Source organism: Polyodon spathula, chromosome 29, assembly GCF_017654505.1.
Source record: "Polyodon spathula isolate WHYD16114869_AA chromosome 29, ASM1765450v1, whole genome shotgun sequence".
Taxonomy (NCBI): Eukaryota; Metazoa; Chordata; class Actinopteri; order Acipenseriformes; family Polyodontidae; genus Polyodon; species Polyodon spathula.
In genome coordinates, this window is record NC_054562.1 from 2,315,849 (window position 1) to 2,460,027 (window position 144,179).

The 144,179-nt window shown below is 42.4% G+C and overlaps 5 protein-coding genes across 8 annotated transcripts in view; 4 read left to right on the top strand and 1 right to left on the bottom strand.

The window, feature by feature from the left end:
* Positions 1-6,249, top strand: part of rbfox1l (RNA binding fox-1 homolog 1, like) — a 23,814-nt gene extending 17,565 nt beyond the window's left edge. The window contains exons 5-12 of one of the 2 annotated variants that reach the window (XM_041232375.1): positions 1-70; positions 312-369; positions 1,162-1,218; positions 2,026-2,164; positions 2,576-2,615; positions 3,079-3,140; positions 3,978-4,059; positions 5,976-6,245. The exon at positions 1-70 is cut by the window's left edge and continues 23 nt beyond it. In XM_041232375.1, coding sequence (XP_041088309.1) covers positions 1-70; positions 312-369; positions 1,162-1,218; positions 2,026-2,164; positions 2,576-2,615; positions 3,079-3,140; positions 3,978-4,059; positions 5,976-6,020 — 553 coding nt within the window. In that variant the 3' untranslated portion in view covers positions 6,021-6,245. Of the gene's footprint in view, positions 71-311; positions 370-1,161; positions 1,219-2,025; positions 2,165-2,575; positions 2,616-3,078; positions 3,141-3,977; positions 4,060-5,975 lie in introns of both variants that reach the window. The other variant, XM_041232376.1, reaches the window with a different exon arrangement.
* Positions 6,250-41,030: 34,781 nt separating this feature from the next.
* On the top strand, positions 41,031-92,533 carry LOC121302137 (Fc receptor-like protein 3). Its single transcript, XM_041231958.1, has 15 exons — positions 41,031-41,222; positions 50,726-50,761; positions 59,277-59,393; positions 65,704-65,991; positions 68,070-68,330; positions 76,445-76,723; positions 78,286-78,564; positions 79,707-80,015; positions 83,307-83,615; positions 83,901-84,020; positions 85,110-85,208; positions 87,092-87,154; positions 89,047-89,078; positions 90,873-91,299; positions 92,502-92,533. Exons 1-15 carry the CDS (start codon positions 41,192-41,194, stop codon positions 92,531-92,533), a joined length of 2,682 nt encoding a protein of 893 aa, XP_041087892.1. The 5' UTR covers positions 41,031-41,191.
* A 782-nt stretch (positions 92,534-93,315) lies between these two features.
* leng8 (leukocyte receptor cluster (LRC) member 8) lies at positions 93,316-112,676 on the top strand. Of its 2 annotated transcripts, none has more exons than XM_041232186.1 (15): positions 93,316-93,610; positions 98,123-98,276; positions 98,776-98,904; positions 99,941-100,021; positions 100,929-101,367; positions 101,645-101,786; positions 102,242-102,427; positions 102,887-103,159; positions 103,443-103,580; positions 104,079-104,418; positions 106,829-106,930; positions 107,409-107,477; positions 108,713-108,842; positions 109,153-109,360; positions 111,658-112,676. In XM_041232186.1, the coding sequence occupies exons 1-15, from the start codon at positions 93,570-93,572 to the stop codon at positions 111,818-111,820; spliced, it is 2,595 nt and encodes an 864-aa protein (XP_041088120.1). In that variant the 5' UTR covers positions 93,316-93,569; the 3' UTR covers positions 111,821-112,676. The 2 variants fall into 2 exon arrangements, with proteins under 2 accessions (XP_041088120.1, XP_041088121.1); XM_041232187.1 differs by having other exon boundaries at positions 101,645-101,771.
* Positions 112,677-126,207: 13,531 nt separating this feature from the next.
* cdc42ep5 (CDC42 effector protein (Rho GTPase binding) 5) lies at positions 126,208-135,348 on the top strand. 2 transcript variants are annotated; one of them, XM_041232229.1, is made up of 3 exons: positions 126,208-126,287; positions 132,969-133,964; positions 134,236-135,348. In XM_041232229.1, exon 3 carries the CDS (start codon positions 134,238-134,240, stop codon positions 135,189-135,191), a length of 954 nt encoding a protein of 317 aa, XP_041088163.1. In that variant the 5' UTR covers positions 126,208-126,287; positions 132,969-133,964; positions 134,236-134,237; the 3' UTR covers positions 135,192-135,348. The 2 variants fall into 2 exon arrangements, with proteins under 2 accessions (XP_041088163.1, XP_041088162.1); XM_041232228.1 differs by lacking the exon at positions 126,208-126,287 and adding an exon at positions 126,714-126,936.
* Positions 135,349-137,697: 2,349 nt separating this feature from the next.
* The window catches only part of grwd1 (glutamate-rich WD repeat containing 1), a 6,841-nt gene continuing 359 nt past the window's right edge, over positions 137,698-144,179 (bottom strand). Inside the window, exons 2-7 of the mRNA XM_041232350.1 lie at positions 143,828-143,945; positions 142,354-142,519; positions 140,242-140,455; positions 139,945-140,087; positions 139,040-139,237; positions 137,698-138,420 (exon numbers count right to left, since the gene is read on the bottom strand). Of these exons, the coding sequence (XP_041088284.1) occupies positions 138,115-138,420; positions 139,040-139,237; positions 139,945-140,087; positions 140,242-140,455; positions 142,354-142,519; positions 143,828-143,945 (1,145 nt within the window). The 3' untranslated portion in view covers positions 137,698-138,114. The remainder of the gene's footprint in view (positions 138,421-139,039; positions 139,238-139,944; positions 140,088-140,241; positions 140,456-142,353; positions 142,520-143,827; positions 143,946-144,179) is intronic.

The window sequence follows — 144,179 nt, forward strand, 5'->3', positions numbered from 1 at the left end:
AAGCAGTTTAGAAGCGGACAGCGCTCGGGACAAATTAAACGGAACCATTGTGGAAGGAAGAAAGATTGAGGTGAGAACAGGTGACTTCTTAAATGTGTTGCTTTATTTTGTTTTGCCCAAACCAATGTTTCATTCTACAGTACACATTGTACTCTGCTCTATATTTGTGTCAATGACAGTGCTCATTGTAAACTGATCCTGTGCTAAATATTTCCCTGATGGTGTAATCATCACCTGTTGAATAACCGTCCTCCCTTTGACTCTGTGATGCTGTTTCTATGTATATCTAATCAATGCTATTTCTTTGTCAGGTCAATAATGCGACAGCGAGAGTCGTCACAAAGAAACCTCAACCCCCTCTGATCAACGGTGAGCCTGTCTGAATAAAAATACAGCTTCCCATAGCCTTGAAAAGAAACAGTGGCTTCAAGTCTTGTTTTATTGGTTTCTTTCACCGCTCCCTTGCCTTTGTATGATATATGTGATCATTCTGAGTGGTCCTGGGCTGTCTCGTCTGGAAACCGTCCAGCACTGACCTCCTCGTTCCATTCAAACCACCTTTCAGCTCCGCTGGCCCGCCTACTCTACAGGGTTGGTTTTTAATATGCTTTCCCATGCTTTCACTGCGCTGTGCTTTTACTGAATACACTTATTGTATTGTTTTGCTGTTGTATGACTGTGTCCTCTGTCTGTCTGTTCGTCTCTGTCTGTCTATGGAAATTGAACATTAGCATGAAGACATTAACAGTCACTATAATTCTTTACATCTATGTAATCACATTATTTTGCTGGATTATGGTTCTGACCACATGGTTTTAATTTGGTGGTTTTCAAAGTAGTGATGAAGCTAGTACTACAGCCTTAGGTGTAATTTATGAAGGAGTTAAACAGTAATGTTGTTGAAGCTGACACCCTGGGATCCTTCAAGAAGCTGCTTGATGAGATTCGGGGATCAATAAGCTACTAACAACCAAACGAGCAAGATGAGCTGAATGGCCTCCTCTCGTTTGTAAACAAAAAAAAAATATTGAAACTTTCTTTCCTCCTCTCTCTCTCTCTCTCTCTCTCTCTCTCTCTCTCTCTCTCTCTCTCTCTCTCTCTCTCCCCCCCCCTCCCCCCCTCCTCTCTCTCTCTCTCTCCCCCCCCCCCCCCCCTCTCTAGCTGGTTGGAAAATCAATCCAATGGTGGGAGCAGTTTACGCCCCTGAGCTGTTTACCAGTGAGTCTGCCTGTTGGTTCTCCATTTTATCAGTGTGTACAGTATGAAAGCAATAACACACTCCAGGGTTTTCAATTATGATCTTTAACTGCACACTCAGGGCTACTGTTTAACACGAGGCAAAGCCATAGGCAATATCTGAACAACCTAAAGTGTGTTATTGTGCTTACAAAATAAGTGATTGTGGGATCATATTGTGTTTTGTATTATAGTTGGTGGTTAATTAAAAAAAAAAAGAAACGTGTGTCTCGTATAGCGAGCACGATGTCCATTGTTCAATTTAACAAAGTTCTCCGCTCTCGGTGAATACCAGAAAGCTTAAAGAAAGTGTCCCATGCCTGTTTTACCTACATGAAAGAAAATGAGCCACAATTGTAGTGATTTCCCTGTCGGTTTCTTCTCCACCTCCTGGCTACATGAAGACTTATTTCCTTTGCAGGCTGTTTGGCTACATCGAGTAAGAAATACTAAATTTAACCACCTCAGCATCTTTGGCGAGCCGTGGAAGTCCCGTTTTGTTGCCATGGCAGCCGTAGCTGGGAGTGCCAAGCAGTGGAAACAGGGCTGCTTTTAAGATTTAGAAAAGTTAAATCCATCTTAATTCTTCTTTGTTCCAAGCTAAATAGATTGGGTTCTTTCAGCCTGTCTTCGTAGCTCAATCCTTCAGCCTTCTGGAATTAGTCTGGTTGATCTTCGTTAAACTCTCACCAGCACCACAGTGTCTCACCAGTGCATTATGCAACCTCAGCCTAGTATACAGACCAGTCTCTCTATATTGTTCATTTTTATCACACTTTCTCCCTCTAGTGGCCAGTTTCCCCTATCCAGTAGCCCCGCCCACCCTGGCTTACAGAGGTGCCGCCCTCAGGGGGCGTGGCAGGGCAGTCTACAACACAATTCGCTCAGCCACTGGGGCCACGCCCACTCCAGTCCCCGCCTACCCAGGGTAAGGAGCAACTGTTAATTGCGTCCTGTTGATTTCTAATAATAATGGAATAATAATAATAATAATAATAAAAAAAAATAATAATAAATTATGTGATAGAGATCTTCTAGAATGATTGCGTCCGTTAACAAGAGGTAAGAGATGGATTTTAAAGATGGTCAGCGCTCCTTTAAAGGGAGGGGACCAGTGATCATGTTAGTAAAGCTAATAAGAGGTAAGAAAATGAAAATTTGACACCCATAACTCTTGAACACTCAACAGTGCTGAATTTAGAAAGACTTCTAGTCAAAAGGTCTGTTGTTGAATTGTAGTCTCTGTTGTTGTTTCTAAATGTGACTGTAACTGATGAAAGTCAAAACTGAAAACTTTCTTTGCTTGACTTGCTCTAACACGCTCATGTTTTTATTACAGTCTTGTCTACCAGGATGGACTCTATGGTGCAGAAGTCTATGTAAGTAAAGAAAATTGAACTTAATTTCTTCCCTCTCTCCCTCCCTGTCACTCTCGCTCTTTAATTCTCCAGTCCAGCAGATGGCAGCGTTGCACCTTTTCTCACAGATGCCAAGTGCAATTCTGTGGTGGTTAGCGCAGCTGCCTCACAGCGCCAGGGTCCTGGGTTCAATTCCTGTCTAGGGATCTGTCTGTGTGGAGTTTGCATGTTCTCCCCGTGTCTGCGTGGGTTTTCTTTGGGTACTTCCCACAGTCCAAAGACGTGCTGTTCACTGTAAATTGCCCTCTGCGTGTGTGTGTGGTGCCCTGCGATGGACTGGCGTCCCGTCCAGGGTGTAGTCCTGCCTTGCGCCCTATGTCTGCCGGGTTAGGCTCCGGCTCACAGAGACTCTTACGTGTATCCCCCTGCTGTAGATATTGCACAGATACAATGTTTTCATCCTCTTTCTGTCTCTCTGTCTCAGGGAGGTTACCCTGCCTACCGTGTGGCCCAGCCGGCCTCTGCAACGACAACCTACAGTGACGGGTAAGAGAGTCTGTCACCCTAATCCCTAAAACCTAAAACCCTAAACCAAAACCCTCATCCTAATCTCAAACCCTAAACCCAAACCAAATCCTAAACCAAAATCCCTAAAACCTAACCCCTAATCCTACATGCCTAAACCCTAATCTATAATCTCAATCCATATCCCTAACCCTAATCCCTAATCCCAAACGCAAACTCAAATGCCTATTCCCTAATGCCTAAATACCATTCCCAAACCCTTATTCCAAATTCCAAATACCTAATCCCAAACTCAAATCCTGAATCCTATATCCAAAACCCCAAATCCCTAAATCTTTTATCCCATACTTGAATGCACAAAATCCCTAAACCTGTATCCCCTTATCCCATATCCAAATTCGTAATACCAGCCCCTTATCTCTAAACGCTACATTGAAAACCCTCAATCCCACATCCTTTACCCTAATGCACAAGCATCCTAAATGCCAAACTAATTCCAGACTCTGTGTCTCTCTGTGTCTCTGTGTGTCTGTGTGTCTGTGTGTCTGTGTGTCTGTGTGTCTCTGTGTGTCTGTGTCTCTGTGTCTCTGTGTGTCTGTGTCTCTGTGTGTCTCTGTCTCTGTGTGTCTGTGTCTCTGTGTGTCTGTGTGTCTGTGTGTGTGTCTGTGTGTCTGTGTGTCTCTGTCTGTGTGTCTGTGTGTGTCTGTGTGTGTGTCTGTGTGTGTGTGTGTCTCTGTGTGTCTCTGTGTGTCTGTGCTGTCGGTGTCTGTGTCACCAGTGCTCTTCTGTGCATGTGTAATCTGTGTGTCTCTGTCTCTGTGTGTCTGTGTCTCTGTGTGTCTCTGTCTCTCTGTGCAGGTACGGTAGAGTGTACACCACAGCTCCAGATCCCTACCACCACACTGTGGGACCCACCGCCACGTACGGAGTCAGCACAGTGGTGAGGGAGCGCAGAACATTATTACTAATCTGCTTATTTCTTCTTCTTCTTCTTCTTCTTCTTCTTCTTCTTCTTCTTCTTCTTCTTCTTCTTCTTCTTCTTCTTCTTCTTCTTCTTCTTCTTCTTCTTCTTCTTACTGTATTATTAAATCTATTGCTATTAGTATTATTAAGGAGGTTCATTTATTAAAGTTTAAACAATTAATCAAGTTGGTTTTAACAAGATAATTGAAATATATAAAAGTGCACACTAAAGACAGTAAAGTTAGCACTTCAAACAACAACCTTGCACCGCTCCTTAAATTACAATGTTACAATGCTAGTGTTACTATTCCAATGCTATAGTGCTACTATTCTAATGCTATAGTGCTACTATTCCAATGCTATAGTGCTACTATTCCAATGCTATAGTGCTACTATTCCAATGCTATAGAGCTACTATTCCAATGCTATAGTGTTTCTATTCCAGTGCTATAGTGTTACTATTCCAATGCTATAGTGTTACTATTCTAATGCTAGTGTTACTATTCCAATGCTATAGTGTTACTATTCCAATGCTATAGTGTCACTATTCCAACGCTATAGTGCTTCTATTCCAGTGCTATAGTGCTACTATTCCAATACTATAGTGCTACTATTCCAGTGCTATAGTGTTACTAATCCAATGCTATAATGTTACTATTCCAATGCTATAGTGCTACTATTCCAGTGCTATAGTGTTACTATTCCAACGCTATAGTGTTCTATTCCAATGCTACAGTGCTACTATTCCAATGCTATAGTGCTACTATTCCAGTGCTATAGTGTTACTATTCCAATGCTATAATGTTACTATTCTAATGCTAGTGTTACTATTCCAATGCTATAGTGTTACTATTCCAATGCTATAGTGTCACTATTCCAACGCTATAGTGCTTCTATTCCAGTGCTATAGTGCTACTATTCCAATACTATAGTGCTACTATTCCAGTGCTATAGTGTTACTAATCCAATGCTATAATGTTACTATTCCAATGCTATAGTGCTACTATTCCAGTGCTATAGTGTTACTATTCCAACGCTATAGTGCTTCTATTCCAATGCTACAGTGCTACTATTCCAATACTATAGTGCTACTATTCCAGTGCTATAGTGTTACTATTCCAATGCTATAGTGTTACTATTCTAATGCTAGTGTTACTATTCCAATGCTATAGTGTTACTATTCCAATGCTATAGTGTCACTATTCCAACGCTATAGTGCTTCTATTCCAGTGCTATAGTGCTACTATTCCAATACTATAGTGCTACTATTCCAGTGCTATAGTGTTACTAATCCAATGCTATAATGTTACTATTCCAATGCTATAGTGCTACTATTCCAGTGCTATAGTGTTACTATTCCAACGCTATAGTGCTTCTATTCCAATGCTACAGTGCTACTATTCCAATACTATAGTGCTACTATTCCAGTGCTATAGTGTTACTAGTCCAATGCTATAATGTTACTATTCCAATGCTATAGTATTACTAGTCCAATGCTATAGTGTTACTATTCCAATGCTATAGTGCTACTATTCCAAAGCTATAGTGTCACTATTCCAACGCTATAGTGCTTCTATTCCAATGCTATAGTGCTACTATTCCAATACTATAGTGCTACTATTCCAATGCTATAATGCTCGTATCGAAATGTAAAAAGTTACTATTCCAGAACACATGCAACACTCTGCCTTGCTTTCAATGCGTTTCCTCCCTTTGCAACAAGAGGATTCCCTAAATCTTCTCTGTTGTGCACAGTCGTGACACAGGTCTCAAATGTGTAGTTTAGAAAGAAAGAACATGATCAAGCAAAACTGACGTGTTCTAACAAGTTATCTGTTGCTATAGGATGGATGCATTTCATTCACTCCTCCCTGTGCTGTCTGCTTATTTCAGGCCAGTCTGTATCGAGGAGGTTACAATCGATTCACCCCCTACTGACAACTGCTGTCCAGGAAATATCCATGACATCACTTCCCGCCAGGGGGGGGTCCACTTCCCAGGACCTGGTGGTTGACGACATCACTTCCTGTGATCCTGAGACAGGTTTTCACCTAGGGAATGACTTAATTTCCTGTTTCTGGAAGCCATTGAAACTAGACTATAATAATTGTATGAAAAGAAATAAGGAACTGTTAATTTTCTCAAATAGTTTGTACATAGGTTAATTATTTATTATTATTATTATTATTATTATTATTATTATTATTATTATTGTGTTACAAATAATGAACATTGATTTTATAGCTTTATTATGATTATTACTCAACCCCTTTTTATTGTGCTGAGAATATTAATATTTAAAATCCAATAATATAGACCAACGGCTACATCCTGGTACCTGTGGTGTAGGCCACATGATCTGATTGCTGCTAGACCATTGAGGTGACCTACAACACAACATGTGATCAGGTAGCAGGAAGCAGCTCTGGTAGCTTTTCATCTTGAGTGTTGTCTTTGAGAGATTTGCATGTTTAAAATGAACTACGCAATACTAGCAAATAACCCAAAGATATTCATTTGAAGAAGAGGAACAGCGAAAATGTTGCCTGTGTTAATAAAAGATATGAGAATGGATTTTGGAGATAGTTAGAACTACTTTAAAGGGAGGGGCCAGTGATCCTGTTAATAAAGCTAATAAGAGGTGAGAGAATGGATTTTAAAGATGGTCAGCACTCCTTTAAAGGGAGGGGCCAGTGATCCTGTTAATAAAGCTAATAAGAGGTGAGAGAATGGCTTTTAAAGATGGTCAGCGCTCCTGTAAAGGGAGGGGCCAGTGATCCTGTTAATAAAGCTAATAAGAGGTGAGAGAATGGATTTTAAAGATGGTCAGCGCTCCTTTAAAGGGAGGGGCCAGTGATCATGTTAATAAAGCTAATAAGAGGTGAGGGAATGGATTTTAAAGGTGTTCAGCGCTTCTTTAAAGACAGTGCAGTGATACTGTTATAATGTTAATAAGTGGTAGAAGAATGGATTTTAAAACCTTGGTTAGCGCTCCTTGAACTCGGGAAAGACAGACAGTAGTGCTCCTGCAATGGTTCTCTCCTCACACCTCAGACTCTTGTATAGTACAGGCAGTCCACAGAGCTCTCTGTTGCTATTCAATCCTCTGCACAGAGGAATGCTTCTCTGCTTTCTTGCTTTCTTGGTCCATCGCCTCAAACACTCTTTATTAACTCTTATGTGAAACTTGAAGGGACTCAGGTAGACACGTGTCTCGTGAGATATTATAAGTATTTGTTTCTTCAAGGGTGGTACTAAGCTGAAATACCAATGTCTTTCTTTCTTTCTCTCTTTCTTTCTTCCTTTCTTTCCTTCTTTCTTTTTCTTGTGTTTGGATTATTTCTTTATTTTCTGTCTATTTTTCTGTTCATTGCATTACTGCTTTTGTATCAGTTGTTTTCTTTCTTTCTTTCTTTCCTTCTTTCTTTTTTCTTTTTCTCTCTCTTTCTTTCTCTTGACCAGTCTAATTTCAAGCTGCATTTATTTGCTTCCTCTCTGGTTACAGACAGTGATAATCCTTCTCTTCCAGCCCCTGTCTGTTTTCTCCCTGTATCTTGTGTGCTGCTGTTTTCTATGGTATCTCCTCTGTACTGTATTTCTCTGTTAATAAAGACTCTTTATTTCATCCTTCTTTCTAATGTATCCTTCTCTTCTCTACTGCTGCTCTAAAACACAACTCTGCTCTGTGCTGTCTGGTTTTCTGCCACTCGATGTTCTTATAAACTATACGGTTCCCCTTATGAAAGTTTCCCACTGTAAAAGCACAGCGTGTAATAAAGCACATTGAAAGCACAGTAAAGCAAAAGGAAGCATTGTAAAGTACAGATAGATAAAAGCATATTAATAAACATGGCAAACCAAGGTAAACTGTGGTAAATGCATAGCATAGCCATGGGTAAAGCATGGGGGGAAAACTGCAGAAATAAAATGGGAAACTTTTATAAGGGTCTCTACCACTATTCTCTATGTGTCTTATATATATTCTATGCCTCTCTGACAGTCTGTGACTGTTTCATACACTCTCTATCTGTTCTCCCTAGTACAGTGCGCCTGTACCAATGTGCAGTATATTCTCCATACTCTGTTCTGCTATACAACTGGACTATATCCTCTCTATCTCTAATACTTTACTATACTCACCCCTGTTCTCATTTTCAATGCTTTCCTATGCTCTCTGACACTATACTACTTTACTGTAAAATCCTTCATTATGTGCTAATATGCTCCTTCTACTCTACTCCATTCTATATCTCTCTGCTGATGCTGCTGCCTGCTGTATCCTCAGCCATTCTAGTATTCTATGATACTCCACCCCTATTTTCCATTCGACCTCTTCGTGCATTTCTCTATGTAATCTTCTACTCTCACATTTCTTTGTCTTGAATTACTCTATATTTCTCTGCTCTGTTGCCTTCTTCTTTTATCTATAGCTGGTAGTTGTTGCTATCTTTAGTAAATCTTTCCCCATGACTTAACTTCCTGTACCACGGTATTTTAATCAGCCCCTTTACTCTGTTACTTTAATGTTGCTTTATTCTATTTACTCTGCTCCTTTACTCTGCTCCTTTACACAGCTCCTTTACTCTGCTGCTTTACTCTGCTCCTTTACACAGCTCCTTTACTCAGCTCCTTTACACTGCTCCTTTACTCTGCTCCTTTACTCTGCTCCTTTACACAGCTCCTTTACTCTGCTCCTTTACTCTGCTCCTTTACACAGCTCCTTTACTCTGCTCCTTTACACAGCTCCTTTACTCTGCTCCTTTACACAGCTCCTTTACTCTGCTCCTTTACTCTGCTCCTTTACTCTGCTCCTTTACTCTGCTCCTTTACACAGCTCCTTTACTCTGCTCCTTTACTCTGCTCCTTTACTCTGCTCCTTTACTCTGCTCCTTTACTCTGCTCCTTTACTCTGCTCCTTTACTCTGCTCCTTTACTCTGCTCCTTTTTGCTCCTTTGCTCCTTTACTCTGCTCCTTTACTCTGCTCCTTTACTCTGCTCCTTTACTCTGCTCCTTTACTCTGCTCCTTTACTCTGCTCCTTTACACAGCTCCTTTACTCTGCTCCTTTACTCTGCTCCTTTACACAGCTCCTTTACTCTGCTCCTTTACACAGCTCCTTTACTCTGCTCCTTTACACAGCTCCTTTACTCTGCTCCTTTACTCTTTGCTCCTTTACAGCTCCTTTACTCTGCTCCTTTACACAGCTCATTTACCTTTACTTTACTCTGCTCATTTACTCTGCTCCTTTACTCTGCTCCTTTACACAGCTCCTTTACTCTGCTCCTTTACTCTGCTCCTTTACTCTTTGCTCCTTTACTCTGCTCCTTTACACAGCTCCTTTACACAGCTCCTTTACTCTGCTCCTTTACTCTGCTCCTTTACTCTGCTCCTTTACACTGCTCCTTTACTCTGCTCCTTTACTCTGTCCTTTACTCTGCTCCTTTACTCAGCTCCTTTACACAGCTCCTTTACTCTGCTCCTTTACTCTGCTCCTTTACACAGCTCCTTTACTCTGCTCCTTTACTCTGCTCCTTTACACAGCTCCTTTACTCTGCTCCTTTACTCTGCTCCTTTACACAGCTCCTTTACTCTGCTCCTTTACTCTGTCCTTTACTCTGCTCCTTTACACAGCTCCTTTACTCTGCTCCTTTACTCTGCTCCTTTACTCTGCTCCTTTACTCTGCTCCTTTACTCTGCTCCTTTACACAGCTCCTTTACTCTGTCATTTACTCTGCTCCTTTACACAGCTCATTTACTCTGTCCTTTACACAGCTCCTTTACTCTGCTCCTTTACACAGCTCCTTTACTCTGCTCCTTTACACAGCTCCTTTACACAGCTCCTTTACTCTGCTCCTTTACTCTGCTCCTTTACTCTGCTCCTTTACTCTGCTCCTTTACACAGCTCCTTTACTCTGCTCCTTTACTCTGCTCATTTACACAGCTCCTTTACTCTGCTCCTTTACACAGCTCCTTTACACTGCTCCTTTACTCTGCTCATTTACTCTGCTCCTTTGCTCTGCTCCTTTACACAGCTCCTTTACTCTGTCCTTTACTCTGCTCCTTTACTCTGCTCATTTACTCTGCTCCTTTACACAGCTCATTTACACAGCTCCTTTACTCATTTACTCTGCTCCTTTGCTCTGCTCCTTTACACAGCTCCTTTACTCTGTCCTTTACTCTGCTCATTTACTCTGCTCCTTTACACAGCTCCTTTACTCTGCTCCTTTACACAGCTCCTTTACTCTGCTCCTTTACACAGCTCCTTTACTCTGCTCCTTTACTCTGCTCCTTTACTCTGCTCCTTTACTCTGCTCCTTTACTCTGCTCCTTTACTCTGCTCCTTTACAGCTCCTTTACTCTGCTCCTTTACTCTGCTCCTTTACACAGCTCATTTACTCTGCTCCTTTACTCTGCTCCTTTACACAGCTCCTTTACTCTGCTCCTTTACTCTGCTCCTTTACTCTGCTCCTTTACTCTGCTCCTTTACTCACTCTGCTCCTTTACTTTCTGCTCCTTTACTCTGCTCCTTTACTCTGCTCCTTTACTCTGCTCCTTTACTCTGCTCCTTTACTTTCTCTGCTCCTTTACTCTGCTCCTTTAGCACAGCTCCTCCTTTACTCTGCTCCTTTACTCTGCTCCTTTACACAACTCCTTTACTCTGTCATTTACTATGTCATTTACTCTGTCCTTTGCTCTGCTCCTTTACCCTGCTCCTTTACTCTGTCATTTACTCTGCTCCTTTACAGCTCCTTAAGCTCCTTTACTCTGCTCCTTTACACAGCTCCTTTACTCTGCTCCTTTACTCTGCTCCTTTACACAGCTCCTTTACTCTGTCATTTACTCTGCTCCTTTACTCTGCTCTGCTCCTTTACATTTACAGCTCCTTTACACTGCTCATTTACTCTGCTCCTTTACTCTGCTCCTTTACACAGCTCCTTTACTCTGCTCCTTTACTCTGCTCCTATTTACTCTGCTCCTTTACACAGCTCCTTTACTCTGCTCCTTTACTCTGCTCCTTTACTCTGCTCCTTTACTTACACAGCTCCTTTACTATGCTCCTTTACTCTGCTCCTTTACACAGCTCCTTTACCCTGCTCCTTTACACAGCTCCTTTACTCTGCTCATTTACTCTGCTCCTTTACTCTGCTCTTTACTTTCCTTTACTCTGCTCCTTTACTCTGCTCCTTTACTTTACTCTGCTCCTGCTCCTTTACTCTGCTCATTTACTCTGCTCCTTTACTCTGCTCCTTTACTCTGCTCCTTTACACAGCTCCTTTACTCTGTCCTTTACTCTGCTCCTTTACACAGCTCCTTTACTCTGCTCCTTTACTCTGCTCCTTTACTCTGCTCCTTTACTCTGCTCCTTTACACAGCTCCTTTACACAGCTCCTTTACTCTGCTCCTTTACTCTGCTCCTTTACACAGCTCCTTTACTCTGCTCCTTTACTCTGCTCCTTTACTCTGCTCCTTTACACAGCTCCTTTACTTTCTGCTCCTTTACACAGCTCCTTTACTCTGCTCTTTACTCTGCTCCTTTACACAGCTCCAGCTCCTTTACTCTGCTCCTTTACTCTGCTCCTTTACTCTGCTCCTTTACACAGCTCCTTTACTCTGCTCCTTTACTCTGCTCCTTTACTCTGCTCCTTTACTCTGCTCCTTTACACAGCTCCTTTACTCTGCTCCTTTACTCTGCTCCTTTACACAGCTCCTTTACTCTGCTCCTTTACTCTGCTCCTTTGCTCTGCTCCTTTACACAGCTCCTTTACTCTGCTCCTTTACTCTGCTCCTTTACTCTGCTCCTTTACACAGCTCATTTACACAGCTCCTTTACTGCTCCTGTCATTTACTCTGCTCCTTTGCTCTGCTCCTTTACACAGCTCCTTTACTCTGCTCCTTTACTCTGCTCCTTTACACAGCTCATTTACTCTCCTTTACTCTGCTCCTTTACACAGTTCCTTTACTCTGCCTTTACTCTGCTCCTTTACACAGCTCCTTTACTCTCCTTTACTCTGCTCCTTTACTCTGCTCCTTTACTCTGCTCATTTACTCTGCTCCTTTACTCTGCTCCTTTACACAGCTCCTTTACACAGCTCCTTTACTCTGCTCCTTTACTCTGCTCCTTTACACAGCTCCTTTACTCTGCTCCTTTACTCTGCTCCTTTACACAGCTCCTTTACACAGCTCATTTACTCTGCTCCTTTACTCTGCTCCTTTACTCTGCTCCTTTACTCTGCTCCTTTACTCTGCTCCTTTACACAGCTCCTTTACTCTGTCATTTACTCTGCTCCTTTACTCTGCTCCTTTACACAGCTCCTTTACTCTGCTCATTTACTCTGCTCATTTACTCTGCTCCTTTACTCTGCTCCTTTGCTCCTTTACACAGCTCATTTACTCTGCTCCTTTCTGCTCTGCTCCTTTACACTGTCATTTACTCTGTCATTTACTCTGCTCCTTTACTCTGCTCCTTTTACTCTGCTCATTTACTCTGCTCCTTTACTCTGCTCCTTTACTCTGCTCCTTTACACAGCTCCTTTACTCTGCTCCTTTACTCTGCTCCTTTACTCTGCTCCTTTACACAGCTCCTTTACTCTGTCATTTACTCTGTCCTTTACTCTGCTCCTTTACACAGCTCCTTTACTCTGTCATTTACTCTGCTCCTTTACACAGCTCCTTTACTCTGTCATTTACTCTGCTCCTTTTTGCTCCTTTACTCTGCTCCTTTACACTTTACTCTGCTCATTTACTCTGCTCCTTTACTCTGCTCCTTTACTCTGCTCCTTTACACAGCTCCTTTACTCTGTCATTTACTTTGCTCCTTTACACAGCTCCTTTACTCTGTCCTTTACTCAGCTCATTTACTCTGCTCCTTTACACAGCTCCTTTACTCTGTTCCTTTACTCTGCTCCTTTGCACATCTCCTTTACTCTGCTCCTTTACACAGCTCCTGCACTCTGCTGCTTTACTCTGTCCTTTACTCTGCTCCTTTACACACCTCATTTACTCTGTCCTTTGCTTTGTTACTGTGCTGTATTACTTTACTCTGATCTTTTACTCTGACAATTTACTCTGTTACTTTACTGTTGCTTTACTCTATTTTAATCTACTCTATTACTTTACTCTGCTCATTTACTCTGTCCATTTACTGTTACTTTACTCTGCACTTTACTCTGTTACTTTACTCTGCTATTTTACATTACTCTATTACTTGTCTCTGCTCATTTTTTTAAGCTATCCCTTTACGCTGCTGCTTTTCTCTGTTACTGTACTCTGACCTTTTACTCTGTTCCTTTACTATGTTCATTTATTCTTCTGTTTTATTCTGCTCCTATACTCTGTTACTTGAACCTGTCCCTTTACTCTGCTAATTTACACTGTGCCCTTTTTCTGCTCCTTTTCTATGCTACTTTACTCTGCTCCTTTATTCTGTCCATTTACTCTTGTATTTCACCCTGTTACTTTACTCCGTCCCTCTAGTCTTGTAGTTTACTCTGTTACTTTACTCTGTGCTTTTACTCTGATACTTTACACTGTTACTTTGCTCTGCCCCTTTACTATGCTCCTTCACTCTGTTACTATACTGTTGCTTTGTTCTATTACTTTATGCTATTACTTTACTATGTTATTTTACTTTGCCCATATACTCTGTTACTTTATTTTCTTTACTCTGTTACTTTACTCTTATACTTTACTTTTTTACTCTGCCCTTTACTTTGTAACTTTACTATTTTAATTTACTCTGCCCCTTTACTCTGCTACTTCAGTCTATTATGTTACTGGTGCTTCACTTTCTTAATCTACTCTGTTCCTTTACTGTATTCCTTTAATCTTCCCATTTACTCTGTTACTTTACTCTGCCCATTTTATGTGCTCATTTACCTTGATCATTCATTCTGTTACTTTACTGTGTTACTTTACTGTTGCTTTGCTCTATTAATCTAGTCTATTACTTTACTCTGCTTATTTACTCTGTCCAATTACTGTTACTTTACTGTGCCCAGTTACTTGTACTATACTCTGCCACTTTCCTCTTCTACTTTACTCTGTAACTTTAATCTGCTTACCTACTCTGCCAATTTACTCTGCTCATTTACACTGCTCCTTCATTCTGTTGTTACTGTAGCTTTACTCTATTAATCTACTCTATTATTTTACTCTACTCCTTTGCTTTGTCTATTAATCTACTTTATTGCTTTATTCTGCTCCTCTACCGAGTTACTCTGCTTCTTCACTCTATTTGTTTACTAAGTTATTTTAATCTGTTACATTACTCAGCTCCTCTACACTGCTCATTTACTAGTTACTTCTCTCTGTTCCTTTACTCTGTTACTATACTCTGATAGTTCACTTTATTTACCCTGCCCTTTACTTTATTACTTTACTTTATTACTTTGCTCTTTTACTCTGCCCCCTTGCTCTTGTATTTTACTCATTTACTTTACTATGTCACTTTACTCTGCTATTTTACAATGCTACTTTGCTCTGTCCTTTTCCTCTTATACTTGACTATGTTACTTTACTCAGTTCTTTTACTCTGTTACTTCCCTTTATTACCTTACTGTTGCTTTACTCTATTAACCTACTCTATTACTTTACTCTGTCCATTTACTGTTACTTTGCTATTGTGCTTTATGCTATTACCTTACTCTGTTACTCTATTCTGCTCCTTTACTCTACTCTTATATTTTATTTCCTTTATTACTCTACACTTTACTCTGCTACTTTACTCTGCTACTTCAGTCTTTTATGTTACTGGTGTTTCACTTTGTTAATTTACTCTGTTCCTTTACTTCTTTAATCTTCCCATTTACTCTGTTACTTTACTCTGTCCATTTGATGTGCTAATTTACATTGCTTATCCACTCTGTTACTTTACTCTGTTACTTTACTGTTGCTTTACTCTGTTTTAATCTACTCTATTACTTTACTCTGCTCATTTACTCTGTCCATTTACTATTACTTTACTCTGCACTTTACTCTGTTACTTTACTTTGCTATTTTACTTTTTTACTTTACTGTGTTACTTGAATCTGTTACACCACTCTATTCCTTTACTATTATACTTTGTTATTTTACTCTGTCCCTTTACTCTTCTACTTTATTCTGCTCCTCTACTCTATCCCATTTACTCAGTTAATTTAATCTGCTACTTTACTCTGGTTCTGCACTCTGTTACTGTAACTTTACTCTGTTGCATTACGCAGCTCCTCTACACTGCTCATTTACTCTGTTACTTCACTCTGCTCCTTTACTCTGTTACTATACTCTGCTAGTTTACTTTACTTACTCTTCCCTTTACTTTGTTTACTCTATTACTTCGCTCTCTTACTCTGACCCTTTACTCAGCTCCTTTACTCTGCCCTTTACTTTTCTAGTTTACTTTGCCCATTTACCATCTAACTTTACTCTGACCCTTTACTTTTGTAGTTTACTCTGTCCTGTAGCTCTTGTACTTTACTCATTTACTTTACTGTGTTACTTTATTCAGTTATCTTACTGTTACTTTGCTCTACCCCTTTACTCATGTACTTGACTGTTACTTTACTATGCCCCTTCACCCTGTTACTCTATTAATTTACTATTGCTTTACTCTGTTAATCTACTCTCACCCTTTACTCTGCTCCTTTACTCTGCCCATTTACCATGTAACTTTACCATGTAACTATTTTACTTTTTTACTTTACTGTGTTACCTGAATCTGTTACACCACTATATTCCTTTACTATTATACTTTGTTATTTTACTCTGTCCCTTTACTCTTCTACTTTATTCTGCTCCTCTACTCTACCCCATTTACTCTGCTCCTTCACTCTGTTACTTTACTCAGTTAATTTACTCTGCTGCTTTACTCTGGTTCTGCACTCTGTTACTTTACTATGTAACTTTAATCTGTTGCATTACTCAGCTCCTCTACACTGCTCATTTACTCTGTTACTTTACTCTGCTCCTTTACTCGATTACTATAGGTTGCTATTTTAATTCCTTTACTCTTGTACTTGACTATGCTACTTTACTCTGCTCATTCACTCTGTTACTTCACTCTATTACTTTACTGTTGCTTTACTCCTCTATTAATCTACTCTAACCATTTACTCTGTTCCTTTACTCTGCATATTTACCATGTAACTTTACTCTGCCCCTTTACTTTTGTAGTTTACTGTGCCCCTTTGCTCTTATACTTTACTCATTTACTTTACTATGTTAATTTACTCTGCTATTTTACTGTTACTTTGCTCTCCTCCTTCACCTTGTTACTTCACTCTTTATTGTTGCTCTTCTCTATTAATCCACTCTATTACTTTACTCTCTCTCTATTTACTGTTACTTCACTCTGCTCCTTTGCTCTGTTTTTATACTCTGCTATTTTACTTTTTTACTCTGCCCTTTACTTTGTTACTTTACTCTATTACTTTGCTCTTTTACTCTAACCCTTTACTCTGCCCATTTACCATGTAACTTTACTCTGCCAATTTACTCTTGTAGTTTACTCTGCCCCATTGCTCTTGTACTTTACTCATTTACTTTACTCTGCTACTTTACACTGCTCCTTCACTCTGTTACTTCACTTATTACTTTACTGTTGCTTTACTCTATTAATCTACTCTGACCCTTTACTCTGCACATTTACCATTTAACTTTACTCTGCCCGTTTGCTCTTGTACTTTACTCTTGTACTTGACTATGTTACTTTACACAGCTCCTTCACTCTGTTACTTCACTCTATTACTTTACTGTTGCTTTTCTCTATTAATCTACTCTATTTACTATACTCAATTACTCTCCTAGTTAGTGTTACTTTACTCTGCCCCTTTATTCTGTGCCTTTACTATTGTAGGGTGTTACTATACCCTGCCCCTTTACTTTTCTACTTTACTCAGTTACTTTATTCTGCTCCTCTACTCTATCCCATTTACTCTGCTCCTTCACTCTGTTACTTTACTCATTTACTTTACTCTTCTCCTTTACTCTGGTTCTTCACTCTATTTGTTTACTATGTTGCTTTAATCTGTTCCATTACTCAGCTCCTCTACACTGGTCATTTACTCTGTTACTTCACTCTGCTCCTTTACTTTGTTACTATACTCTGCTATTTTACTTTCTTTACTCTTCCCTTTACTTTGTTTACTCTATTACTTTGCTCTTTTACTCTGACCCTTTACTCAGCTCCTTTACTCTGCCCTTTAATTTTCTAGTTTACTCTGCCCATTTACCATCTAACTTTACTCTGTCCCTTTACTCTTGTATGTGACTATGTTACTTTACTTTGCTCCTTCACTCTGTTCCTCCACTCTATTACTTTACTGTTGCTTCTCTCTATTACATCTACTCTATTACTTTATTCTATTCCTTTACTCTTTCTATTTCCTGTTACTTTACTCTGCCCCTTTCTGATTGTAGTGTACTATACTCTGCCCCTTTACTCTTCTACTTCACTCTGTTACTTTACTCTGCTCATTTACGGTGCTAGTTTACTGTGTTACTTTGCTCTGACCCTTTACTCTTGTACTTGACTATGTTACTTTACTCTGCTGCATCACTCTGTTACTTCACTCTTACTTTTCTGTTGCTTTTCTCTATTAATCTACTCTATTACTTTATTCTGCTCCTCTACCCATTTACTCTGCTTCTTCACTCTGTTACTTTACTATGTTACTTTAATCTGTTACATTACTCAGCTCCTCTACACTGCTCATGTACTATATTACTTCTCTCTGTTCCTTTACTCTGTTACTGTACTGTGTTATTTCACTTTCTTTACTTTTTTACTTTATTACTTTGCTCTTTTACTCTGACCCTTTACTCGGCTCCTTTACTCTGCTCCTTTGCTCTGCCCATTTACAATGTAACTTTACTCTGCCCCTTTACATTTGTAGTTTACTCTGCCCCTTTACTTTTGTAGTTTACTCTGCCCCTTTGCTCCTGTACTTTACTCATGTACTTTACTCTACCCCTTAACTCTGCTATTTTACTCTGCCCCTTTACTCTTGTACTTTACTCTTATACTTGACTATGTTACTTTACCCAGCTCCTTCACTCTGTTACTTCCTTTTATTACCTTACTGTTGCTTTACTCTATTCACCTACTCTATTACTTTACTTTGCCCATTTACTATTACTTTGCTATTGTACTTTATGCTTTAACTTTACTCTGTTACTCTATTTTGCTCCTTTACTCTACTTTACTCTTATACTTTATTTTCTTTACTCTGCCCTTTACTTTGTTACTTTACTATATTATTTTACTCTACCATTTACTCTGCTACTTCAGTCTGTTATGTTACTGGCATTTCACTTAGTTAATTTACTCTGTTCCTTTACTTCTTTAATCTTCCCATTTACTCTGTTACTTTACTCTGCCCATTTGATGTGCTCATTTACATTGCTCATCCACTCTGTTACTTTACTCTGTTACTTTACTTTTGCTTTACTCTATTTTACTCTACTCTATTACTTTACTCTGCTCATTTACTCTGTCCGTTTACTGTTACTTTACTCTGCACTTTACTCTGTTACTTTACTCTGTTCATTTACTTTGTTACTTTACTCTGCTAGTTTACTTTTTTTACTTTACTGTGTTACTTGAATCTATTACACCACTCTATTCCTTTACTATTGTACTTTGCTCTGCTATTTTACTCTGTCTATTTACTCTTCTACTTTATTCTGCTCCTCTACTCTACCCCATTTACTCTGCTCCTTCACTCTGTTACTTTACTCGGTTAATTTACTCTGCTGCTTTACTCTGGTTCTTCACTCTGTTACTTTAATATGTTACTTTCATCTGTTACATTACTCAACTCCTCTACACTGCTCACTTACTATGTTACTTTACTCTGCTCCTTTACTCGGTTACTATAGGTTGCTATTTTACTTCCTTTACTCTGTCCTTTACTATGTTACTTTACTCTGCTCATTCACTCTGTTACTTCACTCTATTATTTTACTATTGCTTTACTCTATTAATCTACTCTAACCATTTACTCTGTTCCTTTACTCTGCATATTTACCATGTAACTTTACTCTGCCCCTTTACTTTTGTAGTTTACTGTGCCCCTTTGCTCTTGTACTTTACTCATTTACTTTACTATGTTAATTTACTCTGCTATTTTACTGTTACTTTGCTCTCCTCCTTCACCTTGTTACTTCACTCTTTATTGTTGCTCTTCTCTATTAATCCACTCTATTACTTTACTCTCTCTCTCTATTTACTGTTACTTCACTCTGCTCCTTTGCCCTGTTTTATACTCTGCTATTTTACTTTTTTACTCTGCCCTTTAATTTGTTACTTTACTCTATTACTTTGCTCTTTTACTCTAACCCTTTACTCTGCCCATTTACCATGTAACTTTACTCTGCCAATTTACTCTTGTACTTTACTCTTGTACTTGACTATGTTGCTTTACACAGCTCCTTCACTCTGTTACTTCACTCTATTACTTTACTGTTGCTTTTCTCTATTAATCTACTCTGTTACTTTACTATACCCATTTACTCTCTTTATTTACTGTTACTTTACTCTGCCCCTTTCATCTGTCCCTTTACTATTATAGTGTGTTACTATACTCTGCCTATTTACTATTCTACTTTACTCAGTTGCTTTATTCTGCTCCTCTACTCTACCCATTTACTCTGCTGCTTCACTCTGTTACTTTACTCAGTTACTTTACTCTTCTCCTTTACTCTGGTTCTTCACTCTATTTGTTTACTATGTTGCTTTAATCTGTTCCATTACTCAGCTCCTCTACACTGGTCATTTACTCTGTTACTTCACTCTGCTCCTTTACTTTGTTACTATACTCTGCTATTTTACTTTCTTTACTCTTCCCTTTACTTTGTTTACTCTATTACTTTGCTCTTTTACTCTGACCCTTTACTCAGCTCCTTTACTCTGCCCTTTAATTTTCTAGTTTACTCTGCCCATTTACCATCTAACTTTACTCTGACCCTTTACTTTTGTAGTTTACTCTGCCCTGTTGCTCTTGTACTTTACTCATTTACTTTACTATGTTACTTTATTCTGTTCTTTTACTGTTACTTTGCTCTACCCCTTTACTCATGTACTTGATGGTTACGCTACTCTGCTCCTTCACTCTGTTACTCTATTACTTTACTATTGCTTTACTCTATTAATCTACTCTGACCCTTTACTCTGCTCCTTTACTCTGCCCATTTACCATGTAACTTTACTCTGCCAATTTACTTTGTAGTTTACTATGTCAATTTACTTTTGTAGTTTACTCTGCCCCTTTGCTCTTGTACTTTATTCTGCTATTTTACTGTTACTTTGCTCTGACATTTTACTCTTGTACTTGACTATGTTACTTTATTCTGCTCCTTCACTGTTACATCACTATATTACTTTACTATTGCTTTTCTCTATTAATCTACTCTATTACATTACCCTACTCCTTTACTCTCTCTATTTACTATTGTAGTGTGTTACTATACTCTGCCCCTTTACTCTTCTACTTTACTTTGTAATTTACTCTGCTTCTTTACTCTGCTCTTTCACTCTGTTACTTTACTATGTTACTTTAATCTAGTATACAGCTCGTATACACTGCTCATTTACTGTGTTACTATACTCTGCTCCTTTACTCGGTTACTATAGGTTGCTATTTTACTTCCTTTACTCTGTCCTTTACTATGTTACTTTACTCTGCTCATTCAATCTGTTACTTCACTCTATTACTTTACTATTGCTTTACTCTATTAATCTACTCTAACCATTTACTCTGTTCATTTACTCAGCATATTTACCATGTAACTTTACTCTGCCCCTTTACTTTTGTAGTTTACGCTGCCCATTTGCTCTTGTACTTTGCTCATTTACTTTACTCTGTTACTTTACTCTGCTATTTTACTATGTTACTTTGCTCTGCCTCTTTACTCTTGTACTTGATTATGTTACTTTACTCTGTTCCTTCACTCTATTACTTTACTGTTGCTTTTCTCTATTAATCTACTCTATTACTTTACTCATTTACTCTCTTTATTTACTGTTACTTTACTCTGCCCATTTCCTCTGTCCCTTTACTATTATAGTGTGTTACTATACTCTGCCCATTTACTCTTCTACTTTACTCAATTACTTTATTCTGCTCCTCTACTCTACCCCTTTACTCTGCTGCTTCACTATGTTACTTTACTCAGTTACTGTACTCTTCTCCTTTACTCTGGTTCTTCACTCTATTTGTTTACTATGTTACTTTAATCTGTTGCATTACTCAGCTCCTCTACACTGCTCATTTACTCTGTTACTTCACTCTGATCCTTTACTCTGTTACTATACTCTACTATTTTACTTTCTTTACTCTTTCCTTTACTTTGTTTACTCTATTATTTGCTCTTTTACTCTGACCCTTTACTCAGCTCCTTTACTCTGCCCTTTACTTTTCTAGTTTACTCTGCCCATTTACCATGCAGCATTACTCTGACCCTTTACTTTTGTAGTTTACTCTGCCCTGTTGCTCTTGTACTTTACTCATTTACTTTACTATGTTACTTTATTCTGTTATTTTACTGTTACTTTGCTCTACCCCTTTACTCATGTACTTGACTGTTACTTTACTATGCCCCTTCACTCTGTTACTCTATTACTTTACTATTGCTTTACTCTATTAATCTACTCTGACCCTTTACTCTGCTCCTTTACTCTGCCCATTTACCATGTAACTTTACTCTGCCCATTTACTTTGTAGTTTACGATGTCAATTTACTTTTGTAGTTTACTCTGCCCCTTTGCTTTTGTACTTTATTCTGCTATTTTACTATGTTACTTTGCTCTGACCTTTTACTCGTGTACTTGACTATGTTACTTTACTCTGCTCCTTCACTGTTACATCACTATATTACACTACTGCTTTTCTCTATTAATCTACTATATTACATTACTCTACTCCTTTACTCTCTCTATTTACTATTGTAGTGTGTTACTATACTCTGCCCCTTTACTCTTCTTCTTTACTTTGTTACTTTACTCTGCTCCTTTACTCTTTTCCTTCACTCTGTTACTTTACTATGTTACTTTAATCTACTACATTACTCAGCTCCTATACACTGCTCATTTACTATGTTACTATACTGTTATTATACTTTCTTTACTCTACCCTTTACTCTATTACTTTTCTCTTTACTCTGACCCTTTACTCTGCTCCTTTACTCTGCCCCTTTACTTGTGTATTTTACTCTGCCAATTTACTTTTGTAGTTTACTCATTTACCTTACTCTGCCCCTTAACTCTGTTATTTTACTGTGTTACTTTGATCTACCCCTTTACTCTTGTACTTGACTATGTTACTTTACTCGGCTCATTCACTCTGGTACTTCACTCTATTACTTTACTGTTGCTTTACTCTACTAATCTACTCTGATCCTTTTCTCTGCTTCTTTACTCTGCCCATTTACCATGCAACTTTACTCTGCCCTTTACTTTTGTAGTTTACTCTGCCCCTTTGCTCCTGTACTTTACTCATTTACTTTACTCTGCCCCTTAACTTTGCTATTTTACTCTGCCCCTTTGCTCTTGTACTTTACTCTTGTACTTGACTATGTTACTTTACTTGGCCCCTTCACTCTATTACTTTACTGTTGCTTTACTCTACGAATCTACTCTAACCCTTTACTCTGCTCATTTACCATGTAACTTTACTCTGCCCCTTTACTTGTGTAGTTTACTCTGCCCATTTGCTCTTGTACTTTACTCATTTACTTTACTCTGTTACTTTACTATGTTACTTTGCTCTGCCCCTTTACTCTTGTACTTGATTAAGTTACTTTATTCTGTTCCTTCACTCTATTACTTTACTGTTGCTTTTCTCTATTAATCTGCTCTATTACTTTAATCATTTACTCTCTTTATTTACTGTTACTTTACTCTGCCCCTTTCCTCTGTCCCTTTACTATTATAGTGTGTTACTATACTGCCCATTTACTCTTCTACTTTACTCAATTACGTTATTCTGCTCCTCTACTCTACCCCTTTACTCTGCTGCTCCACTCTGTTACTTTACTCAGTCACTTTACTCTGCTCATTTACTCTGGTTCTTTACTCTATTTTACTATGTTACTTTAATCTGTTGCATTACTCAGCTCCTCTACACTGCCCATTTACTCTGTTACTTCACTCTGCTACGTTACTCTGTTACTATACTCTACTATTTTACTTTCTTTACTCTTCCCTTTACTTTGTTTACTCTATTATTTTGCTCTTTTACTCTGACCCTTTACTCAGCTCCTTTACTCTGCCCTTTACTTTTCTAGTTTACTCTGCCCATTTACCATGCAGCATTACTCTGACCCTTTACTTTTGTAGTTTACTCTGCCCTGTTGCTCTTGTACTTTACTCATTTACTTTACTATGTTACTTTATTCTGTTATTTTACTGTTACTTTGCTCTACCCCTTTACTTATGTACTTGATTGTTACCTTACTCTGCTCCTTCAAACTGTTACTCTATTATTTTACAATTGGTTTACTCTATTAATCTACTCTCACCCTTTACTCTGCTCCTTTACTCTGCCCATTTACCATGTAACTTTACTCTGCCTTTTACTTTTGCAGTTTACGCTGCCAATTTACTTTTATAGTTTACTCATTTACTTTACTATGCCCCTTAACTCTGCTATTTTACTGTGTTACTTTTATCTACCCCTTTACTTATGTACTTGATTGTTACCTTACTGTGCTCCTTCAAACTGTTACTCTATTACTTTACTGTTGCTTTACTCTACTAATCTACTCTGATCCTTTACTCTGCTTCTTTACTCTGCACATTTACAATGTAACTTTACTCTGACCCTTTACTTTTGCAGTTTACTCTGCCAATTTACTTTTGTAGTTTACTCATTTACTTTACTCTGCCCCTTAACTCTGCTATTTTACTCTGCCTCTTTGCTCTTGTACTTTACTCGTGTACTTGACTATGTTACTTTACTCAGCTCCTTCACTCTGGTACTTCATTCTATTTACTGTTGCTTTACTAATCTACTCTGACCCTTTACTCTGCCCAATTACCATGTAACTGTACTCTGCCCCTTTACTTTTGTAGTTTACTCTGACCATTTGCTCTTGTACTGTACTCTGTTACTTTACTCTGTTATTTCACTATGTTACTTTGCACCTTCACTCTGTTAATCTGTTGCTTATACTGTCTCAAGTACTTTGCAACTCTGCTGCTTGGCATTCTTTTCTTTGATACCATTTCTCCTGAATTTCTTTTCTAACTAATCTAATTATTGTGCTTTGTTCACTTTCTTATTCTGTTTCCTTTCCTTCACTCTTTCCTTTCTTTCATCTATCCATTCTTCACTTTCTACTTTACTTCCCACTGTTGTATTTTGTTTTTTAAAAACGTTTCTTTGTGTTTTTCATGCTCATCACCCCTTGCCTTTTTTTTTTTTTTTTTACCATTTTCTTTACTTTTTCTCCTTTTCACTTTCTATATCTTAAACTCCATTTGTTCTCTAATTTATTTACTCTAATAATCTATTGGAAACACTTTATATTAAGGTGCTGCTTATTTGTGTCTTATGATTATATAATAGATGCTTAATAACTATGTTATATAGTATTAATAAAGCATTACAGATGGTTGCATTACTGAATTACATTTCAACATCCAATAATACAATACCATGTGACTAAAAAAAATGTCCCTTTATAAAACTAATTCAATCTGTGGCTATCACATGGTTATAAACCATCTGTAATGCATTATTCATACTCTATAACATAGTTATTAAGCATCTATTATATAATTATAAAACAACAATAAGCAGCACCTTAATATAAAGTGTTACCAATGTGCTTTGCTTTCTTTCTTGTCTGTTTTGGTATTTCATTTTTAGTTCTTTCCTTTTCTTTTCTCAGCTCCTTTCCATGTATTTACTTTGTTAGCGTCCTTTGCTGTTCTTTCATTTCACTCGTCTCTAACTCTGTAGCTGTTCTCATTTACTCCAGCTTTTCTCAATCAATCTTATTACTTTATTTTGCTTCAATCTGCTGTTATTTCTTCACCAGCAGTATAATTTATTGACAGCCCAACTTCACTCTGCTACTTTAATTGTCGTACCCTGTCTAATTTATTTTTAACTGTTTCTTTTCCTCCAGTGCCTCACTCCCCTGTCCGGCTGCACTGTCTCAGTCCTCTCTTTTTACTGTAACCCTTCTTATTGCTAGTATCCTCACACACCTGCTCTCCTCTGCATTATATATGCATTTAGATGTGTATTGAATGTATTTGTTCTTTAGTGTGCATGCATGCCTTTCCTTTCTATCCTACTGTTCTTTATTCATTGAATTCATTTTGGTCCTCTGCTTTGTTTTTTCAATACAAGCCCTCTCACTATATCCAGGTGTTCTAACCTCCTCTCTTATATCACTATCATGATCAACTTTCTTTCTTTCTTTCTTTCTTTCTTTCTTTCTTTCTTTCTTTCTTTCTTTCTTTCTTTCTTTTAAAGGGGAGTACAAAGAAGGCTATTAAACTATCCCTTGCCTCTTTCTTAAATGTTCTGTGCTTGACTGTTTTCTTTACATTATGCATTCTTCTAGTTTGTTATCTTTTTTTCATGTCCTCGCTCCCTGTAATTTACTCTCTTTACTATCTCTGCTTGCTTGCTTCACTGCACTTTGATTTCTTTACTCTCTGTACGTTACAATCTCTATCACAGTCACTGTTTCTCTCATCCTTATATTCCTATTTATTTATTTGCAGTTTACTCAGAAACTTTGCTTTCCCTATTTTACTGTCTACAGCTCCATACTTTGCTTCACAGATATTCTCTTTGTTTCTTCTCATTGTAGTTCCTGTACTCTCAAACTTTACTCACCAACCTTAATCTTTGCTTTACTCATGTTTTGCTTCATTTTTCTTTACTCTGTGCTCACCTTACTGTCTTTAATTTACTGCCTTTGCTTTTCCTTTTTCTTTTGTGCTTTATTTCTCATAAAGTCTTGTCTCTCAAACAGATTTCGATTCTTTAATGTCTCTGCTGCACTTTCAGGACCGCATTTTGACTTGATCTACTTTCTTCTCTTTCTTTGCTTCCTTCTATTCCTTTACTTTTTTCTTTGTTTATCTCGTTCTGTGAACCAGGATTCTCAAAGCTATTTACTCAAAATTGTAATTACCACAGTTTTTTTCTGAAATAAAAAACTCCAGTTACACTTCTAAAAAAATAAAATTAAACAAGTCCAGCCTCTAAATTAAATCTCTGGGTTGCGTTTTTCTGTTTTGGGATGTTTATTCAGTTTTGTCTTTCTGAGAAAAGTTGCCAAAGGCAATTTGGATAAAATGGCTTGGAGACTCTAACCCTTTGTCTTATCTCTCCAACGTGATCCTGAAGCTTTAGTCTCTATTCTACATCTTCCCTTACTTGACTCACTGTGCTTTCATCCTTTACTTAGTTTTCTTTATTCTAGTTACTTGTATTTTCTTTACCCCTATCTCTATATATTTACTCTGGTATCTTTATGCACTTTCTTTACTGTGATTTACTTACTAGCTTTCCTTTCATCCTTTATATCAGTATGCTTTCTTTTCTTTCAATAACTGTTTGTCTTGTATCAAACTTTATTCTGGTACTCTAGTTTCTGTCCTGCACTTTCTAACTGACTCTGCTTTCTGAATTTCCTTCCTTTTCTAGTCTTCATTTACTCTCTATTTGTTGTATCTCTCATTTAACTCTACTTTCCGTCCTGCACTTTCTAACTGACTCTGCTTTCTGAATTTCCTTCCTTTTCTAGTCTTCATTTACTCTCTATTTGTTGTATCTCTCATTTAACTCTACTTTCCGTCCTGCACTTGATTTGCTTTTGTAGCATTCTTGGTTCCCACAGGCAGGCGCCTCACACAGGGCGAGGTAATTCACACACAGGCGGAGGCAGGCTTGAATCCGGGACCTCTCGCATTAAAGCATAGCACCGATACCGCTGCACAAGAGAGCCAGCTCATTTGCATGGAGCGTATATCAGGCTTATGTCTTTGTATGTGATTATGTCACCTACCAGCCCTGCTGCTGCCTGCCCCCGTGCACGCTACACTCTCCCCTGCCAGCCTCAAGTCAGTATATTATTCAACGCTATCTCTAAAACTTTACTCTGGTACTTTAGTTTCCATTCTGCACTTTCCTTACTTGCTTTGCTTTCTTTCCTCGGTCTTTGTCTTCTCTCTAACTTCACTCAATTTGTTTTCTGTCCTCCATTTTCCATACTTGGCTTACTTTACTCCCCAATTAATTTGTTTCATTTTCTTACTTTCCTACTTTCCTTTAGTTTCTTTACCCTCAAACTTTGAAGTCTTTTCTAGGCAGCTTTAATCTGGCACTCTCATTTCTGCCCTTGATTTACTTTTTCATGTCTTCATTTTCTTTCAGTACTCCTGTACTGTTTCATCTTATCGCTAAAGCTGGTGCGTTAGATACTTCAGCTTCCTCTTTTACATTCCTTTCATTTCTTTCCTTTACTCTCATTGTCTTGTCACTAACTCAGCCTTCCTGACTTTATTCCTGAACTTCATATTCTTTACTTAGTTTACTTGGAAACTCTTTATATTAAGGTGCTGCTTATTAATGTTTTATAAATATATAATAGATGCTTAATAGATTTTAGTGTGTTAATAAAGCATTGTAAATTATGTTTTTTATAAAAGGGATAGTTTTTAGCCACCTATTGTACTTTGTTTATAAGTAATTCTGTCAATGGCTATCACATGGTTATAAACCATCTATAATGCTTTATTAACACTCTATAACACATCTATTACACATTTATTATACACTTAGAAAACATTAATAAGCATGACCTTAATATAAAGTGTTACCGTTTACTTCCCTACTTTATTCTTTCCTTTACACTCAAACTGTTTTCTATATTCTACAACTATACTCTAGTACTGTCATATCTCTGCTGTACTTCGTTTATTTTCTTCCTTGATCTTTTCACTTCTTTGCTTCATTTTCTGTCCTTGCTCCTGTGCTCTTCAATCTCATCTCTCCATCTCTCTTACTTTTGTTCCTTCACTTTCTTTACTCCCTTTGCTTGTCTTGAATTGAAATCCTAAATTACCAAAATACCCATCATGAAAGACAGCTGTATTTGGGAATTTGTAAGATTCACAATAGTATAATGTAAAACTATTAAAATATATATTTGCATTTTCTTTATTAAAACATTTTAACATGTATTTCTTCTACATACCTCCCAAGAGCTACTTATTTTAAGACGAGGGTTTATATATATATACTAATGAGACCCAAAAAGAGCGAAACATGCATGCAGCTTGTATTTTGACTTTTAAAACACTGTGACTGTATAAGCCCTTACGCAACTTTCACGCGATTTGATTGGCTCTTTTTTTTGGAGAATGGCAATTCTTCTTAACTTTTTTCTTAAGTCGAAAGTCAACAAGAAAGTTTCAAGAATACCGCCCCTATTCTCTACTTATATATCCCAATGATTCCTTTATTTTTTTTATCTTCTACTCAGTACACTAACTTTTCTGTATACTATACTATATTACACTTATGTGTAGTTGCTCCAGAACTGATTCCCTCTCCTCTCCTCTCTTACTTTCCTTATTTCTCTTTCACAGTGCTCACCCGTTCCTATAATCCCTTTAAAGGCACTTGTTTCAAATGACGATTGAATAGCTTAATAGGTCCTGTCCCCAGTGGAACCGATAGGCACTTCTAATGTCACTGAGAGTGTAGCTCTCGCACCCAAAATGTCATGAATAACTATTTCGAAAGATTTAAGCCACAGCAGGCTCCATATATACATATTCAATATGTTAATATCAGATTTTGTTATTTATTTAGATTTAATTACCTATATAGACAGATAGATAGATAGCTAGATATATATCTAGATAGATAGCTAGATAGATAGCTTTCTAAGTGTTGAGTGTCTCCCTCTAATCATGCTGAGAGTGTGTTTCATTCTCTTGCACTGTTTGTATGACAGATCCTCCCTCCTGCCTTTCCTCTCCCCCTGTACCTCAGTTTTATATAAGCTAGTCTGTGGTGTGTTTAGTGTCTCTCGTAATATGTTGGGTGGCTTCATCTAATCATGTTGAGTGTGTGTTTCATTCTCTTGAACTGTTTGTATGGCAGACCACCTGACACTGCAAAGAATGATGAAGAATGAAATACGGTCAACATGATTATAGACAGCAACTCAACACTCAAAACATATTATCAAGGATAGCAATTTAAGGACATGGTTTTAAAAGAAGCTATTGAAGGGCTGACAGTCTGTCTCAACACCAGTGGGGTTGATGATGTTCTTTACACTAAAATGCAATTGGATCAATATTTTTGTGAAAGTATCTAAGTGTCATACCTATCCACAACAGGGTAAAAAAAAAGGTATCATTGACACACTTATTCTCTCAGTGTTGTAATGACTCACAGGGGTCTATTTTAATGATCTTAATAGTGGAGGATTGTAATCCTGATGCTCTTTAACTCTGTATTGATCCTGTTGGGGATTTCTCTTGGGGGGGTGGGGGTTACAGGGGGGTCCTTGTGATTAGTGTGACAATCGGTATTGCAACACTCTGGTGTCCTTACCAGTCGTCCGTCAACGGATGGGTGGGTCTGCAGGTTCGCTGAGACACGCAGCGTTTCAGGGAATTCAAAGTATTAATAATAATAATAATAAGAAGAAGAAGAATAATAAGAAGAATAAGAATAATAAGAACAATAAGAACAATAAGAATAATAAGAATAATAATACTTTTAGAGGGCCTTTCTCAGACCCAAACCACTGTACAAGAATACAATACAAACATACAGTATACAAAGGTACAGATAAAATATCAGTTCAATTAAACAAATCAAAAGTTAAAATAAATCAGCAGAAGCTATCTTAAAAAGGTGTGTCTTTAAACGAGATTTAAAAGTATTCACAGACTCAGAATCTCGAATTGATCTGGGCAGCGTGTTCCATAGTCACGCAGCAGCACTACAAAAAGCTTGGTCTTATATCATGCTCCCATGAGCTATATATAACTCAGTTCCCTTCTGTAGCTGAATCAATGCTATTCTAGAATTGATTAATACAATGCCCTATTCTCTGGTACTCATAGACATGTTATATCTTGACTGTAACTTATACAAAATGCTGCATCTAGAATTTTAACCCAGAATAAGGGACAAGTTGACATTACTCCTGTGCTAGCATCTCTGCACTGGCTTCCAGTCCGATTGACCACGTGTCACTGCTTTTAAAACAAGATTTAAAAAACACTTTTATAATTGTCGTGTTTTTCTTTTGCTAGAATGTTGTTCTTTTTATTCTCTGCCTTGTTTTACTGTTCTATGTGTTTTTTCGTTTGTTTTTATTGCTGTTCTTGCTTTCTCTTATTAATATTTGTCAATGCTTTTATTCATGCAAAGTGCTTTGCGACAAATTTTATTGTGAAAGGCGCTATATTAAAAATAAAGATTATTATTATTATTATTATTATTATTATTATTATTATTATTATTATTATTATTATTATTATACAGATAGGTGTTAGACATACTGTCTCTACATCGATAACATAACAAGGAGGAACAGAGCAACAAAACACGAACTCTCTCTCTCGTTCATTGCAATCTTGGGTGACCTTCACTCCCTCGCACGAAACACTGCCACGTATTAAAGATACAGCACTCAAAACATACTAGCACAATCGTCACAGGTGATTTATAGACCCCCTTCTTTACAAATTAAGGGGGGTGACGATGCCCAATGCCACCATATCATACATATCACGATATGGTCCTGATGAGCTACTTGTATGTTGTGCTTCTGATCTTGTATCCCGATACAGACCTCTGTTACAATACGATCACTATTTATCGATACGCAGTGAACCACTACACTCCTAACAATGAGGTCCTGAGAGGGTTTCGGGCAGGGGTGCTGGCCAAGGTTAGCCCTTCCACTACAACCCTGTTCTATATTGTTGAATTGAATCATAAACCTCTATCCTGACCCTAAAGTAGTTCATGGTCTCATTTTACCTGTTAAACCTGGAGTGGAATGACCCTCCAGGGCCGGGATTGGACACCCCTGATTCAGGGTGTCAGTATTAAGACCTGCCACTATTAAGATCATTAAAATACACTCCACTCTGTAAAACTAGATTCTCAAAGCTATTGACTAAAGGTAGTCGTTAGAAGAATTTTTTTCAGATAGGGAGACGAACCAAACCAGAAAAAAAAACCAAAATGTTTATATCATGGTTCGTCAGTATTCTGGAGTTGATTCTTACTCTTTTTAGAATTGTAAAGGTCCTTTGTTTTTTTACTGTTTGGGTAAAAATTGCGCTAATGGCAGTTTAGAGACCATGGACAAAATTTTCATGGAAACTATGTTATGTTTCTGAATAGTGGATCAGCCCCTCATCACATGCGCAACCAGAATGTTCCTTTAAAGAGCCCTTTGCCCATGCCTCCTTGTCGCCTCCTTGTCTTGCTTTGTTTGATCCTCCTCCACCTTGCAGAGTGCCTTGTCCAGGATGTCTCTTGCTGCCCACTGACTATAGCTGTTATTAATCATCACATCACAGTTCAGTCAGCTCACGATGGGGGGGGAGTATCACCGATAGCTTGCGTGATGACGTCAGACCTGAAAGAAGGACACACAGTCAGTATTGCAGAGTATGAAAGCGCTGTTGTGCATTTAATATTAAATAAAATATTTAAACAAACCAAAACACTCATACAAAACAAAACGGCACAGTGGCCAAAATAAGCAGACAAAACAGACATGAAACAAATGAACAAGCATCGTGCTGGTTTATACACAGCACACCTGTTCTGCCTCTGAACACACCAACCCGAGTGAAAGATGTGATCCTCTTTTATGCAGCTGTGCCTGGCTTGATTGCCTGTAAAACACCAAATACACACAGGGGTGGGGCAATCCGACACAGGGGGTAATGTCGCCCAGAGTGCCACTTGCCCTGCCGCTGGCATGACTGTCATTAATCAATAACCATTACATCACAATCAACCAGTACATGAGCTTAGGAACGTGGCCCATAGTGCCACTGCCCTGCTCGCGGGCAATCGCTGTCATCAAGCAATAATTATTAGCAAGCACATGGGCAACTCTAGAGCTCAATGGACAAGGCACGGGCCAAAAATTGTATTATGTTCTCTTGGTCCTTCTGTCAAACTAAATAAAGATTTGGTCAAATCAATCTTTGGTGGATTTCTCCTTTCTGAAATTTACTCCGATATGTAATTAGCTATTTTTTCAGAAAGAAGAAACACACTCAATAAAGTTGCCAAACCAGAAATGAAAAACTTGAATGAAGTATTAAGTTGTCTCTTATTCGTTTTAGACTTTTAATTCCATTCAGAAAAAATTGTGCCAATGACGATTTGGAGTAACTAGCTTTGAGAATCCCGCTCTGTAATTAACAGAAATATGACTGACACTGTGTTTCTCTAACTGTGTTATACTGGAATATGTATTTATTTTTCTTCTGTGGTTTGTTTTGCTTTGAGTTTGTTGTTCTTTTTCTGTTTTCTGCCCAAAGTTTCTTTCAACACTGAAAGGAGTTTGTGTGTGTGTGTGTTTAAAACGTATTATTATCTGATATTATCCAACACAGCGATGTTTGTTCTGTTTGAAAATATTTATTGATAAATTGTAATAAAAAAAGTGTTTTGCCAAAATTCCTGATTATTTCCTTTTATCTATCTATCTATCTATCTATCTATCTATCTATCTATCTATCTATCTATCTATCTATCTATCTCTCTATCTATCTATCTTGATTTCCTGGTGGAGTGTGTGTGGATTGGAGTGGTGGGGTGTGTGTGGAGTGGCATGGTTGAGTGAGTGTGGAGTGGAGAGGTGGGGTGTGTGTGGAGTGGAGTGGTTGAGTGAGTGTGGAGTGAAGTGGTGGGGCGTGTGGAGTGGAGTGGTGGGGTGTGGGTGCAGTGGAGTGGTGGGGGTGTGTGTGGAGTGGTGGAGTGGAGTGGTGGGGTGTGTGTAGTGAGTGGGGGTGTGTGTGGAGTGGTGGAGTGGAGTGGTGGGGTGTGTGTGTGGAGTGGAGAGGTGGAGTGAGTGTGGAGTGGAGTGGTGGGGTGTGTGTGTGGAGTGGTGAAGTGTGTGGAGTGGAGTGGTGGTTGGTGTGTGTGGAGTGGTGGAGTGTGTGGAGTGGAGTGGTGGGGTTTGTGTGGAGTGCTGGAGTGAGTGTGGAGTGGTGGAGTGTGTGGACTGGAGTGGTGGGGTGTGTGTGGAGTGGTGGGGTGTGGATGCAGTGGAGTGGTGGAGTGAGTGTGGAGTGGAGTGGTGGGATGTGTGTGAGTGCTGCTGTAATATATAAAACTATGCAGACTGAAGCTCAGGGGGACTGTCTGAATCGTGTTTGGTGTTGCTGTATAATATATAAAACTATGCAGATTGAAGCTCAGGGGACTGTCTGAATCGTGTTTGGTGTTGCTGTATAATATATAAAACTATGCAGATTGAAGCTCAGGGGGACTGTCTGAATCGTGTTTGGTGTTGCTGTATAATATATAAAACTATGCAGATTGAAACTCAGGGGGGCTGTCTGAATCGTGTTTGGTGTTGCTGTATAATATATAAAACTATGCAGATTGAAGCTCAGGGGGACTGTCTGAATCGTGTTTGGTGTTGCTGTATAATATATAAAACTATGGAGATTGAAACTCAGGGGGATGGTCTGAATCGTGTTTGGTGTTGCAGTATAATATATAAAACTATGCAGATTGAAGCTCGGGGGGCTGTCTGAATCGTGTTTGGTGTTGCTGTATAATATATAAAACTATGCAGATTGAAACTCAGGGGGGGTGTCTGAATCGTGTTTGGTGTTGCTGTATAATATATAAAACTATGGAGATTGAAACTCAGGGGGATGGTCTGAATCGTGTTTGGTGTTGCTGTATAATATATAAAACTATGGAGATTGAAACTCAGGGGGATGGTCTGAATTATGTTTGGTGCCACTGCTGTATTGAAACTTGAAATTAACACCAAAACAATGATTGAAATTTTAAATCATATTAAAAATAATCAGACTTTGTAAAAGTCCCTAATTTAATTGCAATGAAGTTGATTATTTGTGGTTTTGGGACACTTACTGGGTGTGTTATTTTCCATTCTGAAGACACTGTTCATTTAGAAGTAATTTGTCCCCTGTATGCGTGTGTGTGAGAGAGAGTTCTGTGTAAGCGTGTTTCTCAGGTGGTGTGCTCACACATATTGAAACTGCTCCTCCACTTCCCTTATTTACAGCTGTCTTCTCGTTACTGTTCTGGTTCATGTGATAGGGAGATCACATTCAGTATTCTGTCACAGTCCAGCGCTCAAAGCACTTTCCATTCCCCAAATAAACACTGGTCTGGTCTGTTAGGGGTGGATAATAAATTAGAAATGCCTGTTATTGCAACATTCGATTCAAACAGCCTCCCTGAGCTTCAATCTGCATAGTTTTATATATTATACAGCAACACCAAACACGATTCAGACAGCCTCCCTAAGCTTCAATCTGCATAGTTTTATATATTATACAGCAACGCCAAACACGATTCAGACAGCCCCCCTGAGATTCAATCTGCATAGTTTTATATATTATACAGCAACACCAAACACGATTCAGACAGCCCCCCCGAGCTTCATTCTGCATAGTTTTATATATTAAGAACATAAGAATATAAGAAAGTTTACAAACGAGAGGAGGCCATTCGGCCCATCTTGCTCGTTTGGTTGTTAGTAGCTTATTGATCCCAAAATCTCATCAAGCAGCTTCTTGAAGGATCCCAGGGTGTCAGCTTCAACAACATTACTGGGGAGTTGATTCCAGACCCTCACAATTCTCTGTGTAAAAAAGTGTCTCCTATTTTCTGTTCTGAATGCCCCTTTTTCTAAACTCCATTTGTGACCCCTGGTCCTTGTTTCTTTTTTCAGGCTGAAAAAGTCCCTTGCGTCGACACTGTCAATACCTTTTAGAATTTTGAATGCTTGAATTAGGTCGCCACGTAGTCTTCTTTGTTCAAGACTGAACAGATTCAATTCTTTTAGCCTGTCTGCATATGACATGCCTTTTAAGCCCGGAATAATTCTGGTCGCTCTTCTTTGCACTCTTTCTAGAGCAGCAATATCTTTTTTATAGCGAGGTGACCAGAACTGAACACAATATTCAAGATGAGGTCTTACTAGTGCATTGTACAGTTTTAACATTACTTCCCTTGATTTAAATTCAACACTTTTCACAATGTATCCGAGCATCTTGTTAGCCTTTTTTATAGCTTCCCCACATAAAAAAGGCTAACAAGATACTCGGATACATTGTGAAAAGTGTTGAATTTAAATCAAGGGAAGTAATGTTAAAACTGTACAATGCACTTGTAAGACCTCATCTTGAATATTGTGTGCAGTTCTGGTCACCTCGCTATAAAAAAGATATTGCTGCTCTAGGAAGATATTATACAGCAACACCAAACACGATTCAGACAGTTCCCCTGAGCTTCAATCTGCATAGTTTTATATATTATACAGCAACACCAAACACGATTCAGACAGCCCCCCTGAGTTTCAATCTCCATAGTTTTATATATTATACAGCAACACCAAACACGATTCAAACAGTCCCCCTGAGCTTCAATCTGCATAGTTTTATATATTATACAGCAACACCAAACACGATTCAGACAGCCCCCCTGAGCTTCAATCTGCATAGTTTTATATATTATACAGCAACACCAAACACGATTCAGACAGCCCCCCTGAGCTTCAATCTGCATAGTTTTATATATTATACAGCAACACCAAACACGATTCAGACAGCACCCCTGAGCTTCAATCTGCATAGTTTTATATATTATACAGCAACACCAAACACGATTCAGACAGCCCCCCTGAGTTTCAATCTGCATAGTTTTATATATTATACAGCAACACCAAACACGATTCAGACAGCCCCCCTGAGCTTCAATCTGCATAGTTTTATATATTATACAGCAACACCAAACACGATTCAGACAGCCCCCCTGAGCTTCAATCTGCATAGTTTTATATATTATACAGCAACACCAAACACGATTCAGACACCCCCCTGAGCTTCAATCTGCATAGTTTTATATATTATACAGCAACACCAAACACGATTCAGACAGCCCCCCTGAGCTTCAATCTGCATAGTTTTATATATTATACAGCAACACCAAACACGATTCAAACAGTCCCCCTGAGTTTCAATCTGCATAGTTTTATATATTATACAGCAACACCAAACACGATTCAAACAGCCCCCCTGAGCTTCAATCTGCATAGTTTTATATATTATACAGCAACACCAAACACGATTCAGACAGCCCCCCTGAGTTTCAATCTGCATAGTTTTATATATTATACAGCAACACCAAACACGATTCAGACAGTCCCCCTGAGCTTCAATCTGCATAGTTTTATATATTATACAGCAACACCAAACACGATTCAGACAGCACCCCTGAGCTTCAATCTGCATAGTTTTATATATTATACAGCAACACCAAACACGATTCAGACAGCCCCCCTGAGCTTCAATCTGCATAGTTTTATATATTATACAGCAACACCAAACACGATTCAGACACCCCCCTGAGCTTCAATCTGCATAGTTTTATATATTATACAGCAACACCAAACACGATTCAGACAGCCCCCCTGAGCTTCAATCTGCATAGTTTTATATATTATACAGCAACACCAAACACGATTCAGACAGCCCCCCTGAGCTTCAATCTGCATAGTTTTATATATTATACAGCAACACCAAACACGATTCAGACAGCCCCCCTGAGCTTCAATCTGCATAGTTTTATATATTATACAGCAACACCAAACACGATTCAGACAGCCCCCCTGAGCTTCAATCTGCATAGTTTTATATATTATACAGCAACACCAAACACGATTCAGACAGCCCCCCTGAGCTTCAATCTGCATAGTTTTATATATTATACAGCAACACCAAACACGATTCAGACACCCCCCTGAGCTTCAATCTGCATAGTTTTATATATTATACAGCAACACCAAACACGATTCAGACAGCCCCCCTGAGCTTCAATCTGCATAGTTTTATATATTATACAGCAACACCAAACACGATTCAGACACCCCCCTGAGCTTCAATCTGCATAGTTTTATATATTATACAGCAACACCAAACACGATTCAAACACCTCCCTGAGCTTCAATCTGCATAGTTTTATATATTATACAGCAACACCAAACACGATTCAGACAGCCCCCCTGAGTTTCAATCTGCATAGTTGTATATATTTATTTAATTTTTTTTTGTTTGTTTTTTTACCATGGTAACTCAAAGAGCTTTACAGACAGTATGTATCATGATCAAGAAATAAGACAGAACAGTATAATCACACAATTAACAAAATACAAGTATATTAATAACAATAAATAGCAAATATCTAGATAGGACATTAAAAAAACAGAGGAAATAAGTGAATAAATAAATAAATAAATAAATAAGAATAACAAATAAAATATAAAGTTAGCAGATAAAAATAGATAACAGCAACTTTATATCTAGATTTTAAAAAAAAAAAAAAAAAAAAAGCTGATCTATAAAAATGAGTCTTTAATCTTGATTTAAAAATGCTGACCGAAGCAGCATCTCTAACAGAGGGAGGCAAAGACTTCCACAGCTTGAAAGCATTAAAACAAAAACGCACTTCCTCCTCTCCTTTTCAATTTTACCATCGGGAGGCACAAAAGGTCCTGCAGGTAAAGCACTGCAATAATCAAGTCTTACTGAAACGAAAGCATGAATTTGTTTCTCACCATCAGTCAAAGAATGAAAATACCTCATTTTAGCAATGTTGCGTGGGTGATAAAAATACTTTTTTTGAATATGTGCCTGTGGCAAAGTGGTTGATAGCGTGCAGGTGCAGGTGATCAAAGAACAGACAGACTATTGTATTCCAGGTGAATCTTGACGGCAAAACAAACAGTAAATAATAATGCTGGTCAGTAATACAGCAGTGTGTATTGTTTACATTTATAATCCCTGGGCTGGTCCCAAAATTATCGTCTCGTTATTGTATCCCCACATTAAACACAAAACACATACACAAGTCCGTTTAGTACTTGAATTAGTGATTGTGGTACAATACAGTTATACAGTGGTACAAGTGAGGTACTGTCCACGATTTGTGCTGGCCTCTGGCGACCGCTCCAGAACGTGTCAGCTGTCTAGTGATTTACAAACACAGGCAATTACTAACAGACACAAAACACTCACAAATATTCTGTAACAATATAGTTTCACTGTCCTTCTGGTTCTTACTCACTACAAACCAATGCGAAGGAACAGAGTATGATTCTCCGCCCCCCCTCCCTCCTTCCTCATGTGCTCTCACTCATGACACCTTGGTAAACAAATACAGCTGCCTTTACAATCTGCGGCTGCTGAATTTATTCCCTTCCAGTTTGATACACGTTCTTGCAACAGAGTCTCACCTTTTTCTGGTCTGACGTCACTCCTGCAGCCACCCAGTTCACAGCTCCCCTGAAGAAACAAAATACTGTCTGTTAGTTAGATATGACTTAAACCAGTTGAGAACAATTCCAGTCAAAATAGCATGATCCACAGTATCAAATGCAGAGCTGCGGTCTAAAAGAACTAGAATAGATCTGGAGTTAGAGTCCGTACTCATCAGTAAGTCATTCACCACTCTGACAAGGGCAGTCTCTGTACTATGAACAGATCGAAACCAAACTGAAATCTTTGAAGGACATTGCTATTGTCCAGATATACGTTAAGTTGTTTGACTATTGCCGTGACTCTCACCAGGAGAAGCGGAATGATAATGGATGGACGGATGGATGGATGTTTGACTGCAACCTTTTCAAGAGCTTTAGCTAAGAAAGGCAAATTAGAAATGGGTCTAAAATTTTTCAGTAGAATCTAAATTAGATTTTTGCTTTAAAGGAATAACCAAAGCAGTTTTGAAGGCAGCAGGAACTATTCCTGTTGACAACGATCTATTTATTGTAATAATAATATCATTACACAGAATACTAAACACATTTTTAAGGAATCGAGTTGGAATTGGATCCAATGAACAGGTTGAGGATTTCATCTGCATTACTAATGTATTCAAATCATTCGGGGGAATCGCAGAGTTCAAAACAGAGCCAGTCAGTCTAAGGATCACATTTACAAGCACCATCTTGAGGAATTAGATTAATAATTTTGTTCTGAAAATGCTTAAGGAATTCCTCACACCTTGCGGGAGAGGCTTCAGCATAAGAAAGTGCAGCTGGTGATGGAGTCACTAATGGTGGAGTATTCTGGGTTTTTTTTTATTACCATCAATGGGACTTGAGAAGTAGCAACGTCTGGCTGTCCTCAAAGCTTCACTGTATTTTTAACGGATGTTTTTTTTTCCAAATATCATAGTAAATATGTAACCTAATAGCCCTCCATCTCCGTTCAGATTTGCGACATTCCCTTTTCATTATGTATAAGGCTGTGGCAGGCTTGCAAACACAAAGAAAGACAAAAAGCAAAACTTGCAAAAATAACAATTTCCAGGCTGGGCAATGCCTTCACTGGATTCAAACTTTCCAAACAACCAAAAAAAAAAAAAAAAAAAAACAACCTGCTTCCTCAGCTCCCTCTCCCAAATGAGAAGCAGAGGCCACCTTTTATGTCAGGTGGCTGGGCGCTGATTGATCGTTAATTAAACCAATCATCTAATCAACCCCAGCACAACCCCTGAACACAATGAACCAAGGCAGGTAGGGGAATTTAAGAACATAAGAACATAAGAAAGTTTACAAACGAGAGGAGGCCATTCGGCCCATCTTGCTCGTTTGGTTGTTAGTAGCTTATTGATCCCAAAATCTCATCAAGCAGCTTCTTGAAGGATCCCAGGGTGTCAGCTTCAACAACATTACTGGGGAGTTGATTCCAGACCCTCACAATTCTCTGTGTAAAAAAGTGCCTCCTATTTTCTGTTCTGAATGCCCCTTTTTCTAAACTCCATTTGTGACCCCTGGTCCTTGTTTCTTTTTTCAGGCTGAAAAAGTCCCTTGGGTCGACACTGTCAATACCTTTTAGAATTTTGAATGCTTGAATTAGGTCGCCACGTAGTCTTCTTTGTTCAAGACTGAACAGATTCAATTCTTTTAGCCTGTCTGCATATGACATGCCTTTTAAGCCCGGAATAATTCTGGTCGCTCTTCTTTGCACTCTTTCTAGAGCAGCAATATCTTTTTTATAGTGAGGTGACCAGAACTGCACACAATATTCAAGATGAGGTCTTACTAGTGCATTGTACAGTTTTAACATTACTTCCCTTGATTTAAATTCAACACTTTTCACAATGTATCCGAGCATCTTGTTAGCCTTTTTATAGCTTCCCCACATTGTCTAGATGAAGACATTTCTGAGTCAACAAAAACTCCTAGGTCTTTTTCATAGATTCCTTCTCCAATTTCAATATCTCCCATATGATATTTATAATGTACATTTTTATTTCCTGCATGCAGTACCTTACACTTTTCTCTATTAAATGTCATTTGCCATGTGTCTGCCCAGTTCTGAATCTTGTCTAGATCATTTTGAATGACCTTTGCTGCTGCAACAGTGTTTAACCCCATCCCTGCCAATATCTAAAAAGCAGAGCTGTGCTCTGCCACAAAGGCACTATTAACACAAGGAGCAGTTTTTTTTATAAGGAATGGTTTGACAGCAGGGGCACCAAACACGATTCAGAGTTTCAATCTGCATAGTTTTATATATTATACAACTATGGAAATTGAACCTCAGGGGGACTGTTTGAAATGTAAGGCTGGAAAGGCACCCTGGTGCTGGGGCTGTGCCCCCGTGGGGGATCTCTAGCGATCATGTGATATGGTAATGTGTGTAATTTACTGGCACACAGATCACAGTGAAGGGGAAATCATGTTTTCACACCTTCTAATCACACTTCTCTATATGAGTGCAGCTGGTCAGAATCAAATTAAAATAACAATGCATTAAGAGGAGACAGACACGAATTAAATATACAAGAGAAAGAAAGAAAGAAAGAAAGAAAGAAAGAAAGAAAGAAAGAAAGAAATATGGGCTACACAAAACATTTCATTCTGATATGTAAGTAAACAAGTAATTTGTACATTATGACTACAGATATATACTGCTGCACAAGAGTCTCAGACACATTCAGGATTTACAATATTTATATAGATGTAAGGAGCATTGATATATAGTGTTTTCCACTATTATAACAGCTTTGACTGTTATTAATACAGCTTCGTCTGGGTGAGAGGAAACCAAGCTTGTCATTTAGCAATCTTTAATTCACATTGATCAGAATCTTCAAAAACTTGTGATCACAACTACTCAAAGTAAACTATACATGAGCAGCTAATATGAAGTGTTGTAGTAGCTAATCCATCACATTTACCCAGTGGTTATCAATGGGGGTGGGGGTTGTTTGAGGGGCACAAAGTAATCCAGGAGGGGGTTCGAGAAGTGTCCAAAAAAAAAAAAAAAAAAAAAGTACTTAAATTTAAAAAATGTTTATGTAACATGAGTTTCTGTAGATGGCACGGCTTTATTCTATGTTCTATGGCAGTTATGTATACTGTACTAGATGTGCTTTGTAACTGCACCCCCAGTTTCAGCACTTTGGAAGAACTTGGTACTGGATGTTATTAACTTATAAAAAGTAAACAATGCTTTTTTTTTAGATAAGGGATAAGAGCGTCCTCTTATCTTATCCCCTATTGAAATAACCCGGAAACCCTATAGAAAGTCCTATAGTAAATTGGGCACATCCTATAGAATATCAGATAGGATTTCTTTAAAACCTTTTTAGTCCCACAGTGTCCTATAGTTCTACTATAGGATCCTATAGGACATTTCCGTAAGGGATGGATATGGATTTTAACAAAATGATATCGATATACTGTACCTAGATGTATGTGTATATGAGTTGCCTGAAGTTATTGTATTCGATTACTGGGACCACTATTCCCTTGTTCCAGTTTGTTTAATACCAGCATATCAGAGTTAATAAATGTGACATTTGTGAAACTTTGATATGCTTTAATATGTATTGATTGTATGAAGACAGATTAACGAAAAAATGCATTGATATTAGATTGTATATTAAAATGCAATGCAATATTAAAAAAAAAAAAGTGTGCTTTGCCCGACCAACAGTGCTGGGCTTGTTCCCAGACAGGCTGTTTGGATGCTGCGCTTTCTAAATGTTTGTAAAGTGCTTGCAGGAGATCTTCCGGTGGCTCCAGTGGGGTTTTCTGGTTATGTACTCACCGCGTTATTTGTTCTGTCAACGATGTTGACAAAGCGCAGACGCTATAGTTATATGCATGCTCAGTTGTTGCCTGTTTTCTCTCATTCATGAGGCTATTTGGTGCAGGGAATGCTCAATGCTAACACAGACAGTCCTCCTTAACACCAGTTCAGAATAGTTCAGTCTGAGCAAAGAAGCATAACGAAACTGGAGTGCAGACAAGCGGGATTAGATCTGTTCTCGAATAGTTTAGACATTGCATGTTGAGAGAGTGCCTTAACTATCGGTATGCAACTTTTTACTAAAATACAAATTTTATTGGACCTATTTAAAAAAACTAATCTCTAAACCAGAATAACACTATACGCCAAAGCTTTTAACTGGAGACATAACCAATACAACAGGAACCGGGATCGACTACCCAGTCTCAGTGTAATGACTAGTGAACAGGAAGAGACGAAAACTTCGAAGGAGGCTCGGAACTGAATAAGTTGATTGAGTGTCGCTTGCTTTTAAAATGAAAAAAGAAAATGCTCCAAGATTTATGAAATTATATGTTCTCTTCATATTTCATGTTTCCTGTTTAATATCCCAGAATGTGTGATTGGTGTTTCAGCACTATTTTAAGTCACATACATAGATCTCTCTCTCTCTCTCTCTCTCTATATATATATATATATATATATATATATATATATATATATATATATATATATATATATATACACATATATATATATATATATATTGTGAGCCAGCTCACAAGTTTACCACCAGGAGTCATTCATGGCAGGCTTGGTATGAGCCCACAGAGGTTGCCAGAAATGATCAGATGGACCTGTGGGCAGCATACATGCCTGCCATGATGTCAAGGAGTTAACGGACCGACAGGCTGCAGGTGTGGTTAGGTAGGCAATTAGGGTTTGACTATTGTTAGACTATCATTGGCCTTAATTGGCCCACACCTGTAGCCTGTAACGGCCAAATGCCTGGCTGGTAAAAGGGAGCATGTGCCGCTAGTCTGTTGGGTTGTTTGTTTGGTTTGCCTGCCTGAGAACTTCTGAGGACTATCTACAATAAGATCGGAACGGGATAACGTGGTGGTCCTTTGCATCTGCAATTCCCTGTTCTCTGCAGGGGCTATGAGGAACGGCCTGTCCGCTGCTGAGATTCGCAAAGGGACTGGACTACGGAATAAGGGTAGGAGAAGGGTTCCTAAAGAAGAAACCCAAAACCCAGGTGGAATTACCTATTCACCAACTGGATGGGGTTATTGGTCCGGTTGGTTTACATCAGCAATTTTGCTTTGGTAATTTGGTTTTTGTTTGAAACCTTGTTTGAACTGTTTATTTTCTTTTGGACATTGCAATATAAGAGCCAGCTGTATAGAATACTGGAATAAAGACTTGCTTTGTTTTGGAAACTACTGCCTGTTTTCTTCGTGTGCACCTACCCGCCCACAAGTGGTACCAGAAGTGGGGTCCTTTGTTGCACACAGTGGTCAGGATGTTTCCAGTGAACACCCATGATAAGGAAGATGCTGCTTGGCCAGCGGGAGCCAACGGAGCTGCGGCAGGAGTCGCTAGTGAGCTCACCGCTACAGTGCAGCAGTTGCTGACAGCTATGCAGCATCAACAGCTACAGTTCCAGGAACTCGTCTTGAAAACCCTGGGGACTCATCGACAAACTGGACCCAGCCAGGTGCTGTCCAAGATGACCCCCGACGATGACATAGAAGGCTACTTAAGGGTCTTTGAGCGGACCGCCGAGCGTGAGAAATGGGCCCCAGCAGAGTGGACGATCATACTAGCACCGTTCCTGTGTGGGGAGGCGCAGAAAGCCTATGTTGACCTAGACAGAGAAGCGGCTTGCAACTATCCAAAGTTAAAAGCAGAGATCCTGGTCCGACTGGGGGTGACTACAGTAGATCGGGCTCGGCGGTTCTATGACTGGCAGTACAACCCTGAGCGGCCGGGACGTTCAGAGCTATTTGACCTGCTACACCTGGTGAAGAAATGGCTTAACCCCGAGCTCAATTCACCCGGACGGGTGGTCGAGTTGATGGTAATGGACAGGTTCATCCGGAGCCTTCCCACGGCAGCCAGAGAGCGAGTAGCCGAAACAGACCCCAGCACCCTGGATGACACCATAGCTGCGTTGGAACGCTACATCGCAGCACAGGTTCTGAGGCATGCGGACCGGCAGGTCCAGGAGAAGAGAGGGACCACTGTAGGCAAGTCACTTGTCCGCTTGGACCCAAAACCGGCGCCTGGAGACGATCGCCATAGCGAACCACGAGGACCACACCGACACCTTCTAGGGAAGCAAGAGGCCCCTGCCACTGCCACCAATCAGCAGGAATCTATCCAGTGTTTTCGATGTGGCACTAGGGGGCATATTGCCAGGCAGTGCAGGAGGCATTCACCGGAGAGAATGGATGTTGGACACAGCCAAAGTATACCATGTCTCCAAACCAGCTCGGTGAGTACCGATCCTTTTTTTGTTAAAGTGAAGGTGGAGGGTCAAGAAGTGGTTGCTCTGATAGATTCGGGGAGTTCAGAGACTTTAGTTACCAGGGACTTGGTACCATTGGAGAAGTATACTCAAGATAGTAAGGATTTGTACATACGATGTATTCATGGGGACATTAAACCATATCCCACAGTAGTGATCGAGGTGGTGGGTCATAATTTTTTTGTAAAGGTTGGTGTAGTTTCTGCCCTGCCCTTTTCGATGATCATAGGGAAAAACTGCCCACAGTTTTTAGAGTTGGTTAAAGTAGGGGTGGGTCTATGGGGACAGGGTGAGGGGACGCAGCCGTCCACCTCCAATCCAAATACAGAGGTAGGGAGGGAGGAGGAATCCCAACCTTCCACCTCATTGCAGAAACCGGAAGCTGAGACAGAACTGTTTCCCTTTCATAATGAGGATATAGCGCCCTCTGTGGGAGAAAAGAAAACTAGATCTCAAAAAAAAAAGGAAGGGGGAAAGTTTTTAGCTAAACAGAAACACGCAGATAGACCACCCACACAGGCCAGTAATCCTCCGAGGAGCCCCAGCTTGCCAGAATTAAGCCAACCAGAGGATTTTCTTAGTCAGGCCGTTGAGCTAGACAGAGAAAACTTTAAACAAGCTCAAATTGAGGACAGCAACTTAAAAACAGCTTTTGAACAGGCAATGGTGGCGGATGAGGAGTACTGGAAAAATGCAGAAGAAAGGCATACACCCCATTTTTTATTAAACCAAGGGTTACTGTATCGGGTAATACGGGGGGGGTTATTCCGGGGAAACACATCCATCAGTTGGTAATACCGCACTCCCAGAGGAAGACTGTATTAAATCTAGCACATGTACACTTGCTTGGGGGACATCTAGGGACAGATAAAACGAGGGCCAGGATTCTGCATAGGTTTTACTGGTTAGGGGTGTGGCGCAATGTGATTGAGTTTTGTGAGTCCTGTCCTGAGTGTCAGCGAGTGACCAGAACGAAGCCCCCTAAAGCCCCGCTTGTTCCCATGCCCATTATAGAGGTCCCGTTTGAAAGGATTGGGATTGATTTAGTGGGGCCCCTGCCAAAAACTAAGTCTGGATTTGAATATGTGTTAGTGATAGTAGATTATGCCACTCGGTACCCAGAGGTAGTGGCTCTGAGGAATACCTCGGCTAAAGTTATAGCCCAGTCATTGCTGCATATCTTTTGTAGAGTGGGGTTACCTAAGGAGGTCTTGACCGACCAGGGTACCCCTTTTATGTCACTTATCTTCAAGGAGCTCTGTGCGCTCCTGAAGGTTAAAACCCTGCGCACTTCTATTTACCATCCACAGACGGATGGCCTAGTTGAGCGTTTCAATAAAACATTAAAACAGATGTTGCAAAGGGTCACTATTAACCAGCCACGTGAGTGGGATGTGTTTTTACCGTATCTGATGTTCGTATATCGCGAAGTTCCACAGGCGTCCACCGGGTTTAGCCCATTTGAACTTTTGTTTGGACGACAACCCCGGGGCCTTCTTGATGTATTGCGTGAAGCATGGGAGGCAGAACCAGCCCGGGGGAGAGCAGTTCCCGAGTACATTACGTTACTCCAGAGTAGGCTAGCAGAGATGACGGACCTGGTGTCCAGCAATCTCCAGGAGGTACAGGGAGTGCAGCAGCGCCAGTATAACCAAGGGGCTCGAGTCCGAGAGTTTCAGGTGGGGGATAGGGTAATAGTGCTTGTCCCGTCCGACCCCCATAAGTTTTTAGCCCAGTGAAGAGGACCCGTGGAAGTCATAGAGAAAGTGGGCCCAGTTAACTACAAGGTACATCAACCAGGGAGGCGGAAGACCCACCAGATTTATCATATTAATTTGTTGAAGCCCTGGAAAGACCGGGATTGTTTTTTTTTCAGGCAGCCAGATCTAGAAGGGAGGGAGAATCGACCAGGTGGTTCCCTGACAGTAGCTATGGGCGGTCAGCTGAATAAGCAACAGCAAGCCGAGTTAGACCGACTTGTCCAGGGAAATGGAGCAGTCTTCTCAGACATCCCAGGGTCCACACACCTTACACAACACCATATCGAGACCGAACCAGGAGTTAAAGTACAGCAAAGGTACATTAGGGTGCCAGAGGCTAGAAGGGAGGTCATGCGTGAGGAGGTACGTAAAATGTTGGAGTTGGGGGTCATCCGGGAGTCACGCAGTGAGTGGTGTAGCCCGGTGGTTATGGTGGCTAAACCAGATGGGTCAATTCGATTCTGTACAGATTTCAGGAAATTAAATACTGTGTCTAAGTTTGATGCTTATCCCATGCCCAGGGTGGATGAGTTACTGGAGCGGTTGGGAACTGCCAAGTATATCTCCACCCTGGATTTAACTAAAGGATACTGGCAGGTGCCGTTGACCCCAAGCTCCTGCGAAAAGACGGCTTTTGCCACCCCAGATGGCTTATTTGAATTTGTGGTTCTGCCTTTTGGTCTACACGGGGCACCTGCAACCTTTCAGAGGTTAATGGATCAGGTGCTACGTCCTCACACCTCCTATGCCGGGGCGTATTTGGATGATGTTGTTATATTCAGTGATGACTGGCAGACCCACTTACAAAGACTGCAGGCAGTGCTAGACTCGATCAGGGAGGCAGGTTTAACTGCAAATCCAAAGAAGTGCAGGTTAGCCTTCTCCGAGACACAATATCTAGGGTATACTATGGGGCAGGGGTGGTTGAAGCCCCAGGAAAAAAAGGTGGAGGTCCTTCACAATTACCCTCGTCCAAAAACCCAGAAGCAGGTTAGGGCATTTTTGGGACTGGCGGGGTATTATAGGAGATTTATCCCACAGTTCTCCACTCGTGCTACACCCCTCACAGAGCTCACAAAAGGGAGAAGGAATCAACCTATTTTCTGGTCAGACCAATGTGAAGAGGCGTTTCAGGATCTAAAACAGGCTTTGTCCTCTCGCCCCGTGTCGCGTAACCCAGATTTTTCTAAACCATTTGTTTTACAGACTGATGCGTCAGGTGTCGGATTGGGCACAGTTTTAGCGCAAGAGGTTGGGGGTGAGGAGCATCCGATTATGTACTTGAGTAGGAAGCTCCTTCCCCGAGAGCGTAATTACGCCACTATTGAAAAAGAGTGCTTGGCCATAAGATGGGCCGTGGAAAGTCTTAGGTATTACTTGTGGGGCCGCCGTTTCACACTTGTCACCGACCATGCCCCTATTAAGTGGCTGTATAGCCAGAAGGATAGCAACCCACATCTTACACGTTGGTTCTTGACCCTCCAGCCTTACTGTTTCGATGTAAAACACCGGGCTGGTAAGGAACATGGAAATGCTGATGTGCTATCAAGGCTGCATGATGACTCTGTTTTCTTTTCCAGGGATATGCAGCTGCATAGGGGGAGGGAATGTGAGCCAGCTCACAAGTTTACCACCAGGAGTCATTCATGGCAGGTTTGGTATGAGCCCACAGAGGTTGCCAGAAATGATCAGATGGACCTGTGGGCAGCATACATGCCTGCCATGATGTCAAGGAGTTAACGGACCGACAGGCTGCAGGTGTGGTTAGGTAGGCAATTAGAGTTTGACTATTGTTAGACTATCATTGGCCTTAATTGGCCCACACCTGTAGCCTGTAACGGCCAAATGCCTGGCTGGTAAAAGGGAGCATGTGCCGCTAGTCTGTTGGGTTGTTTGTTTGGTTTGCCTGCCTGAGAACTTCTGAGGACTATCTACAATAAGATCAGAACGGGATAACATGGTGGTCCTTTGCATCTGCAATTCCCTGTTCTCTGCAGGGGCTATGAGGAACGGCCTGTCCGCTGCTGAGATTTGCAAAGGGACTAGACTGCGGAATAAGGGTAGGAGAAGGGTTCCTAAAGAAGAAACCCAAAACCCAGGTGGAATTACCTATTCACCAACTGGATGGGGTTATTGGTCCGGTTGGTTTACATCAGCAATTTTGCTTTGGTGGTTTGGTTTTTGTTTGAAACCTTGTTTGAACTGTTTATTTTCTTTTGGACATTGCAATATAAGAGCCAGCTGTATAGAATACTGGAATAAAGACTTGCTTTGTTTTGGAAACTACTGCCTGTTTTCTTCGTGTGCACCTACCCGCGCCACAATATATATATATATATATATATATATATGTAGGTCACATTTAATTTAGGTAAAAATTAAATAATCTTAAATAATTAAAATTGAAATCTTTTTTCATCACATCCCACCCCCAATATATTAATATCACCAGACTGGACTGGAGTGGAATTACATTGTAACTGCAGTTTAATATCACTGGACTGGACTGGAATTACATTGTAACTGCAGTTTAATATCACTAGACTGGACTGGAATTACATTGTAACTGCAATTTAATATCACTGGACTGGACTGGAATTACATTGTAACTGCAGTTTAATATCACTAGACTGGACTGGAATTACATTGTAACTGCAGTTTAATATCACTAGACTGGACTGGAATTACATTGTAACTGCAGTTTAATATCACTTGACTGGACTGGAATTACATTGTAACTGCAGTTTAATATCACTAGACTGGACTGGAATTACATTGTAACTGCAGTTTAATATCACTAGACTGGACTGGACTGGAATTACATTGTAACTGCAGTTTAATATCACTGGACTGGACTGGAATTACATTGTAACTGCAGTTTAATATCACTAGACTGGACTGGAATTACATTGTAACTGCAGTTTAATATCACTAGACTGGACTGGAATTACATTGTAACTGCAGTTTAATATCACTAGACTGGACTGGAATTACATTGTAACTGCAGTTTAATATCACTAGACTGGACTGGAATTACATTGTAACTGCAATATATAGTCACTATAATACTCTGTAGAAGGATAGCTTTTCAGGTGAGGTTTAAATTATACCAGTCTAGACTACAATTACACTATAGTTTACAGTTGCTTTGCTTAAGTCTGTAGGAACAATAGCTTAGTTTATAATTAGATAAATGCTTTAATGTAATTAGTTCCAATTCAGAATATCATTGACGTTCAAGAGATCAAGATATCACTAATGAACACCTAAAGACTGGACACAAGAGTTTATTGAATACAGAAATATTCTGGTTTGTGCTAAATATCAATTGCTAATAATAGCATTGCTCTAGCTGCATAGAACTGAAACCCCAAAAAGACAGGAAACATAATATAGTATTAAACAGGTAATACAGTATTGTGGCAACGTGGCGAGTGGATACAGGTGAGTGCAGTGCAGGTACAAATCACACAGACAATTAAGAACAGGTGCAAGAGTGTTTATTGAAATGACTACAATATCCAGAGCCTTATGGTAAACATTTGTAAATAACAGAGGATGGATGTGCATACAGCAGCATGTATCACTTCCGTTTATAAGATCCCACGGGTTTGACTTGCAACCAGAAGTCCAGTTTTTATCACCCACACAAAACACAAAGACACAGACACGGTGCCTATGGTGCGTGAATTAACTGCTCGCAGTCCAAAAGACAGTTCCTAGTGAAAAGTGAAGTGCTGGTGTCCAGGTTTGATGCTGGCCTGCGCCTGCAGCTCCGGATCATGCTAGCAATCTTGAAACAGATAATACAAACAAAAAGGGTTACAAGACAGACTAACAGAGCACTCACGGGAATGCAGGGACTCCCTCTAGGTTGTTTTATTTACAAAGGATGTTCAGCCCTGTAGAGGCTGGGGTTTAAGATGGAGCACAAGTGAATGGCTGAGTAAAGCAGCCACAAATTATGCTGTATATATGTATATATATATATATATATGACATTTGAAGCTACAACACATGAATGTAACAGAATATAATCCTCTTTCTTTCTCTCTTTCCAGTATTTTGTGCACTGATTCGATTTGCAGATCTCCAAGGTAATGGAACATATTTCTTTTTTTTTAAATAAACACTGCCCCCCCCCCCCCCCCCCCACAGCAACACCAAACCCAGACCCCCTGAGCTTCAATCTGCATAGTTTTATTATATATTATACAGCAACGCCAAACACGATTCAGACACACCCCTGAGCTTCAATCTGCATAGTTTTATATATTATACAGCAACACCAAACACGATTCAGACAGCCCCCCTGAGTTTCAATCTGCATAGTTTTATATATTATACAGCAACACCAAACACGATTCAGACAGCCCCCCTGAGCTTCAATCTGCATAGTTTTATATATTATACAGCAACACCAAACACGATTCAGACAGCCCCCCTGAGTTTCAAACTGCATAGTTTTATATATTATACAGCAACACCAAACACGATTCAGACAGCCCCCCTGAGCTTCAATCTGCATAGTTTTATATATTATACAGCAACACCAAACACGATTCAGACAGCCCCCCTGAGCTTCAATCTGCATAGTTTTATATATTATACAGCAACACCAAACACGATTCAGACAGCCCCCCTGAGCTTCAATCTGCATAGTTTTATATATTATACAGCAACACCAAACACGATTCAGACAGCCCCCCTGAGCTTCAATCTGCATAGTTTTATATATTATACAGCAACACCAAACACGATTCAGACAGCCCCCCTGAGCTTCAATCTGCATAGTTTTATATATTATACAGCAACACCAAACACGATTCAGACAGCCCCCCTGAGCTTCAATCTGCATAGTTTTATATATTATACAGCAACACCAAACACGATTCAGACAGCCCCCCTGAGCTTCAATCTGCATAGTTTTATATATTATACAGCAACACCAAACACGATTCAGACAGCCCCCCTGAGCTTCAATCTGCATAGTTTTATATATTATACAGCAACACCAAACACGATTCAGACAGCCCCCCTGAGCTTCAATCTGCATAGTTTTATATATTATACAGCAACACCAAACACGATTCAGACAGCCCCCCTGAGCTTCAATCTGCATAGTTTTATATATTATACAGCAACACCAAACACGATTCAGACAGCCCCCCTGAGCTTCAATCTGCATAGTTTTATATATTATACAGCAACGCCAAACACGATTCAGACAGCCCCCTCTGAGCTTCAATCTGCATAGTTTTATATATTATACAGCAACACCAAACACGATTCAGACAGCCCCCCTGAGCTTCAATCTGCATAGTTTTATATATTATACAGCAACACCAAACACGATTCAGACAGCCCCCCTGAGCTTCAATCTGCATAGTTTTATATATTATACAGCAACACCAAACACGATTCAGACAGCCCCCCTGAGCTTCAATCTGCATAGTTTTATATATTATACAGCAACACCAAACACGATTCAGACACCCCCCTGAGCTTCAATCTGCATAGTTTTATATATTATACAGCAACACCAAACACGATTCAGACAGCCCCCCTGAGCTTCAATCTGCATAGTTTTATATATTATACAGCAACACCAAACACGATTCAGACAGCCCCCCTGAGCTTCAATCTGCATAGTTTTATATATTATACAGCAACGCCAAACACGATTCAGACAGCCCCCCTGAGCTTCAATCTGCATAGTTTTATATATTATACAGCAACGCCAAACACGATTCAGACAGCCCCCCTGAGCTTCAATCTGCATAGTTTTATATATTATACAGCAACACCAAACACGATTCAGACAGCCCCCCTGAGCTTCAATCTGCATAGTTTTATATATTATACAGCAACACCAAACACGATTCAGACACCCCCCTGAGCTTCAATCTGCATAGTTTTATATATTATACAGCAACACCAAACACGATTCAGACACCCCCCCTGAGCTTCAATCTGCATAGTTTTATATATTATACAGCAACACCAAACACGATTCAGACAGCCCCCCTGAGCTTCAATCTGCATAGTTTTATATATTATACAGCAACACCAAACACGATTCAGACAGCCCCCCTGAGCTTCAATCTGCATAGTTTTATATATTATACAGCAACACCAAACACGATTCAGACAGCCCCCCTGAGCTTCAATCTGCATAGTTTTATATATTATACAGCAACACCAAACACGATTCAGACACCCCCCTGAGCTTCAATCTGCATAGTTTTATATATTATACAGCAACGCCAAACACGATTCAGACAGCCCCCCTGAGCTTCAATCTGCATAGTTTTATATATTATACAGCAACGCCAAACACGATTCAGACAGCCCCCCTGAGCTTCAATCTGCATAGTTTTATATATTATACAGCAACACCAAACACGATTCAGACAGCCCCCCTGAGCTTCAATCTGCATAGTTTTATATATTATACAGCAACACCAAACACGATTCAGACACCCCCCTGAGCTTCAATCTGCATAGTTTTATATATTATACAGCAACACCAAACACGATTCAGACAGCCCCCCTGAGCTTCAATCTGCATAGTTTTATATATTATACAGCAACACCAAACACGATTCAGACACCCCCCTGAGCTTCAATCTGCATAGTTTTATATATTATACAGCAACACCAAACACGATTCAGACACCCCCCTGAGCTTCAATCTGCATAGTTTTATATATTATACAGCAACACCAAACACGATTCAGACACCCCCCTGAGCTTCAATCTGCATAGTTTTATATATTATACAGCAACACCAAACACGATTCAGACACCCCCCTGAGCTTCAATCTGCATAGTTTTATATATTATACAGCAACACCAAACACGATTCAGACAGCCCCCCTGAGCTTCAATCTGCATAGTTTTATATATTATACAGCAACGCCAAACACGATTCAGACAGCCCCCCTGAGCTTCAATCTGCATAGTTTTATATATTATACAGCAACGCCAAACACGATTCAGACAGTCCCCCCTGAGCTTCAATCTGCATAGTTTTATATATTATACAGCAACGCCAAACACGATTCAGACACCCCCCTGAGCTTCAATCTGCATAGTTTTATATATTATACAGCAACGCCAAACACGATTCAGACAGCCCCCCTGAGCTTCAATCTGCATAGTTTTATATATTATACAGCAACGCCAAACACGATTCAGACAGCCCCCCTGAGCTTCAATCTGCATAGTTTTATATATTATACAGCAACGCCAAACACGATTCAGACAGCCCCCCTGAGCTTCAATCTGCATAGTTTTATATATTATACAGCAACACCAAACACGATTCAGACAGATTCAGACAGCCCCCCTGAGCTTCAATCTGCATAGTTTTATATATTATACAGCAACGCCAAACACGATTCAGACAGCCCCCCTGAGCTTCAATCTGCATAGTTTTATATATTATACAGCAACGCCAAACACGATTCAGACAGCCCCTCTGAGCTTCAATCTGCATAGTTTTATATATTAATTCAGACACCCCCCATAGCATAGTTTTATATATTATACAGCAACACCAAACACGATTCAGACACCCCCCTGAGCTTCAATCTGCATAGTTTTATATATTATACAGCAACACCAAACACGATTCAGACAGCCCCCCTGACTTCAATCTGCATAGTTTTATATATTATACAGCAACACCAAACACGATTCAGACAGCCCCCCTGAGCTTCAATCTGCATAGTTTTATATATTATACAGCAACGCCAAACACGATTCAGACAGCCCCCCTGAGCTTCAATCTGCATAGTTTTATATATTATACAGCAACACCAAACACGATTCAGACAGCCCCCCTGAGCTTCAATCTGCATAGTTTTATATATTATACAGCAACACCAAACACGATTCAGACACCCCCCTGAGCTTCAATCTGCATAGTTTTATATATTATACAGCAACACCAAACACGATTCAGACACCCCCCTGAGCTTCAATCTGCATAGTTTTATATATTATACAGCAACGCCAAACACGATTCAGACAGCCCCCCTGAGCTTCAATCTGCATAGTTTTATATATTATACAGCAACACCAAACACGATTCAGACAGCCCCCCTGAGCTTCAATCTGCATAGTTTTATATATTATACAGCAACACCAAACACGATTCAGACAGCCCCCCTGAGCTTCAATCTGCATAGTTTTATATATTATACAGCAACACCAAACACGATTCAGACAGCCCCCCTGAGCTTCAATCTGCATAGTTTTATATATTATACAGCAACACCAAACACGATTCAGACACCCCCCTGAGTTTCAATCTGCATAGTTTTATATATTATACAGCAAAACCAAACAATTCAGGGTATAGCAGCAGTTCCCAATACTGAGGTTCTTTAATTGGGTAGGCAGCAGTGTATGGCACGCCAAGCAAGGAGGCAGAGACAAAATAGAATTTTCAAAAAAATTGTTTAATTATTTAAAAAAAAAAAAAACAACTATTAAATACTGGAGTAGAATTATTGTGCAAAATTCAGCAATAACAATCAATAAATGGTTTCTAGAGTTAGAATGTATTTACATGTTTCAGACACAGCAATACTATCAAACACTCAGGAGTTAGACAGTTAACAAAGATGTCTATTGGATTTACAAATATACAGTATAAGGTTAATCTGTATATCAATATTGGATTAGCAGTCATTCCACTAAACATCAAAAGTTGTACAGGAGTGGAGACATTTCTAAGTGCAACTAAATAGAAATAAACACATAAAAACAAATCAATGTGAAACTCAGTACAACTATGGCACACAAAGTAGACATTACAATCCAAGACAGGATACAATTAAAACAACAATCTGCACACAAATCTGTTGCAATAATCAAATCAAAAGCAAAATACAAATCCAATTCCAAACGTGCAATCTCCCACTCTCGTTCCTCCCCAATCCTTAGCTAGTTTAGAGTATAGATCGGTTTTATATGTAATAACGTTTATACTAATATATCTAATATATATATATATATATGTATACTGCAATACAAACATGGCACAGCTTCAATCTGCATAGACATATATATTATCCATTCAGACAGTCTTCCCTGATATCATATATATATATATATCTGCATATATATATATATATCAACATCAAACACAAAATATATCCAACATATATACTCCACACAATCTATCAATATCCTTATATATATAGATATATGTAATAATATTCTAAGTGCAATATATATATATATATATACAATAGACAGGATACACCACATGTATATATATCACCAGCAATAACAATCAATAAATGGTTTCTAGAGTTAGAATGTATTTACATGTTTCAGACACAGCAATACTATCAAACATCATATATATATATATATGGATATATACCTACACACACATACACACTATAAGGTTAATATGTATATCAATATTGGATTAGCAGTCTACACCCCCTTTTTACATTTTGTTGTGTCAGCGCCTCAGAGTTCCACTTATCTACACACCATACTCCACATTGTTAAGGGGAAAAGCGGTTTTATTGAATAAAAAATTATATACTAAAAATACAAAACTGAAAGATCATTGTTGGATCAGTCTCCACCCCCCTGAGTTAATGCTTGGTGGAAGCAGCTTCGGCAGCAGTTACAGCTGTGAGTCTGTTGGGATAGGTCTCTACCAACTTTGCACACCTAGATTTGGCAATATTTAACTATTCTTCTTTACAGAACTGTTCAAGCTCTGTCCTTGGGGAGCATTGATGGACAGCAATCTTCGAGTCATGCCACAAATTTTCAATTAGATTTAGGTCGGGGCTCTGACTGAGCCACTCAAGGACATTTACCTTTTTCTTCCTTAGCCACTCCAGTGTAGCTTTGGCTGTGTGCTTTGGGTCGTTGTCATGCTGAAAGGTGAACTTCCATCCCAGTTTCAGCTTTCTTGCAGAGGACAGCAGGTTTTCCTCAAGGACTAATCTGTACTTTGCTCCATTCATTTTCCCTTCTATCTTGACAAGAGCTTTGCCCAGTCCCTGCCAATGAGAAACATCCCCATAACATGATGCTGCCACCACCATGCTTCACAGTAGGGATGGTGTTCTTTGGGTGATACGCTGTGTTGGGTTTGCACCAAACATAACTCTTTGCATTTAGGCCAAAAAGTTGCATTTTAGTTTTGTCAGACCACAAAACTTTTTGCCACATGGCTACAGAATCTGAGTGTTTTTTTGCATACTTCAAACGGGATTCAAGGTGGGCTTTCTTGAGTAATGGCTTCCTTGTTGCCACCCTAACATGCAAGCCAGATTTGTGGATTGCTTGGGATATTGTTGTCACATGCACACTTTGACCAGTCTTGGCCATAAAAGCCTGTAGCTCTTATAAAGTTGCCATTGGCCTCTTGGTAGCCTCTCTGATCAGTCTCCTTCTTGCTCAGTCATCCAGTTTGGAGGGGCGGCCTGATCCAGGCAGGGTCTTGGTGGTGCCATACACCTTCCACTTCTTAATAATCGTCTTGACCATGCTCCAAGGGATATTCAAGGCCTTTGATATTTTTTTTTTATACCCATCCCCTGATCTGTGCCTTTCAACAACTTTGTCCCGGAGTTCTTTTGAAAGCTCCTTGGTGCTCATGGTTGAGTCTTTGATTTGAAATGCACTACCCAGCAGAGGGAACCTATAGGAACTGCTGAATTTATCCTGAAATCATGTGAATCACTACAATTTAACACAGGGCACTTAACTTGTTGTGTGTTTAACTAGATGTGTGATTAACCACTTAACTTGCTCCAGTACACTAAATCATCGAACCGGAAGGGAAACGATGTGGCAGCTGAGGACTGGATTAACTGTTACACTCGTTAACCAAGGAGTCATGATAGATGGTACAAAAAGGGGGCGGAGCGATGTGATCTGTTCCTTGTTATGGTTAAGGAGTGTGTTATTATCATGAGTGTTTTGTTTTGTTTTGTCTTTATTATTATACTGTTTGTTGTTATTTGCCAACACAATCCGGAGCTGTCGCCAAAGGCCAGCACTAAACCCGGACAACACTGCCCCTTGAGCACGATAAACTGCATTTTCACTACGAGCACCAGCGCACACACTGTGGACTTGTGTTTGTATTTGTGTTACGCGTGGGTGAAAAAGATCAGGACTATTATTATTTCAGGACCAACTAGTGGATTAAAACAGAGCAATAAACACAGCTGTATTGCCTGTTTACATTGTTATTATTTACTGCTGTTTCACCATCAGGCAATTGGATTATAAAATAAAGCACCATTGCACCTGCATTCTCATTGTCTGTCTGATTATTGATCACCTGCACCTGCACACTGGTAACCACTTTGCCGAAAAATGTATATATATAAATATATATATAAACAGCGGCCAATGGGGTCATCGGCGGCTGTCGTGCAACAGGTCATAGCTCCCCAGGAGGTGATCCCGATGGTGGTGATCCCCAGGAGGTGATCCCGATGGTGGTGATCCTGATGGTGGTGATCCCCAGGAGGTGATCCCGATGGTGGTGATCCTGATGGTGGTGATCCCCAGGAGGTGATCCCGATGGTGGTGATCCTGATGGTGGTGATCCCCAGGAGGTGATCCCGATGGTGGTGATCCTGATGGTGGTGATCCCCAGGAGGTAATCCCAAATTGTCGGCTGGTGGTGGGAAGCTTCATCCAGTACACTACCTCTCCCAGGTGGCTGATGATCTCACATGGCTCAATCCACGAGCTGTCCAGCTAGGGGCAACATCTTTTCAGCCCGTAGACCCAGGCGGACTCACTGATCTGGAAGTTCCGGTTCTTCTCCCTCAGATCGTAGTTATGTTTCCAGTGAATTCTCACAGCCTGAAAGCAGTCCCCGGGCAGCCTGTCCTGTAGTTGGCAGATGTATTCTGGTCCTGCTGGTAGTGCTTCTGCGTCAGGGAGGTGGCCAAACAGTAGCTCCGCAGGGGCCTGAAGCTCCCGTCCTATCATCAACAGGCTCATTGACTCCTGTACAGCTGCCTGGTAAACCAGGAGGATGAGAGGCAGCTGAAGGTCCAGTCCTGCTGCTGTTGGATGGTAGCAATTGCCAGTTGGGTGGGAAGCATGTGGTTAAAGAGCTCCACCAACCCGTCGCTTTGTGGGTGAAGGGGGGTGGTGCGCGTTTGTTTTATTCCCAGTCTGCGGCAGACCCAAGCCAGCACCTAGAACTCAAAGTTCCTTCCTTGGTCGGAGTGCAGCTCTTGAGGAGCTCCAAAAGAGAAAAAGCACCCTTCGATCAGAGCATCTGCCCGGATCATAGGTCGGCAGAGAATACGCCTCAGGACACTTAGAGAAGTAGTCCATTGCGACTAAGATGAACCTGCTGCCTGTGTGACATCTACCCCTACTCTCTCCATGGGTGCCCCCACCAGGAGTTCTTGGAGCGGGGTGTGGGATTGCACAGGGGGGTCTCTTGCAGGCTGTGCAGTCATCGCACTTCTGGCAAAATATCAAGGCTACTGTGATTCTGCAGACTCCCCCCCCAGCCTGTGTTTGAGGGCAACACTCTGACTCTGAGGTGTCTTTTCCGCTATAATTATCATAACACCGGGGTTTTCTTTTATACAGATAATGAAGAGATACAGTCCCGGGCAGACACAGAGCTCAGTGTGGATCATGTTTCAAAGAGGGCTCTTGCAAGTGCAGACACTCCTCCTATTACTATGATACTTTGCAGTGGTGCGGGTAGGTTCATTCTCAATTGTATTAAGTGAGGATCGTACAAATACGAATTGTGGAGGGCACTCTCATATTCTTACCAGGGTGAATCTGCAGAGTTGTGGGTGTGTGGCAAAGTGCCCTGCCCTTTTGTGTTGTATATTGTGTGTTAATGCTGGTGTATAGTCATGGGATATAAACGGGTCTGTGTAACAAAGGTGTTTATAATGTATATTTGTATTTAGGCATGAGGATTGCACAGCACTTCACATGTAACTAAAATGTAATAATATGTGAGTACGGGGAATTGCACTTTATTAATTTTGGGGATTGATTTGCAATCGAGTCTCGGTACAGCTGCATATAAGCAGCATGTTTTCACTCGCTCAGGGTTGTGTGTTCGGTGAGTGGAGAACGGGTGTGGAGTGGAAAACGAGAAAACTAAACAAAGTAAAATATATAACCGTTGTTTTGACTCACCGTGTTTGTCTGTTAGTCCACTGTTTGTTTAAGTGTTAGTCCGTTTTGTTTGTCTGTTTATTTTGACCTCACGTGCCGTTTCATGTTTTTGTTACAACCTTTTTATTTACTGTCTGTTCATTTATTAAACGCTGAGTGCAAGGAAGTGCTCAGCTTCCCCAAAACTCTACCTCTTTGTTTATTTCCTGGTTCCTGTTTCTGGTCTGACGTCCCCCACTCCAGCCGTCTTTGTGACATGTGGTGTCATCGTGGGATTACCAGCACCTCCTAGATGCAGACCAGAGCAGGAACCGCAGTTTCTTGTTTAAAAAAAAATGTCAGAAGACGCAGTTAGACTGAGGGCCTGGATCCAGGACAATGCTGGGCTGGAGGCCCAGTCCATGCCCATAGCCATCCAGGTCCTGTGGCTGATGGACAGGGAGCGATGGGAGGCGTATGAGAGGGAACACACCCTAAACTCCCTGGAGGAAGGTCCTCTGCTACCAAGGCAGCTATAAACAGAACAGCAGCCCAGGTAGCAGGGTCTCCAGCGCCAAGGCAGGGGTACCGCGAGAGTCCAGCACCCAGACGGGGGGACCCGTGGGGATCCAAAGCCCGAGAGGGAGCTGTTCCCACTTCCACCAGCAGATGAAGAATGCCTGCTGACCCCATCTCCACCAGCAGTGGGTGAGTGCCAGCTGGTATCACTTACCCTACCGTCACCACCTGGAGGAGAGGAGCAGGTGCTTCCTCTGCCTCCATCACCTTCCCCTGCAAGTGAGGGAGAGATGCACCAATCCCCTGCAAGTGAGGGAGAGCCGCACCAGTCCCCTGTAATAAGGGTAGACTACACACCGCTCCCACCTCCGCCGCAGGAGACTACACGCCGCTCCCACCTCTGCCGCCAGGAGACTACACGCCTCTCCCACCTCCCCCGCAGGAGACTACACGCCGCTCCCACCTCCCCCGCAGGAGACTACACGCCTCTCCCACCTCCGCCGCAGGAGACTACACGCCGCTCCCACCTCCACCACCAGGAGACTACACGCCGCTCCCACCTCCACCACCAGGAGACTACACGCCGCTCCCACCTCCCCCGCAGGAGACTACACGCCGCTCCCACCTCCACCCCCAGGAGACTACACGCCGCTCCCACCCCCCCCGCAGGAGACTACACGCCGCTCCCACCTCCCCCACCAGGAGACTACACGCCGCTCCCACCTCCACCACCAGGAGACTACACGCCGCTCCCACCTCCGCTCCCACCTCCCCGCAGGAGACTACACGCCGCTCCCACCTCCGCCGCAGGAGACTACACGCCGCTCCCACCTCCGCCGCCAGGAGACTACACGCCGCTCCCACCTCCGCCGCAGGAGACTACACGCCGCTCCCACCTCCACCACCAGGAGACTACACGCCGCTCCCACCTCCGCCGCCAGGAGACTACACGCCGCTCCCACCTCCCCCGCAGGAGACTACACGCCGCTCCCACCTCCGCCGCAGGAGACTACACGCCGCTCCCACCTCCGCCGCAGGAGACTACACGCCTCTCCCACCTCCGCCGCAGGAGACTACACGCCGCTCCCACCTCCCCCGCAGGAGACTACACGCCGCTCCCACCTCCGCCGCAGGAGACTACACGCCGCTCCCACCTCCGCCGCCAGGAGACTACACGCCGCTCCCACCTCCACCACCAGGAGACTACACGCCGCTCCCACCTCCACCGCAGGAGACTACACGCCGCTCCCACCTCCGCCGCCAGGAGACTACACGCCGCTCCCACCTCCGCCGCAGGAGACTACACGCCGCTCCCACCTCCACCGCCAGGAGACTACACGCGGAGACTACACCCGCGAGGCTCCCACCTCCGCCGCAGGACTCCTACCCACCTCCGCCATCTCCCACCTCCCGCCGCAGAGACTACACTCCGCTTCCCACCTCCTCTCCCACCTCAGGAGTGGACAGGGGAATCGCCAGGAGACTACACGCCGCTCCCACCTCCCCCGCAGGAGACTACACGCCGCTCCCACCTCCACCCGCAGGAGACTACACGCCGCTCCCACCTCCGCCACCAGGAGACTACACGCCGCTCCCACCTCCGCCGCAGGAGACTACACGCCGCTCCCACCTCCGCCGCCAGGAGACTACACGCCGCTCCCACCTCCACCGCCAGGAGACTACACGCCGCTCCCACCTCCGCCGCCAGGAGACTACACGCCGCTCCCACCTCCGCCGCCAGGAGACTACACGCCGCTCCCACCTCCGCCGCAGGAGACTACACGCCGCTCCCACCTCCGCCGCCAGGAGACTACACGCCGCTCCCACCTCCGCCGCCAGGAGACTACACGCCGCTCCCACCTCCGCCAAGACCACCTCCCCCGCCGCCGAGACTACACGGCGGCTCGTCCTCCCTGCGGGAAACTCACCCGCGAGGAGACTACACTCAGGAGACTCCCACTCCCCCGCCAGGAGACGACCTCCCGCTCCCACCTCCGCCGCTAGTAAGACTGGAGGGGCGTCCTCTCCGCGCGCAGGAGACTTGCCCACCTCCGCCGCAGGAGACTACACGCCTGCTCCCACCTCCGCCGCAGTGAGACTACACGTCCGCTCCCACCTACGCCGCGCTCCCACCTCCGCCGCAGGAGACTACACGCCGCTCCCACCTCCGCCGCAGGAGACTACACGCCGCTCCCACCTCCCCCGCAGGAGACTACACGCCGCTCCCACCTCCACCGCCAGGAGACTACACGCCGCTCCCACCTCCGCCGCAGGAGACTACACGCCGCTCCCACCTCCACCACCAGGAGACTACACGCCGCTCCCACCTCCGCCGCAGGAGACTACACGCCGCTCCCACCTCCGCCACCAGGAGTCTACACGCCGCTCCCACCTCCGCCGCCAGGAGACTACACGCCGCTCCCACCTCCGCCGCAGGAGACTACACGCCGCTCCCACCTCCGCCGCCAGGAGACTACACGCCGCTCCCACCTCCGCCGCAGGAGACTACACGCCGCTCCCACCTCCGCCGCAGGAGACTACACGCCGCTCCCACCTCCGCCGCAGGAGACTACACGCCGCTCCCACCTCCGTCCGCAGGAGACTACACGCCGCTCCCACCTCCGCCGCCAGGAGACTACACGCCGCTCCCACCTCCCCCGCAGGAGACTACACGCCGCTCCCACCTCCGCTCCGCAGGAGACTACACACGCCGCTCCCCCCTCCCCCAGAACTGACACGCCTCTCCCTCCGCCGCATGGAGACTAGGACTCCGCTCTCCCACCTCCCCCGCAGGAGACTACACAACGCCGCTCCCACCTCCGCCGCAGGAGACTACACACCCTCTCCCACCTCCCCCGCAGGAGACTACACGCCGCTCCCACCTCCCGCCGCAGGGAGACTACACGCTCGGCACGCCGCTCCCACCTCCGCCGCAGGAGACTACACGCCGCTCCCACCTCCCCCGCAGGAGACTACACGCCGCTCCCACCTCCCCCGCAGGAGACTACACGCCGCTCCCCCCTCCCCCGCGGAGACTACACGCCGCTCCCACCTCCCCCGCAGGGACTACACCCTCTCCCCACCTCCGCCGCAGGAGACTACACGCCGCTCCCACCTCCGCCGCAGGAGACTACACGCCGCTCCCACCTCCCCCGCAGGAGACTACACGCCGCTCCCACCTCCGCCGCAGGAGACTACACGCCGCTCCCACCTCCCCCACCAGGAGACTACACGCCTCTCCCACCTCCGCCGCAGGAGACTACACGCCGCTCCCACCTCCCCCGCCAGGAGACTACACGCCGCTCCCACCTCCACCACCAGGAGACTACACGCCGCTCCCACCTCCACCGCCAGGAGACTACACGCCTCTCCCACCTCCCCCGCAGGAGACTACACGCCGCTCCCACCTCCGCCGCAGGAGACTACACGCCGCTCCCACCTCCGCCGCAGGAGACTACACGCCGCTCCCACCTCCACCACCAGGAGACTACACGCCGCTCCCACCTCCGCCGCCAGGAGACTACACGCCGCTCCCACCTCCACCGCCAGGAGACTACACGCCGCTCCCACCTCCCCCGCAGGAGACTACACGCCGCTCCCACCTCCGCCGCAGGAGACTACACGCCGCTCCCACCTCCCCCGCAGGAGACTACACGCCGCTCCCACCTCCCCCGCAGGAGACTACACGCCGCTCCCACCTCCATTGCCAGGAGACTAGCACGCAGGGGCTCCCTCTGCAGGAGACTCGCCGCTCCCACCTCCACCGCAGGAGACTACACCCCTCCACCGGCAGGAGCAGAGCAGCAGGGGCTGCCTTTGCCTCCACCACCTCCACCGGCAGGAGCAGAGCAGTAGGAGCTGCCTCTACTCCGCCACCTCCACCAGCAGATGGTGAATGCCTGCTGGGTCCCCGTCCTCCAGCAGAGGGTGAATGTCTGCTGATATCACTTCCCCCACCAGCAGAGGATGAATGGTTCAGTACATTCATCTAGTCTCAGCACCACCTTAACTGGAGCAGTCCAAATAAGTGGGAACATATACAAAAAACTGCAGAAATCTTAAGTAGATATCTGCAATGTTCTGCGGAGTATCTTATGTGTTTATGTGGCAAAGTGCTTAACAGTGTGCAGGTTATCAGTAAGCAGACAGACAATTATAATCCAGGTGCAATGGTGTTTTATTTTATAATCCAATTACCTGATGGCAAAGCAACAGTAACTAATAACAATGATAAGCAATGCAGCAGCGTGTATTGCTTTACTGTAATCCGCGGGTTGGTGCCGAAACAATAATAGTTCTGATTTTTTACACCCACGCGTAACACAAACCCAAACACAACCCGGTGTTGTCTGGGTTTAGTGCTGGTCTTTGGCGACAGCTCCAGATTGTGTTTCAGCCATCTAAATAATAACAAACAAAGTATTTTCACACAAGACAAGAAACAAACAAAACTTTCACCATAACAACACAGGTTTCTCCTTCCGGTTCATGTTTAACCAATGCAAAGGAACAGATCACATCGCTCTGTCCCCTTTTGTACCATCAGTCACGCCCCCTCAGTTATCGAATGCAACCGCTCCTCCAATCCGTGCCTGCCACATCGTTTCCCTTCCCGGTCGATGATTTAGTGTACCGGAGCTCCGCCCCCTTTCTAGATGACCAACTTCCACTTAACCCTGGGAATGAATTGTCTGGCCATCCAGTCTAGGGCACTCTGTTCTCTTTACACAGCGTCCTCATGGGTCGGGAAGGAGATGTATCACCAAGAATCACTTTGTCTCTGTTACAGTTTAGCATTTGTATTAATAATGGCTTATGGAAATCAAGTACACATAATCATATCAAACAATTTATATGGGTTAAGTACTTCCAATTTAATATATCAAGTAAAATCTTTTGAAACTGTCAAGTAAAAAAATATCACATCACATCACATGAGCCTTCTTACTGGACTCCAGTCTAGTGATCTTTTACTTTTTGAAGCAGACAAAACATCTGTTAAATTAGCAAAACTAGGACCGAACAGCCAAGTTCAAGTTCAGGTTAGTTTAGGCATCTGTTTGTGATGATTGTCATGACAATGTGGCTGCAGAATATTGGGAATTTGTGGAAGACTGTGAATTCTATGGGAGTCTGTAAATTCCGCAATTTAAGTGGAATTTCGTTATCTGCAGATTTGGGCTGCCACTAGTTATGGTGTTTCATTGTAGGCAACCAGCATTGAAATCCTTCGTATCCTTCCCAAGAACTTCTCCAGTCACTTCCTGCAAGCTGGAAATATTGGTTCTGATAAAGAAAGTGTGACTTTAGAAAAAACACGGTGCACAGTTCTTTTGGTGTGGGTGTTTACCAGTTCTACTTTCTTTCTCTGTCTCTACAGAACGACTACAGGCTGTGCTGACCCTGGAGCCTGCATGGACTCAGCTATTGATATCAGACAGTGTTACACTGAGATGTCAGGTTCCGGGGCATTACACTGGCTTGACATTTACATGGTACAAAGATGGGAGGAAAGTTCCAGTAAACAAGAGTTATTACTACAACCATGACAAATACACAATTAGCTCTGCTACTAGAGGCCACAGTGGGAAATATACCTGTAAAGGTGAAAGGAGGAGCAACCCATCGTACTCTAAAACAAGCGATGCGCTCACACTGACAGTATCAGGTAAGTCATTTCAAACCGGAGAGATACTAAGAGGAGTGTGGTAACTACCACAGGGATCAGTATTAGGTCATCTGCTATTCCTAATCTACATTAATGACAGATTCTGGTATAGTAAACAACCTTGTTAAATTTGCAGACGACACAAAAATAGGAGGAGAGGCAAACACTGTTGCAGCAGCAAAGGTCATTCAAAATGATCTAGACAGCATTCAGAACTGGGCAGACACATGGCAAATGACATTTAATAGAGAAAAGTGTAAGGTACTGCATGCAGGCAATAAAAATGTGCATTATAAATATCATATGGAACATACTAAAATTGAAAAGACCTAGGAGTTTATGCTGACTCAGAAATGTTTTCATCCAAAGAATGTGGGGAAGCTATAAAAAAGGCCAACAAAATGTTTGGATATATAGTGAAAAGTGTTGAATTTAAATCAAGGTAGGGTTTATATTAAAACTTTACAATGCACTAGTAAGACCTCATCTAGAATACTGTGTTCAGTTCTGGTCACCTCGCTACAAAAAAGATATTGCTGCTCTAGAAAGAGTGCAAAGAAGAGCGACCAGAATTATTCCAGGTTTAAAAGGCATGTCATATGCAGTTGTTTTGAGATTTATGATTATACTGTAAATTTAGAGTATAATCGTAAATCTCGAAAAACTACTCACTTCTAAATCTTTTGTAGTCATTTTTGTATTACTTTAGTATAAATACATGTTAATTTGGATTCATATGTTGTTTTTTCTTGACTTTATGTGAACGAAAAGACACACATTTGCCCTTTTTCCTTTTGGAAATAGTGATATTTTGAAATATCACTGTCCTGGTCACAAAAGCAAAGTTTGTGGGGAGTAATAGCCATTTTCTATACTTTTGAGGCATAAGCAATTAGGAAATAACACTTACTACCCAGGAACAAATATTGTGTTACATAGTGTTACTAATGTAACAATCTTCTTCAGTGTAAAAGTAATCCCAGGGACCACTTCAGGTAAGAACTAGGTGGCATTTTTGTGTCCGTTCATCTTTGATGTGTTTTCAAAACCAAAACATAGACAGATCTGCATGTGTATTGTATATATAATATGAAATTATTGTAGGAAACACTTTATAACACAGCACCTTTAACTACAATGTAACTACACTGTAACAAGCGTGTATTTACTAAATAAATGATGTGTAGTTACAGATCAAGCACTATTATTGATGTGGTAATTACACCACACTGTTACTTACAGTTAACAACATGCAGTTGGGCTTATTACACGACGTGTGGCGAAGTTAAAACATCGCAACATTTTGTGACGTTACAACATATATATGAGGCTGTTTGGTCCAGTGGTTAAAGAAACAGGCAGGAGGTCCCTGGTTCAAACCCAAGCTTAGCCATTAACTTGGTGAGGTGTTGTTGTAAGTGACTCTGCAGCTGATGCATGGTTCACACACCCTAGCCTCGTATCTTGTAAAGCGCTTTGTGATGGTGGTCCGCTATGAAAATATATTGAAAATGAAATATTTTTTCAATGAAAATATTGAAAATGGTGCTGGGAAGCAGAACGGTTTCATTTTTATTTTTTATTTTTTTTTTAGAAATATTGGAAAGGTTTCGATTTATTCTGTATTTAATTTTTGTTGTCACGTTATTTACTTCTGCGGGAGTCGCGTCTGCTGCCCAGGGTGTGATTGGGATGGAAAGAAACATTGATAATGCCGGTAGGGATGGAAACATTTTAAATGAAAAGAAATGGATTTTACACTTACAGGGAAGATGTTCTTTCTGTCTTTTAATGAAGATATGTTGTATATTTCTTTAATGAACCGGTAGAAGTAACCCTCTCTACACAGATGAAGCAGGAGAGTGCAGTGTGTGTACATTAGGAGGCTTTGTGTAGGGTGTGTCATACAGTCAGGGATTGTTGGCTGTGAGAAGTTGCTGATCTGGTTTCTCCTCATTGTGCTACAGTGGACCCTACCGGCCAGGCGCCTCTTGAGCTCAATGTAGAAGAGGAAGCTGGCTTGTTTGTGGGATCGGAGGATTCCCACTGAATATATATTGTTTTTTTTCTCTTTTCAGATAAAGACATCATCTTGCAGACCCCTCCCCAGCCTGTGTTTGAGGGCGACACTCTAACTCTGAGGTGTCATTTCCGCTATAATTCTCATATAACCAGGGTTATCTTTTATAAAGATAATAAAGAGTTACAGTCCCAGGCTGACACAGAGCTCAGCGTGGATCGTGTTTCAAAGAGTGACGTGGGCTCCTACAAGTGCAAAGCATGGCAGTTTTACTCCTTTTACTCTGATGGCTCTGCAGAGGTGTGGGTGTCAGTGAGAGGTAGGTTCATTCTGAACTGCATTAAGAGAAGGTTTCAGACTGATTTTCCTTTACAACTTATGTTATATTGTAAGAAAGATGATTAGTGGCACATGTCACTAAAATGTGCATAGCAATAGACTTTTGATGCTATTCCTCTTGTATTACATATTATATCTATGGCATCACCAATCAAGAAAACCCCTGTGAGTACCATAGCCAAGAGAGGGCTGATGCTGGTTAATGTGCTTGATCTTTGACAACTGAGTTCTGAAAGTGAAGGATTGAAGTGTTCCAGAACCCCCTGCAGTCTTTATAACAATCAAAAATGGTCAACAAAACTGGAAAAAATACATTGCAAAAAAAACACATTTTCAGCATGGATTCCATTTGCAAATCCAATCAGCTTTAAACGTCACTTCAACGTTTCAATGTATTTCTCCTGTGCTTAATTAAAATGAAGTGCTTATCAGAAGCTTAATTGGTCCAATTAAGTCATTCAGGGTACAGTTGGAACAAAAACCAGGAGGGGCACCTTTCCTCCAGGACCAGGATTGGAGGTTCCTGCCCTAAAAGGTGTAGTGTGAACAGAGCTGAAGGAGTTACTATCAAAGTATACAATCTGCACTACCACTTGGTATGAAATATTTTTTAATTACCTTCCCTTTGACTCATGTATTAAACTTAAGTTCTAACATGTGATGTATATGATTGCTCATAATATATTGCATTTATGGTTTATTACAGGGCTTCTCAAACTCGGTCCTGGGGACTGCTGCTGGTTTTCATTCCAACCCAGCTCAACGAGATTATTACTTAATTACTTAACGAGACCCTTAATTGAATGATAATTTGCTTAATTAGACTTTTTTACTTGTTTTCAGCTCTTGAAAAGTTGCAGTTCAAGTTACTTGTTACAGCTTAACATGAAATAACTTGAAATATGCAATTAAGGGTCTCGTTAAGTAATTGAGAGCTGGGTTGGAATGAAAACCAGCAGCCACAGGGGGTCCCCAGGATTGAGTTTGAGAAGCCCTGCTTTATTAAGAGAAAAATGTGATCGTCGATCATTTTAAATCATTCATTATGAGCTGACAGCAGTCTTATTTCTTGTACTTAAATGGTCAGTTGAAACATAAATAAACACGGCTGAACTGAAACTGTGCATTCTTCAATCGTCTTCTCAGCGTGTGCTGTTCTTGCACAGCCAAGCAACTGCTGAGTCAACAGCTGTGTGTAGAGCACGGAGTCCACCCGGGAAACTTGTCAGCAGGCAGTCCTCCACAACGTGAAGCATTGTCTGTTTCTGCCCACATGAGCAGAGTGGGCAGTCTACGAGGCCCCAGTCATAAAGACACGCTGCACACAATGACCGTGACCAGTACGATAGCGATTGAGTAAAGTCCAATCTTGGCGTGGCAGGTCAAAGCCGGGCGGGCGGTCTGTTGGGTGGGCAATGAGGAATTGGTTGCGAGTGTCGCACTGGAACCACTCCTCTTGCCACTGGGTTGTTGATGACCAATCAGGGTCAGGAAGTGACAGCCAGACTGGGCGTCTAGATTCCAGACGCACCTTTGGTGGATGGAGGATAAAGTCATGCAATGGTAGTGCCGGGTTATCCTGGATCTTGTTGATGATTTTGACCACTGCTTCCTTGCTCCGAATGTGTGGAGGTGTGATGTTTCTCAGCACTGGTAGGCACTGGGCCGGAGTTGAACGAAAAGTGCCGGAGATGGTCCGCATTGCAGAGTTCAGCTGAGTGTCAATTTTCTTTGCATGCGAACTGCGACACCAAACTGGGGCACAGTACTCAGCTGTTGAGTAGCAGAGAGCAAGGGCTGTGGACCGGAGGACCGGTGTTCGTGCTCCCCATGATATGCCGACCAACATGCTCAGCAAGTTGTTTCGTGCGTGGACTTTCGCAGCTGTCTTTATCAGGTGGTCGTGGAATGTCAGTGAATGATCCAGGGTAACACAGTGGTAAATTGGGCTGTGATCGCACTTAAGCCATTTACCATCTAGGACTACATTCAGTTCCCGTGAAGCACTTGCATTGTGCAGGTGAAAAACTGCAGAGACAGTTCTTGTGATGCTTGGTTGGAGTCTCCACTTTTTGCAGTAGTCGGATAAGATAGCCATATCAATGTTGAGAGGCTCTTCGAGTTCTTTGAAAGCTTGGGCTTGAGTGGCACAGCAGATGTCGTCCGCATACATGAACTTGCTGGATCTTGTATGAGGAAGGTCCGAGACATACACATTGAAGAGAGTGGGTGAGAGAACAGATCCTTGTGGGAGACCGTTCTGCTGAATCTGCCACCTGCTCACTTCTTCACCCATGTGTACTCGTATCCTCCTTTCTCGCAGCAGGAACTCCACGACATCTGGAACCCAAGCTGGCAAGGATTTTTCCAGCTTTAACAAGAGGCCTGTGCGCCAGACCGTGTCGTATGCTGCAGTTAAATCCAGGAAAACGGCGCCGGTTTTAAACTTCCACTGGAAGCCGTTTTCGATGAAGGTAGCTAGAGCCAGGACTTGATCACATGTACTTCTTCCTGCTCTGAAACCTGCTTGTTCAATTGGGAGGATCTGCTCAACGTCTGGGGTGATGCGTTTAAGGATCACCCGCTCCAGGACCTTGTAGCATACTGAAAGTATTGATATAGGTCTGTAACTTGCTGCGATGCGAGGGTCCTTACCCGGTTTCAGGATAGCAATGACTTTTGAGCATCGCCAAACTCGTGGCATGCGGCACTCTGACAGGACACACGTTAGAAACCCAGCCAGCCATGACCTTACCCGTGGTCCTAAATGCTTCAGGAATTCTGGGGGGATGTTGTCATAGCCCATGGTGGTTCCAGATTTTATTCTGTTCAGAGCTTCTGCCAATTCAGCAGGTGTGACTGGATTAACTGTGACCTGACCACTATTCCTTCAGTGGAGTTGGCGCCACTCGTCTCTTACACGTCTCTTCCATTGTTTCTCGAGAGGTGCTTTGCCAACCTCTATCAGGTGAGTGGCCACCTGGTTTGCCGTCACTCCTGGGCGGCTACATGAAGGAGGTTTCTGGGATGCACCAAGTCGGCGCATCAAGTTCCATGCCTTCCTGCTTGAGTGGGTGAAATCGAGGTTACTTGTCGATTCCTCCCAGTGCGCTGTTCTGGCTGCATCCAATGATTCCAACAATTGGTCCGCAATCTCTGGGTCTCCTGAATCTTCGTACTCTTTCAACAGAGCCTCACATTCATTGTCCAGGAATGGGAAGTACACCGGTCTTCCGCCTCTTGGAACTGATGACTTTGCTGCTTTGAAGATTGCTTGATGGAAGCGGTTGTACGCCTCTTCAACCGGAAATCTACGTTGCTTCTGGAATCATAAGAACATAAGAACATAAGAAAGTTTACAAACGAGAGGAGGCCATTCGGAATCTTGCTCGTTTGGTTGTTAGTAGCTTATTGATCCCAGAAATCAAGCAGCTTCTTGAAGGATCCCAGGGGTCAGCTTCAACAACATTACTGGGGAGTTGATTCCAGACCCTCACAATTCTCTGTGTAAAAAAGTGTCTCCTATTTTCTGTTTGAATGCCCCTTTGTCTAAACTCCATTTGTGACCCCTGGTCCTTGTTTCTTTTTTCAGGCTGAAAAAGTCCCTTGGGTCGACACTGTCAATACCTTTTAGAATTTTGAATGCTCATCTCACTAAACTTCTCCCAGTCTGCCTTTCTGAAGTTCCAACGAAGGTTGTTTGAGCTGCGGATTGCTGGTAGGCGCAGACCAATATGTATCAGTGATGGTCTGTGCTGGGAATGTGGAAAGTCACTGAGGATCGTTCTGGCCATTCACAGTGCTCGCCCAACATAAGTCCGGTGAGTAGTCTTTGGACCAGCGGGCTGAGTGGAAGAAACCTGGTTGTTTTGGGTCGTATGACAGGATAATGTCGTTTCTGGAGGCCCAAGTAACAAGGCTGTCACCCTCATTGGATACATCCTCATATCCCCAGTCTGAATGGTGGCTGTTGAAATCCCCCACATAGATAGCGGGGTGACGAAGCACCGGTAGAACTTGACTGTCCCAGTTGGCACTCAGAGGCTTGTAAACATTAGCGACTTTGATGACGTCGCAAAAAGTGGTCGACGAAAAACCTCCGACTTGCGGATGTAAGTGCTTTGGGTGGGTTGCATGACACAGCAGGTCAAAGCCATCAATGGCATGCCTCTTCAATGTGCGTCTCTTGTAGACAGACAATGTCAATCTTGAGCTGATGAGCAAGACTGCTGATCAGTGTGCGCTTGGCTGGTGATAAGCCTTCGACGTTGAGTTGAAAAACTCGGAGTGCGAATCCAACGGCTTGAAAGTCGGAGGATCCTGCCACGTCGTGGCTTGCATGTCGCAAGTGACTGGGATCCATGAAAAACTGATTGGGTTCGGTCAGCAGGGTTGGATCAGTTAGCAGTACCAAGGTACTGACAGGGAGCGCCACGTGAAGGATGATCCAATGCTCCCCATTCTTCAATAAAACTCCCCTTTACATTTCTTTGTAATGTGTAAAATATGAAAGTAAAGCTGCCTTGCATTGAAAAACAAACAAACCCTGATTTCAATATTTTTGACATGTTACTTTTAGTTCTGGGGGTTATATGTGTGTGTGTGTGTGTGGGGGGGGGCTTAGGTGGGCTGAAGCCCCTCCACCAAAATATTAAAGAGGGATATCCCAAATATCTGAATAATCGACATGACATGACTTAAAGTCTTTCTGGAGACTTCCTGTGGGTTTCAGCAATCGAATACAATTCCAGGTATCGTCTTCAACAAGGCGACTTTAACCAGGGACCAGAAATACGGTAAAGACTTCGAACATTAACTCACTCAGTCGTTTTCGTCCTAAGGGAGGAACTGCGTTACTATTAAACATTCCCTCAACAAACTCCTGTGTTGATTTCATTTTAGTGCGTTCAAAAGTTCCTACTAGTTTATATATAAAGAACACATTTAGCAACTCTCATTGATTTACTTTTAAAAAGGGTGGAACTGCGTTACACTCAAACATTCCCTCAAGGAAACACAATCTCAGCAACTTTTGTGTTGATTCTATTCGTTTCTATTTAAAAACTACATTTAGCAACTCTTATTGGCTTACTTTTAAACATTGTTTTAAATTTAACTTTCAATTGTTAACAATCAATGTTTTTTAAAGTTTATAATTATTTCAACTTCAGCCATTAGCTTAAACATTTTAATATAAGCTATAAATGTTAGTTTTGTCCACTTTGCGACTGAAAACACTATGTAACACAATTTTTGTTCCTGGGGAGTAAGTGTTATTTCCTAATTGCTTATGCCTCAAAAGTATAGAAAATGGCTATTATTCCCCACAAACTTTGCTTTTGTGATCAGGACAGTGATATTTCAAAATATCACTATTTCCAATGGGAAAACAGGCAAATTTGTGTCTTTTCGTTCACATAAAGTCAGAAAAAAACAACATATGAATCAAAATTAACATGTATTTATACTAAAGTAATACAAAAATGTCTACAAAAGATTTAGAAGTGAGTAGTTTTTAAAGATTTACGATTATACTGTAAATACAGTATAATCGTAAATCTCGAAAAACTACTCACTTCTAAATCTTTTGTAGTCACTTTTGTATTACTTTAGTTCCAATTAAAAAAAAAAAAGACTCTAAATTGGGTGTATTAGTAAGATCTCAAAGATTAGCATGCACATTTTGAACCATTCAAGTAGTGTCTGTAAACGAGTTCATTTTCACTGTAATATTTTCCAAACAGAGCTCTGTTTAAAGTGCCTTACTGTGATGTACTGTGATTGGAGAAGGAATCTATGAAAAAGACCTAGGAGTTTTTGTTGACTCAGAAATGTCTTCATCTAGACAATGTGGGGAAGCTATAAAAAAGGCTAACAAGATGCTCGGATACATTGTGAAAAGTGTTGAACTTAAATCAAGGGAAGTAATGTTAAAACTATACAATGCACTAGTAAGACCTCATCTTGAATATTGTGTGCAGTTCTGGTCACCTCACTATAAAAAAGATATTGCTGCTCTAGAAAGAGTGCAAAGAAGAGCGACCAGAATTATTCCGGGCTTAAAAGGCATGTCATATGCAGACAGGCTAAAAGAATTGAATCTGTTCAGTCTTGAACAAAGAAGACTATGTGGCGACCTAATTCAAGCATTCAAAATACCAATAGGTATTGACAGTGTCGACCCAAGGGACTTTTTCAGCCTGAAAAAGAAACAAGGACCAGGGGTCACAAATGGAGTTTAGAAAAAGGGGCATTCAGAACAGAAAATAGGAGAGACTTTTTTACATCAAGAATTGTGAGGGTCTGGAATCAACTCCCCAGTAATGTTGTTGAAGCTGACACCCTGGGATCCTTCAAGAAGCTGCTTGATGAGATTCTGGGATCAATAAGCTACTAACAACCAAACGAGCAAGATGGGCCGAATGGCCTCCTCTCGTTTGTAAACTTTCTTATGTTCTTATGTTCTTATGTACATGTTTGGGATTTCAGAATCTTTGCTGTGTAATTTCAATAAGTTCTTTAAAGCTCATAGTACCTTAGAAGCATTATTTCAATAGGTACACATATCAGCATAGTTATCTTTATTATTTCTTTTACAAATGAATAATAAAGGAACAATAACATCCCACAGAGCAACTGATCTGCAATTCTCAAACTTGACACCAGATTCAAAGGATTTATTTTGAGTGAAAATCCTAGGAACAATGGGTGGCTAAAGGTGGCCACCTACGTTGACTACTGCCATTGAAAGAGATGAAGCAGCTTCTCCAGTCAGTGTCAGCTTCTCCAGTCTCAGCCAGCTTCAGCCTCCAGTCCAGTCAGTCAGCTTCTCCAGTCTCAGCCAGCTTCTTCAGTCACAGCCAGCTTCTCCAGTCTCAGCCAGCTTCTCCAGTCAGTGTCAGCTTCTCCAGTCACAGTCAGCTTCTCCAGTCACAGCCAGCTTCTCCAGTCACAGCCAGCTTCTCCAGTCAGTGTCAGCTTCTCCAGTCTCAGCCAGCTTCTCCAGTCACAGTCAGCTTCTCCAGTCACAGTCAGCTTCTCCAGTCACAGTCAGCTTCTCCAGTCACAGCCAGCTTCTCCAGTCACAGCCAGCTTCTCCAGTCCAGTCAGCTTCTCCAGTCACAGTCAGCTTCTCCAGTCAGTGTCAGCTTCTCCAGTCACAGCCAGCTTCTCCAGTCAGTGTCAGCTTCTCCAGTCTCAGCCAGCTTCTCCAGTCACAGCCAGCTTCTCCAGTCAGTGTCAGCTTCTCCTGTCACAGGCAGCTTCTCCAGTCAGTGTCAGCTTCTACAGTCAGTGTCAGCTTTTCCAGCCTCAGCCAGCTTCTCCAGTCTCAGCCAGCTTCTCCAGTCAGTGTCAGCTTCTCCAGTCAGTATCAGCTTCTCCAGTCACAGCCAGCTTCTCCAGTCTCAGCCAGCTTCTCCAGTCAGTTTCAGCTTCTCCAGTCAGTATCAGCTTCTCCAGTCACAGCCAGCTTCTCCAGTCTCAGCCAGCTTCTCCAGTCAGTTTCAGCTTCTCCAGTCAGTGTCAGCTTTTCCAGTCAGTGTCAGCTTCTCCATTCACAGCCAGCTTATCTAGTCTCAGTCAGCTTTTCCAGTCTCAGCCAGCTTCTCCAGTCTCAGCCAGCTTCTCCAGTCAGTGTCAGCTTCTCCAGTCACAGTCAGCTTCTCCAGTCAGTGTCAGCTTTTCCAGTCTCAGCCAGCTTCTCCAGTCTCAGCCAGCTTCTCCAGTCAGTATCAGCTTTTCCAGTCACAGCCAGCTTCTCCAGTCAGCATCAGCTTCTCCAGTCAGTGTCTGCTTCTCCAGTCAGTATCAGTTTCTCCAGTCACAGCCAGCTTCTCCAGTCTCAGTCTGCTTCTCCAGTCAATATCAACTTCTCCAGTCACTGCCAGCTTCTCCAGTCACAGCCAGCTTCTCCAGTCAGTGTCAGCTTCTCCAGTCTCAGCCAGCTTCTCCAGTCAGTGTCAGCTTCTCCAGTCTCAGCCAGCTTCTCCAGTCAGTGTCAGCTTCTCCAGTCTCAGCTAGCTTCTCCAGTCAGTGTCAGCTTTTCCAGTCACAAAGTTGGTTCTATAACTCTACAACTGTGTGTTTCTGCAGAGCCATTCAGCACACCCACTCTGACAATGATACCTCGTGCCTCAGTGTGGGAGGGAGAGGATGTGTCTCTGCAGTGTGGGACTCAGATATATAAACAGGGCACACAGCTGCAGTACCGCTATAGCAAAGACAATGAGGATCTGAGAGGAGCTGGATCACAGGGTCAGTATTCAATCCCAGTGGCAGGGCTGACAGACACAGGGAGCTACCAGTGTGAGGTGGAGGCAGCAGGGACGGGTGTGAAGAGAAGGAGTGATTATGTGTCACTGACTGTTAAAGGTGAGTCATCTGAATATGCTGTCATTATTTAAATTCAGTGATGATTTTGATGGATCTGGCTACAATCTTATGGGGATTTGTTTTCTAAATATATTTAAAAATATATATGGATTTGAAATATATATTTTTATGTGTGTGGTGTGTGTGTGTGTAATATATATATATATATATATATATATATATATATATATATATATATATATATAGACTGTATATGTGAAGAGGAATGTACAGTGACATATAAATCAATATAAGGTGGCCCTTTATGCTGTATGAATATATATATATATATATTTATTATAGATATATCTTATATATATATATATATATATTTTACTGAAAATTCTTATATATTAAAAAAAAATACTTCCAAGTAGTTTTGCACAATATATACATATATAATTAGAGATAAAGAATAGCATCCAATGAAAATATATTAAGATAGAAATTGCAATATACTAAAATGTTGAATTAATTTTTATATTTTCAGGGCATAATAATATATTTTTTTAAAAATTTCATAGATCTGTAAAAAAGGTTTGAATATATTTGTTAATCATTTCTACTGTAGTTCATACATGATAATGATAATATAAATGAAGGATTTGGGTTGCTCTCACTTCGGATTTGTATTTGTATTAGGGCTATATACCACATTCTCAATGTAATTTCCTTTAAGAGTTTCATAAGGGCTTTTACACTTTTACACTGAAGACGCTGAGAAAGACATCTAGTGGAAAGGTTTGTCATTGAATTCACACTGAAGACGCTGAGAAAGACTTCTAGTGGAAACGTTTGCCATTGAATTCACACTGAAGACACTGAGAACGACTTCTAGTGGAAACGTTTGTCATTGAATTCACACTGAAGACACTGAGAAAGACTTCTAGTGGAAACGTTTGCCATTGAATTCACACTGAAGACACTGAGAACGACTTCTAGTGGAAATGTTTGGCATTGAATTTACACTGAAGACACTGAGAACGACTTCTAGTGGAAATGTTTGGCATTGAATTTACACTGAAGACACTGAGAAAGACTTCTAGTGGAAATGTTTGTCATTGAATTCACACTGAAGACGCTGAGAAAGGCTTCTAGTGGAAACGTTTGGCATTGAATTCACACTGAAGACACTGAGAAAGACTTCTAGTGGAAATGTTTGCCATTGAATTCACACTGAAGACACTGAGAAAGACTTCTAGTGGAAACGTTTGCCACTGAATTTAAATATTAAATAATAATAAAACAAACCATGGTAAACCAACCTTCATAAAAGTGTCACTCAGTAAAAGGACAGCAAAGTGTAAAAAAGCAATGGAAGCAAGACAAACCAGGGTAACCTATGTTACCTGCCCAGTATAACCATGGGCAAAGCAGGGGAAAACTGTATCAATTCAGTGGGGAACCTTCAAGACTGCACATTTGAGACCTGTGTAGCTAATGGAAGTGCAGGGCAGGCGAGATTCTGGGAGTTCTTTTAAGAACCTCCACCACTGTCAATGCAGGACTGTGTTGTTTGGTACGGGTTTGTAGTAGTCCAGTTTTTTTCTCTGTTTCTACAGAGATCCCAAAGGCTGTCCTGTTTCGGGAGCCAGCAGGGGTTCAGATCTGCGAATCCAACAGCGTCACTCTGAGGTGTCAGGTTCCAGGGGAGCTCGCTGCCTGGGGTTACAAGTGGTACAAGGATGGGAGCTCACACCCACTGTACCACAATGGGGATGGCAGATACACAATCAGCTCTGCTGCTGTGATCCACAGCGGGGAATATACTTGCCAGGGTGACAGGATCGGCTACCCATCACACTCAAAAAGAAGCAATGCTCTTACACTGACTGTATTGAGTGAGTCATTTCAAATGCTCTTACACTGACTGTATTGAGTGAGTCATTTCAAATGCTCTTACACTGATTGTATTGAGTGAGTCATTTCAAATGCTCTTACACTGATTGTATTGAGTGAGTCATTTCAAATGCTCTTACACTGAGTGAATCACAATGAAATATTTTAAAGTCATTTTTGTATCATACAGATTTTAAAGGCTTTAAAATCCATTCTCTCACCCCTTATTAGCTTTATTAACATGATCACTGGCCCCCTCCCTTTAAAGGAGCGCTGACCATCTTTAAAATCCATTCTCTCACCTCTTATTAGCTTTATTAACATGATCACTGACCCCTCCCTTTACAGGAGCGCTGACCATCTTTAAAATCCATTCTCTCACCTCTTATTAGCTTTATTAACATGATCACTGACCCCTCCCTTTACAGGAGCGCTGACAATCTTTAAAATCCATTCTCTCACCTCTTATTAGCTTTATTAACAGGATCACTGACCCTTCCCTTTAAAGGAGCCAATACTAATAAGAGTTTAGAATATTACTGTTATTATTATTATTATTATTATTATTATTATTATTATTTTATTATTATTATTATTATTATTATCATTAGATCATTCATAGAAATCAACTGGATGTAATTAACAGTTGCTCCTTACCCTGCAGTGGCTGAGCGAATCGTGTTGTAGACTGCCCTGCCACGCCCCCTGAGGGCAGCACCTCTGTGGGTGGGGCTACTGGATAGGGGAAACTGGCCACTAGAGGGAGATTGTAAAGCACAGAGAGGTCTGATAAAGCACTGGGAAGCATTGTAAAGCACAGCAAGGTCTGGTAAAGCACTGGGAACCATTGTAAAGCACAGAGAGGTGTGGTAAAGCATAGGGAAGCATTGCAAAGCAGAGAGAGGTCTGGTAAAGCATATATTAAAAATAAAACATGGTAAACTAACTGTTATAAAAGAGTAATAAAGCAGTGAGAGCTTGGTAAAGAATGAAGGAGTACGGTAAAGTGTGTCCTGCATAGAATAATCACGGGGAGACTCATGGGGGGTGGGGGGGGACGGGACACGAACAGACAACGCTACAAAAATGCTACGGTGAACAAGGGGTCTGATGTAATTCTATTTCCTCCTCCTCTGGCCTGCAGTTCCTGTCTCCGTCCCCTCCCTGTCTCTGGTGTCGGGAAACAGTGTTGCCACCTCTGGTGACACGCTAACACTGCGGTGTGAGTCACACAGAGGGACCGGCCCAATCTGGTACAGCTTCCATCACCGCGGCAACGAGGGGAACCAGAGCAGCAGGCTTTTGTACGGGACCAGCCTGCCCGGGCCAGGCCCAGTCTCCTACAATCAGACCATTCTGAACGAGAGTGACTCGGGGCAGTACTGGTGTGATTCGTTCAATAACGTGACCCAGGAGATCAAAGCCAGCGAGCGGATCAACATCACGGCTATAGGTGAGCAGGGGTGTGAGTGTACACTAATCTCACAGTACGATATGTATCTATCTATTTATCTATCTATCTATATACAGGTAGTGGACAAAAAAATGGGGACACCAAGTATACTGAAAGCAAGGGTTTCCACACAGGTGTGGCTCATGTGTTAATTAAGCAAATAACATCCCAGCATTCTTAGGGTCATGTATAAAAATGCTGGACAGGCCTGGTTGCCTATAATTATGGCTAGCATGGCTGCAAGAGGAGACCTCAGTGACTTTGAAAGAGGGGTGATTGTTGGGGTGCGTTTGGCAGGAGCTTCAGTGACCAAGACAGCTCAACTTGTTGATGTTTCACGAGCAATGGTGTCTAAGGTGATGTCGGCATGGAACTCCAAGGGAAAGATATCATCAGCAAAGGGCAACAGTGGGCGGAAGCGCATACCCCAGGATCGTGATATCTGTGCATTAATTCGAAGTGCAAGGTGAAACAGGCGAGCAACTGAAGATCAATTGACTGCAAATTTCAACTTGGGGCGCGGGCAGCCAGTTTCAACAAAAACGGTCTGCGTTTAAGTGACTTTACATTGGTGTTTCCATTTTTTTGTCCACTACCTGTATATTAGGGTTGTGACTATACACTAACGCCACGATACGATGTGTATCCCGTCAGCTTGTGATAGTCCTGATGTGCAACTTGTATGATGCACAATAAGATCAGATGGTCATTTATTGACAGACCGTTTTGTTAAAAGACACAAGTTAAATGAGGCAGGGAGAGTGTGTCTCTATACCAACTATAAAACATGCATTTTCTTCATTCAAGAACCACTCTGTCAAGAAAGCCTCACAATTCATTGACACACCACTGTAAGCCTCTGTCTTAAAACAATTGTAGCTAACTTCTTTTTTTATTTAATTGAAATATATTGCAATATAATACTTTTGCAACATAGTATGCGGAAATATATAACAGTGAATTCTCACTAAAACGAACTTGGATTAGTTCAATTAAGGGTCTCGTTAAGTAATTGAGAGCTGGGTTGGAATGAAAACCAGCAGCCACAGGGGGTCCCCAGGATCGAGTTTGAGAAGCCCTGTTGTAGACAAAAGTGGACGAAAGTGATGGACAATGCACCACTGTACAAGAAAAAATAAAGACATTGCAGCAGATTTTAAAATTCCCCCAAACACTTTATCAACCAATTCTGAAACACTGATGTACAACAATACAGGCCTATGAACAGCAAACTCAGGGGTGCTAATTTGGCGCTATAGCGCTAGAATCTAGCGCCAGGGTACCTCATGTAGCGTCAGCAGCATAAATTCTGACTCCAGTAGGCATGTTTAATTTTTTGTGGCAGAATTTCCTTTTTACAAAAACAAGCGTGTTTTAAAATATGGGTGTGATTAGACCTGGCATACACCTTGTTAAAAATATTTACTGCAACACAAGACACTAAAAACGGATTGAAGAGCAAGGGGAGGTGGCTTGGCAAGGGAGGGGTTTGACATCCAATTTTCAAAATGATTGGCACCCCTGAAACTGTGGATGCAAGTCGTCAGCGTTTCCGCCTTGCTTTGTGGTTTTAAAATGCCCCTGATCAGAACAGGACATGTAGATTTTAAGTGCAGTTCATTTGCAGTATATATTTTTTAAAAGTTCACTGCAAGTGCAATTTGATTTTGTGTTACTGTAACGTCAATATAAACCGACAGTATGCATTTAGCGTTTGACTCCTATTAATAAAAATTACTGATAACGCATCCTTTTTTGCTGGTCCTTTTGAAATACAAATTTACTGTGTTTTATATTCCAGTGTGGTAACTATAGAGACAATATACTGCAGCATGTTTTATAATCAGAATATATTTCATAATATGTCTATAATTATATATTTCAGAATATATATTGAAATGTATTCTGGGATATTTTTTTCAATATAAATGTATATTTAGAATATATTTTAGAATATATGTTTAAAAATAATTACAAATATTTTATATATATTTCATATAAGTCAATAGCAGGTAAAAAAATTATAACTTTTTATTGAAAAATATATATAAGAGAAATATTATTCAACAATTTATATTTTCCATTGTTGGTCTAATAACAAAATCAAACCAGGTCATATTGTTCTTACCACAATACAGTACAAATCGTGTTTTATTACTGTTTATATAAATAATGTATCTAACACTACCTCGAATGGACGCCTACATTGGTAAGTAACATCTGGGACAACTAGACTCTGACTACGTAACACCCATTCCCATGACCCGTACACGGGCTGGCATGACAACATTTTTATCACAAAAAATCCATATAATATATTTATATATATATATATATATATATATATATATATATATATATATATATATATATACACACATTATATATACATACACGTATATATATATATATATATATACATATACATATATATATATAATATATATATATATATATATATATAAATAAATTTAGAGTGCCCAATTATTTTATCTTCTTCCCAATTTAAAAAGTCACATTATTTTGTTCCCGTCACCCCAGCAATTCCCCGCACAGCTCAGGAGAACTGAAGGTTCATGGGTGCCCCCGATCCAGCTTCCTCTTTTATACCCAGGAACTCGAGAGTGTGTGACAGCGCTCTAGCGTCCTCTAGAGGACCAAGGCCAGCCCTGCAGGTGTCCGCTCTGACCTCACTGGATGCCTGGCCAATAGGGACCCCTGTAGAGCGATGAGGAGAAACAGTGCCTGCCAAATGATGCTGATCACATATATAATAATAATAATAATAATAAATAAATAATCTATATAGCGCCTTTCATAGTGGACCACCATCACAAAGTGATTTACGAGATACGAGACTAGGGTGTGTGAGCTATGCATCAGCTGCAGAGTCACTCTGAACAACATCTCACCCCAAAGATGCAGTACAAGGAGGTTCAGTGACTTGCTCAGGGTCACACAGTGAGTCAGTGGCTGAGCTGGGATTTGAAGTGGGTGCCTCTTGGTTGCAAGCCTATTTCTTTAACCACTGGACCACACACCCTCCGGTATAAGGCATGTGTTACTCATTCACCAGGGGATTGTGAGAAAAGTGTTCATTCATTTGTTACAAAGGAACGTGGAAGGAGCATGGGTGATTAAATACACATGAATTAACAGGGCTGATTTAAAAATGAATTACTTCAGAGGAAGTGCATGAGATATGCAGGCGTTATTCCTGTGATATTCAGTCGGAATTCATTAGAATTTCCAGCCATCTTTTTAAAGTGTTCCCGTTTTGAACCCCTGCAGTGCCAGTGGAAGGTGCCAACCTGACCTCTGCTCTCCCGGAGGGGGGTGTGTGGAAGAACAGCGGGGTGTCACTACACTGTTCTGTACTTCGAGGGACCAAGCCCAGCTACTCCTGGTACCGGAACGGCCAGCAGTTACACATCCCCGACCACACCACGACTTATACACTGAGCGAGGGAGGGGCCACGCTGTCCATCCACGCCATGCAGGAGCTGCATGAAGGAACTTACCAGTGCATCGCAGAGAACCAGATCACAAAGAGGAGGACGATTAACAGCACGAGCAACACCGTGGAGCTCAGAACAGCAAGTGAGCTAACCAAGACAGTCAAATCCTCTTATTAGCGTTATTGACATTATCACTGCCCCTCCCTTTAAAGGAGTGCTAAGCTTAGGGATTAGCTGATAGCTGTATTTGTACTCAAAATGTGTTGATTTGCAAACAATAAAAACTGTCCTCCCATCACCTTTACAATTCAGTACCAATCAAAGGCAATTAGCGTCTGTACACTGGGTGTTTAGTGGAGGGTCACTAAATGAAAGCCATGGTGATGAAGAAGCGGTTAATGGCTGAATTTCTGCTTTTCGTTTTCAGCTGCCCTGACCCTCACTGTCTCACTGGTGTCTGTCTTCATCCTGCTCCCTGTGATCTCAGTCTGCCTGTTCCTCACCCTGAGAGCCCTGAAGAACAACCAGAGCCTCAGAGAAACCATAGGTGAGAGAGGAGAGAGAGAGAAGCGCGGAGTGAGAGAGAGAGGAGTGGGAGAGAGGAGAGAGGAATGAAAGAGAGGGAGAGGGAGAGAGGAGAAGAGAGGAGTGGAGTGAGAGAGGAGAGAGAGAGAGAGAGAGAGAGAGGAGAGAGGAGAGAGAGAAGCACAGAGTGAGAGAGAGGAGTGGGAGAGAGGAGAGAGGAGAGAGAGAAGCACAGAGTGAGAGAGAGGAGTGGGAGAGAGGAGAGAGGAGTGAGCCAGAGAATGAAGCGAGAGGAGAGAGTGTGTGTCTCAGTGTGTCTGTCTGTTTGACCCTCTAGGAGCAAGCAGCACCCCCTCTGGCTGAGAACAGTCATGACTGTCCTGAGACCAGCCAAGGTAATGATACAGTTTGATACTTTGAGTAGCTGCTGTAGTTCTATATTGGGTTTTTACATAGGGTGCCTGCCAGCACTGCCCTGTGTACAGTACAGATTATATAGTGTTATATAGTGTGGTCCCCCCAGCACTGCCCTGTGTACAGTACAGATTATATAGTGTTATATAGTGTGGTCCCCCCAGCACTGCCCTGTGTACAGTACAGATAGTGTGGGTCCCCCAGCACTGTGTGTACAGTAGAGAGTGTTATATAGTGTGGTCCCCCCAGCACTGCCCTGTGTACAGTACAGATTATATAGTGTTATATATTGTGGTCCCCCCAGCACTGCCCTGTGTACAGTACAGCACTGCCCTGTGTTATATAGTGTTATATATTGTGGTCCCCCAGCACTGCCCTGTGTACAGTACAGATTATATAGTGTTATATAGTGTGGTCCCCCCAGCACTGCCCTGTGTACAGTACAGATTATATAGTGTTATATAGTGTGGTCCCCCCAGCACGCCCTGTGTACAGTACAGATTATATAGTGTTATATAGTGTGGTCCCCCCAGCACTGCCCTGTGTACAGTACAGATTATATAGTGTTATATAGTGTGGTCCCCCCAGCACTGCCCTGTGTCAGTACAGATTATATAGCATGTGTGGTCCCCCCAGCAGTGTTGTACAGTTATCAATGTTATTTTGTGTGTGTGAGTGTGTGTTTTTGTTGTTGCAGAGAAATATGGAGTTATCAGACAAAAACCTAAAACATTACAGGAGCAAGCAGCACCCCCTCTGGCTGAGAACAGTCATGACTGTCCTGAGACCAGCCAAGGTAATGATACAGTTGTGGTGATACTATATAGTTTTGTCACCCTCTCATCGGCTTGTTCCCCACTACAGCTCACAGAGTTTATAGTCCTGTTTTATACGGTGGTCCCCCCAGCACTGCTGCCTGTGTACAGTACAGGATTATATAGTGTGTTACAGCATAATTGTGTTTCCCCCAGCACTGCCCTGTGTCATGTACACGATTATATAGTGTTATATAGGTGTGGTCCCCCCCAGGACTGCCCTGTGTACAGTACGAGCAGATTATATAGTGTTTGCATAGGGTGCCCCCAGCACTGCCCTGTGTACAGTACAGATTATATAGTGTTATATAGTGTGGTCCCCCCAGCACTGCCCTGTGTACAGTACAGATTATATAGTGTTATATAGTGTGGTCCCCCCAGCACTGCCCTGTGTACAGTACAGATTATATAGTGTTATATACTGCCCTGTGGTACCCCCCAGCACTGCCCTGTGTACAGTACAGATTATATAGTGTTATATAGTGTGGTCCCCCCAGCACTGCCCTGTGTACAGTACAGATTATATAGTGTTATATAGTGTGGTCCCCCCAGCACTGCCCTGTGTACAGTACAGATTATATAGTGTTATATATTGTGGTCCCCCCAGCACTGCCCTGTGTACAGTACAGATTATATAGTGTTATATAGTGTGGTCCCCCCAGCACTGCCCTGTGTACAGTACAGATTATATAGTGTTATATAGTGTGGTCCCCCCAGCACTGCCCTGTGTACAGTACAGATTATATAGTGTTATATAGTGTGGTCCCCCAGCACTGCCCTGTGTACAGTACAGATTATATAGTGTTATATAGTGTGGTCCCCCAGCACTGCCCTGTGTACAGTACAGTACCGACCTGCACAGTGAGGTTCTGCACAGGACTTGCTTTTAACATTATTTAGCTATTGAGAATATTCCATTCTTGAGATATGGGGGGGTGTCTGTCTGTCTGTTCATCTGTTCATATGTTCATAAATTTAGAGAACTACTTATGCATGAAACAATCACGAGTTCTTGAGAATATCAGATTCTGGGTGTATCTGTTCGTATAGATGGGAGGCTGTGTGGTCCAGTGGTTAAAGAAAGAGGTTTGTAACCAGCAGGTCCCCGGGTTCAAATCCCAGCTCAGCCACTAACTCACTGTGTGACCCTGAGCAAGTCACTGAACCTCCTTGTGCTGCGTCTTTGGGGTGAGAGGTTGTTGTAAGTGACTCTGCAGCTGATGCATGGTTCACACACCCTAGCCTTGTATCTTGTAAAGTGCTTTGTGATGGTGGTCCACTATGAAAGGCACTATATAAAGATTAGTATTATTATAGTTTTGCATGTATCTGGAGAATCGTATATTCACGTCTTATTCCACACTGCTCTGTACATGCTGTTGATACACGTTGTGCTCGTGGGCTGTTCCTCACACTGAGAGCTCTGATTGTGAATGGAGAGCCGTGGCGAGGGGAGTGGAGGTCTGTGGCTGGGCTGTTCCTCACACTGAGAGCTCTGATTGTGAATGGAGAGCCGTGGCGAGGGGAGTGGAGGTCTGTGGCTGGGCTGTTCCTCACACTGAGAGCTCTGATTGTGAATGGAGAGCCGTGGCGAGGGGAGTGGAGGTCTCTGGCTGGGCTGTTCCAGACTCTGAGTGCTCTGATTGTGAATGGAGAGCCGTGGCGATGGGGAGTGGAGGTCTCTGGCTGGGCTGTTCCAGACTCTGAGAGCTCTGATTGTGAATGGAGAGCCGTGGCGAGGGGAGTGGAGGTCTCTGGCTGGGCTGTTCCAGACTCTGAGAGCTCTGATTGTGAATGGAGAGCCGTGGCGAGGGGAGTGGAGGTCTCTGGCATGCTCTGTGTTCATGTCTTCTTGTTCCTTTAGCAGCTGTAGAGAGGGAGGATGAGCTGGTCTACGCTGTGGTCGACATTAAGAAGAAAAGCAAAGGTACCTGAGCAAGATTTACTGTTCCCATTCACTGATACACAACAACAGCCCAGAGGGTTAAACTAACAGTGACCACTAGGGGGTGATGTTACTCATTCACCTTTGTTAAGTATTTATCAGCAGGTATTAAATATATCCATGCAGGAATGTGTTGATTTCAGAACAAGAAAAGTTACATGCAAATGCTTGTATAGTGCAGAGATTAATTCTGAACTATTTTGTTAGCTACAGTTAATTTTAATAGAGTTTAGCTGCTGAAACATTAGCCAAGTCTTAAAAGTTTAGCATTATGCCTAAATGCTTAAAAACAAATACAATATAGACAAGAATATATTATTAAACAGCAGTTTATGTTGGTTTGGGCAGTAGACCGCCCAAAAATATATATTGTGGAGATAATATTTCTTGATGTTGTTTTATATATTCTATGTTTATTACAAAGAAAACTCACCAAAACATCAGTGTTTTCAAATAGCTTGTTTCTCCACTAAGTGTGAATACAATTGTAACAGGGGTGCTCTGTACGAAGAACATAAAGGTTACAAACGAGAGGAGGCCATTCGGCCCATCTTGCTCGTTTGGTTGTTAGTAGCTTATTGATCCCAGAATCTCATCAAGCAGCTTCTTGAAGGATCCCAGGGTGTCAGCTTCAATAACATTACTGGGGAGTTGATTCCAGACCCTCACGATTCTCTGTGTAAAAAAGTGCCTCCTATTTTCTGTTCTGAATGCCCCTTTATCTAATCTCCATGTGTGACCCCTGGTCCTTGTTTCTTTTTTCAGGTCGAAATAGTCCCTTGGGGCGACACTATCAATACATTTTAGTATTTTGAATGCATGAATCAGGTTGCGGCGTCGTCTTCTTTGTTCAAGACTGAATAGATTCAATACTTTTAGGCTGTCTGCATATAACATGCCTTTTAAACCCAGGATAATTGTGGTCACTGTTCTTTGCACTCTTTCTAGAGCAGCAATATTGTGGGTATCCGCTGTGAGGTGAGAGAGACACCGAGGTTTGAAATTGAAAACACCTCTCAAACCTCCAGGTTGTATTCTAGTTACAGTGGTGTGTGTCAGTCACTAAGGAACCAGCAATGGTACCCCTAATGCGGGAGAACATACACACCAAAATGCAAAAACGAAACCATTAAAAACAGCTTGAAAATTAAAGTGGTCCTACAGTCGACCATGCGCTACTCCTGCTGTACAGGGAGGTCCCACGCCAGGAACCTTCTCCCAAACCTAACTTAAACTATTGCGGGATTAAAATCTTCTAAACATCCTTTAACACACTAGAACCCGGCACACACACGGCCGTTCTTCTTCTAGCGCTGCAGTTATCCCGGTCTTCGAGAGGTGATAACCCATCGCTTACCATAGCTCTACAGATTACACAATCCTTCCATCCGGCTTGTGGAGAACAAAGAACTTTTTAAAGACGTGCGGCCAGGGTTAATTGATAATCAATCAGTCAATCAACACCTGGCCACTTGCTGCACATCAAGTTTCAATAACAGGCAGGGAGAGAATTCTAACCTCCCTGCCCAGCCATATCTAGCACAAACTTTCTATTTTTTTTCTTTTTTACAATGTTATAAATCAAAGCAAAACACATTATTTACAGGGGCGGGGACTCAGCCCGGCCATAACAATTTTTTCTGTGTGTTTAAAATTTAAAGTTGCAAGTCCCTTGACTGTTTCACCCCCTAATGTTTTAAGTCCTCATAGTATTTCATTTTGTTACCCTGATTTTATTACCCAAGTAACTTCAGCTGTCCCCGTCACCTTTCTATGTTTGCAATGTTCTTATTATTGGAATTACTCAAATACTGTGCTTTCATGTTTTGATGAGTTGGTGGCATGACAAACTATCTGCTCTCTCTCACACACAGTTAAGAGAGGACAGGAACCCAGGAACAGAAAGGTGAGTCATTGTGCCTGTGCGCCTGTCTGTCTGTCTGTCAACATGTCTGCCCGTCTATCAGTGTGCCAGTCTGCCTGTCTGCCTGTCTGTCTGTCTGTCTGCCTGCCTGTCTGTCTGTCAGTGTGCCTGTCTGCCTGTCTGTCAGTGTGCCTGTCTGTCTGTCTGTCAGTGTGCCTGTCTGCCTGTCTGTCTGTGTGCCTGTCTGCCTGTCTGCCTGTCTGTCAGTGTGCCTGTCTGCCTGTCTGTCAGTGTGTCTGTCTGCCTGTCTGCCTGTCTGCCTGTCTGCCTGTCTGCCTGTCTGTCTGTGTGCCTGTCTGTCTGTCTGTCAGTGTGCCTGTCTGCCTGTCTGTCAGTGTGCCTGTCTGCCTGTCTGCCTGTCTGTCCTGTCTCCACCTGTCTGTCTAGCTGCCTGTCAGTGTCTGTCCGCTGTCAGACAGTCACACTGACAGTCAGTCTGTGCCTGTCTGCCTGTCTGTCTGTCTGTCTGTCTGTGTGCCTGACTGCCTGTCTGTCAGTGTGCCTGACTGCCCTGACTGTCAGACGGACTGAGTGTGCCTGACGGACAGTCATGTCAGTGTGCCTGTCTGCCTGTCTGTCAACGTTGACCAGACAGACAGTCAGCAGACATGCCGTCCTGACTGACGTGCAGACTGACAGAGTCGTACAGACGGACAGACATACAGACAGACCACAGACGGTCAGACTGACACTGACAGACTGAGTCACACGGACAGACTGTCACACTGTGCTGTCCACTGACTGACAGTCACACGCGACGAGACAACCAGACGTCTACAGACGTCTGACAGTGTGCCAGACGGCACACGGTCAGTGACTGTCTGCCTTCAGTCCCTGTCTGTCTGTCTGTCAGTGTCTGTCTGTCTGTCTGTGTGCCTGTCTGTCTGTCTGTCTGTCTGTCTGTCTGTCTGTCAGCCTGTCTGCCTGTCTGTCTGTCTGTCAGTGTGTCTGTCTGTCTGTCAGTGTGCCTGTCTGCCTGTCTGTCAGTGTGCCTGTCTGTCTGTCTGTCAGTATGCCTGTCTGTCTGTCTGTCGGTGTGCCTGTCTGCCTGTCTGTCTGTCTGTCTGTCTGCCTGTCTGCCTGTCTGTCAGTGTGCCTGTCTGCCTGTCTGTCAGTGTGCCTGTCTGTCTGTCTGTCAGTATGCCTGTCTGCCTGTCTGTCGGTGTGCCTGTCTGGCTGCATGTCTGTCTGTGCCACTAAACTTAAGTCAAAGTGTAGGATGTTGTAATTGTGCTTAGGATTCATATATAAAGCACATTATTGGCCACAGAAAGAAACAACACAGTTTAACTTAATAACAACTATGTTTTGGCAGTAAGCACTCTAATGTAGAATAGTGTTTCCTACTGTTTTGTTGTGGTCAAAATAAATAAATTAAAATAAGGTGAAAACGGACTGTGCTGTGCTTTCACTGTGCTGTATTACACTGTGCTGTGCTTTCGCTGTGCTGTATTACACTGTGCTGTGCTTTTGCTGTGCTTTGCTTTCACTGTGCTGTATTACACTGTGCTGTGCTTTCGCTGTGTTCTGCTTTCACTGTCCTGTATTACACTGTGCTGTGCCTTCTCTGTGCTGTATTACACTGTGCTGTGCTTTCACTGTGCTGTGCTTTCTTGTGCTGTATTACAATGTGCTGTATTACACTGTGCTGTGCTTTCGCTGTGCTTTGCTTTCACTGTGCTGTATTACGCTGTGCTGTGCTTTCACTGTGCTGTATTACACTGTGCTGTGCTTTTATTGTATTTGACAGCTGCAATAAACTGTGTTTTGTTTCAGACCCCACCTCTTGAATACTGTGTAACGTACGCCAAAGTGAATCGCAGTGCCAGCAAGAAGACAGAGGGAGAGAGAGAGGAGTGTGTGTACTCCCTTCAGCACGAGGCAGGGATAGAGGGAAAGAGAGAGGAGGGGAAAGGAAAGAGAGAGGGAGGGAGGGAGAATGGGGGAGCATCAGAGGGGAGGACAGAAGGTTTAATCTATACCCTACCCATAATAGCAAGGATAGAGGGAGCGAGAGAGAGGGGGAAAGGAAAGGGCGGGAGGGAAGAATGTTTTTATTCCCTGCCGAGAGAGGTGGGGGGAGGCAGGGAGGGGTGCATGTATCCTGAACCCAGGCAGACAGAGAGAGGGGGAGGGGGTGGGAGAGAAGAGGAGGTGTATTGTAATTGCCTCCCCGGTGGGGATGTACTTACTGCCCAAAGAGGTAGGGGGAGAGAATGGGAGGGGGAAAGGACAGGGGGAGGACGTGTATTCGAATGAGGAGAGTCTGTATGAAAACTTTCAGCAGAGGACATGAGAGAGGGAGAAGGGAAAGGGGGAACGGGAATGTAGAGGAAAGAAGGGGGAGAAGGGAGGAGAGGGAAACAGGAGTGGAGAGAGGACAGGGAGGGGCGAGAAGATAAGGAGGGAGTAAGTGGAAGAGCAAAGGGTTAGAGAATAAGTTTAATAATGTGGTTGAAAAATACTGTAAATGCTAAAAAAATATTGTTTGAAATTTTGTTTTTTATATAAAATCAGTCAAATCATTTGTGTGTTATTTGGTACAAGACATACGGGAGACACACAGACTGATACACACACATTGACAGACAAACTCACTGAGACACACATACACTGAGACACGCAGACTGACACACCCACACACACACTGAGACACACACACAGACACACACAATGTTTGCAATGATCTGAGTGCTATTATTATTTCAATCACTGAAATACTGTGTTTTTTTTCATTTGATAAATCTGTTGCTTTGACTGTGAGTTCTAGCTCATCATTATACTAGTAAGCACCAGCGCCATCTAGTGCACAGCAAGTGTATTGCCAGCAATATACGTTTTATCCAAACTGATCTGTTTATACTTTACACTTACAACTCAGACCAAAACCGGCTGATTCTTATAATCTGAGCCCCCTGTTTACACTTGAGCACAGACACATAGCCTCTGAACTGTAGTGTGTGACCAATAACGTCATATCAACCACCCCTTGTGTGAAGACATCTCCCCTCCCAACAACAAGCCTGTCATTTGTGTCGCTTTGTGTGTTTCTACTGCAAGGTGATCATTCCATGCCAATTAAAACTTCATGTTGCCATCATTAATAGAGCAGAGCATTGAGAACTTGTGCATCGGTCATGTGTAGGAACAGATGTATAGGCAACATTTACACATCAGACAGGCAACTCATAGCTATATTCTGGGTGCACGGTTCATCCTGTAGTTTAGACGGAAGCTGTTGGGTGCTACTGCGGGCACCAAAATAAACTACAGCAAATCAACATGCCTGCATTTCTGATTTAAAAATAATAATAATAATAATATGTTTAAAAAAATATATGTGAGACAATTTGTGCAAATGTCTGTGCAGAATCGTGAATTCTGTGATAATTTCTGTGATCGCAGAATTGGGGAATCCCAGTAGGATTGGTGATTAAACCTGTTCGTTTATGATTAAAACATGGAGTGGTGTTGGATGTAAAGATGTACACAGAACAGAATAAAACACGTTCTTATTACACACTGTTTCATACATGCTAACATTCAGACAATTAAATATAGTTCAATACTGAATACTTGATTTGGTGTGTTTCATGTTTATAAATAAGGGTAGAATTAACGTTTGGGGAGGGAGGGGGGACATCTTCCTCTTCCTCCGTCACTGCTTCTGGTTGTCTGTGTTGTTTTCTGCATTCTTCAGACAGACACAGTGTCCCTCTATCTGGTTCAGACAGTGTCCCTCTGTCCTGTTCAGTTTGACACTATAATATAATTCCTTCTTCTTGGTGTCTGGCTTAGTTCAAAGAAAATATTGCAATGAGTTTAGACGGTCAGTTGTCTCGTTATGTAGAACTCAGACAGACAGTGCAGGTAAATGTTATCACAAAACAAACTAATAAACTCGGTGTCGGTCTCTGCTTGTACCGAGGGGGACAGAGGTCCAGGACTGAACGGGAGACAGGTTGACCCGGGTTCACACCCGCCTTCCACCTCTGTGTGGATTACACTCGCTCTGTGTGATGCGCCTGCCTGCGTCAACAGAGGTGTAGATGAAGCAGGTAACTGCAGCTGTATTCAATTTAAACTAAGGTCAACGGCTTTCATTAAAAACTACATTTCCCAGACGCCTTTGAGAGAGTCGGTTCTTTGTTAGGATGGACTGCTCTTTTCACCAATAGGTAACGCCTAATCACAGGAAAGGGCGGTTACCAGGGGGAGGTCTTCCAATAGGAAATCGCAGCTTCCATTTCGCTGAGAGATTTTCCATCGTTTTTATTTCAGGTCAACACAAGTGGATCGATTTTGTGTTTTTTTTTTTACTTCGGTCCCCCCTCCCCCCGTCCCAACACAGAGAACAATTAAAACCAAGTAAAGAAACCATCTGAAAGGCGAAATAAACAGTTCGTTTCCAGTCTGCTGTTGTGTGCTCGTTGAAAAGCCTCCTCTTCAGAGGGGAGGACGACCAGTGAGAAAATGGCGGCGAACCCGAGTCAACAAAGCCAGGCCGCAAGCTGGTAAGATCGTGTAAACAGATCATTTAAAAGACTCTGCTGGGCTTTAAATATTATGCACTGCTTATATAGGTGCGATATTACACGGATTAAACGAGTGTCTGTTTTATTGTGTGTGTGTATATATATATACACACACGCCATTGTCACCGCTGTGAGTGTCCGTCCGTCTTTGCCACAGTAGGTTATAGTTGTTATATTAATGTTACAGTAATCGTTGTATTTGTAAAACTTGACTGTTATCCCCGTAGAGAGAATTTTAAGACAATAGGGACATTTCACACTGTAACTGTTTTGGTTTTTTTTAAGTAAAATGTTGATACATGTGTACATCATTCCGAGATAAGTTCAACGTAACACTTTCACTTAAGTTACTCTGCCAGCCATATACGTTTTATGTTGTATTTGCGGTTTTTTTTTTTGTTTGTTTGTTTGTTTGTTTTTTTAAGAAAAAAGGTCAATTATTTCTGTTTTCCTCTCACGGAAGTCTAATATTTAAATGATCAGGAGTTTGAGCAGGGTTAGAAACTCGCACTAGCCCTGCTGCTGCTGCACCCAGTCCTGGGGTTCAGAGCTCCCCTCAATGAAGTCTAGTATTATTATTATTATTAATATTGCAATGATCAGGAGCCAGGAGTTTGAGCAGGGTTAGAAACTCACACTAGCCCTGCTGCTGCTGCACCCAGTCCTGGGGTTCAGAGCTCCCCTCAATGAAGTCTATTATTATTATTATTATTAATATTGCAATGATCAGGAGCCAGGAGTTTGAGCAGGGTTAGAAACTCACACTAGCCCTGCTGCTGCTGCACCCAGTCCTGGGGTTCAGAGCTCCCCTCAATGAAGTCTAGTATTATTATTATTATTATTATTATTATTATTATTATTAATATTGCAATGATCAGGAGCCAGGAGTTTGAGCAGGGTTAGAAACTCACACTAGCCCTGCTGCTGCTGCACCCAGTCCTGGGGTTCAGAGCTCCCCTCAATGAAGTCTAGTATTATTATTATTAATATTGCAATGATCAGGAGCCAGGAGTTTGAGCAGGGTTAGAAACTCACACTAGCCCTGCCGCTGCTGCAGCACCCAGTCCTGGGGTTCAGACCCCTCATTGATCAGGAGCCAGAAGTTTGAAAATACTGGCTTCTGATCATTTCAAAAATAATAATACTAGACTTCATTAACGGGAGTTCTGAACCCCAGGACTGGGTGCAGTAGCAGCAGGGCTAGTGTGAGTTTCTAACCCTGCTCAAACTCCTGGCTCCTGATCATTGCAATATTAATAATAATAATACTAGACTTCATTGAGGGGAGTTCTGAACCCCAGGACTGGGTGCAGCAGCAGCAGGGCTAGTGTGAGTTTCTAACCCTGCTCAAACTCCTGGCTCCTGATCATTGCAATATTAATAATAATAATACTAGACTTCATTGAGGGGAGCTCTGAACCCCAGGACTGGGTGCAGCAGCAGCAGGGCTAGTGTGAGTTTCTAACCCTGCTCAAACTCCTGGCTCCTGATCATTGCAATATTAATAATAATAATAGACTTCATTGAGGGGAGTTCTGAACCCCAGGACTGGGTGCAGCAGCAGCAGGGCTGGTGTGAGTTTCTAACCCTGCTCAAACTCCTGGCTCCTGATCATTTCAGTATGAATAATGGACTTCATTTAGGTGTGTTCTGAACCCCAGGACTGTGTGCAACAGCAGGGCTAGAGTGAGTTTTTATCTCCTCAATGAAATGTATTATTTTAACAATCAAGAACCAGGAGTGTGATGGTAAATAATTGTTGCACTGTTAAACATTATTATTATTATTATTATTATTATTATTATTACAGTAAACCAGCATGATGACTTATTCATGCTGTGATTGAAAGTCTCTTAATTCAGAGCAGATTTACAAAAGCCTGATTTTATTCACACTCCTAGCCCCTGATCATTCTAATACAAGAACAGCATTTTACGAACTTGTACGAATATGCAGGTAGTCGATCTTAGTAATTGGTTTGCGCAGTTCTAGTTGGACCGAATAGCAAAGCGGCAGTCGACCTCAGAAACGTGTAACTTTTAACGCAGTGCGACCTCGGAAACTCTTCGGTTTCAAAGTAGGAGCAGCAGAGTCACGTATGTGTTGTCCTGAAGTCTGTTCTGGGTGTGAACCAGCAATGTCAACATTGTAATATTTATGTTTGAATTGTATTGTTTGCAGGGCTGTCAATTAATCGCAGTTATAAAATGGGATGGGAGAAATCTGCGTCCTGATTGACTGATAGGCATTCCAAGCCGTTGAATTATTACAGTAAAAACAAGCCCCAGAAACTAAGGCTTTTTCAAACAGATCTTATTGCGCCGAGCGTTTTAAGAGAAATAATTCTGAATTGGCCACGATTTTATCCCCAATGAGAACAATAATAATACAATGTCAGACGCCCTCCGTGTAAATTAACTTGTTTGGTGACTCCAGTGTCCACACATTCCTGGAGGATTTAGACTGAAACAGATCGGCAGTGGAACCGACAGCAAGAATAAAAATGAACCCGTGAGTGCTCTCTCAGTACTGCTGGGATTTAATACAATTGAAGTCCGTAAAGAAGAGAGGAATACTAAAAAAGGAATCGCTTGTGCTGTGTCAGTTTGTAATGATTGGTCAACACAAACAAAAAATATGGATAGGAAAACTGCACGTAAGACTGAAATAAACACAGTTTTAAGAAGTTTCTTTGCTGAAGTGATAAAGTCAGTACTCAGTTACAAGCTTCCGTGTGGGCCAGAATCGTTTTTTAAATTCTCCCGCAGTGGGACGATGTATAAACCTAATTTCAGATACCCACTTTAAAAGAGCAAACAGCGTCTTCATTCCTGTCATGAAAACTTGCACGTGACAACAAAAAAGAGAAGTCACCTCATCACCCTGCTGTGTCCCTAACAGACTTCAGCAAACTCAAATCAGGACACAGATATCTCCCATTTTGTAAGGTAGTTTAAGCAGCTATTGGGCACCAGCTAAGAAAGACAGGAAGTCCTGAACTTACATCCTCTCTGCAGTACTGTTGTCAGCTCAGAAACAAACTCCCCTACTTGCCAAACAGCGCCACCTACTGCACAATCTGTGCAACTGTGTAACCAGCCATTTAATTTAGAAAACTGCATTCCCTGGTACAGTCAGCTTCATGAGACAATACTGAAAATATTCTGATAATGTTAATACATTCGAATAAATTAAATTATTAAAAATAATTTATCTATTAAATTCATTGCAACTATTGCATTTATGGGAACTATTCCTAGCGTAGTAATATTTAGGAAAAAATAAACCTGTATTCATTTTAAAATAAAAATGTGTCTGTCTCTTTCTAAAATGTAGTAACCCATTATATAATCAATCAGTCAATCTTTATTTAATATAGCACCCTTCACAATAAATTGTCACAGGGTGCTTCACAACAGAACAAAACAGCAGTTGTTTGGTGAGCACAAAAAACAATCAATAAAAATGCAAAACTATACAGGTAAACTGCAGTACAGTACAAGGTAATAACATTTCAAATATAAACAACAGATTATAAAAATGTCTTCAATCAGGTTTTAAAAACCGCTACAGTTGGTGCACTCCTGTCTTGACCCTCTTAGCATACAGAAATTAATTTCCTGTGGCTTCATTTTAGTGCATTCCAGGATCGAATGAGTTGAGTCCTCGTTAAATATAAAATTAGTAACGGAACCGCCTTGTGTATCAAAACACTCGAACTGAGAGACTTGTTAATGGGAAGTTTATTTTTAAACTTTGATGGCTCGTTGGATAGAAAGAGAGTTACTTGTATCTACTGTCAAAGTGAGTTCCAGTATCACAGACATGCATCTACAGCCTGCAGTACAGCCTGCGTGCTCAGCATGGTTTCACTTCACAATTATCACTTAACAGACCATTAAAAGTACAACCAAGTGTGTTGTTTTTTAAAATTATTTGCAGGTTATTGAATAAAGCGAGTAACTTGAACAAAAATCTCGTCTTGGACGTTGTTTGTACACTTCGTGAACCCCTGCCGGCTCCTGCCGAGAGTGAGTTTAAACTTTAGCAGCTTACACTTTGTATGCTGTCTGCTGTAGGACACGTGTGTTTTGCCTTTTATTCTTTTTCGGGTATTTGAATACACGGAAATGTTGGCCCGTGTGTATTTGAATAGGAAACATTGTGATTTAGCAGTTGTTTCAAAGAATTTAACAACAGTGCTGGATTGTAAATAAATATAAAACTACAATGAGAATTCAGAAATAGGAAAACAAGGTTTTCATGCTGGGTTGTTTTTTGGATGATGATAATGATAGCATCTGTAATAAAACAACAATAAATGAGATTGATGCCGTAATTGTGTCAATTACATATGCGATTAAAACCATGATTAACAGAGATCAATTTTGTGAATCAGTCCTACTTGTTTGAATTGATGAAGTAATTGTGAAGTATGCAGTTTCAGATGGAATGTGTGTGTGTGTCCCTCAATCTCATCCTTCCCCGCAGGCCCCAGCAGTATGGTACCGGTGGGGCTGGTTCTGACGGTCCGATTCACGAGAACCCAGAGTGGGAGAAAGCAAGACAGGCACTGGCGTCAATCAGCAAGAACACGGCCAGCTCAGCAGCCAAGACTGCAGCGTCCAATCAGAGCACAGCGCAGGTAAGGGACAAGTCCAATCGGAGTGCAGCACAGATGAGAGGGAGTGAGAGACTACTCCAATCAAATAGCAAAGCTGCCAGGTCTCCACCTATGTTTAAACACCAAGGTCCCTGTATCATAACAAAAGTGTGTATCGTTTGTGTACGAGACCAGAACCACAACATTGCAGTTCACCAAGTGGTTCTTGAATTAAGTATAGGTGTTTTACAGTTGGTATGAATACATTCTCTCCCAGACTCTTTTGTCTTTTTTAACACAATTGTCCTTCATTTAAAAGATCTTATTCCGCATCACCCAAACATCAGGATCATTACATGTATCGTGACATCAGTGTATCTTTCTACCTCGACTCGCTGTGATTGGAAGTAGCCATCGACACACCCCCCCTGTACGATTCGCTACCTTGTGTGAAGAAAGCATCACAATTAATCAGAAGCAGTGAAATGTGATTCCCGTAACTGAACTGACTGCTCTGTTGTCTTTGTGTGTGTATTGACAGGCACCTCAGTACCCAGCAGTGCAGGGTGACTCTTCGAACCTGCAGCAGCAGCAGCAATATTACCAGTGGTACCAGCAGCAGTACAGTGGCTACAGCTACCCCTATAACTACTACTATCAGATGCCTGCCGTGAGTCCTGCTTCCAGAGATTAGAGCTGCTTGATTTCTGTTTGCTTTCCTGTTGAACACTTTCAGTGTAAAGGTTTTAATTCCTGCAATACATTTGTGCTTAATGCTGTTTGTTTACCGGGTGTGTTTCAGTTTTCTCTCCTCAACCCTTAGCGGTCCATTTATTCAGCGCTTGTCAAGCGCGTCGGGTCCAATTTATTTTCACACGCGCTGTTTATTTTATACACGCTGTATAATTTTTTTTGTTTTCAGAGTAAAACAGGTTTAAAAGGCACTGCATGGCAAAAGGACACTCAGTACTGCATCTCCAGCCAAGCCCCACCCCTTGTTCGCTGTATTTTTCACATCTCTCGTCATTGTCGTGCATACTGATGCTCTCACTCGTTTTCACCTCAGTAATGCAATCCAAGTCATCATTTTACTACTGTAACATCTCAAAAAGCTCTGCAAATGTCCATAATATTCTTTGAGTGCTGGATGCAGAAGCAGCTATCTCCTTTATGTTCGTGTTATCTCTGTTATCGTTTTCGGCTTCATTCGGCTCCTATCAGTCTCACTTGGCCATTGAAAGGTTTTCTCGGCTATTTCCAGAGAAAAAACGACTAGAGACCTGTGCTTGACGTTTGTTTGTCAGACAGGGTCCAAGACATCGGACTGGAAAGAGAAAATTGTAATGTCGGACCTGGTCCGACACAGGACCACAAAGAGTTAAAAAGTCCTTTGTTCTCCACAAGCCGAATGGAAGGATTGTGTAATCTGTGGAGATCCCTCACGGCTGTGTGTATAGCCAGGGTGAGCGATGGGTTATTGCTGCTTGAAGACTGGAATAATTGCAACCCTAGAAGAACAGCAATCGCATGTGTGCCGGGTTCTAGTGTGTTAAAGGGAAATTTGTAATCTCATACCTGGTCCGACGTAGGACCGCAAAGGGTTAAGGTGAAACTCATTCAAACTTATAACGTGTCTAGAATGTTTTTTCATGGCTTGTAACCTCCGTTTCCTACTCTCCTCCCCGTCTCTCCTCATCCCCTCTCAGTATGGAGGTGGTTATCCCCAGCAGGGTCAGTATGCAGTCCCAGGCTCCTACCAGCAGCCTCCCACCACTCCCACTGCACAGGTGAGACACCCTTTACTGGATATGCTAAAAACAATCTTAAAATGAGTTTGAGACACGAGTAGCGCAGCACAGAAACCAGGCTAGATGACACGCAGTGTGGAAATTAACTTAGGGAAACTTCTATACAGAATGGGGAGGGGTGAAATGGGTTTCAAGGGTAACTTAGCCGCACTGTTGATTCTGAGTTGTTGGGATCCTTTTAAAACCTGACTTTTTATAGCAGGGGTGCTTGTGTGAGTTAGCAAACCTGCCAGTGTTAAATTAACCCTTTCCCTGCCCGGATTGCTTTAACCTCCACATTTTGACATACGAACTTATAGTTAGTAGACAGCTGTGTTCTATGATTCTCTCCAAAGTTCCATTAAAGGTGGTGTCCAGTAGGAAAACAACCATTTCACTGCCATATTATTTTATACAGAGCTCTCACTTTGATATTGTAATAAACTCACTCTCAGACAGTGTAATTTACTAGCTGTATTGTATGAGTCTAGTGAATTACAAGTGTGCGCCTCCCTTAGATAGAAACGGTCACCAGTCCTAAGAGCTTGATGCTGAACAAGAGTTTTCGTAAACTGGTGCTGCACGAATTGCTTGTTTTCACAGGGGCGGCCGTTGGTGTTGATTGGGCTAATTTACCATTCCAGCTGAAACGAGTGAATAAACGGCTGCTTGGGTTTGTGATGATCGTTGCTTTTCCTGGACTCTGGAGAACAGCGATCCACACAAGCAGCTGGTAAATCAGCCCGATCAACACCAGTGACCCTCCCCTGACTGTCGGCTCCTGATTTCTGCGGAGAGTTCGAGCCCAATAATCGTTTTTTGCAGCCCTATTGTAAACCCTTATTTTAATCTCTGCACCCAAATATAAAAAAATATTCCATTCCTCTCGTTTCTCTCTCTCCCTCAGCCACCATTGCCTCCAATGGATGACACCTCCTTCCAGACTCAGTCCCAGCCCTCTACCCCAAGCACCCCCCAGTCCCCTCTCACCCCTACCCACTCCCTGGGGGCATCGGGAGGAGGGGGGCAAAAAGAACTGTCGCAGCATAGCAGCCACCCTCACAACCAGCAGCAGAGGAACCACTACCCTCAGAACTACCAGAACCCATCGCAGCAAGGCTACCAGAACCAGGGGTCCAGCGCGGGCCAGCACCACTATCAGAGCCCAGGGCACGGGTTCGGGGCCCAAACCGGGCCGAGCCAGCAGCAAGGCTATCAGAACCAGGCTTCGGGCCAGCAGTTTAATCAGCAGCAGCACCAGAATTCTTACTCTGATGGGGGGAACAAGAAAGGGAAAGGAGGAGTTCAGCAAGGACAGCAGCAGCAGCAGTGGCAACGCATGAAACGTGAGCTCACTTACGCTGTTTTCAAGGCGTGTTGTTATTATTATTACATTGTTATCTAGGGGCTTTCATTGTTTATTATTAGAGCTGCACAAACCAGTTTGGCTCAAGCTCTCCACAGAAATGAGGTGCTGACAATCAGCTGATTTCTGTGGAGAGCTCAAACTGAATTGAATAATCAGGTTGTGCAGCTCTAGTGATCCTAATGTTGTAATTTATTGGCTAGGCTCTTATCTTTTATTGTTGTATAATATGTTCAATCTTTTCTCTCTGACTGAAGAGGCTCCTGGTACAGGTGCAGTGAAGTTCAACATTCAGAAACGCCCATTCGTGGTGGCCAACCAGAACTTCCCTTCCCAGGAACAGGGCAGTGGATTGGCTGGCTTATCGGCGACATCACAGGACAGGTGGGCGGGGCAAGAGTAAGTTTGAAAAGGGGGGTGGTGGTTAGGGTTACATTTTGTTACACATTATTGACCATTGATGAGAGGTTTCACATACCCCCAATTAGCATTAGTATTGGAATGCCGTACCTAAAGTTGTGATTCCTATTGCATACCAGCTTCACCCATTCCAGGTTTTAATACGAGCTTGGTCAGCCACAGTGTACAGGTAACAAGCTTGGGTGTGGAGAATTAAAATGAGGAATGGATCAAACTGCTATGCAATGGTGAGACTTTTTTCAGTTCCTGCATTAGGTAAGATTAGTTCTAATGGGGGTCAGTGAGACCAGCTGACTGTATTGTTATTATTAAGCAGCGATCCAGTCTTAAAAAAAAAAAAAAAAAAAAAAAAGTTTTTGTTTCAAGTAAGATTAACATTATTTTTGTCAGTAAAAGTCAAAGTGTGATGCTTGTTTTTCTTGTTCTCTGGTCAGTGTGAGCGTGACCCGGCCCGAGGACTGGCCCAAGGCGATGAAGGAGTACGTGCAGCGCTGCTTCACAGCCTGCGAGTCCGAGGAGGACAAGGACCGCACAGAGAAGGTTCTGAAAGAAGTTCTGCAGGGCCGATTGCAGGACGGGACAGCCTACACCATCGACTGGAGCAGAGAGCCACTGCCAGAGTAAGAAAACACACACACACACAGAGAGACACTGCCAGAGAAAGAGACGAGACATAAACACACACATACTGTCAGAGTAAGAGACACACACACAGAGACACTGCTAGAGAAAGAGACCAGACACACACACACAGAGTAAGAGACCAGACAAATACACACTCACACACTGCCAGAGTAAGAGACCAGACACACACACACACCGTGTACACTCTCTCTCACACACACACACTCACACAGAGAGACACTGCCAGGGTAAGACACCACACACACACTGTCAGAGTAAGAGACGAAACACAATCGCACACAGAGACTCTGTCGGAGTAAGACACCAGGCACACACACGTATCAATTTGTTACTGTTCCAAAATTTTAAATCCATGGTTGGTATTCCCTAGAGGGACTGGACCTGCCTAATCTCTCTCTCTCTCTCCTCTTTTTTTTTCTTCTCTTCTCTTCCAGACTGAAAAAGAAAAATCCCTGGGAGGCGGTGCCTTCGCAGAGGGGCGTGGAGCCTGTGGGCCAATCTGGTGGAACTGGAGGTGTATCTGCGAGGGGTGGAGGCCGGCTCAGGGGCGGTGTCTCCTCGTCTGGCTCCTCCCACTCCACCTTCAGCCCCCACAAGCTGGGTAACTACAGGAATGTGTTCACCAAGGAGCAGAGCTCCTCCTCCAGCAGCCGCTCCAGATCCAGGTCTTCATCCCCACGCAGGAACAGGGGCAGGCATCGCAGGAGGTGAGGGAAGCATGGCAGCTGGGGGAGGCACTGTAGGAGGGAAGGGGGAGGGATACGGTTCCAGGTCTTCCCCACACTGGAGAGAGAGAGAGAGAGAGAGGAGAGTGGGAGAGGGTCCAGATTGATAGTTACGCCACAACTGTCTCGTGGTGACTGCTTGCCTTTTGCTTTTCCGAACACACTGTGGGCATATCTAAGCGGGGGAATCTGTCTGCGTTATGGATTTCCTGCAGTAAAGACCTGGTAAAATGACTCTGTTTTGTTGTTTTTCTCTCCCCTGCAGTGACTCTGGCTCTCAGTCTGACAGCAGCATCTCCTGTGAGGCCAGACCTCCGCTCTCAAGGAGGAACCAGAAAGGAGGGAGGGGAGAGAGAGGGAGAGGGAGGGGCAGAGGCAGAGGCAGAGGAAACCGAGGACGCAGGTAAGAGTGAGAGGGAGGTACAGTGGTAGCCGCAGCCAGCTATAGAAATGTGGAAATATGGCCTGGTACTCTTCCCGGTAACACTGAAGTCAATGCAATATGTAGTTTTATTAACAGCTAAATTACATTATCTGACTAGAAACTGGTTTGCTGCAGTTTTAGTTATTTGGCAGATGCATTTATCCAAGGTGACTTGCAGGTGCTAAAGGGCAGTACAGGGTTACAATGCAAAGTTAATATTTAAATAGTGTAGTTTACAGTAAGTGCAAATAATACAATATGAAGTAGGATGTTCAAGTTACTTAAATGTTTTAGCTAACTTGAAATCTGCATCTGTTTAAGAGCTGCAACCAATTAAGGTCTATTTAAGCAAATTACCAGTTCAATTAAGGGTTTAATTTAAGTAGTTGAGGGTCCCTGGTGTAGAAGAAGCAGAGGAGGAAGCAGGAACAGGGGTGAGGAAGGGGGCGATTATATGTATTTATTTTCTTCGAGCAGGAGTACGGACGACTCTGGGGCGGGGGGTCCTCAGACTCAGAAGCGGGCCGGCGGGCGCAGGAAGGGCGGCTGCGCGGGGCTGGACTTTGAGGACCCGGAGCGAGAGTTCAAGAAACAGAACCGGGCAGCGAGGTTCCAGAGCGTGCTGGGTGGGAAGAGGCTGAGGACAGAACCGCTTGTGCTGCAGATCAACGCCTTTGACTCCCACAGCTCCCAGCAAGGTGGCGGGGACGGGCTCGACTGGGAAGAGTTTAAGATACTGGGGACCAGCCAGGACATCACCAAGCACTACCTGAGACTGACCTGTGCGCCAGATGCTTCCTCTGTCAGACCAGTGCAGGTGAGAGAGACTTAGTGTGGCTGTCTGTGTCTGTGCTTGTGTCTTTTGCTGTTTGGCTCTGTGTGTGCGTGTGTGCGTGCACGTGGTTGGCTGTGTGCGTGCTTGTTTTTCAGTGATTTCTGGGTCGACAAAAAGTGACCTGGCTTTCACAGTGTGACTGGCTGCAGTAAGTCCATGTCTTCAGAGAGTAAGATGCACTGCAAGGCTTGTGTCCAGTATGACCAAAGCCAGAGTGGAACATTTGTGACAGCGTAATCTACCGATTTTTAAAGCGCATGAAAAATCAAGTAATCATAACTCAGGGTTTTCCCTGCTTTTTATATTTTTGTAGTCACTAGTGACTAATCATGTCAGCAAACTTCACTGATGAAATGCAGTCGTTGCTACAGGTGTAAGACTTCCCTGTCCTCAAGGGGTGTTATGCATCCTGTTTGTATCCCAGCTGTACCTTAAGTTACTGTAATAGACTGGTAGACAGATCTATTGCATACACACTGTTGTGTAATACATTATTAATGGATCATAACAATGTATTTTATTTCCTTGTTTATTTTGCAGTTGTTTTGCAATATGACAGTAACCCATAACACAGCAGTACTACAAAGATTACAGTATCATTTTTATAACCTACCAGGTGCTTTTAATATAAAAAAGAAATCCTATTCATTTCAGGTTTTCCTTCTCTAAATAGTACAATATCTTACAGTTGTTACAAGGCAGTAACTAAAATCCTATTTAAAAAATACAAAAATTTCATTTTGACAAAATACGCCTTTTCAGTAATAATCTAGAAATAAGACTTTTCCATTGATAAAACTAACCCTTAGCGGTCCATTTATTCAGCACGTGTCAGGTGCATCTGGTCCACTTTATTTTCACACCCACTGTTTATTTTTCATGCGCTGTTTAAATCCCCGTAAAACCGGTTTAAAGGGCATTGCAATGCTAAGCGACATCAGCACTACATCTCCAGCCAAGCCCCACCCCGTGTCCACTGTATTCATCACATCTCTCTTCATAGTCATGCATACTGATCAATCCTCTCCTGATGACTCGTTTTATCACCAAACTCCTCAATAATGCGATCCCAGTCATTATTATTTCTATAACATCTCAGAAAGCTCTGCAAATGTCAGTGATATTCTCTGAGTGCTAGATGCAGAAGCAGCTATCTCCTTTATCTCTGTATGGTGCAGCTGCTAGGGCTATTGCTCACACGCCCATTGGACTGAAAAGGGAAAATCTTAATATCGGACCTGGTTCGACACAGGACCGCAAAGGGTTGAAATGTCAAATTATGCATTTGCTTCAGCTTTCCAACACTGAAGAGGATTTTCAGCAGCTCTGCAGTACATTATAAACACAACCCGGCATACCATTATACTCTTCTATTTTGACACAAGTATGCTTGAAGAATACAACTTGTTATATATTTTTTTGTAATTAATGCAACATACAATTCTAAATATTGGACATTTCTTAGATTGTATCTTACTTCTCTTTTGCATACCTGCATTGTCTCTTGCTAGATGTGCACCTCCAGATTCTGACACATACTTTTAGAAAACCAGGAGCAACTTCTGCTCTGGATCAAAACGCTATAGTGCTCTGCCCTTCTAAAACCCAAGTCTGGGAAAAACAAATGGAAGTCTGGAATTGTGATGTTGAAAACGTGTATGAACCCCTCATGCCCATTAACAGGTTCACACGTGTCGCTTTAAGTAGCTTTATTGGAGATCTATGAAGTCAGTGAAAGCAAAATCAGGGCTAATAATTTAGCTTTTTAATTTCACAGTAACCTCTGAAATGGCTGTCAAGTGAGGTTTTACTTTATGTACATGAATGTCTCTGACCTGACTTCGCTAGAACAGAATTCGATCCCCAGTCTGAGTTCATTCTGTTCTTCTTGTTGAGGTAATATACAGTCTGTATAGCTGTTAAAACGGCTTCCTTTTCTTTTCTGCATCGCTCTTGCTTCAGCAGCAGGTCTTTTGTACGGCCGTGTTTTGTTAAATGATCTTTTAAAAAATCTCAGCAGCTTTTCATAAATGCATTATTTTTCTTTGCTGCGGTGCGATAACTACAGTTCACTAGAATATTTTCTGCATCATAGACAACCCATGGGGAAAGATTTCCAGCATGTCTGAAACTTTGCAGTTTCTTTTATGAATGTGAATCAGTTGTAATCACTGAGATCTGTGGAACGCTGATTGGTAATAAAAAAAGTTCAATTTTTTAGGAAAATCAAATTTAAGCCTCATATTTTAGGAAGCTAGGTAGATAGATAGATTAGTATTTCATGACATTATTTTAGCAGTTTTGTTTGTTTACCTATGTTTTATATTGGCTGCCTCTGTGTTGGAGATCTTGTGTTGGGTTGATGACTCTTCTGTATGTGTGTTTGATTCAGGTGCTGAAGAAGTCTCTCATCATGGTGAAGACTCACTGGAAAGCCAATCAGGATTATGCCTTTGCCTGCGAGCAGATGAAGTCAATACGACAAGACCTGACGGTGAGGAGTTAGAATAAAGACCCCAACACACATACAAACTATGACAGCTATGTCTATGAAAAACTCAAAGTTTGTAAATTCAAATTAAAGTTTAGACAGTCTTTCTGTGTCTCCATTGTAAACTCAATGACAAACAAGTCGTTTTTAATCTACCCCGTGTTTTTTTTATTGAATTGTTTGGTATGTCTAAAAAACATATCTAGCGCTTTTTCTGGTTGTGATGAAACTTGCTAAGGACCTTCTTTATTGACAGTATCTGAATCCCGGGGGGGGTGTGGAGGCTGCCTGTCAAATTTCCATTTTTCCACATAATTAAATTCTACATGATGCTAATGTACTGTGCAGCATAAACACCATTGTTCTCAGTTAATGAAATGCAAATTACAAAACTAGAGCATATGTATAGAGAGAGAGAATGGGGAGGGGGGTTAGATTATTATATTAACAATTTCAATGTAATGTGTTTTCTTTGTTTCAGGTCCAGGGGATTCGTACAGAGTTCACAGTGGAAGTTTACGAGACTCACGCCAGAATAGCTTTAGAAAAGGTGAGCTTTGAGAAACACGCTTTCCTTTTCTTGTGTAGATTACTATAGCAGCTGATGAGTTGCTACCTTCCGTTAAATTGTCCTTTGCTCAGTAGCTGAGAATCAGCTTGTTGCAGGCAGTGTCGCGCAGACAAGTTCACTTCTTTTAATAAAAGCGGCAGAGGCAAGTTTGTTCCCGAGTGTTCCACTTCTAGTTGTTAGAGTTCTTTTAAATATAGAAGAAAATTGCTTCTGATAAAAACAATGTATCCAGTGTGGCTAAGTTCTGTGAGGATGAATCACGAAATGTTATCAGTTGCAAATTTTATTAACCCTTTGCGGTCCACTGTCGGACCAGGTCCGACATTACGATTCCCTTTCCAGTCCAGTGTCGGACCCTGTCCAACATCATCGAAAAGACATCAAGCACAGGTCGCTAGTCGTTTTTTCTCCAGAAAAAGCCTAGAAAATCTTTCAATGGCCGAGTGAGACAGATAGGAGCCGAATGAAACTGAAAAAAAGGGGGAGTGTGAGCAATAGCCCTAGCAGCTGCACCATACAGAGATAAAGGAGATAGCTGCTTCCGCATCTAGCACTCAAAGAATATCAGACATTTGCAGAGCTTTTTGAGATGTTACAGTAATAAAATAATGACTGGGATTGCATTATTGAGGAGTTTGGTGATAAATCGAGTGATCAGGAGAGGATTTATCAGTATGCACGACTATGAAGAGAGATGTGATAAATACAGCGAACAAAGGGTGGGGCTTGGCTGGAGATGCAGTACTGATGTTGCTTAGCATTGCAGTGCCCTTTAAACTGGTTTTATTTGGGGGGTGGGGGGGTGGGGTATTTTAAACAGTGTGTGTAAAATAAACGGCGCGTGTGAAAAGACACTGGACCTGACGAGCCTGACAGGCACTGAATAAAAGGGTTAGGACTGCAAAAGGGTTAAGAGTGAGTGTCATAACAGGTGATGTCAGACGAATTGATGGTGAAGGACAATAAAACACACTTAATCACTTGGTCTTGTATCACGACACAGACGCGAATTGCAATGAGCTGTGCTCTGGCCTTGTATCATGTTACAAATGGCACGTACCTGTATAAGAAAGAATCATGATTCACAGATAAACAGTGAAATAGGTAGACCCCCCAGCCCCTGCTGTATTAGGGTTGCAACAATTATTGTGATCCTTTTTTATATAGCTAGATAAATGGATGGATGGATGTGTGTAATCAGTGTCTTGTTCCAGGGTGACCACGAAGAGTTTAATCAGTGTCAGACCCAGCTGAAAGCTCTCTACACAGAGTCTCTGTCTGAGAATGTGGGAGAGTTCACTGCCTACAGGATACTGTACTACATCTTCACCAAAAACTCTGGAGGTGAGTGTGTGTGTGTGTGTGTATAAATTCACTGCCTACAGGAGAGAGGGTGAGTGTCTGCCTCACAAGATGTCTCGCATGTGTCCCTTCCTTAGACCTCAAATGGGAACTGGTCTACCTGTCTTCTACAAGTCTGTCTCCCTCCCTCTCGGACATCAGGACAGAGCTGGCGTTACTGACTCATGAGCTCAAGTCTTCCTGCTCGCTCTCTCTCTCTCAGATATCACGACAGAGCTGGCGTACCTGACCCGTGAGCTCAAGTCTGACCTCTCTGTCTCTGTGTGTGTCTCTCTCTCTCTCTCTCTCTCAGATATCACGACAGAGCTGGCGTACCTGACCCGTGAGCTGAAGTCCGACCCGTGTGTGTCTCACGCTCTAGAGGTGCGCAGGGCCTGGGCTCTGGGGAACTACCATCGCTTCTTCCGGCTGTACCGCTGTGCGCCCCGCATGGGTGCATACCTCATCGACAAGTTCCTGGACAGGGAGAGGAAGCAGGCGCTCAAAGCCATCATCAAGAGGTATGTAATGGGGGTGGAGGAGTTATTATCTGTAACCATTAAATACGCAACAGCTGTGAATTTAGAGATACCGAGAGAAACTTGATAAATTAAAACTCAGTCGAGGAGAAGTCCTTCTCAGTGTCTTCATTGTAAATTCAGTAGCAAGCCTTTTAGTGTGTGTAGTGAGTCTTTTGAGAGACCTTTGTCACTGAATGTGCAATCAGTCAATCTTTATTTTATATAGCGCTTTTCATAGTGGCCCACCATTACAAAGCGCTTTACAAGATGAGGAACAATGCATAATACATTAAATACAGTGAAATAGAGGGCATAGCACATTAATACCTAGAACCACCATGTGGATCATTTTGACCCATACATTTTTAAACTGCTTTGTTATGAAAATGAAAGACATGCTATCGGATACAACTCAAGTTTTCTTCACAGTTAAACATTGGCATCACAGAAACACCGTATTTAAATGTAAAATTAAACATAAGGCTTTATTTTCAAAATGAGTGCATGTACAGCACGACTACAAACAGGCAAAAAATATAATACACATTTCAAAAAATTTATGTACATATACGCGTGTACAGGTGTGGATCATTTTTGCAATTCTGGCTATCAAATATGATATGATAAAATTCATGATATTTAATATATTTAGGGAAAGTCAAAAATGGACACACACATCAGATTTACAACAGGAGTCATTAACCCTTTGCGGTCCTGTGTCGGACCAGATCCGACATTACAATTTTCCCTTTCCAGTCCGATGTCTGGACCCTGTCCGACATCATCAAAAAGACGTCAAGCACAGGCCTATAGTCGTTTTTTTTTTCTTCGGAAAAATAGAGAAAACCTTTCAATAGCCGACTGAGACCGATAGGAGCCGAATGAAACCAAAAAAAAGGGCGTATCTGATAGCCCCATCCACTACAGAGATAACACTGACATAAACAAAGGAGATAGCTGCTTCTGCATTCAGCACTCAAAGAATATCAAGACATCTGCAGAGCTTTTTGGAGATGTTATAGTAATAAAATAATGACTTGGATCACATTATTGAGGAGTTTGGTGATCAGACAAGTGATCAGGAGAGAATTGTTCAGTATGCACGTCTATAAAGAGGTATGTGAAAAATACAGTGAACAAGGAATGGGGCTTGGCTATAGATACAATACTGAGTGTTCTTTTGCGGTACAGTGCCTTTTTAAACCTGTTTTACTCTGGGGTGGAAAAAAAAAAGTTAAACCGCGCATGTGAAAATAAATTGAACCTGACGAGCACTGAATAAATGGACTGCAAAGGGTTAACAACAGTGGGTCAAATGGACCCGCGTGGCGGTTCTAGTGTTAGACAAACCAGTAAAAAAATAAACAAGGAAATACATTAAGTGCAGGTATATCACAATGCAAATACATTAAGTACATGCATATTATATTACACAGAGTGAAGACACTGAGTCCCAAAGCTTTTACTTGGTAGACAGTCACATTTCCAGCAGTGACTGCTTTATTTCTGTATTGAGTAAGGTGTAGCCCAGCACCCAGTCCTGGCTCTCAGAGCTACCTTTCTTGTTTGTTATATTTTTAAAATGAGCAGGAGCTTAAGTGGGGTTAGAAACTCATACTAGCCCTGCTGCACCCAGTCCTGGGTTTCAGAACTGCCCTCAGTGAAGTCTGATGTTATTATTAATGTTGAAATATTCAGGAGCCAGGAGTTTGAACAGGACTGGGTGCAGCTGGGCTAGTCTGAGTTTCTCAACATTGTAAACATGCTGTTAATTATATATATTTATAACTGGTGAGCAATTTTTTCAAAGGGCTCATCCGTTGATATTTCTGTGTTGCCGTCCGGTTAGTGACGTACTCGTCAACACCACAAAACTGAAAGTATAATCGACAACAAACAACACACAACTTTAGAACTCCAGCGGGAACAAAGTGCTCAGGGTAGTGTGTGATAAATGAGAATTTAATGCAGGATGCTTGGTTTAGTAGTGCCCAATTCTTTGTGTGGGCTTTACATTCACATATTGCACACTATACCATGCATTATTCTCTTATGTTTATATTAATTGTTATTGATGTGATTCATTTATAATTTGGTATTAATGATATTATTTATATTTAGTACCATCTTCTAATATTATTGATATGCCTGTTTATTATTCATGCTGTTGTCTTATTCCTGAATTGTCTCGCTCTAACCTGTGTTTTGCTGCTTTCTCTCCTGGCTCCTTCTCCGGGGTTGTTTCTCCTCTTGTTTCCCTCTCTCCCGGTCCACTCCTGTGCTGCTGCCTCGGGTAGTTTCCGCCCCGCAGTCCCGGTCGAGTTCATCCAATCAGAGCTCACCTTCCCGACGCAGGAGGAGTGCGTGGCGTTCCTCGACGCTCTCTCAGTGTCATACGTGGGGACCGACCCCTCCAAAGTAGATTGCAAGCTGAGCATGGCTGTCCTGTCCAATTTCTAAAGGAAATTAGCACACGTTTGCTCTCCTAACCCCTGAATAAGTCAGTGTTAAAGTACCCCAGTGAATCCGGCAGCCCAGAACCAGGAGGTGGAGGCACCAAATGGCTGTCTGTTTCTAAACCAGTATAACTTGGTGACTTTTTCTTGTCTATACTGGCTTTTAGCTATTGTATGCAGCACACAGAATCCATTTTGGTTAGAAACGGATACAAAGGAGGGTGGTGGGAAAGGGAATAGAATGGCTGCTGCTGTGCATTGTGGGTGCAAAGGGTAGAGGGCACAAAATGGCTGCTGTTTACTTGGTTAGGGCTTTACAAAATGGCTGCCGCAGTACATAAAAGTAATGGAACTTCACTGTGAGACAAAAACGCTTGCAGATTTAGACAGCCTGTCCTTTTCCAAGTTTTAGGGAAAACAATTAGCGTCGGACCACTTTTGAAATAGCCCCCCCCTTCCATTTAACCAAGGATTCTCTTCTGCCACCCAAGCAATGTCTATACCAGCTTACAGCAGACAACATGGACTGTGTTAAAGAACAGGTCTGTTCTAGCTTAACCCCAAGACAAAATGGGCTTCAGATTAAACATATTTCCAGCTTGTCCGATACACTATCTAGATACAGAGCTCTCCCTAACTTGCCCAGCCTAAAAAACTGATGCTGTCTATTCTAGCTTAAACAAACACTCAGTATTAACACCACAATACACTCTATCACAATACAATATGGTCACTTGGGAAAAGCTATTCCAGTAGACACACATGCCTTGTAGGAATCTTCTAGTTTGCCATACTGGGTACAGGAACAGCTTATATATATATATATATATATATATATATATATATATATATATATAGCTATATAGCCAGCTCGAGTCTGCCAGCTGTCAGCTCTTTTCTAAAATATTCCTGCTACTAAAATAACCATTCTAGTTTTTATCTACTCAGCTTTCTAAGCTTTTAAGTAGGAAACAGTGGGCGACCTCCTTGCCACATTCAAGATGGCAGCCACTACTCAGAATGGGTTGAACCTGGGTTGTACAGCTGTGCCACAACCAAGATGGCTGCCTGGCTACAGGCAGGGCAACAACTTCGCCACAAGCAAGATGGCTGTGGAGAGTGGCGACTGGTGCCTGTTCTGCTGTGTCACAACCAACATGGCTGCCTCTACCATCCACTGTACATGGAAAGCTACACAAGGAAGCAAGCAAGTTCTGAGCTGAATTTAATTTTGTATTTGTTTTAAATACAGTAATGCTTGAAGATTTTCAATATCATTAGAAACCTTCTTTCTCCCCACACCTTGTTTCTGTCCACTAATTCATCCCCAACAATATGCATTTTGATGTTCACAAGATAATCAAAGTAACAGAATAGCAAATACAATGTTAAGGTGCCAAATCCAGTTTCTGTGAAAGCTGTGAAATGTCTTAGACTGATAATGGTGTTGGTTTTTCTTTTGATTTTGGGATTTATTTATTTTTCTTTCATTTTTCAGGAGGTAATAAATTGTTAGTTTTTCCAGGAGTTTAAAGTGCATTTTATCTTATTTTGGAAGTGTTTCAATTAATACACGTTGCTTTAGAAAGAAATGTACTGTGTTTTTTTTCCCTTTAAAATGCTCAAATCTGTAAGCAGCTGTTTTAAATTTCAAGTACACTAGGGAACTGGGTTACAGCAGAGTTTGTAGTCAGATACACTACCTCCAAAACCTTACTTCAACTATGCCATGGTAGAATCTAAATCAAATGGATTTGACCCCAAAGTTTATTTTTTTAACCCATTAGTTTGACTTTTTCTGAGTCAAACTTATGTTTTCTGTAAAATAGGATTAAAATCTAATTTTTACCAATTGGCTTTTTTTTAATATAAAATCTGTATCTGTGTTTCAGTGTGTAGAAAACCTAATTTCACTTTCCTTTTTAAATAAGGCTTTGGTTTCATTTATTTTTAGATGAGTTGAAAGATTAGAAAAACATGAAAATTAAGTCTAGCAGTCTTAAACTACTGCTACACTGTAATTCTAGTGGAGTATTGTTATTTCTAAAATCACTATTCTTTTGCAGTCTTTACACAGTCTCATTCTGTTCAATTGATCTGAAACTGCAAGGGAATTTAATCTCGTAATCTTAATGCTGTTCAAATGTAAATCTTGTCTATTAATAATAGACTACAGTTACTGTGCAATTCTAGCACAGTCTAGCTGTAAACTGCAGTTACAGTAATTCTAGTGATCTTCAAGTGCAGGTTCAATGCAATTCTAACGGTCGACTGCTGTGCGATTCTGGTACAGTGAGACGTTACACAGCAGATTCAGTGCAGCTTTTCTGTACACCATTGGAAGAATGTGAGATTAATAGTGGTAGTGCCTCTAACTACAGCTCTGTCCTAAAAACAAACTTTTACTCAACTAACTTGCTGTGAAAATAAATGACCTTGGTAACGAGTTATCGAACCAGCTTCCCCAGTAAGAGTTGTGTGCCCATCCCTCTCCCCCCCCCCCCCCGCCACAAAAAAAAAAAAAAGATGGTATTATGTCTTCGTTTTAGACCAGATTACCATTATACATATCCAGTCCAGTTCCAGCCATTCTTGCATCAGGGCATTTTACTAATTAAAAGGCATTGGATAAGTGTGCAGGCAGGTTGCGTTTTTGAATTGGGTCAAGTCGTTTCTTTTTGTGTTGCATTGTTACAGACTGGCTATGGATTGAAACGGTCCTCATGGTAATTGGTCTCCGGTGGAGCAGATGTTCACTTTCCCCAGAGCAATGGCACGGCTGCTGTTGGTTATACGTAGGTGACACTGTAGTGGAGCCTGTAGAGATCGGACAGTTCGGGTACTCCTGTACTTTTACTCCTGTTTGGGGTTTTTGAAAAAACTAAAAGAAACTTGGTAAAAGTCATTTGACAAACATTTTGACAAGAAATCTTTCCCAATTATTATTTTTATGTTCTAGTACAGTAGTGATCTTAAACTTCAGTTGCAGTGTAATTAAAACAGTCTAGTCTAGTGATATTAAACTGCAGTTACAATGTAATTCTAGTCCAGTCTAGTGATACTAAACTGCAGTTACAATGTAATTCCAGCCCAGTCTAGTGATACTAAACTGCAGTTACAATGTAATTCCAGTCCAGTCCAGTGATATTAAACTGCAGTTACAATGTAATTCCAGTCCAGTCCAGTGATATTAAACTGCAGTTACAATGTAATTCCAGTCCAGTTTAATATCACTGGACTGGACTGGAATTACATTGTAACTGCAGTTTAATATCACTGGACTGGACTGGAATTACATTGTAACTGCAGTTTAATATCACTAGACTGGGCTGGAATTACATTGTAACTGCAGTTTAATATCATTAAACTGCAGTTACAATGTAATTCCAGTCCAGTCTAGTCCAGTGGTTCTCAAACGAGGGGTGGGTTGTCACGTATAATTTGTTTAATTACTGCACACATCTTAACTTTGACATGTTAACTTAAGCAGTTCTTAACTTCTGACACTTTTGGCATGTCAGAGTTTTTAGATGGTGCTGTGCTTTTTATTTAAGCTGCCATCTGGTGATGTTCGTTGTTTGTTGGTTTGCTAGGTAGTGTATCATTGTGCACATTAGTAAGCGTTGGCCACATTTTCTTCATGTAGATTGGTGGCTGGTTTGTGCAAAAGAAAAAAGAACAGCAGTGACATAGAAGCAAGTGGCATGGTGAATTTTTTTTATCGGTATATTTGTAGTACATTTGTGGGGTGGGGTGGGGGCGTCATGTATCGCAAACAAGAGGAAGTGAGGGGTGCATTGCAGTCCAGCCCAAAAAGTTTGAGGACTTCTAGTCTAGTGGTCTTAAACTGCAGTTCTAGTGTAATTCTAAATACATACATTTTCACACCATGGGTTTAATTATTTTTTTTTAATACTGCGGCATTCTCAGATAGTCGTGCTTGTGGCGGACATGTCCGAGCGTGCATTGTACAGCACTGAGTGAACGCCTTGGATTGCATCAAACTCCTGTCTGGTTTGTACAGAATCAGCAGTAAAGAAATAGGCGCCTGATGAAATCTCGTCGTCTTTATATGAGTTAGCAAATAGTGCTGCACAAACCTGTTGGGATTGAACTCTCCCCTGAAATCAGATGAAGGTCATTGGTGTTGACTGGGCTGATTTCCCATGCAGAGTGAAACAAGTGAAGAAACAGGTGCTGTGATGAGGTCTCCTTTTCTTAGACTCTGAAGAACAGAAATCCACACAAACTTGGCTGCTGCTTCAATAGTTTAACTCTGGTAGATTTATCCCGATTAACACCAAAGACCATCAACTCTGTCCAGATAGTCAGTTTGTGCAGCACTATTAGCTAATGAATACATTTAGACTGTTTTATTTGACTTTCTAAAACTGCAGCAGACAAACTGTAAAGATCCAGCGCATATAGAAAATGGGAAAGAGCTTGAAAAAGTTAAGTATTAGATACAGCACACATTCAAAACTCAAACTGTAAATGCACTGCATTTCAGATTAATATAATGTAATACCTAAATGTGGCTGATCTTTTAAAATGTTATTCCCTGGTGTTGGAATCCATGTAATACAGGGATGGGGAAAAAGACTCCAATTGCGTAGCAGTTTGATCCATTCCTGGTTTTATTGTGCATCTGAGCTTGTTAGCTACACACTGGCTCATCAAGCTTATAGTAAAACCTGGAATGGGCAAAACTGCTGTACAATAGCAGTCTTATTTCCATCCCTGCAATACAAGTAACCAGGCTTGTGTAAGGAAAGCAGTGTGGTTAGTGAATCTCTAATGGAGCCACACAGACTCAATATACTGCCTGCTATAAACACAGCCAGTTAAAATCCAGACCCCAAAGTAACATCAAGCACTGAAAAACACAAGTTAATGTTTTATTAGGACCACTACATTGTCATTTGTAAGTCGCATCCTCATTGGAAACTGTTATAATTTCACTGAGAGAGTGGCTCTTGTACTCCGTGTCACTGACAAATAAATTATTAAACCACACAGGATCTACATAAACAGGTGAAATGCGTTAATATCGGTCTTTAGATTTAATGACTTACAGTGTGTTTCTGAGTGTTGGGTGGCTGTCTCCCAATCAAACTGAGTTTTTTCATTCACTTGCACTTTGTATGACAAACCCCCTGACACAGCAAAGAGTGCAAGTGAATGAAATCCACTCTCAACATGAGAGGGAACCGCTTCGCTCTTACAAACGTACATTCTGGGAAATAGACTGCTGTATTGTTTGATCAGTCAATGGTTAGTGCATGACCTCCCCTCAAAGATTAGTCAATACTCTATTGCAATCAATATGCTTCTGTACAATTCATCTTTTTATTAGATATTTTGTAAATGTCAGATATATTGCAGCCCTTGTATGATAACTAGTATATTTTCACAAAGAAACATGTGCAAGTACCTCTGTTTAAATAGGGATAGCCAACCCTAAAGCAGCTCCCTGTGTCTCACCCACGTTAGCCCACAGTCTTCCAGATGCTAATTGCCTGGTACCTCAGTCCTCCTGCCTCAACCCATAGCAGTATCCAAAGAGTGACTTCATAGCCAGGCTGTAAATGTAACGTTTATAGACCTCTGATAATCATACAGCATCAGAAACTCAAAGCTATGAACTCAAACTGGCACGCTAATGGAGAGTTGTAGCGGACTCCGTGCTGCCTGCTGTGGAAGATTAAACCAGTTCAGCACAGCCCAGCTTTGATTTTAAACTGTTTAAGAGTTATTCCTCAAGCCAGGTGTTAAACAGTTCAAATTTTGCCTGAACCATTTAACCATTGTCAAAAATGTGCAGGTCAAATATTTTACATAGTAAGAAGTGTATAGTGCTGCCCAGTTTCATATTCAGTGCCTTCACTGTTTTCATTGCACAGCTAAATGCTGAGCACATGCAGTCTTGTACACAGAGACTTGCTGCAGCAATTTTATAAAGAGCGATGCTTCTTGCAGTGGCTTTTCTGATTTGGTTACAAGAATCCCTAATATGTTAAATACCAACATTTGAAACATTTTAGGAAATGAAACGGCAATGAGCACCCCTAGTTAAGGCAAGCACACCTGTATGAAATGACAGAAAGTCAGATTTTCAGATCCTGGACTGTTTATAGCTTTGAGTTTCTGCTGTAGTTTAGGACATTGTTGTCAGTTTCAACTGGTTTTTGATCTTTTTTTCTGTAAACTGCGAAATCTCTTGGCTAACATTGAATTTAGCAGGATTTCTTTTAAGCATGCTAGTGTGTGTGAGTCTGCATCCCAGATATTAAACTCGACCCTTTTGTCCCCTGTACAGGTAATTTATATATAACATGTGTGTGTGTTTGAAAAAAAAAAAAATATATATATATATATATATATATATATATATATATATATATATATATATATATATATATATAAATTTTTTGTGTGTGTGTTTGATATTTCTTTTGAAACCAAACTAATTAGCAAAGTAGATAGCCATGTTTTTTTACTCGGGACCACTGTTTGTGTGTGTATATATGCTATGTACAGATTTCAATACCAAATGTTTTTTTGTTTTTCATTTGTTCCAAAGCTGTCCACTGTAAAAATAAGTTTAAAAACAATGTGCTTGTTTTTTTTCTTTCTGTAAATTGTAAATAATGCTGGATTTGGTGTTGAAACTTGAAAATTATTGGAGGTAGGAGGGCTGACAGTGATGATTCTTTGCAAAAGGGTTTGTAACAGATCTTTACAGCTCTTGTAAATATTACGATATTTTTCTTAATCGCGCAGTTTATTCATTACCCACTAGCTTGTGAGCTTTTGAAAAAACATGTAACGTTTGTAAATAATATAACACGTGATCAAAACATGAGCTATATATGTACATTAGGAGGGGGGGGGGGGGGGGGGGGGGGGGGTGGTTAAAACAAGTTTAGAAAATTTGATTCTTACACTTGTGGTTGAGGTTTGGTTTGGATGGGGGGGGAGTTATGTTAAGACGGTCTAATCTTTTTGCAGTTCGTTAGTATTTGGGTCAAGAGGTTTGTGAATCTTCATCAGTGTTTAAGAGCCTTTTATATATGTGTATAACAGTGTTTCTATCTTTGGTATGATTTGTATAATGAAGTTCTTGCTGTTTTGTAATGTACATGCATTGTCCATAAGGGGAAAGAAACTCATTTTCTACTACTGACCAGTTTTCTCAAGCTTTTTGTCTTTCAGTATTTGAGAGAAAAATTTGAGAGAATGAAAAAATTGGAGAGCCACCAACGCACGAAACATCAAAGCGAAAGTGCGCCTCTCCTCTCCTCGTCAGAAAAGTGACAGCTCGTCAAGGAGCGACAGGAGAAAGGTGGAATAAAGAGAGAGAAAACCCAGGTTCTAGAAACGACAGGTGTTGAAAAACCCTTCAAAGAATCCGAGATGAAAAATTCAGTTGGAAGAAATCATTTGGGCTTTTCTCAAGTCGTTTTTTTCAAATTCAGACTCTATTCAATGAAAGAAGATTTAAAACAAGGACTTTCATGTTTTGGTTTGTGTTTTTCTGTTTAGATTTTTCTATTTCCTAATTGTCTTTTGGTTCCTGAAAAGTTCAACAGCGTAAGTCAACTTTCTTTAGTCTCGGGGGTGGGGGGTGGGGGGGGGTGGCGATGACAGAAGAAAAGAAGTTTTGAGAATTCAAGTTTGATCAGCTCCCCCTCCCGTACCTCCATTTTCACACACATGCATTTATTTCACAGGTGAAGCGGCTACGATGCAGAAATAAGTCTAAACCTGCGGCTTGCTCTTTTTTGTCTCGAATTAGAATGTGTGTAAATTAACAGGAAGCATCTCCTTAACCAGTTGAACCAGTGTCGGCTCAAACACTCGAGTTTAATCGCGATCCACCTCCCCACTTGCTACCTCTCTGTTTTCCTTTGTTCAGTCTCAAGCAAAGTATCAATTCTTCACCCCAAAACCATCTTTTCCTTTTCTACCATTGACAACATGTGAAGAATTCCTGTGCAATACCTCTGTAGAATACACTGCTCCCTCCTTAACCTTACCCATCTGTTCCCTCAAGTCATAACCGCTGTCCCCTCCCCTCCCTCTCCACTGCCCTGGTTATATGGGAGATGTATAGAAAGGGATCAGCTGTGTTGTATTTCTAAATTGACGTGTGTTCTTTCATTGTTCATGTACTTTGTTTTTCTCTTCCAGATAATGCATATATTTTTGCTTTTTTCTCTTTTTTTGTCAATCAGAGAACTAATAAACTTAAAAACAATAAAAAAAAAACTAAGAAATCTCACAAATGCAAATGTATGGTCTTGGTTTTTTATTTAATTTACATTTTTTTAGCACTCATTTTAGACTTGTGTAAATAAATTTTGTGACATTCTCCAGGTAGTACATAATTCATGCAATAATCATTTAAATAGAATTGGACACAATACAAAACAATGTTGTGTGCATTATTAACCATCTTGTATGTAGCAGAGAGTACTGTGTCCAATTCTGGTCACCACAGCACCATAGGAACACTGTGGCCCTGGAGAGACCTCAATGAGACTACTCCCAGGACTTAAAGGAATGAGGTACAGAGACTGAGGGGACGGAATTTATTTAGAACAAAGAATCAAGGGGGTCGTGAACAAAGTCCTTTTATAATCTTGAAAGGAATTGACAAACTATGTAGCCAATACTTTAACGAATAAGACCAAAGGACACACACATGGAGATAGACAGGGAAGGAGACGCTTCACACAGGTGAGGGTATGGGAGGAGACGTTTCACACAGGTGAGGGTATGGGAAGTGTACTTAGCCATGCTGTTGATGCTGGGACACTGGGGTCCTTTATGACCTGACTTGGCAATGATCTGTGATCAATCAGATACTTGAACCAGGTGAACTTAAATGGGCTGAGTGGTCTCCCCTCATTTGTATGTTTTCTTGAGTTATTGTAAGAATATTAATGCAGTGCTGTAGTTATTCCACGAGCGAGGATGAGGATGCATCACCCAGAGGACCCCCATCGGGGTTGGTTATTGTCTCGAGTGAAGTAATCACAGCAGCACTGTTTATAAACAATATGTGAAAAAGTTTAAACTGAATGACTGTGAATTGCTGTCTTTGAGCTCCCCATCTGCTTTAAGCACTGCAGCGGCGTGATTGGGAACCGTGCACTGGGTCATTCCATCATTGAATCTGAATGAATGAATGAACGAGAGTTGTATTTTAAAATGAGAACCAATATCTAGTGTTGAATACGAAACAGTTCAAATTAATTTTTAAAAACTTGTATAAACATAGATGTAGATTTTAGATTAGTTCTGTGGTTGGTTCTCTTGAGCAGAGGTCTTCACTGATTTAAAATAAGTAAAACTAGTAATAATAGACCCAGATCCGACCCAAACCCGAATTATGGTTCCCTTTCAAGTATGAAATGTACCGCGTGGGTATTTACCTCCTAAAACCTCGGAAGTTTGAATAAGGTATACCAAAGCTGCTCACTGAGCCTGTGACGCAGTCATGGCCCGCCCCTGTGGACATCAAAGGACTGCGCACATATCTCTGACATTTTTCCTTTCAAGACTGACCTAACAGGAGAGACTGGTTCAGATAAGTACTTGTTGCCTATCTATTTTCTCACAATTACTGTGTTTACACAAATTTCTTGCAATATTCATATGCTGTGTTTTCATTACATTTGCGTACATTGTACACTACAGCCTGGCGCAGTGGCCTTGTGCCCTGAATGAAGCCAATGGCTTGAATCTCTTCTTCCCAGAGGTCAAGCAACATAAGTTGGCCAGTCCCCCTGTTGAGGACAAGCACTGCAGATGCTGTTCCTGCCTGGGGCCAGAACATGCCAAGCAGGTACTAGCAAGCCTGTTTCTACAAGTTCTGTGCACCTTTTTCCAAGCACGCACTTGAGAAGCATCCCTTACTCCGGCACAGCACTCTTCCACATTACCCAGAGAGGTGGCTGCGTCCTCATCCCAGGGCTCTGTGCCAAGGGAGACCCACCAGCCGGGATAGTAGCCCAAACAAGGAACCATCACAGTCTTACTCATCTTCCTCTGCTTCTCCTCCCCTGAGGAAGAACAGTTGGAAAAGTTCTGTGCAGCTGTTTCCCACCAGAATTACTGCGTGAATATTCGGCGCTGCCTGTCCCCTTGGGGCTCCAGGGTGCTACGCAGTTGGGATTCAAGGAAACACATGTACATGGATTAGGGAGTGGTTAACATGTAGAAAACAGAAAGTACTGATTAGAGGAAAAACCTCAGAATGGAGTGTGGTAACCAGTGGTGTACCACAGGGATCAGTATTAGGTCCTCTGCTATTCCTAATCTACATTAATGATTTAGATTCTGGTATAGTAAGCAAACTTGTTAAATTTGCAGACGACACAAAAGTAGGAGGAGTGGCAAACACTGTTGCAGCAGCAAAGGTCATTCAAAATGATCTAGACAAGATTCAGAACTGGGCAGACACATGGCAAATGACATTTAATAGAGAAAAGTGTAAGGTACTGCACGCAGGAAATAAAAATGTACATTATAAATATCATATGGGAGATATTGAAATTGGAGAAGGAATCTATGAAAAAGACCTAGGAGTTTTTGTTGACTCAGAAATGTCTTCATCTAGACAATGTGGGGAAGCTATAAAAAAGGCTAACAAGATGCTCGGATACATTGTGAAAAGTGTTGAATTTAAATCAAGGGAAGTAAAGTTAAAACTGTACAATGCACTAGTAAGACCTCATCTTGAATATTGTGTTCAGTTCTGGTCACCTCGCTATAAAAAAGATATTGCTGCTCTAGAAAGAGTGCAAAGAAGAGCGACCAGAATTATTCCGGGCTTAAAAGGCATGTCATATGCAGACAGGCTAAAAGAATTGAATCTGTTCAGTCTTGAACAAAGAAGACTACGTGGCGACCTAATTCAAGCATTCAAAATTCTAAAAGGTATTGACAGTGTCGACCCAAGGGACTTTTTCAGCCTGAAAAAAGAAACAAGGACCAGGGGTCACAAATGGAGTTTAGAAAAAGGGGCATTCAGAACAGAAAATAGGAGACACTTTTTTACACAGACAATTGTGAGGGTCTGGAATCAACTCCCCAGTAATGTTGTTGAAGCTGACACCCTGGGATCCTTCAAGAAGCTGCTTGATGAGATTCTGGGATCAATAAGCTACTAACAACCAAACGAGCAAGATGGGCCGAATGGCCTCCTCTCATTTGTAAACTTTCTTATGTTCTTATGTTCTTATGAGTGCAGAGGAGCCGGTGTTCAGTTTCAGGACATGGAGTCAGACAGCACGTCCCCTACAGTTAAGCTCTCCCTGTTGGGATAAAAAGGACCACTTTGCAGTGCCCTGGCCTGCAGACGGCTAGACAAGGCAGTTGATTTTTGATGACGGATTTTCTCTTTGAGATCCATTCCTCCTGGGTTACAGTTCCTGCTCCCTTTCGGGGCGTGACTACAACTTTAGTCACAGACCTGCAAGACACCACTGTGGTGTCTCAGGAGGTAGCAGCTCTGTTGCAAAAAACATTATTTTCACATGATAGACCCCCTCCAGTTGAAGGAAGGGTTCTACTCCAGATACTCAGACCGATCCTCAACAGGCAGGTCAACAGGTCGACCTGTGTCGAAGGAGGTTCAAAATGTTGACCATGCAACAGCTGTTGCAGTCAATCAGGCCAGGCAACTCATTCCCCACTGTGGACCTCAAAGATGCCTATTCCCACTTCCCCATAAAACCAGCGCACAGGAAATACCCTGAGGTTCTTCTTTCAGGGAACAGCATACAAACTCCTTGGCTTGCCATTTGGCCTCTCTCTAGCCCCTCGCGCCTTCTCAAAGTGCATGGATGCTAGCCTGGCCCCATTGACTCAAATTATCTGGATGACCCAGTCCAGCATAGGCAGCAGCCCACATTGGACTGGTCACTTGCCACCTTCAAAGGTTTGGCATTTTTGTCGAAGACTAGCTCTGCGTTTCATGTCCACCTGTTTGTGGTATTGGAGGCTTCCCATCTGCCACCTTTCCTGTCTGACAGGGAGCAACAGCCCTATACACTTTGCCCAGTGCCAGCCCTTGATAACTACATTCGAAATAATGCAACGGTCAGAAGTTGAATAGACCCAATATGAGTGTCGCAGAACAATTCTCTACCCGAAACCCCTCCAGGTATGGGTCGGGTCTCGGGTCCTTGTGTCCACCCAGACCTGTGAAGACCTCTACTTTTGAGTGGTGATCTTTCTAAGGCCAATATACAAGCAAATAATGTATATAAGATGGGAGAGAACTGGTAATGCTAAAAGTAATTTCAAGCAATCAGAAACTAAAAGAACACCAGGCAGACAAGCGCTTCAACAATCTGTTTCAACCCTGCTTCATTTTTTCTAATTTTGTGCTGTTGTGAATGAATTACCTGTAATATCGCAAGATCCACTCAACAGGCATGAGAAGAAACAGGTACTTCCACTCTCTGTCACACACGTTACACTGACAAAGGCACTGTCGGCGAAACGCTTGTCTGCTTGACGCAGGCTCTTCTTATTTAAATAACACTGACGAAGGCACTGCTCATTTTATTACAAGATGTTTTGTATGACATGTTCATTGAAAATGTCTCTTTCCACGAATCTAGATACACTTTAGTAGTCCAGCAAAAAAAGAGAGACCAAGCTGACAAAGGTCATGACTCATTTCTAGTTCCTTGGTGTTGGTTTACTACATTCTTCCAGTTCAGTCTTCTGTGACCTGCTTTATCAGAAAGAGAAAACAGACCTTGGTTCTTTAAGTGTACCTAGAAGCAACTAAATCAAACAGATGTTGGGCTAATTAGCCTTTATCAGCGGAATGTGAGAGATATTGAAAGTATGTTTCCTCTAGTCTTTCTTGAGTAGAGATGCTGTATTAGTTTATCCAGAACTTCAAAGACTCAATCAGAAACTCTTCACAAAACTAGAAGAGTCAAGCTGACAAATATGTAACATGTATTCTAGTTGTTTTTCCCTGTGCAGAATTTCTGATTCAATGTAATTCGGAACGATGAAGGCATTAAAACATTTATCTGCTACTTGACTTTTTTAGTTTCTTCTAGGTTTGAGTTTCTGAATGAGTGAAATTCTGGATGAGAACTTTCTCGGTTTTGAAGTTCTGGATGAACTACCTATACTATCACAAGATCCACCCAATAAACAGAAAGCACCTTCCTTCTCTCTCTCTCTCTCTCTCTCTCTCTCTCTCTCTCTCTCTCTCTCTCTCTCTCTCTCTCTCTCTCTCTCCATGCTCTCCCTTTTCTTGCTGAGACCTGCTCTCTGCTGCATTGACGCAGAACTGAGTACGAGTTTCTCAGCATTCCTCTGAGAGAGGTGGTGGGGGCAGGAAGAAGGGGTGGGAGAGATGAGGTAGAATTATGAAACTGAGTCAGCAGACAAGCGTTTCAGCTAGCGCCTTTGGCAGTGTTAGTGAAACTAGTCAAGGAGACAAAAGCATTTCGTCATTGTGCTTAATGTAATATTGCTGAAATGCTTGTCTTCTTGACATGGTTTCTTCCAGTTTTATCTTGGAATTCTATGGAGGAGAGAAGGAGAGGAGGCAGAGAGGAATGGAGAGTGTGAGAGAGAGAAAGAAATGGGGAGGGGGTTGTGAGTGAACACATCTTTCTGAAGAAATAGATTCACTGCCACGGGAAGTGGCTTTTGCTCTCTCTCTCTCTCTCTCTCTAGTCCCCACAAGTATTAAAAACATGCCTGTCACTGTTATTCCTCTCTCCTCTCCATCCTCTCCTCAATTTTTCCTCTCCTCCCTCCCTCTTTCTCTCCTCTCCCCCCCCTTTTTCTCTCTCCCTCCCTCTGTCCCCACATTTCTAGTCTCCACAAGTATTAAAAACACTCCTGTCACTGTGTTATTCTTCAATCTCTTCCTCCTCTCCTCACAATTGTATCACTCCTCTCCCTCCCCTTTTTCTCTCCTCTTCTTTGTTCTTTCTCTCTTCCTCCCTCTGCATTTCCAGTCCCCATAAGTGCTAAAAACACGCCTGTCACTGTCTCTCATCTCTCGTTTCTCTCCTCTCTTCTTCCTTCTCTCTCCTCCTTTCTCTGACCCTGCATTTCTAGTCCCCACAAATATTAAAAATATGCCTCTGACTCTTATTCCTCTTTCCCTCTCCTCTCCCTCCTCTCCTTTTCTCTCCTCTCAATTTTTCCTCTCCTCCTTTCCTCCCTCTCCCCCTCTCTCCTTTCTCTCTCTTTCCCTCCTTCTCTATCCCCACATTTCCAGGCTCCACAAGTATTACAAAACATGCCTGGCACTGTGCCTTTCCTCTCTCCCCCACTTCTTTCTCTCTGTTCTCTCTCTCTCTTTCTCTCTCTCTCTCTCTCTTCCTGTGTATGTGGCGGGTCAAGTATTTCCTCTCTCTCTCTCTGTTTATTTTATTTGGCAACGTAAAGGATTGAGTTACAAACACAACCGAAAGGTATGTAAATTGAGTAAATACATGTCTGAGTGTGTCAGTGCGTCAGCGTGTGTGTGTTTGTAAGTGTGTATTGTAAGCCCCCTTCTCAAAGTGCACTGCTGTGGTATTCTGTGGTAAAATCACAGTAAAGTGTACTAAAGCACCGAGAAGATAATGAACCAGCCCCTCCTAAAAAGGAAAGGTAAACCGTGTTTACAGCCACAAAAATAAACTCAATTTGATGAGGTTTCTTATGTAACTGATTAAATATTTCACGCCGGTTTCACGGTAATAATAATGGTGTTTAGATTACAAACATGTGGTTTTGATGTGCTGTGCGTGTGCGTGTGCGTGTGCGTGTGCGTGTGTCCACTCCGTTACTCTCCTCTGCTCTCCCCTCCTACGCTTCACAAATTGAAAATGACGTCATTTCCCAACCCAACCCAAAAAAAAAACTTACTGGGAAAAAAACGTTGGATTGTCATCGGGAGTGATCGCGCTTCTATGCTTTCAGACTGCAGCATTACTAAACAGAAAGCGGGAATTCCTTTATTGAGCGGGTAAACAAACATAAAACCGGTTTTGGGGTGTTTGCCGAGTTTCATAGTTTGGAGGACTATTTTTTTTTTCCCTGGATTCAACAAGGAAACCGGATCTCCGCGCCGCTCAGGTCAGTGTTGAATTGTTTGGGAGTTTCGTCCGAGTTGTTGCAAAACTTTTTTTTTTTTTTTTTTTTTTTTTTTTTTTTTTTTTTTTTTTTTTTTAAAGAAAACGCGAATACATTAGAGCTGCTGTTTTAGGACGAGTTATATTTTAAAGCAACACAAAATTAAAAACCCTAAAAACTGAACTGATGTTCGCTAAACATGTTGTTCTGTTAGAGCTACACGCAACACAGTCCATCGAGAGATCCCACGTCTCTTGAGAACTGTGATAATTACTTTCTACCTAACAAGACACAGGCTTTCAATACACACGAGGTTCTGTAGATTTGGACCGAAATTTTCCAGAACTATTTATTTAATGGACTTTATTTTGTGTCGAACCGAAGACGGAGTCCAAATTTCGGAGGCACGTTTTATCGCTTAAACCTGTTTAAGTTTGAAACTTCCAAAAGTAAATACAATATAACCACCTCGCTTCAGTAGCGATGTTGAAAAGTAACTAAAACTCGCGAAATTTCTTAATTCATCAACTTCTTGACTCAAATGTTTGCAATTAGCCCCCTCGCCTTTCTCTTAAAGCGATAGGCCAGTAAAATAAAATTGCCTCGTACAGTATGTTTATATATATATATATATATATATATATATATATATATATATATATATGTGTGTGTATTAAAATTATAAGATACGAATTCTATATCGTTTTGTCTTAATCCTAGCGATCCAAATGGATGTGTTGCTTTTAACACGTTTTCTACAGAACTGTGTAATATTCTGTGTATGAGAGGCGATTTCTGCTATAGAACTTGTTATAGAACAAAAAAATAATTTACGATGGACTTTTTTTTTTATTATTGTTGTTGTTGTTATTGATTATTGATTATTATTATTAGTAGTATTGTTATTGTTATTAGTAGTCGTAGTAGTATTGCTATTAGTATTATTAATTCTTTAGTAGTATTGATTCTTCTTCTTCTTGTTATTGTTGTTATTAGTATTATTATGATGATGATGGTCGGTGTCATCATCAGTGTCTCGTCGCCATTGTTATATTCTGATATTCGGGACATGTCAATGTGTTGATCCTGGCAGCGGAGAGCGCCCGGTACACGAGTGATATTAAGCGGTGTTGATTGTACACGGTTGTTGATGAAGAGGCTGGATTATTAGTCTATCAGTTCCTCTCTTTCATATTCTATAAACTGTCAATCCGATGTTCCGCCCGGCGTTCTGCCAAATAGGGTCACCTGGCGCTGTTTGGAACTACTGGTGCAAAATAGGGTCTCCCTGCAAAATAGTGTCTCATTGAAGATTGGACTGAAGCATGTTGATTTGATATTGTTGTGGCGACCTAATTCAAGCATTCAAAATTCTAAAAGGTATTGACAGTGTCGACCCAAGGGACTTTTTCAGCCTGAAAAAAGAAACAAGGACCAGGGGTCACAAATGGAGATTAGACAAAGGGGCATTCAGAACAGAAAATAGGAGGCACTTTTTTACACAATTGTGAGGGTCTGGAATCAACTCCCCAGTAATGTTGTTGAAGCTGACACCCTGGGATCCTTCAAGAAGCTGCTTGATGAGATTCTGGGATCAATAAGCTACTAACAACCAAACGAGCAAGATGGGCCGAATGGCCTCCTCTCGTTTGTAAACTTTCTTATGTTCTTATGTAGTGTTGTTGCGTTCTTTGTTTTTGGATATGGCAGAGGATTGTACTGCTAATCTGTGTATTTACTTCTTTATCATGGCAGAATGCGGTCTGCGTTCACCTTTCAGCGTGTGCAACCATGTGCTGAGCATGCAGAAATTGTTCGCCCACACTTTCAAAATATAGTTTTATTTAAAAATATCTATTTTTGTGCAATAGACCTACAGTAAAGATGTATTAATGTTGAGATGCCCAGCGACGGGTTCCTGAAAGAGCGGTGTCCCTCAACTAAGTGTTTTTTTAAAATGTAATTTGTATCTGTTTCTACATTCAAATGTTTAGCCTTCAGTGTACATTACTGTATCAAAGAAAGACAGCAGGCCTTTTTGACAGTCCACTTTCTTCATGCCTCCACTAAAATAGTGCAGCATGCACGGGGGAGGGCAGCAGCAGGGCTGGAAGGTGACGTAATCACACACAGGGACATAAGCCCGATATTCTGTCCTTGCAGAGGGCTCTTCTGTACAGTCTGATCTGTGCTATGCTTCAGAGCGGGAGGTCCCGGGTTCACGTGTGTGCGGATTACCTCCCCTCTTCAGTTTAAGAGCTGAAAATAAGTAAAAAGGTCTAATTAAGCAAATTCAGTTCAATTAAGGGTCTCGTTAAGTAATTGAGAGCTGGGTTGGAATGAAAACCAGCAGCCACAGGGGGTCCCCAGGACCAGGTTTGAGGTATAGATGTCCATTTAGATAGAGAGAGAGATGAAACACAATTTTTCAGTGATCATTGTTCACATTAACAGAACTTTAAACCCATATTAAAAATGAATGCAGAATGGCGTGGTGTGAATTGAATGAATTGGTGGGCCTCTTTTGGACAGTGAGATTGAAACGTGGTTTATTTGTGAGAGAGCTGTCCCACTTCCGTTTGAATTAATGAGGTTTGCTGCTTAAAAACAGATTAAAGCATGTTTTAACTCCCAGTGAGGCAGGAGAGACAGGCTGTCCTTTTTAAGTAAAACAGAGACGCTGATGCCGTTGGTGAAGTGCCAAATGTGTCATTTGTTTGATGTCGTTCTGCTGATATCTCTGGAACTCTGCGTCAGATGCATCGCCGGGAGTTCATGACCTCTGTGACCCCGTGGGATGGGCACTTTCTCATGCGTGTTTGTCAGTCACACTTAAATTTAAACCAGCGTTTGGGGGGTGGAGTGTTTACAGATGTATGCCTTCCTTCTTATGGTTCTTTGTAATTCAGGGATGGAAAAAGACTCCAGCTGCATAGCAGTTTGATCCATTCCGGGTTTTGCTAGGAGTTAGACACACCCAAGCTTGTTACCTGTACTCTGGCTAATCAAGCTCCTAATAAAATCTGCGTGAAACTGCTGTGTAGTGGGAGTCTTATTACCGTCTCTGTATTTCGTAGTTCAGTTTGGAGTATGTGTAAAGGGCAGCGTTGTGTGATGCACTGCTGGTACGGATTCTGCCCCCTATAGGTGAGATATTGTTAAAAGCTCTCTTGATGAGCCTGGCTCAGTGCTCAGTGGTTATAAGACACTTCCTGCAGTGTCTGGGCCGCTGGATCACACCCAGCCTCCTCCCTGTTACACATACAGTAACCTCATAGACTATAAATAAGAGAATGGCTTTGAAAGATGGTCTAAATTAGGACCAGGGATCATGTTAATACAGACAATAAGAGGTAAGAGAATGGCTTTGAAGGATGGTCAGCACTCATTTTAAAAGTCGTGATAATGTTAATAAAGCTAATAAGGGGTAGTATAATGGATTTTAAAGATGGTTGGTGCTTATTTTGAAGCACGTTTCTTAGTTTTATCTTGGTGCTGGACAGCAGAGTTAACTTATTAGGACTTTCTTAAAACGAATCTTTTATCTCCTATGACGCCTTTAGGAGAGTGTGCACAGAGGTGGCAGAAAATGGTTAATAAGATTTCACAGAAAGACGACGCTTTGTAGCGGTACCACATCCTACCTGCCAGGCTCCTGCACTGCGCGTTCAATAGCATTCCTCTCCCACTTCATATTCTGATCACCTTGCTTTAACATTATTTAGCATTATTGAGTGTTACACTCTGGGGACTCTGTCTGTATCCACCCGTCCGTCACACTTCACACATTTCTCCATATATCTGGAGAGCCGCTTATCTGATTGTTATGACACTAGATGTTGACATTATTTAGCAGAAATACAACCACAAAATATCTTCTCTAATACAATTCTAGTTCAGATTCACTTTGTATCATATCCTGTTTCACTTGTCACATCCTGGGGACTTTTTAAAACGTTTAAAGCAAACCCTGTGGCCTCCGTAGAGCTCTTAGAATCATGTCTGAACTTGGCTCTTGGGGATGGGTACCCATGTCCTTTACACCCGCATGGTCTGCCGGGACTGTCCGGTTTGGAGTTGTCTTCATCCCCGGGACGCGCGTCTGTCCATCTGACGGAGACAGCCCCACAGTAGACTGTATTCTTGTAAATCATGCAGGTATAAGATCTACGCTGTGTGAATTGCAAGCTTCAGAGTGTTGCCGGGCTGTGCCTTTGCATCGTACAGTAATTCCCGCTGCGGAGAACTGGAAAACAAGGACACGGAATATTTTGGTTCGGAGAGGACTGAAGGACTGATCACTGTACTGAATTGCCCTCCTGTGAACTGAACCGACACAAGACCAGAGAGAACCGGATAACTTATTTTTATAGCCTCAGGGGGTCCTGGTTTTTGTTTTGCCCCCAGCCTCTTAAAGGTGTAATTGACTTAATGATTGAGCTTAATTGGTCAGAATGACGGTTTGTTCCAGGTATTTAGCGATTGACGATTTTGGAGCTACCTAAAAAACCTGCAGGACTGAGGCTCTCCAGGAACGTGGGTTGGCCACTCCTGGTCTATTGGTTGCTGGCTAATTCTTGGCAGAATTAATGGTAGTTATGATGTTAGGTATCGACAGGTGTCCCAGGAAAAAAGTGGATAGAATTTAAAGGGGAGGTTCCATTGTTTTTTCATATTACTGTAGCATAGAGAAAAATAAAGAAATAGTCATTTTAAATCTCTACTACTAACCGATCATATTAAATATGTTTAAAAACGGCTCCCCTCGATTTTACGCTTGATGTTAATTGTGTTGCTGCAGTTTTAAGCAACGTAACGAAAGCAGGATTTCGCTTCCCTCTTTCCTACAGCCCAGTGTCTTCTGTGACAGAGCACACAGCTTGCAGTGTTGAGTGACAGGCTGGAATTTTGAACGGCTGGATTTTATTGCTGTGACGCTTTGTCCTTCATTCTTTGAGACTGAAAAAAACTGCATGGATTTTTGGTGCTAATAAATTGTCAAAACTTTAATGAATTAAGAAAAAAAAAAGATTTGTGACTCGTAATATATCAACTTCACGCTCCAATTAATTTCATGAGTCTTCCGCTCCTTTCTCAAATGCACAAACCCGCTGCATTGAAAGAATCCATTCCCAACATAGGAGGCTTGTTGCTAGGGAGCTGACATTGCTGCCCCGTGGCTTTGCTAGTGCATCGCTGCCACAAGTGAACACCTCGCTGGCTAAATCCAGGACAAAGTAAATAACCAATACAAAAAATAAAAACCCCTTCACTCAATAGATAGTTCATTTGCTTTGTGTTGTTGTGCAACGCGTGTGTATATGAAAGCAGTACAATGTTAATGCTTTGTTTAATTGTTTTGTATATTGTTGTTTGTGATCTGCAGTGCGAAATAAAACAGTAATTCTGAATGAATTTCCCTATGTATATTACAGCTAAGGCATGCACAGTTAAACTGTAAAAATGGGGAGCCAACTCCAGCACCGCGATATATTTGAATCCGCAGTATAACGAGGGGAGATATAACAAGGGGTGGGTTTATCGTGTACATAAGAGGAAACCATTATTAATCTGCCTGCTGCAACACTCTGCCCCCTAGTGGATGGAAGAATACATCAGTAAGAAATATGTAGACCTGAAAACTGCAGTGTTGCATCATTATTAACCCACCCCCTTTAACACTCTGCCCCCTAGTGGATAGGAGAAACATAGCAGTAAGAAATATAGAGACATGCACAGAGTGGCATACAGACAGACGGGCTCCTTCACCCAGAGTGTAGCGCGCTCAACTTGTGCTGAAGGTGGTCCATGGCGGGTTTCATTGCAGTCTGACAAGCAGTTCTTTAATATATGTAAAAATGTACGTGGGACAGATGGACACAGACTCCACCCCAGATTCAGATACTCTTGGTAACTTGTGCTAAAAAGGCCCTTCAAGTTTTAACACAAGATTTCTCTCTCTCTCTCTCTCTCTCTCTCTCTCTCTCTCTCTCTCTCTCCTCTCTCTGTCTCTCTCTCCGTTCTCTCGCTCTCAGGTGACTCAAACCAGAGCCTCCAGCCCCTGAACAACCTAGAAAGGAGAGAAGAAAAGAGGACAACTTGGGTGGAGAACAAAATCAGACTGGGAAATAAGTGGAAAAAACAACTTGAAACTTTGGAAATAAAACAAAACAAAACTGGCAGACCAGATTTAATATCAACTGGAAAGAAAACGCAACAACTGATTACTCAGACAAGCACACAGAGGCAAAGAAAGACTCCGATCAGCACGTAACTGCAATTAGGCAAATCGAGGCCTTCTCAATATCGACACAGAGAACGTGTACAGTGACTGACTCACAAACTGACATTGACGTGTATAAAGTAATCATAATTCTAATACTGTAGATGCAGTCTGGACTCCTGGATATATTGTTTACATCTGCTCTTCCGAAATAGATGTGTGCAGCTGGTAGCCACAAACTGACAAGCAATAGGTTTCAGCTGTTTTGATAAAGGCAGCCAGATAGATTGCTAGGCAGACCGACAGAAATAGTTCATTTATAAACATATACATGAAAAATAACACATTTAAAATAACTAGATACTCTTAGAGATTATTTCAAACGTATTGAAATTTAGTTATACAACAAACAAAAAAATTACGATTTATACAAGCAGACAGAAACACTGTACCTTTGTAGTTGAATATCAGAACAGTTGAAGCTAGTGGGGGAAAAAAAGGCAAATTAATAGGATTGGTTAAGAAGGAAAGAGAGACGTCATTGAAAAACAATCTTTGATCCCGTGACGCACACAGGCGGTTTGAAGATTGTCTCTGAGGTGGGCTCTGCCCGTTACAGCTTCCCCCTCAAGGCGAAACACAGATGCTCTGCGTGGACAGAGTTTGAATCTGGGCAGCCTAGTGCAAGTCCAGACGGATTCATTGGCTCCCAGCCCGCTTGTGGTCTGAAATACCGACGCGAACTGAGACCGAAGAAGCGAGAGACAGAGAGACGCAGACGAGACCAGACTAGACACAGAAAGAGCAGGTGAAACTTTTATTAGCATTTTTAGAAATTTGTTAATAGCCCTATATTTATACATTGCTGTAGACATACTTCATTGTAGGGTTAGTCTTTGTATTGTTGAGCACCACCAGCATTTAGTGCACAGCTAGCGTATTGCTGGCAAAACAAAAGGAAATCCTGAATGGCAGATCAATAGTTATCTGTTAATTGAAAACCTCTAGTTGCAGCGTGTCTGTCATTGAATTCTCAGAGTTTCTTTTAGTGATTCTGTTAGTTTGCTCTTTCCCTGCAGAGATGCCGATTCTCAAGCCTTCCCGTAGCCACAGCGACGGAGTGGGCGGGGCTTCTTCCTACCGACGCCCCCGATTGGACCCCACCATGATCTCTGCCCCCTTGGGAGACTTCAGACACACCATGCATGTGGGGAGGGGTGGAGACGCCTTCGGGGACACCTCCTTCCTGTCCAATCACGGGCCGGCACCCAAGTCCACACCCCCTGTGTCGGACCCCGCCCACCAGCCAGGCAAAGCTGCCATGACAACAACGACCAACAACAACAACGACAGAGATAACAATGAGAACAGTTACGGTTCCACCACACCCAGCATGGCCGCTGGAAGCTACCCAGCCTCTATGGAGGCTGGGAGGGCTGTTGACTCGCCCAGTATGGCTGCCAGCGGATACAGCAATGGTCCCTCCCACCCTCCTCTCAAACACTCAGAATCCATCTCCTCCTTTAGCCTCGACTTGGATCTGGGGCCCTCCATGTTAGGGGAAGTTTTAGGGGTGATGGAAAGAGAGGACCAAGTCGACACATGGGCGGGGCTTATCAGCAAAGAGGCGGGGCTAGAACCAGGCGGTAAAACGAAATGGGAAGGATCTGGGGGAAAGAGAGAGGAAGGAAATGGGGAAGGGGAGAGGTCAAGAGCAGCGATCGGGTCAGTCCGAGAAACTGATTCGGCGAACGGAATTCCCAGCTCCCAAGACGACACCCCTTGTGAAAGCCAAGACCACACCCCCAGGAACGGAAGCCGCGCCTCTTCGGTGAGCTCAGAGTATGAAGGGGTGAGTGAGGGAGAGATGGAGAGAGAGAGGCAGCGCAAGCCTGGAGAGGGTGGAATGCTGAGAGCTAGTTTGCTAAAGAAGCCCCCTCTGGATCTATCAGATTCGGAGGAGGAGGAGGAGGAGGAAGAGGATGGGCGGGGCTATGTGTTCGAAGATGATTTTGACGATGAGATCGGCCTATAAGAGAGCTGCTTTTGTTTTTGTTGTTTTTTTAGTGGGCGGGTTTAAAGAAAATACAAAATCTGAAACTGTGGACTCTCAGAGTTGTCACCCCTATATTTTTTTCTGTGCTTTCTAACTATTTCTCAACGGCATTTCTGGACTAATAATTAAGGTTGCATGGTGGTGGGGGGGGTGGGGGTGGCTACTTCTAGTTTTTTGGGGGGTAACCTCAGCAACCATCATCTTCCCATGTATGACCACTTTGTTGGAAACTAGGTTGACTTTTTTAAAGTCCTCTGCAGCCATCATCTTCCCAAGTTGCTTCATTCCAACCAAACCTGTTGACTTACAGTAGACTGATCAGGAGTTCAACAATCCTTTCCACTTCACTTTAACCAGCAACAAAGTCAGTCGGGTGTAAGACCATCATTGGACTGGTTCACCTGCCATAGCACTGTATGGAACTGATTCACCTGCTATAGCACACTGATTCAATAGCACTGTCAATAGCACAGCATGGGGCTGATTCACCTGCTATAGCACTGTCAATAGAGCACAGCATGGGACTGATTCACCTGCTATAGCACTGTCAATAGCTGATTCACCTGCATAGCACTGTCAATAGCACAGCATGGGACTGATTCACCTGCCATAGCACTGTCAACAGCACAGCATGGGACTGATTCACCTGCCATAGCACTGTCAACAGCACAGCATGGGACTGATTCACCTGCCATAGCACTGTCAACAGCACAGCATGGGACTGATTCACCTGCCATAGCACTGTCAACAGCACAGCATGGGACTGATTCACCTGCCATAGCACTGTCAATAGCACAGCATGGGACTGATTCACCTGCCATAGCACTGTCAATATAGTGTAGGACTGACGTTTTTATATACCGTAAAACTGAATATATGTCAGTGATGTGTACAAAACCTAGTCCGTCACAGGAGTGTGTGCCACATAATGCCGGTATTCCCTAATTTTTGACCACTCTTGTATGGGAAATTGTTAATGCCACCACCACCCCACCCCCCCCAATTAATAAAACCCCCAATGTGATAATTTTCTAAAGTGTAGCTATATTTTATATATGTATAATTTGTGTGTATGTCTCTGCATGTTTCTGTATAAAAACACTAATCGCATGATCAAATGTTCGAGAATATTTCAGTTGTTGTCGTCCTCTTGTCATCCTAAAATACAGAAGTCAAGTAAAACTTTGTATAAAGACTTTTTGTTCCTATTGACAACAATGTAAAGCCACTTCAATAGTAAGACTATCCCCTGTATTGAATATTAAGATATGAGGAAGGCTGCTTTTCAGCTCCTCTGCCTCCTCGTCCCCACTCTCTCTCTCTCCTCTTGCTAGGAATGTAAGAAACCACTTTTGTTTCTAATGAAATCCTTTATATATATCTATATCTATATATATAAAAATATATATTTTTCTAAAACAAAAATGTTACAAAAAAAATTGTAAGAACATAACTTTTTTTTTTTTAACCAATTTCATTTTGTTCTGCATATCTTTTTTTTTTTTTTTTTTTTTTAAAGTTCTTCTCTGACATTTGCTGGATCTCAATAAAGAAAATGTTTATCTGTTCAATGCAATCGTTCTGAGTGCTACTCGTTACTGCAATGACTCAAGCAAATTATCAGTTCAATTAAGGGTCTAGTTAAGTAATCTGAGATATCAGGGTTGGAATGAAAGCCACGATCACAACAATATAATATTTCTGCTAAAGTTTAGATAGTCAAAGTTAATTCCCAGCCACAGGGGGTCCCATCAATATCAGGTCTAGTGCTGTATATTATAAAGACATTTCAGAGGGCTGGATCTCATCAATATCAGGGTCTAGTGCTGTATATTATAAAGACATTTCAGAGGGCTGGATCTCATCAATATCAGGGTCTAGTGCTGTATATTATAAAGACATTTCAGAGGGCTGGATCTCATCAATATCAGGGTCTAGTGCTGTATATTATAAAGACATTTCAGAGGGCTGGATCTCATCAATATCAGGGTCTAGTGCTGTATATTATAAAGACATTTCAGAGGGCTGGATCTCATCAATATCAGGGTCTAGTGCTGTATATTATAAAGACATTTCAGAGGGCTGGATCTCATCAATGTCAGGGTCTAGTGCTGTATATTATAAAGACATTTCAGAGGGCTGGATCTCATCAATATCAGGGTCTAGTGCTGTATATTATAAAGACACTTCAGATGATCGGATAGCATCACTGTCAGTCTATAATCAATTCTGTGTTGCTTTGACTGCGTTCAGGAGCTGCTCTTCAGTTCACGTTTCCTGCACAGGCTAGGTGTGTAACACAGGCGATATCAAACACAGGGTTTAGTAATATTCTTTCAAAGTAGGACCATATTTAACATAAAAGTAAAGTTTTTCATGGGAAAGAACGAAGACTCCCATTGCACAGCAGTATGATCCATTCCTGGTTTTACTATGCATTAGTGAGACACTCCTGAGCTTGTTACCTAGGCACACTGGAGAATACTTTAAGAAGATGTATTTATTTTTTTCATTTTGCAAGAGTGTACAGATGTTATTTTCTCACTGCCCCCTTCACCTGCTCTTTGCAATCATTCCCCGTGAGTATGTGTTCCGCTGAATTGAAATAATGTTTAAAGTCAGAGTCAAGGCGGCTTTAGTTTCATAACCTGCTGTACGATTAAACAGAACACAGCAGAAACTGTACAAGACGTCGGCCATCCAGGCTGCAGCACCTCCATGGCCCACAATAGCAAGCTGGCTCAGTGTCAGAGCCAGAATGTCTCCAGTAACCTACCCTTAAGCTACAAAATAAAGCAGATTATTATGAAACTGCACACGATGTCTGGCATCTTGGCTCTAACTCCCCCCATAGTCCACAATGGGAATCCAGCTCCATACCAGAGCCGTCACGGCGTCTGATTCACACAGAGATGGTCCGGAACACGTTGAACCCCGAGAGTGCGGTGGAGACGAGCACCCCGCTGTTCTGGGGGTGCCAGTGCACCTCCTTGACCTCTGTCTGACCCTGGTGCAGGAAGAGGACCTGTGGGGGCAAGGTGGGGAGCCCCGCCTCTGTGCCGGGGTCACATGACTCCACCGAGAGATCCCATTGGCCGACGACGTCGTCGGAGCCGGCGGAGGCGAAGACGCTGCCATCAGTGGGGTGCCACTCGACTGAGGAGACGGGGGCCGAGTGCAGCTTGAAACTGGCCACGGGACGTCCCGTCTGGGGAGAGAACACAGGGAGGGGGGGATGAGGGGGTCACTGTGAGATCCACAGCGCAGGAACAGCCACAGCGGTGTCAGTTTAACAAGCAGTAGATTAGATTGAAAGGGCTGTATCCCATGAACACCACCTTGACTAAGAGCACTTCTAATAATGAATGTCTGTTCTGAGGGGCGTCCTCAAGATTCCGCATTGACCAGGAATGGTATTCCCCACGCACAAACAAAAAAAGCTCTATGAATTCTGAGGGGTGTTCGGTTTTTTCAGTTTTGTTAAATCCAGTCCAGAAACCCCCCACCGCTCCCTCCACAACACCAGTTATGGTATAGTCCACCCCAGTCTTTTGGTTCAGTCTAACGGGTGTAGCGTTTTATTTTTTTCTTGGCCCTAATCCAATCCTCCTCCTCCCCCTCCCCCTCCTCTGCCGAGAAATGTTATGACCCACACATTAACAGAAAGAGCTGGCTCCAGTCTGAAGGGCGTTTCTTTTGTTCCAAGTCTCAGCCCCAGTACAGACGCCTGCCCCCCCCCCCCCCCCCCGACCCCACACACACACACACACACACACAGCGCTCTATAAACAGTTTAATCAGGTCCAAGGTTTCTTTTTCTTTTTTACCTTGAACTGTCTGAGATCCCACACCTTGAGAAGACCGTCGTCCCCCCCGGACAGCAGGAAAGGTTCGTTCCGGTTCCAGCTGATCACGTTCACGTCGGAGGAGTGCGCCTGATTGGCTGAGAGCATGCAGGCCTTGGAGGGCGGGGCGCGGGTGTCCCAAATCCGAATCGAGGTGTCGACCGAACATGAGGCAAAGACCTGGGATGGGTTAGGGAGAGAATTACAGGTGTCCCTCAGCCAAACAAATTCTACCACAGCTATCGGACAAGTGCTCCTCCCTAAATATTTCCAAATATCAGTGTTACAGGCAGACTTAGACAGAAAGAAAGACCGACACCCAGAGTCTGATCCTCTGATAACTTGCTAAAGAACAAAGGAGCAGCGCCTGTTCTATATCATGTGGTCAGGTCTAACTGACAACCAGTCAACCAGCACAGGCCACATCCTGCACATGCTTTGTTACAGTTTCTCCTCCAATCAGGTCGAGCTACCACAGCAGCCACATTCTCGCATGGCAGGTGGAGGGAAGCCCACACACCCAGCAGATACATACAGCAGACAGAAATGTACATGTGCAGGCTCCTGTCACTGTGTGCTTGTATGATTCTCTGTTGCTGCTTCCTTCTGCTGCCTCATTACCAACGCCCCCTGCTGGTGAGGAGCCCCACTGCGGAGGGGGTGTAGCGCAGGCGGTCACTCGGGCTTGTTCATTTTGACTAACCATTGGAATTTCAAATAAGAAAGACCAGACAGGCTCCAGCAAAAACACATTGTGATAAGGGTAGAGGGGAAGTGAGGAGGGGAACGGTATTAGCACTTTGCTGTTCTGCGTTGACATGTGAAGCTGTGCAACAGCTAAATGCTTCCCCTCCTTCCAATAACAGGTGATAATGAGCGGAACTCACCGTGGGTTCCGTGGGAGACCATTGGATGTCTTCGACAGACTGGGTGTGGCCTGCAAAGGGGCGTTGGTCTACATGCCATGCCCCTCCTTCCCTGGGCTCCCAAACGTGGATCTGCTTCTTACAGTCTCCTGTTGCTAGGCGACCTGCACACCCCCCCACATACACACAATAGCAGTTAAACACACAGACACTCCCTCTGTCTATATAACACTTATCACCACAAAACAGTAATTGCAATAAAAGCCAGTCAGAAAAATTGCTAACATCCCTCTCTCCGCAATCCCGCCCCTCTCTCACCCGGTACTTTAGGTGACCAATCAACAGCGAATCCCTCTGTCATGTGACCAGTGAAGGTAAACAGGGGCGTGGCCTCTTTCTGCTGTTCCCGTAGAAACGTCGCCATGATAGCAGAATCATGGACCGCCTCCAGCTGGGCTCGAAGGTCAAAGATCTCCACCTGACCTTTCTCGGACCAGACAGCAGCCAATGGGGCGTCCCCAAACCTAGTCACCTGACAAAGGGGCACAAATCAGAGCATTTAAAATATCTAATAAACAAAACAATTCAGTACAGTAGGGCTGTGTTCGAAGGTTCGTTCGCTAGCCAGGAATTCAAAGGTAGTTCTAATCCATCGAAGGTTCATCAGGCAGCATTCACTCGCTGTTTGACGTGTTTTTGTTTTTCTCTGTTAACAGAAACCTTTTAAAATGTGTGAATACTATAAATCACATATTAGCCTCCCTCACATGCAAAAATCTTTTGATTTGTATAATGCACATTACTTAAAAGTGGTTGTATAAAATCCACGACCAAATCGTTATACATATCCTCTCTTATGGTGCCACCAGCTGCACTGGAGCAGGGTAGTGATGCCAAAGCACGGGGGGGGGGGGGGGGGGGGGTACCTCTAGCACAGGGGACTCCAGCCCTGGTCCTGGAGAGCTACTGTGGCTGCTGTTTTTTGTTTTAACCAATCTCTCAATTACTTAACTGAACCAGTTATTGGCTTAATTAGTCAAGATGAACAGGTGTTCCACATCTTTTGCCACTGATGATGTAACCCTATGAAACCTGCGGGCAGGGGCTCTCCAGGACCCAGGCTGGAGACCCCTGCTCTAGCAGCTGTACTGCTTTAGCAACACATGTACTGAATACCTTGTGTACAAGACAGTGGAGGAGAAGTGATGAAGTTGAGTAAGTATGAAACATGCACAATATACACTAACATTAATCAAATTTTGAAAACCCCCCCCCCCCCCCCCCCCCCCCCCCCCCCCCCCCCCCCCCCCCCCCCCCCCCCCCCCCCCCCCCCCCCCCCCCCCCCCCCCCCCCACCCCCCCCCCCCCCACCCCCCCCCCCCCACCCATTCATATGGATTATCTGTAAAATAATAAGATTTTCAATCAAACAGAAATTGGTAGCTATGGTGACGGCATAAGTTATGTAAATTAGGACTACTGAAGGTTCGAACCTTCGTTCTTAACGTGTTCAAAACCTTTGAAGGTCAAAATGTACCCTTCATTACAGCCCTACAATTCAGACAGTCTTCAATCCGCACAGTTTTATATATTATACAGTATACACCAGCGAATGAAGCTCAGGGGGGCTGTCTGAATCGTGTTTGGTGTTGCTGTATAATATATAAAACTATGCAGATTGAAGCTCGGGGGGGCTGTCTGAATCGTGTTTGGTGTTGCTGTATAATATATAAAACTATGCAGATTGAAGCTCAGGGGGGCTGTCTGAATCGTGTTTGGTGTTGCTGTATAATATATAAAACTATGCAGATTGAAGCTCAGGGGGGCTGTCTGAATCGTGTTTGGTGTTGCTGTATAATATATAAAACTATGCAGATTGAAGCTCAGGGGGGCTGTCTGAATCGTGTTTGGTGTTGCTGTATAATATATAAAACTATGCAGATTGAAACTCAGGGGGGCTGTCTGAATCGTGTTTGGTGTTGCTGTATAATATATAAAACTATGCAGATTGAAGCTCAGGGGGACTGTCTGAATCGTGTTTGGTGTTGCTGTATAATATATAAAACTATGCAGATTGAAGCTCAGGGGGGCTGTCTGAATCGTGTTTGGTGTTGCTGTATAATATATAAAACTATGCAGATTGAAGCTCAGGGGGACTGTCTGAATCGTGTTTGGTGTTGCTGTATAATATATAAAACTATGCAGATTGAAACTCAGGGGGACTGTCTGAATCGTGTTTGGTGTTGCTGTATAATATATAAAACTATGCAGATTGAAGCTCAGGGGGGCTGTCTGAATCGTGTTTGGTGTTGCTGTATAATATATAAAACTATGCAGATTGAAACTCAGGGGGGCTGTCTGAATTGTGTTTGATGTTGCTGTATAATATATAAAACTATGCCGATTGAAACTTGGGGGCGCTGTCTCTCACCCGGACTCTGTTGATCGCTCCATAGTGGGGGAGCATGGCTAACTCCAGGGCTGGTTTCTTCTCCTCTTGTTCATCCCCCTCTCCCTCGCTCTCGCTCTCCGAACCCTCTCCTTCCCCCTCCTCTCTCCTTGTTCCGTGCAGATTGTGCATTCGCATCACCAGCAGCCTGTCACCCCAAAAAAACAAGAGTTTTTGCCCAACAAGCATTGCCCTGTGTACAGTACAGCTGTCTCCACGAAACGGTAGTTGTCCGAACGGGACACATCATGTCCTGTGCTCCGAGACGGTCTTGTGGCGTACGGAGACACATGTCATGTCGCTCCCGGAGACGGGTTCGTGTGTCGTACGAGGACACATGTCGTGTCGCTCCGAGAGACGGGTGTCGTGTGTGTCGAGTCGTAACGCTCCGAATAGTACTGGTGTCGTGTGTCGTAAACGGGACACACATGTCGTGTCGCTCGTCGACACATGTCGTGTGTCGTGTCGTACGGGACACATGTCGTGTCGCTCCGAGACGGGTCGTCGTGTGTCGTAACGGGACCATGTCGTGTCGCTCCGAACGGGTCGTGTGTCGTAACGACACATGTCGTGTCGCTCGAAATACGGGTCGTGTGTCGTAACGGGACACATGTCGTGTCGCTCCGATTGCCCTGTGTCGAGTGAACGAGACGAGTCGTGACCAGCATTGCCCTGTGTACAGCACAGCGAGGCTCTGCCCAGCACACAGCATTGCCCTGTGTACAGCACAGCGAGGCTCTGCCCAGCACACAGCATTGCCCTGTGTACAGCACAGCGAGGCTCTGCCCAGCACACAGCATTGCCCTGTGTACAGCACAGCGAGGCTCTGCCCAGCACACAGCATTGCACTGTGTACAGCACAGCGAGGCTCTGCCCAGCACACAGCATTGCCCTGTGTACAGCACAGCGAGGCTCTGCCCAGCACACAACATTGCCCTGTGTACAGCACAGCGAGGCTCTGCCCAGCACACAGCATTGCCCTGTGTACAGCACAGCGAGGCTCTGCCCAGCACACAGCATTGCCCTGTGTACAGCACAGCGAGGCTCTGCCCAGCACACAGCATTGCACTGTGTACAGCACAGCGAGGCTCTGCCCAGCACACAGCATTGCCCTGTGTACAGCACAGCGAGGCTCTGCCCAGCACACAGCATTGCCCTGTGTACAGCACAGCGAGGCTCTGCCCAGCACACAGCATTGCCCTGTGTACAGCACAGCGAGGCTCTGCCCAGCACACAGCATTGCCCTGTGTACAGTACAGCGAGGCTCTGCCCAGCACACAGCATTGCCCTGTGTTCAGTACAGCACGGCCAGGCTCTACCCAGCACACAGCAGGCAATGCCAGCGCACTAGATTACAACTTTATACAGACACCATGCTGTGTAGCTGTTGCAGTTATGTACCAGTTTTATATTGGTGCTAGGACTGCGTGTGGTCCTGTCTCTTCTCCTCTCCTACCTGTTGGCCTGAGCAGTTTCTGCCTGGGTCCCGGCACACAGCAGCATCGACAGCGGAGACTCTTCTCTGTTTTCACCCAGATCATCGCGGATCACATCGAAACTCAAACAGGGAGCGCCTGGGGTGAGAGACAAGGCAGAGGCCAGAGGGGGAGAGATATCAAACAATGCCATAAACCTGACCCGATACAGTGCAATTACAGTACGCAAACTGATGCTACAATACAACAACAACAACAACAATAATAATAATTAAACTGCAGATACAATACAATTACAAACTGTAGTTACAATACAATTACAATATAGCAACACTTGGCTAAACTTTCCTTCGCAGTTGCTTCCCACTTATA

Coding starts and splice junctions, on each gene's coding strand:
- cdc42ep5 (XM_041232229.1), top strand. CDS start 134,238: ATGCCGATTCTCAAGCCTTCCCGTAGCCACAGCGACGGAGTGGGCGGG.
- leng8 (XM_041232186.1), top strand. CDS start 93,570: ATGGCGGCGAACCCGAGTCAACAAAGCCAGGCCGCAAGCTG. Junction 98,905..99,940: donor ACTACTATCAGATGCCTGCC/GTGAGTCCTGCT, acceptor ATCCCCTCTCAG/TATGGAGGTGGTTATCCCCA. Junction 106,931..107,408: donor CAATACGACAAGACCTGACG/GTGAGGAGTTAG, acceptor TCTTTGTTTCAG/GTCCAGGGGATTCGTACAGA.
- LOC121302137 (XM_041231958.1), top strand. CDS start 41,192: ATGGGCTACACAAAACATTTCATTCTGATAT. Junction 87,155..89,046: donor CATTAAGAAGAAAAGCAAAG/GTACCTGAGCAA, acceptor TCTCACACACAG/TTAAGAGAGGACAGGAACCC. Junction 91,300..92,501: donor TGTACTTACTGCCCAAAGAG/GTAGGGGGAGAG, acceptor CTGTGATCGCAG/AATTGGGGAATCCCAGTAGG.